This window comes from Hippopotamus amphibius, chromosome 7 (genome assembly GCF_030028045.1).
Source record: "Hippopotamus amphibius kiboko isolate mHipAmp2 chromosome 7, mHipAmp2.hap2, whole genome shotgun sequence".
Classification (NCBI taxonomy): Eukaryota; Metazoa; Chordata; class Mammalia; order Artiodactyla; family Hippopotamidae; genus Hippopotamus; species Hippopotamus amphibius.
Window position 1 is genome coordinate 41298429 of NC_080192.1, and position 144179 is coordinate 41442607.

Here is a 144179-nt window from a genome sequence, read left to right on the forward strand (position 1 = left end):
TCCCTTTGCAGATATTCACAGCTTTCCTCAACTGTATCATTTCCTGGGCTGGTATTTGCATGGCATCCCTTGTGTCCTATTGGGTAAGGATCCCTACACTTGGGGTCTTGATTATCTAGGATGGTGAAACCTAACTTTTTTGTATCATGGAACTTTCTGGCAGTCTGATGAAGCCTCTGGGTCCCTTCTCAAACTGTTTTTAAGTACATAAGATAAAGTGCACGGTACCAAGTTCACCAATCCACAGAATTTCAAGGAATCTGTGGATTCCAGGTTCAGACCCCTGATTTAGGGGAGTTTTCTCAAACTGGATTGTGGAGGAGCCAGGCACAAGTTCTGATTGTTAAAAATTTTTAATTTTAGTTTAAGTCTTAGAGGAAGAACCAAAAAAAAATATGGTAAATCATTTGCAAAAGATCCCTTGCTTTTTTGTTTACCACCTCATCGTGCCAACAGTACTACTGATTGTCCTTGATGAATAAGAAGAGGACACATACCATGTAATACATTAGGGCTGTATGACTTTCCAGTTCACCATAGGAAGGAAGGCTTCATGGTGGGCCTCTCTCCCAGAAGAGAAAAGTGAAGAGAGGATCAAATCCTCATCCCCTCCCTACAGCAGGACAGAAAATACCCAATTTAAAAAGAAATTGTGCTAAAGCCATCTCAGTCGCTACTATATTTGTGTTGCCAGCATTGGTTTGGTTTTATTGAAACATCAGTCAAAGTCAATATAGTCTATTTGAATTTCATTGGTATTTTTAAGTTGAATTGGTAATTTTGTTTTGGTTTTACAGTTTTGAGCCACTTAATATATCTATACCTCAGCTTTCCCACCCATAGAATGAGGATAATGGCAATGCTTACCTCAGCTGTTATGAGGATTAAGTTAATATAAGTAAACTATTAACATCAATATAATAAGCTTTACATAAGTATTTCTAATTACTGTTACTTATCAGGTGGCAGGCATTCTAATTGCTTTACATATATTGTTCAATCTCAAAACTGCCTTATGATATAAATAAGCACTATCTCAGTTTTTAAAATGAGAAAACGAGCAGATCACATAGCCAACCTAAGATCTTTTGGCAAATAAACAGTAGTCTTGGCATATAAATCTCATTCTGACTCCATGTAAAAATCACACAAACATTAAATTGGTTGAATAATTAAATATCTCGTAGTTTGCACAGATTGTGGATTGCTGGGGCTGGCAGACGGAGGTCAGAGTGCCTGAGTTGAGAGTGTAGCTGTATCCTAACGTGCGATTGGGCAGCTGGTCTCCAAATCTGTGTCTCAAGGATTTTGCTGTCCTCCGAGTTGAAGACATGAGGCAACAGGATGTAGAACTGGTAATGAATGGTGAGGGTGAGGAGAGCTTATTAGATAGAAGGGAGGTTTCCCTCAGTTGGAGAATCGACTTTGGTTAGCAGAGAGGAGTAGTAGAGTACTTTTTGGTTGAAAGTAGCAGTTTGGGTGAGATTAGCACATAGAGGACACTTACAAACTGCTAGCTGGATGGATGAAGACTGGACAGAGAGGAAGGTGTTCCTGTGTGTAAGTAAGTTGATAGCTCAAGGATTGATCACGCTCAGCTGGTTTGAATGTTCTCGGTCCTTAAATCAGATATGGGAGTTTTGGGGACAGCTTGTGGTTCTGGAGTCAGACATGAGTGGTTAAGCCTAGATTTGTATCTTTGGAGGTCAGTGACCTGAGCAAATCACTTAACCTCTGAACGTTTGGTAACCATATTCATGTCCACTCGTGCTCCTGAAGGAAAAGGAAGCCAACATTCATGGAGCACAGGCTCTCTGCCAGGTGCTTCACGAATGTTATCTTCTTACAACCATCCTGTGAGAGAGTGCTCGTCCATTTGCAAGTTATGGCTGAAGACGTGGAGGCTCAGAGGTAAAGGAACTTGGCCAAGATCACAGAGCTGATAACTGACATTGAAGCTGACATCTGTCTGATTCTGAGTTCGACACTCTTTCCCGTATCCCAGGGATGTCTTAGAGGTGGCACGTGTGTTGCAGTTTCTATGGCAGATATTATTAACCACAGCGATCTTTAATGCCTAACTTTGACGGATCTGCAGAATCTTTTCCAGCATAGTTGCAGGAACCCACTATCAGTCAATCAACAAGATGAAACTGTTTTGGCATCCCTCTATCCATAGACCGTACAGACTTCCCAAAGCCCTTTCTACACGCTTCTGTGCTTTGGTTTTTATTATATTGCTGTTATCTGTTTACATGTTTTTACCACCAAAGTACAACTCTCTGAGAAACAGGCACGCTTCCTTTTACCCTTTTATCCTCAGCTCCCAATGCAGGATGTGGCTTATAAGATGTTAAATTAGTAGATTTACAGGAGAGCTACATAAACAGTACAGCAGTACAGTGCTTATTAGCTGCCCCTCCCCTGGAGAAATTACTTGAGATTGAGAAGTGAAGTCAGGAGTTAGCTAGATGAGGGAGGAAGGGAGGGAAGTCAGTTTTCCTGATGTGCGGAGATTAGGGGCCTAATGAAGGAATGGATGGACTGTGAGATGGGTAGGAGAAGATAAGTATTGATAACAAAGACTAAACATTGCTAAATATTGGTGATAAAGGCTGCCAATAATTGAGTGCCAGCCCTCAGTATTTTCTCATCTCATTCTCTTAACAGCTCTGTAAGAAAGGTACTGCTATCCTCATTTTGCATAGGAGGGAAATGAGATTGTGTTGACTCCAAAATCCATCTTCTTAGTTCACCCTGAGGCTGAGCCTTGAAGGCCAGCTTGAAGATTTGGCTTTGGTAGAGGGAGTCAAATGGAACCCAGAGCCCATCATTAAGACAGAGAGTCTATCCTTGGTTCAGTGGTACTCACTCAGATAAGGGAAGCGGATGAAGTAGGTAGTTTGGGTCGCAGAAGAAAAAAGTTTTAGAATGGGCATTGAGTGAAGCTTAATTTCAAATTAATTATAGCTTTTAAACTCTGGCCTCTTTAAAAGTCATTGTAATTGGGGACAGTGCTACTCACTTACGTATTCTTTAACAAGTGACCCCCCTCTGGATGTGGCTCAAGATGAAACTGGTTTATGGTAGATTCTCCTTTGGGGAAGTTGGATTATAGTATAATAACAAAGATTCTAGTATAATAACAAAGCCCTACATGTAGTCATAAATTGTCAAATCTTCTGGAAGCATTTAGAATCTGGGTTTATAGACGGATTCACTCAGCACTGGAGCAATTAACTTAAATTGCAAGTGGCGACATGTAGACTCGAAATTCATGGGTTTGAGTCACTCAGATTCTAAAATAAGGCAGTCGGTGCAGCGCAGGTGGGGCCAATGATCCCTGTGGTCATTGGTTATCTAGAGAGTGAGCTAACTTTACCACAAGGTGACTCAGATGTAGACGGTGGTAATTTTTTTCTTGTGCTGAGTCTTATGGGTTCTGGGTGGTATCTTAGACTGGGGAGAAGCAGCAGAAACTGCACATAGGTGTTTGGATGTAAACCAAGTTTTTTAATCCAGCACAGTGGATAAAGCGTAGTGCTGGAGCTCTTTCAGGTAATGAGAACCAAAGAACAAGACAAACTGAATTAGCCCATGTTTGGCCTCTTTTGTGAGGTGTGTATAACGTGGGGTTTTAGTTCTTCTCTTACCATACTCTAATTAATGCATAGGATCAGGGAAAGGCATGCAGCCCAGATTGCTCAGTGCAAAGCCAGTTTGCTGTGATTAATGTCAGCTGTTGTGGAGTAGTACCGCCAAGGGCTTGTAGGAAAAATGAAGCTTTGGGTTTGTGTGTGTGTGTTTTAATATATGCATAGCAGTGCCAAGAGTGACAGAAATGGAAGATGGTCCCATTTCCCTCTGCCAAATTCAGCACATGTACATAGGGGTTTACCCTAAAAGTGTGAAATTTGAACTTCATTTCTTAGTCCCCACAAGTGTAACTGTTGTTATATTTGCAGTGCATTGTAATGTCCTGGAAAAAAGGTTTATGAGTGACTAATCAGATAATTTTTCTCTTTACTGTCTGTTGCTCTGAGCTGTGTTCTGTAGGGGCTAGTCAGTGGGTTTCCTATAGGAGCACTGATAACAGGATGGACAGTATGGGAACCTCCCCCCCCCCCGCCCCCATCCTCAAGCTGCCAGTTACTGGATGTCTGCCAAGGCATTTATTTACTGTGTTTTGTCTTCACAGTACCTCTGTGAAGTAAAGAGAACTACCTTTCCCCCCTTTTCTGCAGGTAAGAAAACTAAGCCCAAGATTGCATAACCATTATAATAGTCAAGTTAACCCAGGTCTATCTAAACCAATCTGTCTTCCTTCCTCTCTCCCTTCCTTCCTTCCCTCTTTCTTTCCTTCCATTATGAAATATTTCAGACATATGAAATAGAGAATAACGTAAGGAACGCCCAACTACCCACTATCCAGGTTAAAAAATAAAACATAAATGCAACTGAAGCTTTCTGAGGATGCTCTATTACACCACCAGCCTGGCCCCCAGAGAGGGTTATTCAAAAGTCCTTAGGAAAGCCTTTAAACTGAGTGGAACTTTTGAAAAGGTAATGACTTGGAAATTTTACTGAGGATCCAAGAATGTGACAGAGAAGTAGGGCAGTGCTACCTTTGTCTTCATAAGCATAAGATTGAATTGGGAAGTGTACAGACAAGTTGAAAAAGGAAAGATTCCTTAAAACAAAAGAAATTATTTTGACATATGCCAAGTACTCTGGTAGAGCTGTGGTCCCCACCCTCAAAGGAAAGAAGTTCTTAAAATGGTAAGCTGAATAGGTATTGGATAGGTATTTCCCCAAAAGATGACATATTCACATTTGGCTGGCGTGGTATGTACAGCAGGAATCAGACTTGATTTACAAGAAGTGAATTTAAGTAACTCTGAATTACATAAGGAAAGGGAAGATATTCTTCCTTTTTTAAAAGTTCAAGTTACTGTACAGTAGAGAGAGTAACAAAGTGATGAGTTAGTTTTTATGTGTTTTTAAATATTACTCAGAGACAACCCAGGGTAGTGTGAGTTTTGATAGATATCTGGCTTCTTATTGATGATTGCTCCAAAGTAAATATGATACAGGTTGGTGGTATGATGACACTAACATGATGAGAAATTCCTTGACAATAACAAAGTATTTTAAAAGCCAGTGCGGCTGTTTGGGGTCCGATTTTAAGTCATTTTGATGTCATTACCTACAAGTCTGGGTTTGGTGTTGGGTTTTCTCCGGAATCATGGGGGTACTTCCAGCAGATGTCTGTTGTATCTGTGAGCATTCCAGAACACGGGTAGCTTTGGAGCCATGGGGCAAAGTTAGTATCGTTAACTGTACTCTAAACTCAAGCCAGTGCAGGCTGCTGGAGCCAAGTTTTGCCCCAGGTTCTACAGCCGGGCTCAAGTTTCATTGTGGATTTAAACAATGGAGTACCTGTCTCCAGGCACAGCAATAAGAGATTTCTACAACTGCTAAAGAAAAGCTTGCAAATGTATTCCACTGTTGCTGGATATCAATCCTATATGGATGCCCTCACAGGAGCCAGGTAACATTTGTGGACACTAGGAATTATTCTGTTCCTTTCTGAACAAGGCAAATAGGCTTTTTGGAAGTTGAGGCCAACAGTGTAGCGATAACTAGTCCTATCAGACAGGTCTTTGTGTGTGTCTGTGTGTGGTGGTGTTGTTTCTAGGACCAGGGTTCTATCCCCGAAAGACTTAAAAAGGGAATTTATTGGCTCATATAAGTGAAGAGTACAGGATACAACGAGGTACGGCTGGAAAGTATCTATACTAGTCTCTGTTTCCCTCTGTGCTGGCTTCATTCTTAGGTTGTTTTCTTGCAGACAGCTGCTAACAACTCCACGCGTGCATCGGCACAGTTCTAAACCAGAGAGTGGGTTTAACTTTCATTGAACTGGCTTGGGGTCCTGTGCCCATTCCTCAGCCAGTCACCATGGCAGGAGGGGGAATACAGTGATCTGATTGCCACAACGAGTCGCACGTCCAGCCCTGGAGCAGAGGGCAGAGTTAAACCCCTGTAAGCCAGTGCTTCTCAAACTATGTGTGAAAGGACCATTCTTTTTAATTTCCAAATAGACTGTCTGACTGTCCTCTGTCCAACAAGATGAGTCCTCGTATCGTGCTTCTGACTGTTGTGGCATAAAGGTGAAGAAAAGTTTCTAACCGCTTACCTGAATGTTGTCTCGAGTGGTAGCAAGCACAGTGGACCATCACCAGGAGACCACATTTTAATAAGTACTTCTCTAAACCACACATTGCTTCCCTGGAGAAAATCTGGGGAAGAGGGGCCAGAGCAGGCTGTGTTCCAGAAGGATGCCCATCACAGTGATTCACTCTGTAAATCTGTCCTGTGGAAGGACCTCATCTCAGTGTTTAGCAAGTTACTGTGTTCTGGATCGTCTGAATGGTGTAGGATGGGCAAGTGGGATGGGAATTTTCTCTACCCTCCTTTTAATCTTAAGGACTGAAGATTCTTCAGCCTTTTGCTTAGCACCTGTCCTTGTTCCTTCTTCTTCTAGCCGGATTTGAGTTAGTAAGGACACCTCAGCCTTCTTAGCTAGCTAGAGAGGCCAGCAGCTCATCCAAGGAGACGCACCTGGCAAGGGCTGCAAACGCCACTCACCCAAGGGAAGTCTGGAAATGATGGTGGGAACAAAAGGAATTCTTTTACTGTGTTTTTGACACCACTCAGGGCAGGGCTGTCATAACACGTTGTCTTTGCAGGACAACTTCCTATACTGGCAAAGGCACTTGAGCACGTTCGGCATTCAGAACTAGGCATTTTAAACTGGGTTCAGGTAGACAGATTCATTGAGGAGATTAGAACATGTTGCCCTACATCAAAGCAAGATAGCCAAGGATTTAACGTTGCAGCTCTGTCACCTCATCAGGCCACATAGCTCAGAGGTGATTCTGACACACTCAACAAACAATTCATTTCGCCAGGAAGGGAACTCGGTAGCATATTCTGTATGCGAGTTCAGGCCCATCAGGGAGGGAAAACCAACTGTTGGCTGGACTAGAGGACGCTGGGATTAGTGAAGCACAGAAACTTAAATAGTAGCCATCTGGATGGGTGTTTGTTGTGGTTACAGGCTCCACCCATGCAGTTGTGCTAGTCAGAGAAACAACTGTTGGTGCTATAATCTCGCATAACGTTAGCAGAAAATATACAGCTTAATCTTGCTGGGCCATTCAGCGCTTCCTTCCTCCCTAGAAAGGGTGTCACAGCTTGTGTATGTTAAATGGTTAAGAATTTGGTGGTAGTTACAGTGAATTAAACATGTAATAAAAACCTCCATCAAGTGTAAGTTCTTCAGCTGAGTTTTAAAACAGTTCATTACAGCTGGCGGCGGGGGTGGGCAGCGTTTGCCTCTCCACTCCCTACACTGCTTTCTTAACCCCCGTGGATGCTGGCAGTGGCAGTTTGTTTTGTGCCTGGTGAATTGCACTGTTGTACTGAATGCAGGTCCTTTGTCCTGTAGGAGAAAAAAATCTGTGGATGACAAGCGTGTTACCTAGTGAGAGCCGTGATTTGGGAGGTCATCTTGGAGGAACGCAGGCCTTTTAAAGATGTGGTCAGGGCAGGTTTTCAAGAAACCAATGCTGTCTGCTGTCCCCTGGGCTTAAAAAGTCCTCTAGGGAGCTTGTGAGATGTCTCATACAGTCGGGGCCCATCCTAACGATCCTCTCTTCCCGCAGGATGCCCGTCTGGGGAGGTGGCAACAAGTGCGGGGCCTGCGGGAGGACCGTGTACCACGCAGAGGAGGTGCAGTGCGACGGCCGCAGCTTCCACCGCTGCTGCTTCCTGTGCAGTGAGTCTCCCCCACGCTGGGCGCAGACAGAACTCGTGTGTCAGAAGCTTCAGTTCCCCTGTTTCTGGAAGAAACTGTGGTTTTGTTAACAAAGATGATTTTAGCAGCGCCAGTGGTTTCTGCCTGTCTGTCCCCGTGGACAGTGCAAGTGCTCAGCCCACAGCAAGGACAGCAGAGGCGACCCAGACCCTTGGCCTGCGGGTCCCCGTAGCGCTTCGCCTCCATGTGGCGCCCCTGAACTTTATCTGGGGTCACGTCTGTCGCCCCCGCTTCACCGATAGCTTGGGGTTGTTTGTAGCCTGGCGCCCAGCACAGCTCCTGGCGCATCCCAGGGGCTTGGCTCCAATTCAGAGCGATTGGCTTGCTCCCCATCCACCCCAGCTTTCTCATCCTGGCCGGGCTCCTTCTCTTTGAAACCTACTGGCTGGTTTCTCGCCACACTGTTAGTTGAAATTCACATGTCTAGAAGCTCAAAGTAGTGAATATTCAGAGTTCTTTCTTGTTACTGATGTCCTAAATTTGAGGGAAAGGAACTTAGGATATGAAAATCCCATAGAAGCAGGTGGGGAATTACTGTTGTTTATAGATGGAGAATTACCGGAGCGTCTGGTAGAGACAGGAGGTAGGCCCTGAAACAGCACATGCCTGTCTGCTCCAACAATGGTCAGTACCTGCTAAGGGGAGAGAGGGAACAGGAGAGAAGCCCCCCCTCCCCTGCAGATTCCTTCACAGGACAACCAAGTCTTCAGTTTTAAAACAGGGAGTAGCTGCCTCAGGAAGCTCCACGTTAATCCGCTTCTGATTCAAATGATAAAATTTTCCTTAAGGAAGGATTTGTTATGTGAGGAGCCCACCCACCCGAGCAGCTCTCCGCCATCTCTGGAGTACCCTGCAGTGAAAATTACTGTTAGAAACGGCATGTGTTAAAAATAAATTTGGTTACATGAAGGAATAATCTTCAGAAAGAGCTTCCCTCACAAATTGCAGTCGTCCTTCTGCTTCTGGGCACCCGCATTTAAGGCGTCTGGACCTTTTTATACAGCAACTGCTTTGCAGATGACCAGAAACAGACAACAGAGAGTTGCAGTTACAAAGAATACAAATACGACATGTGAATGTTTGCTATGTACGCCTCCATAATAGCTAGCATTTCTCAGATCTGGTTTAACCATTTCTCCTCTTAGAAGTTAATTTTTTTTTAAAGGAATCTATATTTTTCAGCAGCTTTGTAACCAAGAGAGTATGTGAACAAAAAGGAAATGCAAATACTTGAGAAATTGTTCTTAGTTTCCTCTAGGTTAAGCCATGATGTCTACACCATAATCAAGTCAGTGTTTATTAAATGTCAAGGTCTGTACTGGTCATTTTTATTACTCCTTCCTAATATTTGCCTTTGCTGACTAGAGCCTTTTAAGGAAATAATTCAGAGTAGTTTGCAGACGTAGGAGAATTTTACTGCAGAGAATGTGGATGAGGCCTAGGGGGAGAGGGGTGATTCTGTAGTAAAAATTTCATATATTTGAACTTGCTCTGGTTAATAAGATATGTGTTTAAAACCAGTTTTTCTATTTATCTTGTCTGTTAAGGATGTTTGTTCTTCAGCAGTGTCCGATTTTAGGTTAACTCTGTCTTTAAGCAGGTGGATTTCAGTACTTGAGCCTCAACAGCAAGGTTCAAAGTAGATGATGTCATTCTGTTCTACCAGAGAAGATTTTAAGATGATAGAAACTTCGTCATTTAACTCTACTCTGAAGCAACCAGCTAGTGGCCTTTCCCTGCGCTTCTTTCTGTCCTTCCTTTTTTCGTTTTTCCTTCTTTCTTTTAAATAAGGGGGGTAAATCCCCTTTTCTACTATACTCATCTTGAGTTTCCTGCTACCCGATTGTGCTGCAGTGAGCTCTCTCGCAATTCTTTTTTTCTGAAGCTTAATTGAAGTTTTAGAAAGTGAAATAATGTCTGGATAAAGCATGATGACATTTGGCAGTTTTATGAAGTGGGATACGTGGAGATGTCTTGTGGTAAGAAATCCATTAAGAAAGAATGTGTTCTCCTTTGGGACTGAAGGGAAAACAAACGCAGACTTTAAACCACTTGACGACTTTCAGACATACTTATCACTGCTGGAGCAGCCGGTGGCGAGATGAAAGAAGACTGCTTTTTCCCTTCTAGACTAGTGATGAAAACTAGAATTCTGGATTTAAAACCGTTTTTATCCCAGGGGGTGTTTTGGGGGAGGAGGGGCTGCAGAGGCAGCTCCCCCAAGGCGCTCCTACCCTTTTGTTCTTTACCAATGCTTGGATGAAGGGGATGAAAAGATTGAGTGTTGAGGGTTGGGAACCAGGGTCTGGGCGCAGAGTGCTAGTTTTGTTCCCTTTGTTCATGTAATTATAGCCATCTCTTGGAAACTTCTCTCCCTCCTTCCCTGGAGGCAGATTTTACTAAAAAGTTTGAGGCTTCAGGATGTTAACATGCTAATGTATTTCTGAAATGACCACCATATCCTGGGAGGAAGGCAAATCGTCGTCACAGGTAGCTGTCCCGTGGCTTTTGGGAACCAGAGAAAAAACCAGGAATGTGAGAGCGCCTATGCCTTTTTCTAGGCTCTGTGTCAGCACCACCATTATTCTAAGGAAAAAGGCATCTTTGGCTCATTTTTAAAGTCTAACTTTATCCCCCTCAGTGGTTTGCAGGAAAAATTTAGATAGTACAACAGTGGCAATTCACGATGAAGAGATCTACTGCAAATCCTGCTATGGAAAGAAGTACGGGCCAAAAGGCTACGGGTACGGCCAGGGCGCAGGCACACTCAACATGGACCGGGGTGAGAGGCTGGGCATCAAGCCTGAGAGGTGAGTCAGGACCACGTGACCTTCAGGAAGGAGTGGTGGCAATTCATGTTGCTTGGCGAACGGGAATCTGGGAGTTTCCAGATTTTTAGCTTGAAATAATCAAAGACACTGACTCAGATTTTCTTGCATAAACTAATGACTTTTCTGTTTTTTACAATAAACTGCATATATTTAAAGTGTACAATTTGATATTTTTTTTCTTATTAGTAATGTGTATATGGCAATCCCAATCTTGCAATTCACTGACGACTATTCTTTAAGCTTGAAATAATGGACAGTTTTGGACCTGGCACAGTTCTTATTGATTATTCCAGTGATTTCCAGTCCTGGTTTGTAGCATTCTGAGGTCTGTCAAGGAGTCATGATATTCTCAAAAGCAAGTGGTTTAGACTTACTTCCGTTTCACAGTGCTTCAAAGACCAAACGTCATGAAATCAAACGATGGAGAATTGTAGTGTTGGAATCATGAGATGCATTTCTCATGTGCAATTAAGCAGTCAGTGAAATTTCCTCAGTCACTCCTTCCATATAAGAATGTTTCCTCACCAAGAAATTACTTTTCTCTAGCTTACGATTCTTATTAAAAATGGAAATTATTTCCTGTATTTGATTCTAGGAGAGATTAGTGTTATTAAACTTTAAAGGTTTCAGGACCAAAGTAAGCAAAGTGCTAAAAATCTGCTAAACTTCACTCAGTGATTCATGTTGAGACATAATTTCATGTGGAATTTTCTTAATTCCTATTCTTGACCCCATAATTTCCTCATTTGAACTTCACATTTTTCACATCCATTTTACACTGAAGAGGCTAAAATTGGTGTAGTACTCCAATAAGATGGCCTTTCCTTAGACAAGGCCACTAATCGTGCCCTTATTGTAGACTGGACACCATGCAATAATACATGGTAACTCATGTAATCCTCACAACCCTGTAAGGTAGGGTTTCCCATCTTATTCAAGAACAGAGTGCAACAGTGAGAATTAAGTGATTTGCCTCAAGTCACACTGCTAGTTAATTGTAGAGCCTGGAACTTAACCCGGTGTAACTCTAAACCTTGTGATCCTTAAGCATGTCACATTATGGTGTGCTTGGAATAGCATCTGCTGAACATTTATGTTCCTTCTGTATAATCTTCACAGTAACTCTGAGTTTAGATACTGTGTCGCTATTTGATAGATAGGACACGAAGGCTCAGCTCACACAGAGAAGTGGCAGAGCCAGGATTTGAACTTTTGTCCTTTTGGCTGCCAAATTGGTGCTCTTTCCTGCATCGATGCCCACCTCCTGTTGTTTCTTCCACACCTTCTGAGCCATGGTGCCTTGCTGGGCATCAATCATAAGAGGGCTGACTCATTGCTGCGTGCTGTCACTTGCAGGAGCCCAGCTTAGCTTTGACTTTATGTTAAAGTTCATTGTTCTTGTCCTGCTCTCCTCTTTCAACATGTTAAAATCCAGACTTGTTCCCAAGGATTTTATTTCAAACCTTGCAAACACATAAACCTGTACATGCGCGCCTCCAAACAAAACTGATCCATGACCCCAAACGTGAGTCAGTGATTGCGGCCATAGCGTGAAAGTCACAAAGACCGGTGGCCTCTCCTCTTTATCTACTCCTGCTTGTCCACATTCTCCAATAATTGGCCAAGCTTCTGTGCTGGCCTGTGCTGATCTGTGCCCTTGCCTCTTCCCCTTCTTAGCCTGGCCACTTGCTACTCACCCTGCAGGACCACGTGTAGGGATTTCCTTTTCCAGAAGCCTCTCTTAATGACTGCAGTCTGGGAGCACCTGTGGTCTGGACGGCCCTTACGGCACGTGGTCACTGTAACAGTTATGGGGACCAAACAGCTTGGGGAAGACCTCTTGAAGAGGCAGCACTGAGTGGGCAGGAATATCTTCACGGAGGCAGACCTTCATTCTTTCGTTCAGGCTCACCAATTTACTAATTCTCTAACCCTCCAGCAAGTTATTTAACATGTAAGCCTCTATTTCCTCATCTGTCATTTGAGGTAACAATGAACCATACCTTCAGAGGCTGTTGGAAGGGAGGTGGGAGATATCCACCTGACGTTCTTCCTCATATGATTGGCATATCTGGAAATTTTTTGTTGGAAAACTCATAACTGCAAGTGTTGGATATCATTGTGAAAAGCTCTTAAAGATCACTTTTGAAAGTAAGTACAGGCATCCCTCGGTATCCACCACGGGGGATTGGTTCCAGGACCCCCACGGATGACCAAAATCCGAGAATGCTCAAATCATATATGAAATGGTATAGTATTTGCATGTAACCGACACACATCCTCCCGGGTACTTAAGTCATCTCTACATGACTTATGATACCTGTTACAATGTAAGTGCTATATGGAAATAGTTGCTGGTGTGTGGCAAATTAAGGTTTTTCTTTTTGGAACTTTCCAGAGTTTTTTCTTGAGTATTTTCGATCCGGGATTGGGTGAATCTGTGGATGCACAACTTGTAGATAAAGAGGGCTGACTATATATATATATATATATACATATATATACATATATATACACTGTGGGTTGTGGAGGTTTTTTAATAAATATGTCCATATTAGGGACAATGGGAGATTCAGTTTTGTGAATTAGTACTGTGAATTAGTATTTGTGGCTTGGAATAAAATTTCCAGTGGCCACATCAAGCATGATTCAAGAAATGCTGTATATTAAACAACTTAGGTGGAAGTGTAGAAAACCATTAAATGACCAAAAAGTGGATATAGTGGAGATGAAAATATTAAAGATACATGTGATGTCTGAGTAAATTGTTTTATGAAATGCAGTATTTCTAAATTAGCATTTTATTTTAAATATGTATGTAACTTATTTAATAAAATATAACAAGGACAAAACTGTTTTCCTAGTAGGAAAAATTGACACTTATCTGCCCTTTGCTGAGTGCTGTTGTCATATCTTACCTGCTCAACCTACTTGTAAGGTTTTAGAAAAGCCTTTAAATCTTTTCAGAGCCCAGAATGATGTTCTGCATGGTAGGTACATCTACATGTTGAATGGAAAAAAATTATAGAAAACAAGAGGAAAATAAGGTTTACCGAGTGACCTGTGAATAGTGACAAAACCAGCACTCTATATAGAGAAAAAGTAAAAGATACACAGATCACATAGTAATAGGCAAACCTTATAAAATATTTTCCCATGAAGTAATTTATTCATACTTTCCCCTAATATATTGGGGAATTAAGTAATCTGTAGAACATACTAAATTTTCCTAATTACTGCCTAAGTCCGCCGACCTATGTGCAGAAACTTAGCTGCTTAAGTTACCATTGATTTTTTTCTACCTTCTGTGAAGTAAAAAGCTAGCTGTGATTCCAGTGCTAATATGAATAATAATAATGATATGAATGTGGGGTGAAAATATGTGCTGTGCTAGGTCTTCATAAACCATAGCATAATTGTTTAGTGGAGAAGTTAGCACTGGGGATTCAATGAATTCTGAAGAGTTTAGACTCAGAGGGACAGACATTTAATTTGGAGGCCTTGTCTGTCTTTTTGTAACAATGAGCCCATAAATAGATTAAAATAATAACTGGCCAGCCCCTGAGATTTATTTCTTCTTTCTTTCCCCTGTACTGGCCTGTGGAGGCCTCTAGCCAAGGGACAGTGTAGCCATTAAGTCCCAGAGTTCTGTTGTGTCTGCCTTGTGGCTCATAGGGCCTTTTGGAAAATCCTGCCTAATTCCTTTTTCTCCTTTTCCATCCACAAGTGTTCAACCTCACAGGCCTACAACAAATCCAAATACTTCCAAATTTGCTCAGAAATACGGAGGTGCTGAGAAGTGTTCCAGGTGTGGGGATTCCGTATACGCTGCTGAGAAGATCATTGGAGCTGGAAAGGTAAAGTGCTGTCTGGAAGTAATAACTGGATGACTACTCTCCACTCTTTCTCCCCCAGGCACCTGCAGAGCCCACTCAGGCGCTCTGCCTTATAGATAAATGCCTTGAATGAAACTTTTTCTTAATTGAATTTCCATCTGAATCATTCATTTTTGGAAGTGATACCCTTATTTGACACAAATCCCATCTCTGTTTTAAAGAAACTTGTTTTCATAGGGGGTGCTCCTGAAGGTGTTTAACTAACAAGGCCAGACTGTTAACAAACCTGGACGCTGAAGGTTTTCCAGTTGTAGTGAAAGGGGAAAAAACAAAAGAGCAGTGACTTAGGGCATTTGATGTTAATTCAATTTGGGAAAGTTGCTTAACCACTTAATCACTTCACCTCTTTGAGCTGCAGTGTTCTCAGCCACAAAGGAGGCGGTCTGTAAAGGAGCACTGGGCTTGCAGCGAGGTTTCAGACAGCTCTTAGGGCCCTTCCGTGGCACAGCTCCCGGTCCATGTCTTCTGTGGATGAAGTTCGAACTCAGCCCTTTTGCAGGCAACCAAGAATGTAGAGGGTCCAGTTCCAGCCTTCTGGTTGGGGCTGACCCACAGCAGTAAGGAGCATGTTTTGGGTTGATCTTCCTGAGCCACTCTGCCACAGCATCTAAACCTTCTCATTCCTCTCTTCCAGCCCTGGCACAAAAACTGTTTCCGATGTGCCAAGTGTGGGAAGAGTCTTGAGTCAACAACTCTGACTGAGAAAGAAGGTGAAATCTATTGTAAAGGTAAAGTTAACTTCAGTTATTGCTGTCCATGTGAACTGGCTATTAGTGAAGGAACTGTCACCAGCAGGAAAAAAGAAAAAAGAAAAAATAGTCTGAAAGTGGGGAAAAGGTGGGATAATGCCACTGGGTATTTGAAAGTAAAACATCTAGAGATGCTTACAGATGACAGGAAACCATAGAACATTTTTGATGATACAGTAAGTTAAATTCCTGGTCATTTAAAACTCCCCTACAAATTAAAACAAACGATAGTCTTCTTTCAACTTAATGTTTTAAGCAAAGCATGTTAATATATGAAGGTAACAGACAAATATATAACTTGTCTGGCCCAATTTGCATACTTGTAACTCAGTTGGGACCATGAGCTGAACAGTAGGGAATCGGAAGACTCGGACTTACCTTTGCAGCTTTGAGACAGTCCCTGCGTGGCACATTCTACATCTTAAATAAGTTGCGCTCTTTTTGGCATAGCCAACAGTTTCTTTAATTTACGGAGGCTTGTTGGTAATGGGTGTTAGGCAATGCCAGCAAAGCTTAATGGACTTGCACTAATTTTTCCCTTTTCTTTTGTAGGATGCTATGCGAAGAACTTTGGGCCTAAGGGATTTGGCTACGGCCAAGGAGCAGGAGCCCTTGTTCACGCTCAGTAGAGGTGCAAACCCAGAACCAAGATCACACACTGAGAATCTCTACATAATCTAGGCACAGATAATCTAACACTAAACTACTGTGAAATTCTCCCAGTACTGAAGTACTGTATGTTGCCCTATACTTGGATAGGCCAGCTGACTAGTAGGAAAAGAGCACTATATCTTTTTGCTTTATTCATCAGCATTTCAAGAACCATTTCTTTTACATTTTAAATAAAACTTCAGCTTGATTTGGGTGTTCAGTCTTTCAGTTAACCTTCTGGAGGAGTGCTGTGGTGTCGGTTAGCAGTAAATCATTTGGGTCCCCACCTGCATTTTTATCGATTAAAACCCCATTATGCGGTTGACTCACCAGGTTATGTTTGTGTTACAAGTGTTGGAAAAGATGGCCCTCTCTAAGCTGGCCCTCTCAAGCTGGCAAGTGTGCCTCAAGAGAGGGTTGCTAGGCAACAGGCCCTGCCATTCCAGCTTCTTCAGAGGGCATTCAGCAGTGCAGAACTCCTGCCCCACTTGTTCTTCTCTTGTTGGGAGCAGTTTCCTAAAACGTGGCTCCTAGACAACCTGCACTAGAGTCACCTGGGAGTACTAAAAAGCAGATTCCTAGGCCCCAAAGAAGCAGAATCTCTAGGGGTGGGGCCATAGAAGGCCTGTAACAAGCTTCTCAGAAAGGCACACTGACCCAGGGCGCACTGTTAAAACACTTAAAGTCTTTTGATTTATCTAGATCTAAAAATTATTACAAACACCTACAGGTAACTACAGAATCTGAGGCTTAGTGTGACTTTTTAAAGACTCCCCACTCTCATCTGATAGATGGTGAATTACTAATCCTGGAAACTGGGGTGATTTTCTCACAAATTTCAATTCTGCAAAATTAGCAAAGAATGTTGCATTGTCCTGGCACATTCAGCTGGCTCAGGTAGAAAAGGAATATTAGACTATGTAAGGTATAGTCTCATTATATCTCTAGAAACTTTTAGTTCATTACCAGAGACTCAATCCAGCCCTTTATTTTTCAAGGTCGGTGTGAAATTGGGCTGTAATATGTATTCGTAAAACTGAACCAGGCAAATCTGTGAATACATCTTAATCTTATATGACCGCAAAAAAAAAAAAAAAAGGCAGAAACTTAGTGGGGAAAAAGTCAGTTGAGTGTGTACCATGTGAAAGAATTTATGGTTATTCACGTCATGGCCTTGAGCACTACACATGCTCCATGAGGTGAATTCCACGATGGCAGAGGGGAGGGTCTTTTCAGTAAGCAGGCTATAGAAGTGAATCAATAAAGGGGCCAGGCTGAACTGAAGAGCACTTACGAAGTAGTTTCTAATTCATTCTGTGGTAGTCTTAAACACCCGCACAAATTCTTTGACGTTCCCATCAAAGATGGAGTCTCCCCTTCCTCTGAATAAGAGTCCACCTTAGTGACTCATTTTTAACTGACAGAGTATAATAGACCAGGCTAGGTAAGAAAAGACAATACAGCTCTTGCCTGCCTCTTTCTCTTGAGATGCTTACTCCTGGAATTCAGCCACTATGATTTTAGGAAGATGAGACTATATGGGGAGGCCACATGTAGGTATTACAGCCATAACCTCAGCTAAGATCTTCCCCACCAGCCAGTATCAGCCAACAGACGTGAATGTGTGAGCTTTCAGAATGTTCCCAGCCCCAGTTTTTGAACCATCCCAGCAGACACCAAGTGGAACAAAGTGAATTATGTTCAGTCCTGACTAAACTGCAAATGCCTTTTTAACCACTATATTTTTTAGTGCCATAGATAACCAGAATGTTACATAAACTCTTCCCACACAGAGCCAACATTTCCCATCCTACTAGTTTCCAAAATTGTACTGGAGATGCTAACAGATACCCAAGAGGAAAATACTCTACATGAAGTTGCCAGGTACCTGGTAATTTGATACTGCTGAAAATAAAGTTTAGACACCCCAATCAGAATTCAGTTTATTCTTAAATTGGGAGCCAAGGCAAAACAGCTACTCCAGAACTATAAAATTAGCTTCCTGTGGTTCCAGGAGTGGAAAAGGGAATTTGGTTTTGGGCAGGCTCTGTTCTGGGAGCAATCACTTTCATCATTTGGAGGTAAGTCAATAGAGTAGCCCCAAAGTAATCCAAATGTGATACTAAAGTGCTGCATGGTAAGTAAATATTTCTGTTCTAAAAGTGATCCACTTGGGATGTTTCCAGCCCTTGTGGTGGTTTGGTGTATTTAGGGAGGACTGACTGCTGGCATCTCTAGTTCTAAGATGTCTTCATGATCAATTAAATGCAGGGAGCGTTACAGCTGTCTGTCTGTCTGTGTTCCTATAGGTTCACAGTGCACACTAGCATACTGAAGGCCTTGAGATCTTGTGGTTGTGAAGTCTGTTTTAACTTGAAGAAAGCCCTGCACTGAATTAGTTGTCCATGGAACCATAATATCTCAAGGAGCACTGGGAAATGATGGTCTGGATCATTGGTTCTCCAACTTCTTGATCTCAGGACCTCTTTACATTCTTCAGTTACTGAGGACCCCCAAAGAGCTTTTGTTTATGACAGTTGCATCTATCATTACTTTCCATATTAGAAATTAAACAAAAACTTTTTAAAAATGTATTAACTCAGACTTCCACTCACAGTCGAGTTGAAATGACAGGAGTCAGATTTACCCTCTCACTTGAAACAATCAAAAACACAAATTACATGATAAAATACAGTTTAGAGGGACTTCCCTGGTGGTGCAGTGGTTAAGAATCCGGGTTCGAGCCCTGGTCTGGGAAGATCCCACATGTCTCAGAGCAACAGAGCCCACGAGCTGCAACTACTGAGCCCACATGCCACAACTACTGAAGCCTGTGTGCCTAGAGCCTGAGCTCCACAACAAGAAGTCACCAACTGAGAAGCCTGTGCCACAAAGAGTAGTCCCTGCTCTCTCCAACTAGAGAAAGTGCGCACATAGCAACAAAGACCCAACACAGCCAAAAATAAATTCAAAAGAAAAAAAAAATACGGTTTTGAGAACAATCGACAATAGGCAACAGAGGACAGTTATGGGGAAAATGAGGTCAGTCTCGGGATTAGCAAGCTTACTCTTGAGAGTTTCCAGGCTACAGTGCAAGGAGGGAGAACGCGAGGGAGCTGGAAGGCACTCTAAGTTGAGGAAACAGCTGAGGGTCCAGAGAAACCAAGGCAGCTAGAGTTGGAGGGACTGGAGAGAGCTGCACCAGAGGAAGAACCCCAGAAATTTCACAGAGCACTGCCCAACCCCCACCCTACGAGTGATGCAACTACCCAAGATTACGGGAAAAACTATCGGAAAGATTTAGCGAGAGCAGTGTCTGGTGCACACATGGGGCTGGGAACAGTCGCTATTCTCCCCAGTGAGATTGGGAAGTGTGATTCATGGAGCTTTGCATGGAGTACACAGGTCTTGCCTCAGTAATGGGGGAATAATTAACCCTAAACTGAACACTGCTCTGGTCCTGCCTAACAAATCTTGCTTAACAGTAAAACCTGAAAAGATCAAAGTTTCCAAATAACTGCACCCCAGAACAAAGCTCTGGAATTTTTACAGGAATAAAAAAGAGCCAGCACTCAATTCATAGTGTCTGACACCTAATCAAAAATTATCAGGCAGGGCTTCCTAGGTGGCGCAGTGGTTAAGAATCCGCCTGCCAATGCAGAGGTCATGGGTTTGATCCCAGCTCCAGGAAGATCCCACTTGCCGCGGAGCAACTAAGCCCGTGTGCCAAAAAAGAAAAAATTATCAGGCATGCAAAGAAGCAGGAAAGTACAATCCATAACGATGAAGAAAAATCTATCAAAACCAACCCAGACCTGATGTATACATGAAAATTAGCAAGTAAGAATATTAGAAGTTAATTATAACTGTACTCTATTTTTGAAGAGTTAAGTAGCGATACAGAAGATGTAAAAATGGTTCAAATAAAACATTGTAGGTGAAAAACTATAATGTGGCAGATAAAAAATAAACTGAATAGTACTAATGACAGACTAGACAGTGCAGAAAAAAATTTAAGTGAACTTAAAGATATAAACTACCCAAGATAAACACTGGGGAAAGAGAGAATTTTAAAAAATGAATTATCATTGAGCTGTAGGACAATCTCAAGTGGCCTAATATATATGTGTAACTGGAGTTTGCTGAAAGAGGGGAAGAAAAATATTTGAAGAAATAATGACTGAAAATTTTCCAGATTTGATGAAAACTGTAAACCTACAGATCCAAGAAACAGCAGCAGCAGCAACGAGGCTTTCTAATGCTTTGGATGTAAACAATCCCTCTTTCTTACCTAGTACTAGAAATACTGCTGTCTGTTAAACAGCCTTTTCCAATCCAAGTAAATACCTGATGACAGATATTCTGGTAAAATTTGAGCAGGTCAATCCAATCCGAGCAATCCAATTCAAAGGCAAAAAGAGTTTTCTAAGAGACAAATCTGGTTTCCTTGAGTTTGTGACTTAACTGACCTAGATCAAGGGACATTCTGAATTTTCCACTTGGAATTACAGATTTTTCTAATTTTAAAGTCACATAAAGATATTTAATAGAAAATGCTTAAACCAAGAAATTTATGAAACTGAAGGTTTACTTTCTGACCTGAAGCTAAGATTTCTTGTCCTGGTATGGATCACTTGCCTCCAATTATCTCTATAAACGTTCAGAACCAGACATCTACATCATAGGTACTATCTACCAAGCTAGGAAGGACTGGGGAATCCAGACAAGAAGATGATAAAGAGGAGAAGAGTACCTAACTGGAATGGAAGGGAGGGCTCACAGGAGGGTTTCCTTTCTGTTTATACTTGTTCAAAATATTGCTGCTTGAGTTCTACACAGCTCTGGAGGCATTACTTTCAATGTAGTAAAATAATTATGAAATGAATATTAGTCCAATCTGAAAATATTTGTTTAATACCACTGGGTTCTCAATTAAACCATATAAACAATCATGTGAACAACAGAAAAGGGTTCCTCCATAATTTTTGCTTTTTAAATTCCCAAATAAAGTTTTCTTTGTCATGTAGAGTTTTTCAAGTAACTGAAATCAATGTTTGGTAGGTTTCCTCTTCCACTATCTTACTACAGAGTCTTTAGACATACTTACGTTTAAATCTTGGAGCTTCATACAGTCCCTGAGGATCCTAGTTAACTCTATGGAATCCGAGATTCTTAAAGAAAAATATATTCTCTTATTTAAAAAAAATTAATTACAAACACATACATACACAGAAGTAGAGGCTTTTTTTTAAAGAATACTACCACTACCACCTACTTTTGCCAGTTTCTAACCTTGTCACTTGATTCCTAGTTGACTCAGATATAAACATATAATCTTTTCATATTACAGATACCACTACCAGCGCTTCATCAATTTCTTGAAGTGAATTGAGCAAAAAAAACAAGCACACACTTAAGAGTCAATATTTATTCTGATTAATATTTTACAAAATTTTGACAGATTTAATTTAGGTAAGGAGAGCTAATTTGTTAAACACTTTACAGGTTTTTCTTTCCACAGAGTAACACGTTAAGTAGCAAAATAATACTTGGCACAGTTATAAATAAAGAAAATATAAAATAAAAATATTCATAGCTTAAGTATAATAATGATGCTGTTTTATGCCTATTAATAGTTCAAATAAATTCCTGGGAACAACAAAAATAAGGAAAAAATTCCAAAGAAGTAATTCATGTTTAGAGCTGAGAAATAAGTTCCTATTTGCTAAAAGTATCCAATTAAGCTGATACGAACTATTCCCCAAAGGGTCACCTTCATACACAACTTGAGAATGGGGTTAAACTGGTTCCGCACACAAGACCTACAAAATAATTAGACGGTACACTGCTGCATAGTTGGCTCCTGACCATCTGACCATTTCTGAGTTATAAATTTTACTGGTACTATGAGATGGTTAGTACTAGAGCATTAACATTGCTAATATTTTCCATGTATACACTAGTTTTTTTTTTCTATTTAACTGAAAGACATCTCTTTTGCACTGAAAAGAATATTGTACCATAAAGAAAGAACATGGTACCAACACTCTCATCCAAACTCTGAGAAAACCACCACTGTATCTGACTGTTAATAAAAAATGTATTCGATAAAAATTGCAACTGAGTCTTCATGTGAAGTGGCTCAAAATACAAAAAATTAAAACAAATTCTAGCCTTTTATAAATAACTTTGAATTTAAAAATTATCTAAAATTTCCCCCAATTAGTAGTCAAAACTAGCAGAGACATTTGTAAAGTTAACCAATTTTGTACATTCTATGACAAAATGGCACAATGCTATTGCCACCCCACACCCATCTTTTCCCTTTTCAAAAATAAAGTACGTATGCCAATTTTCTAATATTAAAACACTCAAGTACACTAAGAGTAATTTTTTTGATGTATGACTTATGGTCAAAGAAACTACTATATAAAAATGGTACTTGGAAATACTGAACATCAACTATATACATTTTCACTGCTCCTCTTACTAAGGCAAGGGGCGGGTATACCACTAGATTGCTTTAATACCTGTAATCTGCATTTTACAGAGAATACTAATTTTACCAAGCATCAGACATGCAGTGAACTTGCAGGGTATAATGCCTATTAACAGCAATATTGAACATCACCAGAAGCTCATTAGTTATCTCCCTTTTGTTTTTGGCTGGATAAAATGAAATGAGCAGCTTTAAATACACTAACACAGAGACACAGAGAGAAAACTATTTGATAAATTATTTATATACAGATACACAATCTTTACACTGGTCTAGGATCTGTCATTCGTCTGACCACCCTTTCCCCACCCTCCCCCAGCTCATTCCCTCTCACAGGTTTCCCACAGGTTGCTCGAACCACAGTTTGCTACAGCACTTAAGAGGACTAAACCAAGTTTCACTTTGTAAACAGTGTTTACGGAAGCAGTGACGAACAGTTCACCATGAAAGTATGGAAATGCTGCAACAAAAACTCAGTGCATCACGTTTAACAATTAGAAAATCTTTCTGAAACTGTTTTAGACAGCATTAACAAATTTCAAAACATTCAATACTGGGAAAACTGAAACAATCTTAGGGATAAAATTCTTTCTGATAGGTCACTTTTTAAAATCCAGAATATACCATTAGCTTTTCTGGTATTCACATGTGCTCCGTGTACAGAGATCATGCTCCATCTTTAGCTAGACTCCATTATTTTGTCTACAATTTATTTTGCAGTATATCCATTTATCTCTATTACTGAGAATTTTGCATTAACTCATTTGTTCTGCCTTTTCTTGAAAATAGCTCAACTCTTAAAAATTGGACTATTTGCACATTAAATTAAATTCTAATTTATGCTTTACTGGATAGTAAAGTGTGTGCTAGTATACATTCTATGAGGTGTATCATGCACTTAGTAGGGCTTTTAAGTTGAACAAAATAATATGACTTACTATACTCATGCAAGTGCTTTATCAGACCATAAAACCTTAGAGCAAGGTTACTACAAATTATTTCACTGAACTAGAAATATATCAGCACTGCAACAGCTGATAGCAATAAAATATTGTTAGCACATTTTTTGGTGAACATTATTTTCTTGTGCCTTTGAAGACACCTTACAGTAGATCCCTAATAAAACCACATGATTTTCATCACAGTATTTACATGTACATTCTAACACGTACATAATATTAGTCTGAATCAATTTAAGACAATGTTTTTGGAATTAAATGCAATACTAATAGTAGATTGCATCATAAAATTTAGCTGTAGATTGCATCATAAAATTTAGCTGTATACCATAAATTTAGTTTTAGCTAGAATCAAACATTTCTGATCGGTATACCACGTCTGTCAACAGAATAAGTTCACTCTTTCTTCATGAAAAATGTTATGAGAACAAAACCAAAAAGTTGAGTATGCTGTGAATTCCCACATTAAGAACCATTAAAATTCTTTTTAAGATCTTTATTCTTCCCAGAAGTGGCAGTGTGTTCTGTCCATGTTTACTTTTGTTAATAAAAGTGTCAAAAAAAAAGACTGTAAAATTCACTCTTAGCCCTACATATAGCATGCTATTTGTTCAAAGGATGTGGATTCGAGTGTGAGAGAGACACGGACAGACACAATTTTCAGGCACCACTCAGCAATATGCTTCATAGGATAAAGATGCTGCTACACGAGCTGGTACCCAGATCCTGATATTTGGTCATATTCTATTGTATACTGCCTGGTCCAGTCCACGATAACAGGACGAAAGAGGCCACAGCATCGAAATTCAAAGAAGTCTATAATATTCCTTACACATCCATGGCTAAGCACACCCCCACCAAAAAAAAAAAAAAGAATAAGAAAAAGAAAAACTCTATTAGTACAATAATTTAATATGAGTTTAATAAAATTTTACTGTTAAATATATTTTTTTCTAAACTTAAAAGCTCACGTTCCCTGCCAGAAAGAACCTGCTTATAACTCTACAAAATATGTACGTATTCATGTTTCTTCACAGCTCTGACAACACTGATTTTTCTCTCTTGCTAATACAATGGGTTACACAATTATATTTTAAAGTTATTCAAATCTGCATTTCTTTCATTCCTGTGTAATATGCAATTTTTGATAAAACCCTTCCTTGACTGGTGGCTCTTTGGCAAGGAGACAAACTATATGCAAAATTGAGAAAGTAAAAAAGACAAAACAATATCAATAGCATAAACTTGACAGTGTACCTAAGAGTAACAATTTAAAAAAAAGAAATGTCATAGAAAGTTCCTGGAATTTTAGGACTTCAAGAATACCTCTGGAAAAGCAGTCAGTTTTACACCTTATATAATTTATTGTGCCTATGGGAGAATTCCCAAAACTACTCAACTGACTCTATTATTTTTGCTTTTATTTAAAGGTTTACATGACTTCCACAAGCATGCAACAATTAATAGCACCACAAAAGCTTGAAGGTAGTAGACAAGTAGCTTGAGTAAAGCTCAAAGTTTTAAATACTTCATATTATTAGGAAACTACTGTTTCTTAACTTCAAACTGAATGGAAATTAATATATATATATGTAAAAGAATAGGACAATCACTTCAATAAATGGGGTTGGGAAAACTGGAGCCACATGCAAAAGAATTAAACTGGACCACTATCTTACGCCACACAAAAAATAAGTTGAAATGGATTAGACTTGAATGTAAGAACTGAAACCAGAAAACACAGGTAGTAAAAGCTCCTTGACATCAGTCTTGGGGATAAATTTTCGAATCTGACACCAAAAACAATGGCAACAAAAGCAAAAAAAAATAAATGAGACTACATTAAACTAAAAAGGTTCTGAGCAGCAAAGGAAACCATCAACAAAATGAAAAGACAACCTACTGAATGGGAGAAAATATTTGCAAATTACACATCTGATAAGGGGTTACTACCCAAAATTTATAAACAACTCACACAACTTGATAGCAAAAAAGCAAACAATCCAATAAAAATAGGCAGATGATCTGAACAGACATTTTTCTAAGGAAGCCATCCAGATGGCCAACAGACGAGAAAATGCTCAACATCACTAATTTTTAGGGAAATGCAAATCAAAACTGCAATGAGATATCACCTCATATCTGTTTGAATGGCTATTATCAAAAAGACAAAGTACTTCCTAGGTGGCACAGTGGTTAAGAATCCGCCTGCCAATGCAGGGGACACAGGTTCCATCCCTTCTCCAGGAACACCCCACATGCCGCGTAGCAACTAAGCCCGTGAGCCACAACTATTGAGCCTGCGCTTTAGAGCCCCTGAGCCACAGCTATTGAGCCCATGTGCTGCAACTACTGAAGACCACGTGCCTAGAGCCCGTGCTCCGCAACAAGAGAAGCCACGGCAATGAGGAGCCCACACACCACAAAAAGAGTAGCCCCCACTCGCTGCAACTAGAGAAAGCCCATGTGCAGCAACGAAGACCCAACGCAGCCAATAAATAAATTAATACATTAAAAAAAAGAGACAAGAAAAGCAAGTGTTGGTGGGGGTGTGTAGAAAAGGGAACTCTTGTGCACTGCTGATGGGAATGGAAATTGGTGCAGCCACTGTGGAAAACAGTATGAGGATTCCTCAAAAAATTAAAAATAGAACTACTATATGATCCAGCAATTCCACTTCTGGGTATTTATCCAAAGAAAATGAAAACACTAACTTGAAAAGATATTTGCACCCCCATGTTCACTGCAGCATTATTTACAACAGCCAAGATATGGAAACAACCTAAGTGTCCACTGATGGATGAATACACTGAGAAAATGCAATACACACACATACACACACTTAAATAAATTTCAGCCACTATAAAGAAGAAGGGAATCTAGCCATTTGCCATAACATGGATGGACCATGAGGGCATGGTAAGTGAAATAAGTCAGACAAAGAAAGAAATACCACATAATCTCCCTTACGTGGAATCTAAACAAACCCGAGCTCACAGATACAGAGAACAGACTGGTGGAGGCCAGAATCTGGGGATGGGGGTGGGCGAAATGGATCAAGGGGGTTCAAAACATACAAACTTCCAGTTTTAAAATAAGTAAGTCCTGGTGGTGTAATGTACAGCATGGTGACTATAGTTAACACTGTATTACATATTTGAAAACAGCTAAGAGAGTAGATATTTAAAGTTCTCATGACAAGAAAAAAAATATTTTGCAACTGTGTATGGTGACAGATGTTAACTAGATTTTAGTGGTAATCATTTTGCAATGTATACAAATACCAAACCATTATGCTGTATACCTGAAACTAATATAATGTTATATGTCAATTATACTCCAATAAAAAAAAAGAAAATAAAACTAGGTGTGTGGAAATTTTTGTGTCATTCACAGGGCAAATAAAATAAGTAATTTGCACCAAAAAGTAGCTGCCCTACCATCTGGAAATTTCCCTAAATAATGAATCCTTCAATCAACTGTATTTCTTAAAATCTTATTTCAATTTTCTGGATACATTCAATTTTGAATGAAAACTTACAAATTGATGGAAAGGTTAAAGAACAAATACTAAATGTCAGTAGGTCAATAAAGTTTGAATTGCATAATTGAGGAAAACAACGAATATCACAAATTTATCTACAGTTAAAGTGATGAATACTGAAGTTATGGTGAACTAACCAATGCTTCATCTGGTGGAAATCCTGGTATTTGGTATGTTTTATTAACTATTTTACACACTGCTAAGTAAAAGAAATATCCCGTTTCATATCTTATTGCCATTCTTAAAGAAAATACTTCTCTTTGATGTACTCACTAGATATCTGCTGAGTTTAGTTAGTAAGGAACTTCACATGCCAAGAGAAAATATTAAATTTGTAGATATGTACGTACTTGAATGGGCTTTCAATAGATGTTGTTGTGACTTTAAAGTGCTTGTACCTTCTGGCATTCATTCTTTCATTTGTAGTAATACCTAAACATGATATCTAAGAGGCAAAAGAATGCAAACCATTAACTCTGAATATTTAATTTAAAACAAATTAATTCTTAAGAGGTCAGGATGGAGAGAAAAATGATGAAGAAACCTGTTTTTGGCTTTCCATCAGGAGATCATCAAGCTCATTTACATGACATCATTTGACTCTGTGATACGCAGCCAGTTAAACAGGGAAAATATTTAAAACCAGGTTACCTGGCGTTGTGTGTGTGGAAAGGCGGATATTCTGTACCTACACCCTCTCCATCAGCCCCTTTCAGAAGGAGCTTTATTAAATAATCCTAATTAAAAACATACTGATATTTGTAGGTAACAAAATACATACTGATATTTGTAGGTATCTTGAATACATACTGATATCTGTAGGTAACAAAATATTACTATTACAACACACACACAAGTAATGGCACCATTAGTCTAAGCTCACACATATCCAATTGGATGTATGTAAATCAGTAAAGAGAGGAATAAAAAGTTTTGTTGAGAGTAGTACTTTAAGTCAAAAGTTCATAATATAAAAAGAAAGAGGACACAAAACAAACAAACAAAAAAAAAAACAAGAAAGAGGTGGAGAGAAAGAGGGAAGAAGAATAGCAAATTGAAAATTTTAACTCTTGAAAAAATTTAAATTATTGAAAAGTAGGAGTGGTTATAAAGAAAATACACTGTTATCTTTTAAGCAAGGAGTGAATTCTTCATAGTTCTCAGCACACTAAAGAGCAAATACTGCACTTGCACATACCTGGTACATCTGACACATGAGTAATACAGCCACCCACATGAAATGAAAAACACTGTTCAGAAACATCCAAAACATCCAAGGTGAACACGTGGCAATTTGAGTAATATATGTCCAAAATCCATCCTTGGTGTAACTGGTCTCACAGTGGAGTCCCCAGTCTAAAATTGGAGCAGAAGTATTCAAATTTACTCACTAATCATTTAAGTACCGCGTGTGGACATCTGTGGCAGGCACCAGTTAGAAAACATGATCCAAGAATCTAACTGATGACTTTCAATGCAAATATTTTTATACTCTTAAATAATTCCCTTATACATTAGTGAAAAAACATATCAAAAACAGAAACAGAAAAAGAAGCAGGTAATCTTAAAAACAAATAAACAAACCTGTACTATAACCATATACAGTTTTTATTTGATCCATATTGCACAACACTATTTAAAAAACATTTCCTTTATACAAATATAAGATGATCTATATGTGAGACTTCTTTGGAGGGGAGGCGTATAACACAACATCACCCTGGTGAGGGGGGCTTATTTCAAAACAAAATCTACTCTTTGAGAGCTGCTGCCCTGAAGAACTCATGTTATTAGCAGGACTATGCTCTCTCTCAGGTGTGCTGGGCTGCCAGAAATTAGGTAAATATCTCTGACCAAAACTGCCTCTCTGTTAATCTCTGCTTCAGGAAGTAGCCTCCTTTTTCATTAGGGCAATAACAGAGATTATTCTTAATATCTGTGGGAGTAGGAGGACTAGGAAATCATCCAAGACTTATTTTTAAGTCAGTAGGTAATATATCTTTATGCTAAGTACCACCAAACCCTGAAGGACAGTAACTAATATTTTCATTTAAATTCTTTCCAAATTATGTTCTCATTGCAATAAAACCCCATCATTTCTTCTAAAATACTATACCTATATGATCAATGAATGACAATTTACTCTTAACCTTTTAAATATTCTCTAATAGGCAATAATTATTACCACCTTACTCTCCAAAATGTTTCAAGTTCTGTGCAAACTTAACTTCAACTATATTTTCCCAAAAAGAGCAACTAGCATAATCACAAAATCTATAAACTACTAGTGTAAAGCAAGCACGTGATGTGAAAAATATTGGTCTATTTTACCCAGAAGCTTTTCGAAGTCTATTAAAAGCTAATGAACTGAGAATTCTGCAGCCTATACTCTATGTGGAACACGTCTGATAGTTCTGTATCTACTTTTCCTTTATGCTTCATTGCTGTGACATGCCCAAACCATAATTTTCAGTTAAAAGGTGTTTGTCATTACTGTACTTTTTATTAATATGGTAAAGCATGCGTATGCAAACACACTTGTTTCAAGGAGATAAAAAAACAACTAATTGTACTCACAAGAAATACAACCATAAATCATCCAGCAGATCATAAAAAGCAAGAAGAATAGGTAGCCCATAAAATATCTATGGTTGCCCGCACCTAAAGAACAAAACAGAAGCAATTTTTTTCAGCTAAGAAAAACAACTGGAAATACACCTGGGGCAAGGCAGGGGTGGGGAAATGCCATGAAAAGTGAGATATACCTTGGACAAAAATCACATGCGTTATTTGTTTTATAAAATGTTCTTCAAGAAAATGTTTTAACAAAAGTCTTAAAAGAATGCTTATATTTACAAAGATGTAGTGACTGCATGATATTCATTCTGAAGTTGAAAAAGTCTTAATGAACCAAATAAATCACAATTTTGAGCTTTAATTCTACTGTTTGCTTTGAGGTTTAAATAACTCTGTTTTATCTTTACTTTTATAAACTTTATAATCCAACTTTTTAAAAGCTTCTCCCCAACAGAGTCATACAATCTTTGTAATGTTTCCTTCATGTCCCCTCATGAAATCTCCAAGGCCATCTCTCAGACCACTCAGAATCTCTCAGTTCATTTTCTCAGACTATACCAATCTTGAACACTGAGGTATGTAGGGCTCTTATCTGTCATTCTTCTCTGCCTCTGTATTTAACAAACTTTACATATTTTTTATTTCCTCACTTTCTTTAGTTTCACTAAAAAACAACACAATCTGTCTCCTTATTGATTTCATTGTTATTCACTGGAGAAAACAGGAAAGAGTAGGCACCAGAGAGAACTGATAGACAAATTATACCAATCTTTTCTAGACACTGATTTTACGATGTCTTTTTCCCTCTCTCACAACTGAGTTGATGTTCTGTCAATAAGAAAATAATTGGTGGAACGAAGGGTATTGTATGGGGCAAGAATGACTTTCTACAGCTACCTTAATATGGTACTTTGTTAGTTACCAAGAGTAATTTAAATGAACAATATATTTAGAAATTACTAATAAAACTTACCTACACAGTTACCCACCCATGGGCAATGATGGTCGAATTTTGCTATACAGCGGTTGCACACACCACAATGTTTGGACCTCACTGGTTTCCGTATCTGTTAATAGGTATGTTAAAAGATTATGAAAAGCACTATACCTAAGAGAGGAAAGCTGAACATTTCATTTTCTCAAAATACAATTATGAGAAAAAAACCCTATATTTTTTGAAAAGGATTATACCAAGGTTTCCAAAGGAATAGAACCAAACAAAAATCACTCTTGTTTAATAAAATTTCAACTGCAACAACAAAGATGAAAAGCATAAGGCTACTCTAAAATATAAATTCCTACGATGGGGCAGAACCATCAATTTACAAAATAATTAAGAATCAAAGACCAATTTGCTATTGCAATGAATGGTACTATATTTAATTTACAACCCTCAAATTCCTCAAATATCACTCTTCAGTCTTCTTAATGAAAATTTATTGCAATTAATGGCCATAATACTGATTGCTGCTTAATAAAAATAAGTTGTTTCTTAGTAAAAGGAAGGTCAAGTTAGAGGTGAATAAAAGAAGCTTTTAAAATTCAAATCTAACAAAACGTCTTCTCAAAGTTAACAAATCTAGCAAAAAAAACCCGAGTAAGTGTATACATCTTTCTTTCAGTGAAAGAAATCTGAGATCTCAGATTAAGGTACAGCACTTTCCCTGCTGAACTGCATGACCTTATCTAAGAAAGTACAACATGCTTATTTAAGAAGTTTAGGCAACCCCTGTTTGCTCTATTAGTTTTCAAAAATATAAAATACATTATTCAGGTCTTGACAGGCAATAAAGAACTCATGTTTATGATGCCTAACTGTTTCAAGTGTTGTGAAATGTTTCTCTCCACATTATTCTAAAGCAACCAAGTGAATACAAGAACTCATTAGTGATCTTCAAAGAGCTGCTAGTCCCAATGCTGGATGCATGACAAGAGCTAAAGTTATTAACCCTTGCTAGAAACAAATTTTAAAACATCCTTTGTTGGTGTTTCAATAAAAGCACTGACATTTCCCCAATAGCTTGCCTAAGTTATACGCTGTTCTGAGGTACTAAGAAAAAGGCATAGGTACACTGTGTGGTTCTTACGTGCACTAAAATAATCTGTGGACCCAAGAAAAGGCTAAATTATTCTTCACCACAGATATGAGACTAAATCTATTAGCAGAAAGAAATAGGATATATCAAACAAACTTTACTCTTACTTCCAACTCTCATCTAAGTCTCCCCTTTGGGCAACAGCTGTCAATGAATTCTGCGCAAACACTGACACAAGGCTCCTGGAACACAACAGTTGCCTCAGTTTACTTACAGGGCAATTCAGTTTTAGGAGATCCTGATCTTACATGTGTCTTGTGTATTTTTCAGAGTGCAGGATACCCATATAATAACAAATACTTCTGTCAATTTGAATCATTTTATAATAGGACGTGCTCTTTATTTTACGATATCAAATTATCTATCCAGAATTACAGAACTTACAATAACATAATATATAATAAAATGTTTATATGATGACAAAAAATCTTATTCTTACCATCAGATATTTACTTAATAACAAAACCATACTGAGCAACTCTATGTAAAGAATCTGTTTGCCACATGGCAAAGACATCAGCAATGTATACTTGACTTTGTAGAACAGAATAATATTTTCACAGAATAGTAGAATATAAAAATGTTCTAATTGTTAAGAACACAATTCTGTAAATTACCCATTGTAAAGTAGAGAAACAAAAGCCTTTTTAAAGCATGCTTGAAAATACAAAAGAATCCAGTCAGTACCCTGAGGTTGTTATCAAGAGTAAAGCAGTATATATTTTGAACATCCAAAATCATAACTGTTTGGTCAAAGAATGTTAAGTGAAACAACTTAAAAGAATCTGCAGAATTAGAGCTTAGTTTCAAACACTCATTCCAGAATCCTAAACTAGTCAAGTATTTTATTATCATTCAAATGTTAAGATATTAGTTCAGTTGTAGTGTATAACTTAAAGGTATAAAAGAGCATTTAGTTTCAAGCATGATTTGGAGATATTTCCATTTCCATGTAGCGAAACATGGTTTAACCACTGTGGCAGTCCATACATTTTCCACAAGAATTATAAAAATTAAGCAGAAAACCATTAAAACACAAAACAGTATTATTCTATAGAAATCAGATGTCTCTAGTAATAAAACAATGTCCGTATCACTATACCAGATGCCATAAGTAAATGCTATTTTATATATTTTACAAATTTCATATATAGCTTTACCTAGACCTGGTTGAATATGACAACTTTTAATATCAATAATAAAATAGTGCTCTAAGTTGCATAAACACTCTAATACAGATGTAAAACTGCTCTAACTGAACCAGTTTAATAGCTATCTAATCTCTCACTGTGAGCTTTAAATATAAGAATAAATATTCTTAAAATGTAATTAGGATAACAGTATATTGGGGAATCATAGTAAACTTTTGATTTTCAATACTTTATCACTTAGTTTTTTATTTGTTGAATTACATTTTCAAAGAGAATAAGAATGAATACAAATGAATGGCACCACTGAATCAGAAGTGCAGTTAAGGTCTACCGTCAGGGGAATAAGCACACAGGGAAGGAGACATCTTTCACCATCTTTCCTCTTGTATCATGATCTAAAAGGCGTCTGGGGGGATGGGGCAGAGGGGGGCTCATGAAAAGTGCTCAGTGAGAGAAACTGTCCTGGTTTCCCAAACTTCCTATGCTATGTCCCTGCTAGACAAAGAGGAGAGAGGGAAGAACAAAGAAAAAAATACTACCAAACAGGTACTGCAGAATATACTGAGGTCCAGACTTCCTGTCTCTGCAAGTTCAACTATTGTCTGTGAATTAAAAAAAAAAGTGTTTTACTCAAAACAGAACACCAACTATTGTGCCATCAATATGAGTATCAATATACACTACTAAATATAAAATAGATAACCAACAAGGATGTACTGCATAGCACAGGGAACTATACTCAGTATTTTGTAATAACCTATAAGGGAAAAAGAATATGAAAAAGAAAAATATATATGTATGTGTGTATATAATGCAATCACTGTACTATACACCTGAAACTAACACAACACTGAAAATCAACAATACTTCAATAAAAAAAAATATACGAGTATCAGCAAACATAATGTTCATTTTTAATTAACCAATGTTTTCAGCTGAAAATAATAAAATCTCTTCACTTACTTCTATTTCATTATATGAATATAAGAATTTTATTTCTTGGATATATAAAAAAGCAACCCTAAACTTAGTTATGGAAATATTTCTCTGAGAATACAACTAAATTATTCACCCTAAGAACTAGTCTGTATATGTTTTGATGATTAAGAGATAAATGTAAACCTAAATTCAATAAAGAGCTGAATCTTCAGAGCTGGATTATGACTAAGAAAACATGGCAAATCAATTACCAGTAATGTCTAAAGAATACAAAAACATAAGCATAGCATTCTTTATGCAGCCTAGAAAGGGGAAGATTAGACCATAAGAACCTACTAGTGTTTTAATCAACTGTGGACAGGAATACTTCATCAGGATTTGTTTTGTTTTCAGAGACTGGATTAAACAGCTTTTAAAATAATCTAACTGCCTCTAGTCCAATTCTCTACATAATGTGACATCTTTGGATTATAAATTCAGTTTCTTAAGTATCTGAGCTATAGATGAGGGGTGCCCTGGATCATATATACAAATACTTCACTTATTAGAACAATATATCTACACTATCAACCAGTTTATTGGCCTTCTAATTTACAAGTACATAGTCATTTAACAAACATTTACTGAATGCATATTTATTTGCTGAAGGTTTACAGAGATGTTTAAAATATTGCATTTGTTCCTCGAAACAATCATAATACTTATAAAGGAGAGAAACATGAAATTTTAAAATGTCATGGAGGTGCAAGGACAGGCATCACAAGAGCACCAAAGGTGAGCACTAATGATACATAATCTTGGTTTGGTTTGAAATTTCCAGCTTCCTTCTTTCTACGATAATATCTGCTAAAAATACTGATAATCTGGCAATAAAACATACATGACTAGTTAGATTGTATCTTGCTACCTTTTTTTTTTGTTCTTCTGTAGCTTTAATAATCCCTGGATCTGATTTCCAAGATTTTCCAAAATTGTAGAAAAGTGCAATACTATTCGCAAGGAATGGAAGATGGATAAATAAAAAGTTGAGATGTGCCTAAAGTTAAGGAATCTAAAGAAGCAATGAAAACTATTTATTATTATAGGTAAACTTATAATCTGTAAAATTTTATCACACACACACCAAAAAACCCTACAAAAAATACAAGATGGTTTATTTATTATATCAAAATAGATTACATCTATACATGCCAGTCTATTACATCAAAATAAATTTCCCATTGTGCTCATAAGTAAATGTAAAAACTAAAAATGTGAATTGTTTATAAACTTTAAATCATGCAGGGCAGGCTTATCTGACACTTTTTAGAAGTCAGTGAATACATTGTTTTTAAATGATCATTATTTCCTTTGACAAAAATGAAGGGACTTCTCATGTTCAAAGTAAACAGTAATGTATTATCAATACTTCATCTACATGCATTAAAATCTACCAAACACTTAGATATCATACCCATTTAAAAGATTGTTTTTACATTCTCTCCATTGCCATTTTGCCCACATTCAAGCTGACCTTAATGTTAGAAAAGGTATTAAGAACCTTGCTTAATAACAGAAATAGCTTCTATGTTTACATTTTTCTACCTAATGAAAGTATAAGAAATGTTCTAGGCACTTATAAGTGAAGAATCAAAGACTATTTTCAACAACACTGGGAAAAATAAAGCAATGTTGCTAGAGCAACACATTTTTGGGACACAAAACATACCATTTTCAAGATTTTACGTAGGTACAAAAGCTGTCTGCAAAAATTCCCATGAGAACAGTGCCCTCCCTGTACCAGGGAAGAAACGAAAAGCCTCATCACCAAAGCCGGGGATGGACACTGACAGACAGAGGTATATGTGTGTTCATACACTGACTGCACTAACCCTTCTCTTCCACTAATCTCCCCACACAGCTCCTAGTCACATCCCCACAGCTGACTGCCCCTAGCCCAAACCCTTTGTCTTGTCATTTCTTCACAAATGTATCATTTCTTTGTCTAAAAGGCATAAAGATTCCTACTCTGGTCACTTCTTCAGGTCTTCATTATTTATTAGGGCCTTCATGTACATGTAAAAAAAAAAGATTTAATAAAACGTGTATGCTGGAAAATGCCCTGGTGATCCAGTGGTTAAGACTCTGCACTCTCACTACGGAGGACCTGGGTTCAATCCCTGGTCAAGGAACTAAGATCCCACAAGCCACAGGGTACAGCCAAAAAAAAAGAAAAGAAAAAAGAAAAGTGTATGCTTTTCTCCTGTTTAAAAAATATATATATACATATATTTTTTTCTCCTGTTTAAAAAATACATATATTTTATGTAGTACATGTATCATACAAAAATTCTGTAAGATTTTTGGACAGTATCATGTATACACACTCTTTACATTTCTCATGAAGCACTGGTAAGAAAGAAAAGCTTCATGAATGAAACAATCTTACATTTGTTTGGTAAATACCCAAACACTAAAACAACCACTTAACATACTGGAGGACAAAAAGGAAGAAGAAAAAGTAGTTAATATCACCTGCCATATATGAAAGTGATTTCTCTTTCTCCAGTCCCCTATTCACTCCCAACTTTCACCATCCTTATTCCACAAAGCCCATGAGTACAGCCAGGAGAGAATAAACAGAAAGTCAAATCTTCAGCTCTTCCAACAGCCAAAAATCGCTTAAAGCTGGATAAATATATGTGCAACAAATGCTGAACTGTGGCATTTTCCAGGGCAGTATCTTTACTTATTGTAACAGTTTCAAAAAGTGCTAACATATAAATACATAGGTCAGGTTCTTACAGGCTGGATTAAATTTCCAAGGAGCTAATTAGCAGCTCAGTAAATGACTACAGATTTGAAAGGGATATTCAGGAATTAAATATCAGATGAACTTAAAGAATTTCTTTGCTTGTTTTTTTAAAGGTAAAGAGATTAGATATTTTCAAATGGTAGTTTAAATTTAGCTTTAGCAATAGATCAGAGCAGTTAATTTTAAGCATTTAACAGAAATAATTTTTTGGTATGGTTGTTTTTTGTAAACCCTTTATCCTGATGAAAATTAGAAAACACTAAAAAGCATAGAAACCAAAACAATAACTCCGCAACCTAGAGATAACTCCTTTTATTTCTGATATCCTGCACTTGTAATCATAACTGAGATCACTGTGTACTTATTAACATTAATAAAATAATATTTATCACTGACTACATGCCATTTAGGCTGCACGTTTAAAAACCCTACGATAAAGCCTGCTGATATCCCCATGACAAAACTGAGGCAGTGGTTAACCAAGCAGTCTAAGATTCAAGAATGGATTAAAGGTGGAGCTGGTATTAAAACCTAGGCTCTTACAACCTATGCTATTCTGCATCTCCAAAGTGCTCTGCAGAATATCCTGGGTCATGAAATAGTATGGGAACAATATCTTTGGGTATGAACATTTTTAAAGCTTGATATGTATTTTTATACCATCAGATTATTTCCAGAAAGATACACCAATTTATAACCCCACTAGCAATGCATATTTGTTGATTACTACGTTTGCATTAGCATTGAGCAAAGGAAAAAAGTTGCCAATTCAGAGGCAAGGGAAGCACTATTTTATTGTCTTAATTTGTATTTACATTTTTATGCTTAAACATTCCTCCAATTAGAAATAAAACAAGTATTTGTCATCAACGTTTTCATTTAAATGTTTATGGAGTCTTTTTTTCCATTTAACTCTTTCATCTACTTGGATGTCATTTTGATGCCTGCTGTAAAATGCAGCTCTAACTTATAACACCCCCCCAAATGAACCAACAACAGTAAATCAAACCAATCAACTGACTCGCAAAATACCAGCAACAACTTCGGAAAGAGGACAAGCCATACCATACCATAAAGTTCAAACTGGAGGTCAAAGAAAGAAGATTCTGGTGAGACAGGCTGCCTGGGGTAGTTCTTAATCCCACTTTCATCTTTATTAGTAGTATGGGAAATGCAGATGAAAAGACAAAGTCAGAATTCTTTTCAATATCACCCTTGCCTTCTGCTATGGACTGAATCACATCTCCCCTTTTCCAAATTCATATACTGAAGCCCTAACTTATAATGTGACTGTACCTGGAGATAGCCTCTTTAGGAGATAATTAAGTTAAATGAGGTCATAAGGATGGGGCCTTAACCCAACAGGACTGTGGCTGTAAAAGAAGAGGAAAGGAGAGAGATCTCTCTCACTCTCTTCCTGCCATGTGGGGACACAGTTGGTCCTTGGTCCTCACATGGCAGGTGACTGTCTGTAAGTTGGGAAGAGAGCCTGCACCTGAACAAAACCATGTTGGCATCCTGATCCAGAACTGTGAGAAAATTAATTTTTGTGGTTTAAGCCACCCACTCTAGGATATTCTGTAATGTAGCAAAGATCTAAAGAAGTCATTTTTCTCAAACTTAAATAGAATTTCAATCAAAATTGCATTAGGCTTTTTAAGTAGAAGTGTGAAGGGCCAAAAAGAGGTAAGATATTCCTGAGAAACAAAAAAGCCGGGAAACTTGGCCTACCAGATAGCATGAATTAAGAATAAAGCTACAGCAATATGACAATACAGCACTGGTACAGGCAAACAGATCAATAAACTGAAAAGAGTACAGGAAACTTGATAAATACTGAGGTAGATACTGTAACTGAGTGAGGAAAGGATGTGCTGGAGCAATGAGTTCTCTAATGAGCAGAAAGGAAGATACTGACCTCCCCCGTCACATCATTCATTATATACAGTAGTCAAATACACCTGAACTAACAACTTTTGTCGGAGTATCTTTAAGGACTTCAGAGAAACCTGCACACGTGCACAAAAAAAGATACACAAGAATATTTATAGCAGTATCATTGGAATTAATAGAAGGTAATGACTGGATACCTGAAGATAGGGATTAAAAAGCTTCGAAAACATGAGACGGAAACTAGGAGAGCTACATATAAAACTGAGGAAGTCCTAAGAGTAAACTATAGGAAAAAGTGCTCAAGAGAAAAATGCATAGGAAAGAATGGAGAAAATGACAATTTTGCACTCCGTTTCATTCTTACATATGTAATGACCCCAGGTTCCAGAAGTTTTTCACACACACCTTTGGTTTAAGAAGCTTAAGACCTGACTGAAAAATAATTTATTTTTAGATATAAAATTCCTAATAACCTATTTCAAAACTGTTGCCAACTCAATAAACAGTAGACTATATTGTTTTTGACAGTGAATTTCAGAGTTGTTGATTATTATAAAAGAAGTATGGTCAATGAACAAAATTTTTAAATAATAAAAATCACAAGAAAATCACTCACAAATCTCACACCCAGAAATAATCACAGCTAAAATTACATGTACTCACTTCCAGCTCTTATCATTTGCACATCTTAAAATTAGAATCTCTCTGTAAATACAATTTAGTATTTTTTCACTTGTTATAAGCTAAGTATAAGTCCACATCACTAAGTCTTAGAAAAGCATTTTAATGGCTCTTTTATCCTGTACCATATGTTGCATAACTGATAAATCTATCCTCCTATTCAGACTGGACATTCAGGTTATTTCCATTTTTTCCCTATTATATTGTAAATGGTACTATGATAAACATCCTTGTAAATAAATCTTTGATCTTACCTCTTATTATTTACTTACAAATAACTAAGAGATCAAAGGGTATTTTTAAAGCTCTTTCTACAGGTTGTTAAACTGCTTTCCAAGAAGGTTTAGGAACTTAAAGATTATGTTCAGAGTAGAACATAGAGCATTTGAAGATATACCATATCAGGTCAAAGAGCTGGGTTCAACATCAGAGTCTCGATGATAACCTAGCTATGTAACTCTGAGCAAGACATACAACTTCTCTGAACCTCAATTTTTCCATCAGTTAGAAACCTGCATGATGATTTGTGTGATTTTTTTAAATCTCAAAGAACTGTGCTGAGAACCAAGTAAAACAATGTATCTGAAAGAACTATAAACCAAAAAAGCATCAAACAAATATAACGTGTATATGGGGTAATACTTATTTAATGAACAGTAAAAAAAAAAAAGAGCAAGAATTTATTTATAATAACAAATGGTTTACATCAAAATACATTATCACCATGAAAACACTTAAGCTGGGTAACATATTATGAGAAACTAACTTTTATACAGTTGATTTTCATGCCTACTAGCTATAATTTATTTGTAACCCCATAATCAATATTTACAGTGCTTTTGTGTCATTTGTGAGTATGTGCAAAGCAGCAAGAAATGAGTCGCCCTATGCACACATTCCCAGCTGAGTTAAATGAGGCATACTTTGCCTTCTTGCTTAGCATCTGTGGGCTTTCTGTTGGTGATTCTGCTGTTTAAAATGGTCTCCAAGCACAGTGCTTAAGCACCCTCTGATGTTCCTAAGCACAAGTCTATATTCACAGACTATATAAAACTCTCTGGCATAAAGTTTTCAGTATTTGGTAATTTACTAATTATTCTGCTTTTCTCTACTTACATGCAAACAGATTAAGAGCACAGCAACAGTCTAAAATTAGAAATTTTTTTTAGAAAATTTTTCCTTGAACATAAAATTTACTGTCCAATTTAGGAAGCAAAGTTAGAAAATATGTCTGGAATACTAAAGTCATTTCAGAGGTCAGTGCTTTTTATAAATTTAAAATAGATGAGGTAATGAAAATGAGCAGATATGTTTTACTCATTAAATGTTCCAATAAGACAATTCTAATGCTTAATAAAATCCCTGAAGAATAATTTTTATATCAAAGTATAATACAAGCCCAGAATGAGCCAGTGAAATCTGCCACATGGAAAAATTTCAATAGACACTATGCTAAGAAAGTATTTAAAAGTACTATACTTTCTGAAAGTAATCCTATAATGCTGTGAAAATGTAAGAAGTGCAGTTACAATTGTGTGGCTCAGTTTCACAAAGAAAATAAGCATATTTTGTTTTTCAATATTTTGTTTTTGTCTAATACACAAGACAACTTAAAAAGAATACAATATTATAACATGCAAGACTGTGAAGTGAAACCAGGCATTAATATTGTTCAGAACAGTTAAAAGTCATTGAATACTGCATACCATTTAAAATATCTTATATACTTTTTATAGCAATGTTTTGAAAAATGATTTATGAAGACATTTATGACATATGTACCTTTATTATAATAAAACAGACTATCTTACTGATTAATTTTTTCTATTAAAAATATCAAAAGTTGACATTGTCCTTATTTCTTTGATACATACATCTGCACACACACATTTACAATGTCACATTATATTACTTTTTAAAAGTATAGTACACTGAAATAATTTGCTGAAGTTGGCAAACATCTGAAGATACAGCATTACATGCTTTTCAAGAAGCAAAAGAGAGAAATTAACTACTACCTATCACAGCAAAATAGTAAGTTATGAGTTAAGAAAATAGAGAAAATAATTTGATACTAAAACATGGAAGTCACAGTTCCATAGAAAGGTTCAAAACATGTGTTATAGAATCAGACAAATATGTTTCCACCCTGCTTTATTAGAGATTAGCTATGTGACCTTGGGCAAGAATAACAGCTTAACCTATTTAAGCCTAAATTTTCTCATTTATGAAATGGAGACAACAGTACTAATATATAGGATGTCTACTAAATGGAGCATCAAGTATTTAAGAAAATGCCCCTTAAAAGCTCAATAAATGGTCACTATTATTTTTATGACTGATATTGTTATTAAAAGCAGCTCCGAAAAGCAATTTATTAAATATGAAACATTTAAAAACAACACATTAGTTCATACTTATTATTTTTCTAGAAATACCATTTTACTGCAGCATATCATGAGCAGTTCAGCTCTAACGTTAAATTATTATTAAACATTTGTTTAAATAACAAGCAAAAAATGCTTTAGGTAAGACCTTTATAACTAAAGGATATCATTCCAAAACCAGAAGAACCACGTAACATACATCCAGAATTTGGTTGCCAAATATATTCCAAGGGGCAATGCACTATGCATTGAATGATCAAAAAAGGATCTGTAAAACACAAGAAGTTTTATAAAATTTGAACTCTGTATTTCATTGTAAAAATGAATATTTATTTATTTAAATGAAAATTACATACATTCCACAGAGTAAACTCTTAACAAGACCCAGAAATTCAGGATGCTTAAATATGAAGAGTGTTTTCATAGTAATCAATAAGAAATTAGTGCACACTTGAATGACTTAGCAAGAGTCTGAAGTTACTTTCAATTCATCAAGAATTAAAATTATATTCTATGTACTTTTCAACTTTAGAATTTCATTGTATTCCTATTCTCCTAAATCAATAACTCATTTTAGTATATACAGTAACTCTATCATCCAGCATATTACTCACTAAAGATACGTTATAATTTTAACAAATGAGCACAAAGCAATCCCCAAGTTTTTCTGTATGTTTCATCATTATTTCTCCTTACCTACAAATTCCCGCTAAGCTTTCAGCACATCTTTTCAAAGAGAATGAACTGGCTAATTTGGAGGAATTAAAGGTCATTATTTACAGCATTTAGAATTTGGGAAAAATAAATACTGATAATTTTATTAAACATAAGCAGCATAAACCATCCATGTACACTAAGTAGGAACTATTGGTGAACTGCTGCTTGTAATACTCTGTAGAGCACCTAGAAACACTAAAATGAGATTAATTACGTAGAATTAAGCCTCTTCCTGACAGTTACCACATCAGTGCACTACCAGTCACTCTTATCTGTATCGTGAATTATTTTCAAAACTCTTTTGAAATGCTGATGAAAATAAGGTACTAAAGGAATGGAAATTAAGTGGGAAGTTCTGGATCATAAATGCCTGCCTACTTTGCTGGATGGGCAACTTTAGGGCAATAGGATCTAAGGATGAGAAGAAAAGAGAATGATCACAATGTTTAAATAAAAAGGAAGGAGAAGATTAAAAAAAAAACAAGCCTACTTCACGTGCTTAGACTCTACCTTGTGCTAAAACCAAACCTCTTTCTTGCATGACCTATGACCAAAGAAAATATAATTCCTATGGAAAGCCAGGCTCAAGCATTATAGTTACCCAGAAATAAGCAATATATACTACATTTAGAGTTCAACAAACTTGAGTCCACTTCTATAGAAATGTTTTAAAACTGTATTTTACCCTTAAAAAATTATATGTTAGAGAGAAGAAAGATGGCAGCGAAGTAGAAGGACGTGGAATGCATCCCTCTCCACAGATGCATCAGGAGTACAGCAAAAGATGCAATAATTCCCACAGAGAACCAGCTGCACACCAGCAAACGACCTCGGACACCAGAAAGGACTGTAAAGATCCCGACATAACCGTGTAGGAAAGAGGGGGTTAAAAAAAAAGGAGAAAGAGGAGGAGAAGAAAGGAAAGGGATGGGTCCCACACCCTAGGGCGGAGGGATCTGAAACAGAGGGAAGACTGCTGAATTTGGGGAAATGTCCCTTATCTGATGGGGAAACCTCTGTCTCTCTCTCTCTCTCTCTCTCTCTCTCTCTCTCTCTCAAGCCTGAGATGGACAAAGGAAGGACCCCTGTGGGCCTGGCTAATGCACTCAGGGATAACAAAGGCCTCTGGGCGGGGCTGGCCTAGAGTGCCTGCAGCCCAGAGCCAAAAGTCTGCAGAGTGGCCCAGCTCTGGAAACACTCTGTTTATACCTCAGCCACCGGCATCCCTCTGCAACAGGCACCACCACAGCCAACTGAGCTGCTGTAACCCACGCAGGGCACCCTCGTGGAGTCATAGCAGGGGGGAAGAGCCATGGTTGTAGTCACTCTCTCGGCCTGAGCCGCCCAAGCCTCCGTGACCCAGACAGGGAGCCACTGGTCACTCACTCCCAGAGGAAGGAGCCACTACTGTATACTCTCTCTCCCCACACACCGGTGCTTACAGATGAACAATAAAGGGAGCTCTGATGGTCACAGAGTAATACAAAAAGGCCAAGGCGGGTAGAAGGACATTTACAGCTGAGACCCCAAGGAAACAGAAATATTATTATTAATTCTATTGATTTGGTCCATTCTGGGGTCAGTTCTAATTTTTTTTTTTTTTTATTTTCTTACTTACAATCATAGTCTTAAGGGATCTACACGTTTTATAACATACTTCTTTTATTCTATTTTTATTCTATTTTTATTTTTTAGAATTTTTATATATTTCTATTTCTAGCTAAATTTTTTGTACTACTGACTGTATCTCTCCTACCTTCTTTTCACCTCTATCTTTTATACATTTCTATTTCTCTCTTTTTCTTTTCATATTTCCAGTCACACTACGCTCTTCTGTTGCCGTCTTCTATCCTTTTGTAGTTTATCTTAATATACTTAAAAGCAATATTATCGGTCTGCTCAGTTTCCTTGCTTTATTCTCCAGATGACACACTGCTTTCGTTTTTATTATTAGGGTTTGTCTTTATCTTAGTTCTAAGCATAACTGTCTGATTTTGTTCTGAGAATCTTCAGTCTGTCTGGTGGTACTCTTGCTCTTTATTATATTTGACCCTAGCTTTCAAAATCTCCCTGGATCTGTGTTTGTGTGTATGAGGTTTGTTTGTTTCTTTGTTTGTTTGTTTTTGGTTTTGAATTTCTGTTGGTTTTCTCTTTGATTGTCTGATGGCATACTGGGGTTCTTCTGTCAGGTCTTTCTAGTGCTTTATATTCTACTGGATTCAGTATTTGTGTGCCTTACACATGTATGTGTTTCCTAGACTTAGTATTTGTTTGACTTGACATTCTGCCATGAGTCTGGGGCTTGGACAGTCTTCTTTAAACCCCTTTATTGCAAGGATAAGCAACCTGTGAAGTCTGGACTACTCCATCAGAAGTCAAATTGGAGGCTCTGGGGAGGGAGCACTGAATCCAGGATGCTAGACTACTAGGGAGTCCTCACACACTGGGAAGTTTAACTGCAGAGAACTCTCACAGAGCCCTGTATCAGAGTCTAAGACTCAGCTTTGTCCAACTGTCTGCAACTGCCAGTGCTGGACACCTCACACCAAACTACAAATGACACAGGAACACAAACCCACCCATCAGCACACAGACTACCTAAAGCCATATTAACCTCACAGATACCCTAAAACACACCACCTGACACAGCCCTGCTCATCAGAGAGAAAAGACACGGAGCGACACACCGGAAAGCAGACACCAGACCCCCTCACCAGGAAGCCTACTCCAGACACTGGACATACCCCACCACAGGGGGCAGAGGGCAGAAACAAAAGGAAATACTACTAGGCAGCATAGGGAAAGGAGATAGCAAATCCTATAAATTAGACAAAATGAGAAAATAAAGAAATACCATGCAGGAAAACGAGCATAAAAAAACCCCACATGACCAAATAAATGAAGAGGAAATAGGAAAAATGCCTTAAAAAGAATTCAGAGTAATGAGTGTAAAGATGATCCAAACTCTCAATAACAACATACAGAAAATACAAGAAACAGTTAATAAGGACTCAGAAGAACTAAAGAGCAAACAAACAGTAACGGACAACAAAATAACCGAAATTAAAAATACTCTAGATGGTATAAACAGCAGAATAACTGAGGCAGAAGAACAAATAAGTGAGTTGGAAGATAGAATGGGGGAAATAACTGCCACAGAGCAGGAAAGAGAAAAGAGAATAAAAGAATGGAAGACAGTCTCAGAGACATTGGTGACATTAAGTGCACCAACATTCGAATCATAGGCATCCCAGAAGAAGAAGAAAAAAAAAGGGGGTCTGACAAAATATTTGAAGAGGTTCTAGTGGAAAACTTTCCCAACATGGGAAAGGAAATAATTAATCAAGTCCAAGAAGTGCAGACGGTCCCATACAGAATAAACCCAAGGAGATATACACCGAGGCACATATTAATCAAACTAACGACAATTAAACACAAAGAAAAAATATTAAAAGCAGCAAGAGAAAGGCAACAAATAACATATAAGGGAAAACCCATAAGGATAACAGCTGACCTTTCTACAGAAACTCTGCAGGCCAGAAAGGAATGGCAGGATACACTGAAAGTCCTGAAAGAGAGAAACCTACAGACAAGAATATTCTACCCAGCAAGAATCTCATTCAGATTTGACAGATAAATCAAAAGCTTTACAGACAAGCAAAAGTTAAGAGAATTCAGCACCACCAAACCAACCTTACAACAATTGCTAAAGGAACTTTTCTAAGCAGGAAACACAAGAGAAGGAAAAGACCTACAAAAACAAACCCAAAACAATTAAGAAAATGGTAATCGGAACACACATGTCAATAATCACCTGAAATGTAAATGGGTTAAATGCTCCAACCAAAAGACACAGACTGGCTGAATGGATACAAAAACAAGACCCTTCTATATGCTGCCTACAAGAAACCCACTTCAGACCAAGGGACACATATAGACTGAAAGGAAAGGGATGGAAGAAGATATTCCATGCAAATGGAAGTCAAAAGAAAGCTGGAGTAGTAATACTCATATCAGATAAATTAGACTTTAAAGACTATTACAAGAGACAGGGAGGACACTACATAATGATCAAGGGATCCATCCAAGAAGAACATATAGCAGTTGTAAATATCTACGCACGCAACATAGGATCACCTCAATACATAAGGCAAATGCTAACAGCCATAAAAGGGGACATCGACAGGAACACAATAATAGTGGTGACTTTAACACCCCACTTACATCAATGGACAGATCATCCACAGAGAAAATAAATAAGGACACACAAGCTTTAAATGACACATTAGACCATCTCAACTTAATTGATGTTTATAGGACATTGCATGCAAAAACTGCAGAATACACTTTCTTCTCAAGTGCACGTGGAACATTTTCCAGGATAGATCATATTTTGGGTCACAAATCAAGTCTCGGTAAATTCAAGAAAACTGACACAATATCAAGCATCCTCTCTGACCAAAATGCCATGAGACTAGATATCAATTACAGGAAAAAAACTGTAAATGATACAAACAAGTAGAGGCTAAACAATACACTATTAAACAACGAAGAAATCACGAAAGAAATCAAAGAGGAAATCAAAAAAGATCTAGAAACAAATGACAATGAAAACACAACCCAAAACCTATGGGATGCAGCAAAAGCAGTTCTAAGAGGGAAGTTTATAGCAATACAGTCCTACCTCAAGAAACAAGAAAAATATCAAATAAATAACCTAAACTTACACTTAAAACAATTAGAGAAAGAAGAACAAGGAAACCCCAAAGTGAGCAGAAGGGAAGAAATCATAAAGATCAGATCAGAAATAAATGAAAAAGAAATGAAGGAAGCAACAGCAAAGATCAATGAAACTAAAAGCTGGTTCCTGGAGAAGATAAACAAAATTGATAAACCATTAGTCAGATTCATCAGGAAAAAAAGGGAGAAGACGCAAATCAACAGAATTAGAAATGAAAAAGCAGAAGTCACAACGGACACCACAGAAATACAAAAGATCATGAGAGACTACTACAAGCAACCATATGCCAATAAATTGGATAACCTGGAAGAAATGGATAAATTCTTAGAAAAATACAATCTTCCAAGACTGAACCAGGAAGAAAGAGAAAATATGAACAGAAAATATGAATACAATCTTCCAAGACTGAACCAGGAAGAAAGAGAAAATATGAACAGAACTTTTCACAAGGATGGAAATTGAGACTGTGATTAAAAATCTCCCAACACACAAAAGCGCAGGGCCAGATGGCTTCACAGGCAAATTCTATCAAACATTTCAAGAAGAGCTAACACCCATCCTTCTCAAACTCTTCCAAAATATAACAGAAGGAGGAAGACTCCCAAACTCATTCTACAAGGCCACCATCACCCTGATACCAAAACCAGGCAAAGATGTCACAAAAAAAGAACATTACAGGCCAATATCACTGATGAATATAGATGCAAAAATCCTCAACAAAATACTAGCTAACAGAATCCAACAGCACATTAAAAAGATCATACACCATGATTATGTGGGGTTTTTCCCTGGGATGCAAGGATTCTTCAATATATGCAAATCAATGTGATACATCATATCAACAAATTGAAGGATAAAAACCATATGATCATCTCAATAGATGCAGAAAAAGCTTTTGACAAAATTTAACATCCATTTATGACAGAAACTCTCCAGAAAATGGGCATAGAAGGAAATTTCCTCAACATAATAAAGGCCATATATGACAAACCAACAGCCAACATCATTCTAAATAGTGAAAAACTGAAAGCATTCCCTCTAAGAACAGGAACAAGACAAGGGTGTCCACTCTCACCATTATTATTCAACATAGTTTTGGAAGTGTTAGCCACAGCAATCAGAGAAGAAAATGAAATAAAAGGAATCAAAACTGGAAAAGAAGTAAAATTGTCACTCTTTGCAGATGACATGACATTCTACATAGAAAACCTGAAAGATTCTACCAGAAAACTGCTAGTACTAATCGATGAATTCAGTAAAGTAGCAGGATACAAAATTAATGCGCACAAATCTCTTGCATTCCTATACACTAACAATGAAAAAGCAGAAAGAGAAATTAAGGAAACTCTCCCACTTACCACTGCAACAAAAAGAATAAAATACCTAGGGAAAAACCTGCCTGAGGAGGCAAAAGACCTGTATGCAGAAAACTATAAGACACTGATGAAAGAAATCAAAGATGATACAAACAGATGGAGGGACACACCATGTTCTTGGATTGGAAGACTCAACATTGTGAAAATGACTGTACTACCCAAAGCAATTTACAGATTCAATGCAATCCCTATCAAATTATCAATGGCATTTTTCACAGAATTAGAACAAGAAATCTTACGATTTGTATGGAAACGAAAAGACCCCGAATAGCCAAAGCAATCTTGAGAAGGAAAGACGGAGTTGGCGTAATTCGGCTTGCTGACTTCAAACTATATTACAAGGCCACAGTGATCAAGACAGTATGGTACTGACACAAAAACAGAAAGGAGGATCAATGGAACAGAATAGAGAACACAGAGGTAATCCCAAGCACCTCCTAGAATAATGGAAATAAAATCAAGAATAAACAAATGGGACCTCATGAAACTTAAAAGCTTTTGCACAGTGAAAGAAACCATAAACAAGACAAGAAGACAACCCTCAGAATGGGAGAAAATACTTGCCAACGAAGCAACAGACAAAGGATTAATCTCCAAAATATACAAGCAGATCATGCAGCTTAATACCAAAAAAGCAAATAACCCAATCCACAAATGGGCAGAAGACCTAAATAGACATTTCTCCAAAGAAGACATGCAGATGGCCAACAAACACATGAAAAGATGCTCAACATCACTAATCATCAGAGAAAGACAAGTCAAAGCCACAATGAGGTATCACCTCACACTGGTCAGAATGGCCATCATCAAAAAATCTAGAAACATCAAATGTTGGAGAGGGTGTGGAGAAAAGGGAACTCTCCTGCACTGTTGGTGGGAATGTAAGTTGGTACAGCCACTATGGAAAACAGTTTGGAGGTTCCTTAAAAAACTAAAAATAGAACTACCATATGATCCAGTAATCCCACTCCTGGGCATATACCCAGAGAAAACCATAATCCCAAAAGAAACATGTTCCATAATGTTCATTGCCACACTATTTACAATGGCCAGGACATGGAAGGAACCTAAATGCCCAACAAGAGATGAATGGATGAAGAAGATGTGGCATATATATACAATGGAATATTACTCAGCCATAAAAAGGAATGAAATGGAGCTATAAGTAATGAGGTGGATAGACCTAGAGTCTGTCATACATAGTGAAGTAAGCCAGAAAGGGAAAAACTAATACTGTATGCTAACTCATATATATGGAATCTAAAGAAAAAAAAAAGGTACTGATGAACCCAGTGACAGGACAAAATTAAGGATGCAGATGCAGAGAATGGACTGGAGGACACGGGGTTGGGGGACGGGGGGTGAAGGGGAAGCTAAGACGAAGTGAGAGAGTAGCACAGACCTATATACACTACCAAGTGTAAAAGAGATAGCTAGTGGGAAGTTGCTGTATAACAAAGGGAGATCAACTGGATGATGGGTGATGCCTTAGAGGGCCAGGATAGGGAGGGTCGGAGGGAGTCGCGGGAGGGAGGGGATATGGGGATATATGTATAAATACAGCTGATTCACTTTGGTGTACCTCAAAAGCTGGTAGAAAAGTGTAAAACAATTATATTCCAATAAAGAGCTTAAAAAAAATTATATGTATGACTTTGTCACTGAAAGTACCTTAGAGTCATTTTTAACAACAATGTTAAAAATGTTAGATTTCAGATATAAATTTGTGAAAAATTCTTTAACACTAAATTAAGATCAGACGTTACATAAAGGCAGTGTCCTAAATATACAGAACATTAATTTTAAATAGCCAGGTCCAAACTATTCTTACATGTCCAGTTAAAAATATAGTTGGAATCAACACACTTACTTTGAAAGAAACTGTACTGTAGCCCAAACGCCACCATACATTAGCCCTTTAATGAGCCAAGAATCAATATTTAGGTCTGCTATAAACCCAACCAGCCAAATAACTAGGAAAGGAGTTCCCAGCATTACTTTCTGCCGAAATTCCTGTAGAGAAAAAACAAAACAGAGAAAGTTTTGCATGTTTCAAGTAACCTCACTGTGAGTCATTGTTACCTTTGTGAAAACATACAACAGGGGTGAAATTCATTCATTCAAATATACCTACTATGTGCAGATACTATTCAAGGTGCTAGTCTCTCTCTTCTAGAAAGAGGTATTAAATAAACAATTTAAAAGTACTTGGCTAAAATTGTGGAAAATGAAAATAGAAGTTATAGGACTGGGTCTAGATAGATATAGTAGAGAGCAGTACTACCTGCTAAACACGTGGATGGGCTAGAAAACGGTTCATGAAAAACACCACCCCATTTTAACAAAAGCATTGATAACTGAGGAGACAAGGGCAACCAGAATGACAAAGTCTAACAGCTGTATCAGATAAGAAAACCTGAGTATGCTTAGCCTGGAGAAGATATTTTGAATGATACATATGAACAGCATATTAGAGCCTTAAAGTAAGATAGACAATAAAATCAAACAATCTACAGGGTCCCAGAGACCACAGAATGGAGACGATGTGCCTCTGAACACATATCAAGGCAGAGTGCTTCAGACACTACCATTTCATTTTTGTACTGGTCTAATGGTTAGAAATACTCGTAAGCATAAAACCTGCCTGTTTCCTTGTAACATCTATCCAATTATATCTTCAGAGCAACACAGTCTATTGCCTCTCCTACATAACAGCCCTTCACAAACTTACAGGTAGCTATTAAGTCTCTCCAGTTACCTTAGGTGACACAACTACATAAGATATTTTAGCTGTGATCTAATAACAAAGCTCAGAGTGTAAATATTACCCTCCTCACTGAGTACTTACCTTTCTGAAGGCCAAGATTATACCTTTTTTTCCACACCTTTTCATACCACTGGCTTCTAGTGAAATAAACACTTTTTCATGAAAATAATCATGTCTTCCCTTATTTAGCCACTGTAATTCATTTTCTGAACTAATTGTATAATTTTAAATTAGACTAATAATTAAACATATCAACTCCAGAGTTTAATTTTATGCTGTAGTAAAATAACATCCTTCCAATTTGTTTTTTCATCTCTATCGTGTGAATTTTATATCAAAACAGTAGAGAAGGTTTATAATTGGGAGGAGAGAGTATATAAGTATATGAGAAGGCAGACGTGAGTCGTTTGAAAAAGTATTTCCTAAAATTATCTTTAACTTGGCTTGCTTTTAGTCAAGACATTTGTTCCCTCCCAGCAACAGGCACATTCTTCCATTATTAAAAATTAAGACACAATTTACATATGTGAAATTCACCCTTTTTTTGTGTACAGTTCTCTGAAATTGATGAGTATACACAGTTGTGTAACAAGCATGAATATCAAGACACAGAACAGTCCCATCAAGCCTTGAAATACCCTGTGTCACCAGGCCCAAGCCTTGGCAACCATCAGCCTGATACCTGTCCTTTTCCGTTCTCCTTTGCAGGAATGTCACATAAAAGGAGTTGTACTGGATGCAGTCTTTTAAAACTGGCTTCTTTCACTTAGCGAATGCATTTGACATTCATCCATGTTACTATGTGTGTTAGTATTGGGTGGGCCAAAATGTTCGTTGGTTTTTTTCTGTAAGGTGGCTCTACTAGCACTTAGTTGTCTTTAACTTCATTCAAAACATTTTGTTAGATTGTATGTGACAGTGTGCATTTATAAAAAGAATCATCAAAATTGATGCATTTCTGTGTAGCCATTTTAATATTGAAGATGAAAGAAAAAAGCAATATTTTCGGCATATTATGCTTCATCATTTCAAGAAAGGTAAAAATACAACTGAAACACACAAAAAGATTTGTGCAGTGTGTGGAGAAGGTGTTGTGACTGACTGAACGTGTCAAAAGTGGTTTCCAAAGTTCCATGCTGGAGATTTTTCCCTGGACGATGCTCCACGGTTGGGTAGACCAGTTGAAGTTGATAGTGATCAAACCGAGACATTAACTGAGAACAATAAATGTTACACCACGCAGGAGATAGCCGACCTACTCAAAATATCCAAATCAAGTGCTGAAAATCATTTGCACCAGCCTGGTTATGTGAATGGCTTTGATGTTTAGGTTCCGCCTAAGTTAACTGAAGTTTTACATTTTGATTCAAATCCAAATGAGTAATTTTTACCTTTGTGGATCATACTTACTGTGTCAAATCTCTTTACCTAGCCCTAGATTTTTACAGTTTTACATTTAAGTCTTGAACGGTTTTGAGTTAATTTTTTTTAATACAGTGTACAGTTTGAGTAGAGGTTTATTTTTTTGCCTATACATGTCCTAATGCTCCAGTATCAATCACTGAAAAGGCTGTCTTTCCTCCACTGAATTGCTTTTACATCTATCAAATGTGAGTGGGCTTATGTCTGTCGTTCTACTTCCAGGCTCTCTATTCTGTTCCACTAATCACTTTATTCCTTCAGCAATACTACATAGTCTTGATTACTGAAGCTATATAGCAGGTCTTAAAATTGCAGAGAGCGATTCTTCTTGGCTATTGTAAACAGTGCTGCTATGAAAACTGGAGTGCATGTATCTCTTCAAGTTAAGAGTTTTATCCGAATATATCCCCAGGAGTGGGATAGCTGGATCATATGGTAACTTCTTTTTCAAAATTGTTTTAGCTATTCTAAGTCTATGGCCTTTTCATATAAATTTTGGAATAATCTTGGTTTATACAAATAAAAAAATCTTGCTGAAATTACTTAATTACATTAAACCTGTATATTAATTTGGGGACAACTGACATATTTACTATGTTAAGTCTTTCAGTTCATGACCACAGTATCTCTCTCCCCTTATTTAGATCACCCTTGATTTCTTTCATTGGCATTTAAAATGTTTCAGCATACAAGTACTTTACAACTATTTACAGAACAACTCTAGGAAAATGACCTGAAGACTAGCAGAAAAGATTTTCCATAACTAAAGAAATAAAGATAGAACCACAATGACATGGGTAGGAGGGGTGGAGACATGGTATAATCAGGGCTCACACCCTCAGGATCAGTGACCCACAAATGGAAGGAATATCACAATCACATCACAATCTTTCCCAAGGAGAAAGGGGTCTGGGCTCCCCAGCCAAGGGGTCCTGCACCAGGAAAAAAAGCTCCAGAATGTCTGGCTTGGAAAACCAGCAGGGCCCATGTTCAGGAAAGCTGGAGGGCTATAGGAAACAGAGACTCTGCTCTTAAAGGACACTGGCAAAATCTCAGATATTCCAAGTCCCAACACAAAGAGCCAGTCGGTAGAAGCCTAGAACAGATGGACTTGCTGATCCTGGAGAGTCCTCTGGAGAGGTAGGAGGCAAATGAGAGACCCCTGCAGATACAGAAGCTGGTGGCAGCCATTTGGGGGAACTTCTACCCTAATAACCCTAGGGTTGGCAAGCACCCTTTTAGAATCCTCCCCTCTAGCCTATTAGTACTCAGAACCTGGCCCCACCCTCCAGCTGGGCAGCACCAGCCCTGAGCACTGCCCCCACCACCATGTGGGGCCACCCAAACAGCCAATCAATCAGCATGATATACTATATTAACAAAGTGAAGAATAAAAACCATATGATTATCTCAGTAGATACATAAAAAGCTTTTGACAAAATTCAACATCCATTTATGATAAAAACTCTCAACCAAGTGGGTACGAAGGGAACATACCTCAACGTTAAAGAAGGCCATATATGACAAACCCATAGCTAACATCACACTCAATGGTGAAAAGCTGAAAGCATTTCCTAAGATCAGGAACAACACAAGGATGCACACCCTTCCACTATTCAACATGGTATTAGAAGTCCTACTAGCCACAGCAACAAGAAAAGAAAAAAGGAATGAATCCAAATTGGAAAGGAAGAAGTAAAACTGTCACTGTCTGCAGATGACATGACACTGTATACAGAAAATCCTAAAGACACCACCAAAAAACTATTAGAGTAAGCGAATTCCGTAAAGTTGCAGGGTACAAAATTAATAAATGAAACTCTGTTATTTTATACACTAATAACAAGCCATTTATACACTAATAACAAGCCATCAGAAAGAGAAATTAAGAAAACAATCCCATTTACAAGTGAATCAAAAAGAATACAATATCTAGAAATAAATCTAACCAAAGAGGTAAAAGATTTGCACTCTGAAATCTAAAAGACACTGATGAAGGAAACTGAAGACAATACAATAAATGGAAAAACATAACATTCTCACAGATTGGAAGAATTAATATTGTTAAAATGACCATACTACCCACAGCAATCTACAGATTCAGTGTGGTCCCTATCAAAATACCAATGGCATTTCTCACAGAACTAAAACAAGTAATTCTACAATTTGTACGGAAACACAAAAGATATTGAATAGAAAAAGCAATTTTGAGAAAGAAAAACAAAGCTGAAGTATCACACGCCCTGATTTCAAACTATACTGCAAAGGTAAAGTAATCAAAACAGTACAGCACTGGCACAAAAACAGACACAGATCAATGGAACAGAATAGAGAGCCCAAAAGTAAACCCATGCTTATATGATCAATTAATCTAAAACAAAGGAAGCAAGAATATAAAATGAGGGGGAAAAAACCCTTCTTCATTAAATGGTATTGGGAAAACTGGACATCTACATGTAAAAGAATCAAACTGGACTGGTTTCTCACATCATATACAAAAGAAACTCAAAATGGATTAAAGACTTAAATGTAAAACCTGAAACTATAAAACTCCCAGATGAAAACACGCAGTATGCTCTCTGACAGCAGTTTTAGCAATATTTTTTTGAATCTGTCTCCTCAAGAAAGGGAAACAAAAGTAAACAAATGGGACTGCATGAAACTAAAAAGTTTTTCCACAGTAAAGGAAACTAACAACAACAGCAACAAACCAAAAGGGCAGCCCACTGAATGGAAGAAGATATCTGCAAATGATACACCTGATAAGGGGTTAATATCCAAAATATACAAAGAACTCATACAACTCAACATGAAAACAACAAACAACTATATAGTGGGCAGAGGAACTGGAATAGACATTTTTTTTCAAAGAAGATATACAGATGGCCAACAGACATGAAAAGATGCTCAACATCACTAACCAGGAAAAGGCAAATCAAAACCAAAATAGGATACCACCTCAGACCTGTGAGAATGGCTACCACATCAAAAAAGACAAGAAACAACAAATGTTGGTGGGCTTCCTAGGTGGTGCAGTGGTTGAGAATCCACCTGCCAATGCAGGGGACACGGGTTCAATCCCTGCTCCAGGAAGATCCCACATGCCGCGGAGCAACTAAGCCCGTGCGCCACAACTACCGAGCCTGCGCTTTAGAGCCCATGAGCCACAACTACTGAGCCCATGTGCTGCAACTACTGAAGCCCATGCGCCTAGAGCCCGTGCTCTGCAACAAGAGAAGCCATGGCAATGAGAAGCCCGCGCACCACAACAAAGAGTAGCCCCCATTCACAGCAACTAAAAAGAAAGCCCACACACAGCAAAAAAAGACCCAACACAGCCAATTAAAAAAAAAAAAAAGATTTGCTTTAAAAAAAAAAACAAACGAATGTTGGTGAGCATGTGGAGAAAAGGGAATCCTCGTGCACTGTTGGTAGAATTGTAAATTGGTACAGGCACTATGGAAAACAGTATGGAGGGTCCTCAAAAAATTAAAAATAGAACTGCCACATGACTGAGCAATTTCACTTCTGGGTATTTACCCAAAGAAACAAAAAGACTAATTAGAAAATATACAGACATCTCAATATTCATTGCAGTATTATTTACAATAGCCACAATATGGAAGCAACTTAACCGCTCATCAATAGATGAATGGATACATAAAATGTGATCTATATATACAATGGAATATTAGCCATAAAAAAAAGACTGAAATCTTGCCATTTGTGACAACATGAATGGATCAAGAAGTATTATACCAGGTGAAATAAGTCAGAGAAAGACAAACATTACATGGTCTCACTTACATGGGGAATCTAAAAAAACAAAACAAAGCAGAACAAAATAAAAACAGACTCAGAGATACAGAAAACAAACAGGTGGTTCCCAGAGGGCAGGGGGTGGGGGGGGTGAGAGGTGAAGGGGATTAAGAAGTACAAACCTCCAGTCATAAAATAAGCCATGGAGTGTAATACACAGCATAAGGAATATGGTCAATAATATTGTAGTAAGTTTGTATAGAGACAAACGGTTACTAGACAATGTAGTGATGTATACAAATGTCAAATCACTATGTAGTACATCTGAAACTGACATAATATTGGACATCAACTATATTTCAATTTTAAAAAGTTATGTTTACACTATACTGAAGTCTATTAAGTGTGCAATAGCACTATGTCTAAAAAAACAATGTACATACTTTAATTAAAAAATACTTTATTGCTAAAAAAATGCTAACCATCATCTGAGCCTTCATTAACTCATAATCTTTTTGCTGATGGAAGCTTTGAAACACTGCGAGGATTATCAAAATGTGACATGGAGACACGAAGTAAGCAAATGATGTTGGAAAAATGGCACCAACAACATTTATTTGATGCAGGTTGCCACAAACCTTCACTTTGTAAAAAACAAAAACAAAATCATACAAAACCCCCCAGGAAATATCTGTGAAACTCAATAAAATGAGGTATGCCTGTAGTTTTCCTTTTTGTTCTATCTTGCTTTTGGTATGTTATGTTATTTCCATTCTGCCACTTGCCCATATAAGCAACTTGCCAATATTCTTGTATGTGAAGTGAGTTCCTTACAGACAGCATATAGCTGAGTCATACTTTATAATCCACACTGTCAATATCTGTCTTTTAATTGGTATATTTAGTCCATTTACAGTTACTCTAATTATTGATATGTTAGGGTTTAAATCTGTAATTTTATTTTTTGTTTTCTGTTTGTTCTATGTTTTGTTGCTGTTTTCTTTTGGGTTACTGGAAAACTTTTTTAGAATTTTATTTTATCTACAGTGTTTTGAGTATATCTCTTTGAATAGCTTTTTTAGTGGTTACTCTAAGTATTATATAAATATAACTTATCACAGCATACTGGTGTCATCATTTTACAAGTTCAACTGAAGTGCAGAAACCACATCTCCATTAATGTCCCTTTGCCCTCCCCTGTCTACATTATAAACTGTCTCAAATATGTTCTCTACGTACATTTAGATCCACATCAAACAGTATTATAATTTTTGCTTCAACTGTCAAACATAATTTGGAAGATGTAGGATAAGGAGAGTCCACTGTATTTACCCATAATTTTGCTTACCATGATCTTATATTTCAAGATTCTTTCTCTTCTCATTTCCCTTCTGTTTAAAGAAATTCTCTTAGCCATTTTTTTTAGGGCAGGTCTCTGGCCACAAATTCTCTTACTTTCCCATTATCTGAAAATGTGTTGACTTCTTCATTCCTGAAAGATATTTTCACTGGATATTGGATTCTGGATTGACAGTTCTTTCCATCCAGCACTTGGAAAATGTGGCAGCTCCTTCAGCCTCTATGGTTTCTGACGAGAAATCCACTGTTATTGAATAGTTTTACCCCTAATGGTAAACAGACTTCAAAGATTTTTACTTCTTGGTCTTTAGTTTCCAGAAGTTTGACTATGATATGTTTCATTTGGATTTCTTTGAGTTTATTTTGTTTAGGGTTTGCTCCACTTCTTAGCCTGCAGGTCTGTCTTTTGCCAAATTTGGGGAATTTTTGGCCATTATATCTTTAAGTACTTTTTCAGCCCCACCCTCTTCTCTTCTTATGGGACTCCAATCACATCAATGTTAGATATTCTGTTATAACCACAGGTCCCTAAGGTTCTGTTCTTTTGTTTGTTTGTTTTTCTCAGTTTATTGCCCTTTGTTGTTGAAACCAGGTAATTTTTATTGTCTATCTTCAAAGTCACTGATTCTTTACTCTGTCTCCTCTCTTCTACTGTTGAGCTCATCCACTGACTTTTATTTTGGTTACTGTAATTTTCAGTTTTAAAATTTCCATTTGGTGCTTCTTTATATTCTATTTCTATATTTCTACTTCTTTGCTGAGCCTCTGTTTTTCAGTTGTTTCAAGCATGTTCATAAGTATTCACTGAAGGCTTTTTATGATGATTGTTTTACAATCTTTTGTCAGATAATTCTAACATTGGCATCTACTCAGCCTCTTTTCATTCAGTCAGATCTTCTCAATTCTTGGTTTGATGAGCGATTTTTGTTTGAAACCTAGACATTTTGGGTATTATGAGGCACTGGGTCTTATATAAACCTTTTCTTTTATATGGATTCCTCTGATGTAGGCAAGGGGAGGGAAGTGAGACACCTTCTCATTACTGGCAGGTAAAATGAAAGTCCAGGATCCCAAGTGGGCCTTCACTGACACCTGAGGAGGGGTTTCCTCATTACTGACGGCCAAAGGTGGGACTTTCAGCTTCCCACTATACCTCTACTGGTACCTCCTTGGCTGGGATGGTTAGGAGTGCCTCTACTGTTTCCTATGCGGTCTCCACTGATACAGTAGGGGATGGGACCTCATTAATAGCCAGTGGGGGTGAAAGTCCCAACTCTCTACTACCCTCCCTGACACCACCCCAGGAGAGAAGCTGGGGCACATCATTACAGCCTGATAAGGGCAGAAGTCTAGGCCTGTGCTGGTGTGAGTCAGGGTGGGGCCACAGTGTTTTCTGTTGTGTTTGGCTGTAGTAGAAAGCCATTTTCTAAAAGTTTCTATCTTGCTAAATAGGCTGCCTCTTTTGTGGTCCTTTGGTTAAAGAGCAGGCTTTTGGGGGAGTTTTTTTCTGTACCCATTCATGATTCTGAGTTGTTGGCTTTGTCAGTTCCTCTTCTGGGAAATATGAGGCAAAAAAAGAAAATGCAGGGAACTTGCCACCATGTCATTCTTTGGATCCTTAGCTTCCTGCCTTCTTCTTTCCATCTTCAGTCTTCCTATATTTGTTTTGTACATAATGTTCAGGTTTTTTAGTTGTACTTGGCAGGAAGGAATAGGGAAAAATACATCTATTCCATCTTCCCAGATTTATTCTCACATAACAAATAAACAACATTAAAGAGTAATACATGTGAGATTTCCACTATTAACATAAGGTTTTCAAATGCTGGGAAATACTAATTTAGAGATTTCCTTCTAACTCATTAATAAGCAAGTAACACTTATTTAACCATAAAACTGCCTAAAATCTTCTAACGTTAAAAATCAAACAGCTTTTAAAATAGTTTTCTAAAATCAAGATTCCTTTCGTATCTATCTACTATCACTGTCCAAAAATTATTATTTTTCTTCTGGGGATGACTTATTTTTAGTAAAAAGCTATTGAGTCCTGGGTGTTTTCTTGTTTAGTTTTAAATACAGAACATACTTCACAGACTAGCAAATCAAGTCATTTTCATAATTTAAATTTTTCTAACATGAGATGGAAAGAGAATAGTCTACACGAATACAAATACTTAATTTCACAAAGACCCAAACCATCACCTATTTTTATCTACTGACCTTTTTAAAATGCATAATATATTTAAAGCTACGAACACAAAAAACAAAACTCAGAAACCAGGAATATGCAACTTCTGAACTGATCACAATATTATACACAGATGTTAATAAAATTGTGCTAAACTTTTTAATGAGGCTCTCTTTTTAAAAGAAACCATATCCAAACACATAACCCTGATACATAGTTCATTACTGCCATAACAAATAACTTTATATGTTAATAAACATGTAGAATTTACAAAGTCATTTTCATCTGACAATACATAAAAAAAATACCCTTTAGCATATTTACACTAAGCAAAATGAAAGTATGAAGATAATGGGACTTTCCAGAGTAATAAAAGATATTTTAATTAGTAGCCGTTATTATGAGAAATTAGCCATTTTTTCTCTGTTGAGCAAAACTATTCGAAATTTTAGAGGACAGAGAACATCAAAGTAAATAATTAACTATGTTTCATTTCACATCTAATAGTGAAATGAAAAGTTGACATGAGATGCAAAAACTGCTCCTCAGTCTCAAATATACGGCTGAAAATAGGCAAGTTTATAAACTACAAATCTAACTCTTCTGAAGTCTAAGTAATGGACCAGCGGACTTTTCAGCTCCTAAAGGAATTCTGAACTCCTAAAAATAAATGAGGCATGCTCTCAAGTCTGTTTCCCTTCATTCAAAACTTATTTTGTTCTGGTAACAGACAGACCAATGTTAACTTTATACAAACAGTATTATCACTAGAACAGCCTGAATAAAACATATATGATATCCAAGGCTTAATGCCATTCAAGTTGTGATTACAGACAAGTTAGCAAATATCTTGTCAGCTATTTAGGTATATAAAAAAACCTGTCAGTCAGCTAATTTTTCCTTTTAAGGAAATAAATTTTTAAGGAATACAGACCCCTCTTTTGGGAAAATGTTCTTAGTTTTGAAATCATACGATCAGGCAACGGAGCCAACAGTCACACAGTTTAAAATTGAAGGTTTTATGGAAGATCTAAAATAAGCTTTCTATAGAGAAGTGAATAATAGAAGTTTCTCTAATAAAAGTTACAACATACTACAAAAGAATGGAAAGCTAAAATTAATTATAGCTAGAATTGTGGGTAGTTTAAAAAGATACATATATCAGAACTAAAATTTTTCACAATTTATTACTACACTAAAAAAATACCTAAACAGGAAAAACTTTTATTATCTCTCTATTACTTAACAAAGGCCAGCTGAATTAACGAATTAAAGTTTATGTTAGTTGTCTACAGAAATCTAAACAATTTCACATACACCCAATCCTCCTTAAACTTTGGTATCTACCTTTATTTACCTGGGTGAAATAATATTTTAAAGATTACACAGGCCGATGCCAAGATTAAAGGCAGTAAATGTAAATACTCCTGCTAAGAAACAATGCTGATGAATCTTACTTAAAAAGACCATGTACTGAAAATCACCAGTCACGAATTTACCTTATCAGCTTTCAGCTTTCTAAGGAAAGATGGATTGTCATAGCCCTTCGCTTGCCTTGCCTCTTGCAAATGGTTGATCATCCACACATTTTTTCTCTGCTTTGCCAAATCAAGTGCTGATTCGCCCTGATAATACAGGCAGAAGAAATTCACATGTTTAAAAAAAAAGAAAAGAAGAAGCACAATATTTTGGTTACTAACTTTTAAAGCACTTCCACAAAAATAAATTGACTGCAGTATTAGTTCATTAACATTGTTTTTACATTTGGCAAAGTCAATTACTAAAAGACTCTAAATCATATATTGTTTATGCTTTCCCATTCAAAGTACAATCAGAAAATGTATTTACACACCTTATTCTACAGATTCTATTTCTGCTTGCATTTTAACTTAGAGTAATCAAAAAGTAGGTATTTTAGCACCTGCTGGATCAGAGCCTATCACTAACTTTATCCACTTATTTCATATTCTTTAAGGGTTTCACTACTAATAGTTATTGCTGCAAACCATCTTGCTATAATACCAAACTGCCAGAAATCTCTCAGTTTAATTTCAGTGATGAAAGAAGTCTGAAGAAGAGAACAGGGAAGAAAAAGAAAAGTCAGCTTCCACTTCTACTACTGTTATGTTGATATTCTTGATCATGTTAAATTCATTCACCTATCCAGAAATTTCCAAAGAGAACAAGGGTAGTAACAAAAAATAGTTAAACTCACATTATAGACTTGTAGCTCCCTTTAATCACAAGAAAAAGAATGCCAAGGAGTATAACAGAACTAAAAGGAAGTAAGTTTTAAGGAAGTAAGAAACAAGAAATGAGTGTCTCCAATTCTAGATCTATGCTTCTTCTTGCCTTTATTAATCTAAAATCTTATTTCTTCTTTTGCAAGTTAGATACCTACATTTTTATTCTATTTAATATTCTCCACTCTTTACTTCCTTAAATAGAAAAGTTAAATTAAGATTTTGTTTACCAAAATTTCAAGAACTATGTATGAATATTCAAAATTACTATAAAAAAAGAAAAAAAATTGAAATTTTATTTTTAAAAACTGAATGAAAATAAAGAAATAAGGAGCCTTGGGTGCCCTACTTATGAGGGATAATTATTACTGAAGTACGGAGTACAGTTTATTTAATTAAAAAAAAAAAACACTGAAAAATAAAAAGAACCAAATAACAAAATAAACACACCACTACCACCAACAGCAACAACAAAAACAACACAACAATAAAAACAAAGAGCCTAACCAATCCTTTAATTAAAAGATCAATAGTATTTAGTAAGAAATGGGCTAATCTAGGTGAGTCTTTCACAAACAGGGGATATTTCCTTTAAAATATCTCCTTACCTATTCCAAAATTCTATCTATCACCTAGGTTGTCAGAACCAGCTAATTAATCCAAACTAAAAGATTACCTGAATAAAAGCAATCCCTTGGGTAACAACGCCCAGAGAATATTCTGCAGTTGCCTCGGTCCAGCTGAGCATCCCTTCCACTAGAGGGCCATGTGACACCTAAGGATTGCCTAGATAAAAAGATGGAGGGAGCTTTAAGAAATCTTTCAACTACTCCTCTAGTAATCTGACTACTTTTGTACAGTTCTTTTATTCAGCTGGTAAAATAAACAAGCAATTAATTTAAAGAATTATACTAAAACCAGAGTTCCAAGTCAAGTCTATATTTGAACACTCCATGTGTTAGCCAAAATAGTAAATGATAATAACAGCAGCAATAATAAGAATCATGGAGTATTTATAGACTATGTAAGTAACTGGTAATAAAAGAAATTCTTCTGGGGTTTTGGTAAGATAAACATTACGAAAGGTGGAGGGCAGAAGATCACTTTTTGCCTAAGCGAGGTTGAATTTCATTACTAAAACTAAGGAAAAATCTTCCTTGGAGACCATCTAGGTCAGGTACTTAAGAGGTAATGAAAACTATTTTCTGAAAATAGTTTCTTACCTCTTTTCAAGAAACCATGTAAGAGTCTTTCAATATATTAACAAAGATCAGTAATTTTACATTTTGCACAAGCTAAAAATTGTATCATTTGATAATTTGAGGAAGAAAAAATCATAAATGCATAGGCAGCACTCAGATTAACTGCCCTCCCCAAACTCAATTCACCTAAATCTATCAACCAAAAACATGCACAAGAGGGGTGAAATACATTGTTTAAATTCACAAATGAGATGCTACCATGAAAAGGGATTACTGCATAGGTCATTTTTCTTGAAGTCAGTATCCCAAATCACTTCCCCCACCCCTCATTGTTGTTACTTCAGAAGATTTGAATTTATTTTATGTAACCAGTGTCTATGCCCATGGTTTTTAAAACTCTTTTAAGTCATGTCTGATGAAAGCCATTGACTCTCTCCCCAGAAAAGTGCTGATACTTTATTTATAATAATTTTAGGGGTCCATGGACCCACCCCCTAACCAAAATCCACTGGTGTGGGTCTCAGACTAAGAACCTCTAATTGAGGGTATATGGCCATTCCTAATCTTTCTAAGGATCAAAGTCATCATTTTAAAGTTACCTATCATTTAATATTGTCTCCAAAATAAGTTATTTTAATAAAAGAACCATTGTTTATATACAAAATATGTATTATAAATTTGAGTAAGAATCCCTTACTCAAATAACTAATTTACAAGAATAAATATCTAATTAATATAAAGACAGATTTCTAAGAAACTTAAGCTTAATTTTATTCAGGAAATAGCTATTTTAGAAGAAATAGGGTCAATCAATAGTTAAATATTGTAACATAAAGTATAATTTTTCATATTCTTTGAAGAATGTAACTTTTACTAGCTATTAAAGCCATATCCAGATTTACAGGCTCCATCTTGGTACAATTCATGATTATCAACCAGACTTTCTTAAGACTTAAAAAAATGGAAAAATACACAGCTATGAAACAACTTTATCTGTCAAGTTCCAGGACAATTTAGTTTTTTTTTATTAATGAATTTTTCACTTTCAAAATTAAGTTTACTTAATTAACTTGACATTCCACATAGCTAAAATGCACCACCTCAAACTATATATGGCTAAAACAGAATCAATTCCTATTGCCTTCACCCCTAAAAAAGTCTGTTTCCTTCCATCTTCACGAACCAAACCTTAAATCATCGATGTGTTTTTTCTATTACCCTCATTTCTAATAGACCTTTTCTTTTCTACTCTAAACTATCATTTCCAAATCCATTCTTTTCTCTCCATCACTACTCCTACAATCATAGACTAAACTAATCATCACTTGCCTGATTTATTATAAAAGCCTATCTGATATTCATCCATCCCTTCCATTTTCTTAATTCTTCAATACATTCTCCAAATACCAAAGTAATTTTTAAAAAAATATTTAGAACACCAAGATTAAATAACCATTCTACATAAATCCTTCCAACTATTTTTCATGACTGAGAATACAATTAAAGTTCCTTATCATGGCCTTGTATCTGTCTCTCTCAGTGTCTCACTGCTTGGTCAAAGCTGTCATTTCTGTACCTCTAATGTGGCAAGCTTATTCCTGGCCGTGGGGCTTGCACTTGCAGACTCCTCTACACAGAAAGTATTTTCCCATATATCTTTGCATAACTGATCCCTTATCAGGCAAGTCTCAAAGCAAATGTCATCTCAGAGGCATTCACTAATCACTCTCACCTGATGTGGCCCCTTTAACTCTCATCATGACCACATTTGCCTCTGTGTATGTTTTTAATTTACTTATTGTCTATTTCCTCAATACAGTGTAAGTTCTAAGACAATACGGACTTCATCTATCTTAAACACTGACTCCCCAGCATTAAACAAAAATTGTTGAATGAATGAATGGTTTTCACTAGAAGGTGACTGACTAGACTTCAGAATATTAGGAATGCCAGATTCCAGTAGAAAAGGTATTTGATACTTATTTCATCCTTTTAATTACATTAAAAGTACATTTTTAAACAAAAATCTACTTTTTCACCAGTGTGGTTAAAAAAGATTATTTTCACTCTGAAAGTATAAATGTTGACTGAGCAACTAAAGCAACTCCTTAGACTTTATTTCCTTTAAAAACAATGTCACTCCAAATAAGTCAAACAGGGAGAGACAAATACTACATGATATCACTTATATGTGGAATCTAAAAAAAAAACAAACAATACAACAACAACAACAAAACCCAAGCTCACAGATACAGAGAACAGATTGGTGACTGCCAGAGGTAGGCAGTGCAGGAAGTGGGGGACATTAGTGAAGGGCATCAAAGATACAAATTTCCAGTTCTAAAATAAATAAGTCACAAGGATATAATGTACAGCATGGCAACTATAATTAGTAATACTATAGCGCATATTCAGAAGCTACTGAGAGTAAATCTTTAGGGTTCACATCACAAGAAAAAAGAAAATTTTGTGGCTGTGTATAGTGATGGATATTGACTGGATTTGTTGGTCATTCTGCAATGTGTACAGGTGTCAAATAATTATGTTGTACACCTGAAAGTTGTATAATGTAATATACTAATTATACCTCAATACATGATGAACTCAGTGACAAGAATAAGGACGCATGTGTAGAGAATGGACTGGAGAACTCGAGGTTTGGGAGGGGGCGGGGGGTGAAGGGGAAGCTGAGACGAAGCGAGAGAAACTCGAGGATGGAAGATGCCTTAGAGGACTGGGAGGGGGAGGATGGGGGGGACTCGAGGGATGGTGGGGGGGGAGTCGAGGGAGGGAGGGAATACGAGGATGTCTGTATAAAAACAGATGATTGAACTTGGTGTACCCCCCCAAAAAAAGTAATAAATGGAAAAAAAAAAATGCTACTCCAGGAGCTACCAAGGAATTACACTTAAAATAACTTCTTTTTGTCCATGGCCAACCTTGATGATATGTGTCAGATAAAATTAAAACATTAATAAAGAAAAATAGATGAATTTAAGTAAAAGTTCTATAGGTATAATAATTAGCTCAATTATTTGACATGATAGACTCTGGAAGGTAGTCACATGAACTATACTAGTTAAGGAAGCTACATTCCAGTTTAATTCCATCTTGGTACCAAATAATTTATGTGGCTGACCCTATAAAACACTAAAAATGCAAGGTCTGAACCATTTAAATCATTTCAACTACCTCTATTGTTACCATTACCTTTCTGTTGAAATTCATTACACATTATTCCTTTCACTAAGACTAATCAAAAGTTTATACAATAGTCAATGTGGAGTGCAAGCTGAAAAGACATTAAACTTACAAACCACATCTCAAATAATTAAAGTTCATGACTGAAGAGAAGTTACCTAAAATTTTATATAGTAAGAAAGATATTTTTAAATGCTCTGACAATATACACTACTAGTTTCAAATTCCAAAACTGTGTAGTCATCTTGTCATAATTCTTTGGTACTACTGTACTTTCAATATATTTATATGACTCTTGGAAAAGTCTATGGAGATGCACTATTTGCCATAGTGAAATTGGTCCTATTTTTTCAAAAATATAACACTAAATACTGGAAATGTATTCCTGGGGCATGACTTACTTTAGGAATAGCTATCCAGTAGCTAAGAGAAGAAAAACAACACAATTCAGATAACAAAACATAAGGTCATCTCATTAATTTTTTCTCATGGGGATACTGGTCAGGTTTAGTCAAACTCCTTTCTTATCCTTTGGGCCTTGGGGTCAGTCTAAGTTACTAATCACAGTATTATGAACTTTTCAAAACTTCCCATTTAAAAATATTTGGAAAAGCAAAAAATTCTCTCTATGATTTCAGTAGTGGCAGAGAGGTATGCTAGCACAGTCATGAAAACTACCTTAGAAGTAAAGCTCAAATTTGTCTACACAAACTTCACTGGGTCAACAAATACTTAGAGTGCCCATCACATGTCAGGCACTATGGTAAGTTCACTTTCCTCTTTCCATACATTTACTAGCACATACTAGACCATTCTGATCACTTTGGGTAGAGACAAGAAGACTTGAAATGTAAAAAAAGAAAGAGAGAATACATGGGTTTCTCAATTTCTTACAGTTTCCAATGAGATATTTGACATTTACTTTTAACTAAATATTTTTAATTAGACTCATTTCTAAAAATTGGTTATAATTGTAAGCAAATTAGTCTAAGCTGTTTTATTTTAGTAGTTTAACCTTCTCTTCTTAGAGTAATCAAATAGAGGAAGAACTATTCATCGCAACATAAAAAGATGCCCTGACCCAGCAGGAGATAACCTACTTTTTGATTGCCATTTGAGATTATTATATGACTCGAACCCCTTTCATGTTTAGTTAGCACATATTCCTTAAACGTTTAAGCATGACTGAGAAAATACTATGGTTTATAGTCAAAGTTAAAGAGCATTCGTCACTGGGCACAGAGTTATTTATGAGTGCACATCATTAAAAGATGATGCTTAAAACTTCAAAGTCATTTCACAAAAAGAGCCTGCTGCTTTAGGACATGGTGGATCCTGAAGCTTTACACATGATAATGGTTAACCAAAATTTAAGACTACCAGCAGAATTTTCTTGCATGTATTCAAAAAATGCCTATAAAGTTCTAAATGCTCAGAGTGTAAATGTTAATTGTGCTTTTCTCTTAGATAATTTTGTATACTTTTTTGGTAGACTTTTCCCCAGCATTTTGGGGAGATGAGTTCTCCTATAAACATCATAAAGGTGATTATCAAATTTAAAGGCCCTGACATTTAAAAAAATAAGACAATCAGTGACCAAGTCAAAAAATTACTAAAAGCTATTATGCATACTTGTGCTATAAACTTGTGATTCACTGCAATGATCTTCTTAAAGAAACCAGAAAACTATTTATTTAGCTGTAAAAATAAAGATTATATAATTTGATTTCCAAAAGTCAGTAAGAATTCATTAATGAAAAAGTCACCAAAATCTGAAAATTACTTCAATACTAAAAGATGAAAGTAAATAAATCAGTCTTTCAAAACAAACTCTTGCATGGAAGCAAAGGGATGAGCTTAAATAAGTTTCTTCCATCTTTGAAAGTCTTTTAAAAAAAACCTATGTTTTATTAAAGAATTCCCATCCTGGTAACCACATTTCACAAAGCACAATCAACACAGGCTATTTTTACCTTAATGTTCTGGGCATCAACATTAGCTCCAGCTTCCAGAAGAAGACTAATGACTGTGGTGTTCCCTGCTAGTACTGCCCAATGCAGAGCAGTGTTTTTGTGATACTTGTCACCAAGGTTAACTGAAACATTGAATGTTAAAAGCAATCTAGTTGGATCCACACTGAAAAGGAAAAAAAAACACAACAACAACAACAACCCTAATTTCAATTATAGAAATCATTACAGATACTAAACTGACTGTGGTTGCATTCCCTCCTGGAACACTTCTATTCTAATCTATTTTCAACAACCTTATAACGAGTAATGAGACAACATTCTTAATATGAAGTATTAAGTACAGGTAACACCATATAATGTAAACTACTTCCAAGAGTATACTTGGGTCCTCACATGTACTATTTTTCATCTAGGGATTAATGTCATTAATATTTATATAAACAATTAAAATTTTAAACTTAAATCTAGATTGTTCCAAAAATTATTTAAGGCAACTTATTAACATGTTAAACTTGCCAATATGCAAATCACAAAAAAACTGAGTTACTTTTTAAAAAGAAGGTAACATCTTCTTCCATTCTTGGAAATTGTTAAAAGAAGAATACCGTACTACAATTACCAACATAAAGGTAAACATACAGACTCAAAATAACCAAAAAGGTATTTCATGTTATATACTATGTACTCATTAAAAGAATTTTAAATATTAGTAAGCATAATATTAATTGCTTTTTCTCATCACTTATTTTACATTTTACTATGCTGAAAATGATCTGAATAAGTACTTTATAATGGTTACATACCTGTGTGTTCTATAAGCTGCCCACATTAAAGGTGTCATCCCATTCTGATCCATCATATCTACATCCTGATAGAGTAAAAAGAAAAAGTCAGACAGTAAAAGTTTCTAAGTTCCTACCAAATTGACCTAGAAAAATATAATTTACATATCACAGGAGAAGTCAACCTAGTAACGCCACTCAATCAAGGGTGATTTATGAAACTTTCTTAATTTTGAAATAAAACTATTATCACTAAATATTTTAATTAATGTGGATATAAATATCTAATTGACATATATTAAATATACACTGAATATTTAATTAACTTCCATTTATAGTTTTCCCTTTTAAGATGCTTCACTCAGCCTTTCAGTGTTTTCATTTAAAGATCTTGACCTACTCTTGATCTTTCACCCACAAAGGATAAATAAATGACGTATGTCTCTGAAAAACTTATTTATACTAATTCATGATAGGAGGAAATAATAATACCCTGTTCATTCCTAGGCATTTTAAAACAAAGAATAAATTCAATAAATTTTAATAGATTCAAAAAAGTTTGCTTTTTATCACTACGTCACTACATGTAAATATTTTTAGAATTAACTAATTCTACAAAGTTTGGGGTGAAAAAGCAAGGTAATAAAGCAATCCTCTGTCTTATTCCCCACCATTTTCACTTTTTTTAGCTCATTATTTTGGTTTTTACCTCCACATCTTTAAAATAAGATACCTGAATTGCTACTTTTTGATTTTTCAGTTTTAGGCATTATCCTAAATATGCATTATGTTACATATCCTCAATACGTAAAATGGCAAATTTTCTTTCTTCTCACTGCCCCATCATAAATATGTATCTTTCCTATTCTTTCATCTGAAGAGATCTATTGTAATTCTGGTTCTACAAATATTTGATATTTACATTATTATAAATATATATGAATACTATTCTCAACAAAGTTATGTAGTAAACCATGATTACTTTTCCTCTCCTACCCAACCTTTTGCTTTCCTTGGTACTGTATTTTTTCTCCCTTTTGCTTATTTTTTTTTTCTTTTTAGCAAATTAGAATTAAAACCACTACCTATTCAACCCTAACCCTTCTCAAGTTACCTAAATTTCCTTTCAAGACATGCTAATGTATCAGGGATTCCATCAGTTTCATGTCCCTAAAATTCTTTCTCCTGACCCACTCCAATCTGTACTGATTCTCCTATATGCCTGAGGCATCTGTCTCATTAACTAGAATAGGACTTCTTTGATGATCAAAAGTATTTTAAATTCATCTTTGTATTCTCAGTGCCCAGAAGAGTAGATAATCAAAAACCTTTGTTAAATGAAAAGACATGTTTTATCTATCTACTCTTCTAGGCTTGGGAAAGGCACCAGCTTCAGAATAAGACAGACATGATTTTGAATTCCTAGCTCCACCACTTAATAACTATAAACTTGGCAAAATTACTTTAATTCTCTGAACCTCAGCTTACCCACCTACAAACATGAATACAAATAATGGCTTCATAAGACTCCTGTGATGATTAAATGGAATAACGTATATTCAATAAATATTAAGTTTCCTCTTCTACCCTTTCCTGTCTCCCATTCCTGGATTACATTAAACCAGCAGATCTTATCTAAGTTATGTTATCTAATTTACCAGTCAGCAGAGAGAGGACATAGTTATAGTGAGTACACTATAAAACACTTCATAACTCTATGCAGTAGTTCTCTGTAAGCCACTCTTACTGATGGGAGTATGTCTCAAATACTCAAATGCACTGAGGCAGAAAAAAAGCCAAGAACCACTACATTGACAAGTGACAACACATTTCCCCAGATGTCATTAGATTTAGTCCCTCTCATGAAAACTGTAATTGAATGTTATGCCTTATCACAACAAATCCATTTCTAAATTTATTTACGTGTTCTTGGGAATATCTCATGTCACATCACTCAATATTTACATTATACATATTGATTTTTTCCCAATAAAAATCTTTAAAAAAAATCTTCTCCAAAGAAATGACAAATCTCCTTAAGTACTGTCACTTATTTTACTTCCTTCACTGCCCTAGTTTCAAGAAAACTCAACTAAATTTGATGTCCAATTAAAACAAACATGTAAATTCTTATGTTTAAGTTTCTTCTTCCTTCTTAGTTGTCTTTTCACATCCTTTTTAAAAAGTGACAGTATTAAAAATATTAATAAGTAAAATAAAAAATGTAAAATTATGCCACATCTCTAGAGTACTAAAAGAAAAATGAAATTCAACCTTTTCTTTCTTTGGGTTGGGGTTTAAAACTTGGTACTTCTTTTCCAAGTTCAGCCTGGACGTATGAGTATTCTCTATTAGGAAGAATTAACAAGCCCAGATCAAAAGGTTATGGGAATTCCATGATCAACAGGGCTCCATTACTTAGCATTTTCCCCCTTTTCTCCTGAAAATCATCCAAAAGAATTGGGAGTGAGCACTGAACATATTTAACAGTATAACTAACATGAAACAATTGTGAAGAACAGAATGACAAACTGAATGGAAATGTTATATTCCCTAAGAATGTAAATTTGATAAGGTTAACAAAAAACGAGGGTGGGGGGTGGAAAAAGCCCGAAAAGAAAGTATAATGAATGCCTACCCTTTAATGCTATGAGTCAAAGGATATTATTTAAAGCTGAAAAATCAAGTAATAGAAATGTAGTTATGTTTATCAGGACAAAGTTAACACTAAGAAAAACAATATCATTGACTAATGTCAATGTAAGACAGGGAAGAGAAAAAAGAAATTAGAAATACACTAGTTTTATTACTACTTATAATTGGGAACCAATCAGAACTAATAATAAAAATTGAGAAACATCTGATTAAAGTGAGAGAGAAAAGGAGAGAATTGTGTGACTGAGGAAAGAATTACCAAGCAGAAGAAAAGAGCAAGTACAAAGGCCCTAAGGCAAAAGCTTATCAAAGCTGTTCAACCAACAGCACGAAGACAGATGTGGTTAAAGCAATGAGTGAGGGGTAGATGAGAGAAGATGAGATCAGAGGTATCCAGGGCTAGATCACACATGGTTCTATAGGCCAGAGGAGAGCTTTGGAACCCATTTAAAGTATAATGTAATGCACATTAGAGGGGTTTTCTTTTACAATATTTTAGCACACACGTTGAAAAAATTCTGGAAAAATATATACTAAACTGCTAAAGGAAGTGATCTCAGAGGGGAAAGGAGGTAAAAGAAGAGGTGGGATTTCATTCTCTAAGTCACACTCTTCTATTATGTTTGAATATTTTACAATAAGTATGTATTACTTTTGTAAGCAGGAAAAAGAACTCATGAAAAAGAAAAGTAATCATCTGTCAGACATTTATTAACATCACCATGCATTTACTGCATAAAAAGGTAGTGATAAAAATCTCTGCCCTTTAAGAATTTTATAGCCTACATTCTATGCCAGAGTTAATTACTGAAACATCCAAACTCCAAAATCAAAAAACTAACAAAAAGAGTCAAAACTTTACACCACTTTTCCTACCCAGTTAAAAACTGAAAGAAAAAAAAATGACTATATATTGTAAACTTATATCTGCAATATAGAAGGCCACTAAAGACAATGTCATGTGCAACAGCGCCATCTACTGCTTCGATCCCCAGTCTAGAGGAAACAGTGGGAGAAACAAGATGATCCTCTGCGGTAGCTGGTCTCCAAAGAAGGCCCCCCCCAAATCTCCCCTCCCAGTGTTCACACCCTTATGTTTCCACAAGGAACATGGGCTGGCCCTGTTACTTGCTTTAACTGACAAAATGGAGCAGAAATGTTGTTATGCCAGTTCAAAACCTTAAAGAAGTCAGACAGCTTCTGCTTTTGCTCTTTTGGGAGCTCTGAGCCACCATGTAAGAAGTCTGGCTTCCCTGCTAGAGAGACCACATGGAGGGGTATTGTAGAGAAGGAGAAGTTCTGAGGCTGCACGGAGAAAAAGAGAGAGGCGTAGCTGCCCAGCATCCGAACTGAACCCAGCCTTTTAGCCATTCCTATCAAGATACAAGGTATGCAAGTTAGCCATTCTCCAGCCCAGCTGAACCCCCAGATGACTGCAGCCCCCAACATTATCACAAGAGGAATCACCCAGTCAAGCCCAGTCCACCCAGAGAATTGTGAAATATAATGGTTGGTGACATTCTAAAAACCATCAGATTTAGGAGGTAGTCTGTTAACACAGTAATAGATAATAAACTTCCCCTTTCAGCAATTAATTTAACCAGTCTATGCCTCTTTTCCCTAGCGATAGTGTACAACACACAACTGTCATTGATTGGCGTTGCCAAAAGCAATTACCTTAAAGGATTCATAAAATAAATACTATTCAAATTCTAAATCTAATATTTTAAATTAAAATAACAAATATATGTTAATAGCACTGAATGAAAATCATGTCTTATTCTTATGATAAGATCCTTAGCTATAAAACTAATGTTTAAGTACAACTAGAGAAAACTCATGAAAGAAAAACTGAGTGACATTACTTTTAACAAAATACATTTGTTATTAGAAAATCACAGCACACATAAACTGATAATATTTAATATGATTATAGTTACTACATATTCAGGAGAAATCAGGAAGAACCACTTAAATCATGAGCATTGTTCTGATATGTAAGAAGCAGTATTTTATAGAGCAGAAACAGAAAATGACTTAAAGACTACATCCCCCTTGAGAGGAACTTAATACAGAAAATAACTAGTAATATGTTCAAAAAAGTTTAAATGAATTCAGATGATATATTCAAAAGACACAATTAAGTGAAAAAAAAAGATACCTGAATTTTCTCCCCTACTTTCTGGAATTCACCTCTCTCACCACTGGAAATAAAAACCCTACTTAATGGATCATTATCTGGGTCATAAGTGGTTTTCATATTTTTATGTTAATTACATTAAACAGCTCAATATCAAACTAACTATATATTTATTTATTTATTCTCACCCATCAGAAAGTACTATTTAAATATCACTAGACTGTTAATACCAATGGTATTAGGTATTTAAAACATGAAGAACACCTGAATAAAATCTATCCCATTGTGATTTACCTGTCCTTTTGCTATGAGATAAGCAACAATTGAGGTATGTCCAAACTGAGCAGCCAGATGAATACAGCTACATCCTTCTCCATCAATTAATGAAGGATCTGCACCGTATTTCATTAGTTGCACGACCATAGATAGATGGCCTTGTCTAAAACATAAAAGAATAAATACTTAAATATATAAAGTTATCTCAAACAAGAAACTCTGGAAAGATCTTTTTAAAAAAAAATAGTGTGATGGTGGAAAAGATTGCACAAATCTTATTTTATGTTATTTTAAAATAGGTATATGTCAAGACACATTTAGGATTTTACGTCCTTAAGTCTTAACTTGTATAACAGTCTTTAAAAATTTATAGATACTCATAATTTCTTTAAATATGTAATAAATAGTTACTATATTCTATTAATCCTATTCCAATATGACCTTAATTGTCCCATGAACTAGACACTTCTTTCATTGTAAACATATAGGCGGCAGAAGTATTCCAAAGTTTAACCCCATCTTATAATTAACTGCATTAATACCAGCATGGCTAATTCCTTAAGTACACTTTGGACAATAAACTTTGCTTCCAATGTAGGTAACACTGGACGGCAGTACATTAGCACATTATTGATATTATCTATTGGCGTAATGAATTCTCCCATTCAATTCAGCGTATCGTTTTTTTTTTTAAGTTGCTAAGTTATGGACTGCTAAAGGAACCAAAGGGGAAAAAAAATCCAGAAGTAAATTTAAACCTTGTGGCCCAGTGCAATGGAGTTGAATTTAGGTCTCCTCCAAGTTGATCCACAATAGCACCTTTCGAAATATAGTATCTATAAGAGAAAATTTTAAATAATTATGACAACTTTCATTTTCAATTTTAAGAAATTACATGAAAAATAAAGAAATAAATGTTTTTCATTTTAAATCTATGCTAGTTTATGCCTTTGACAATTGACAATCTTTTGTGAGTTTTTAAACTATATTAGGAGATTTTATGTGAAACATATCACTCTTTTTTGTTCCAGAAGTAACAGGAAAATAATTTTTTTTAATTACAAAAAAGAATAACAAAGCTAAAAAACAATCATACAAAAAAAGAAGGCAGTTAGAAAACCACAAAGATTTGGATCCTAGAGCAGCATCAGGTAGAATTTTGGAATTACAACAGTTCTAGAGTAAGCCAGACACTTAGCCTACCATGGGTGGAAGCTCACCTTCTTAAGCTCACCTTAACTTTCCTCACAAGATTACTATAGATTAAATGAAACAATGCATGTGAAACAGTTATAAACTGTAAAGTATAACATAAAGGTTCTTTATGATGCCTTATTTGTTATGCTTTTAAAGCTGTGTTGCTTTAAAAAGAGCAACCTCATTGCTTACTATGTTAATGTCACCTTTTTTTTTAAGAACTTATATTGAGATACAGTTAACATACAATAAACTGCATATATTCAGAGTGTACAATTTGGTATCCCAATCTCCCAATTCATTCCCCAATGTCATAACATCTTGATATTCTCTGAAATGAATAGCACCTGGCTGCTTATATAATGCTTACTTTGGAACTGATCAATGCAATGAATCTTGAATACAAATGATTTCAAGGCATTTGATGGCAACTGTTTGACATATGTATATTACTGAGGTTCTTAAACTGTTCTAAGTGATTACTGCTTTAGATTACTAATGCATTCACTCAGTGCTCATAGTTCTAAACATTTAATATATTCATACTTACATACAAGCTTGATTCAGAAATTTTCTGCTTTATATATTTAAGTTGGTGATTTTAAAGCCTTATACATTGAAGGGCCCAATTCCACTCTATCATATCAAACAGTCTGAAGCAACTTAAAATATTTCCAGACTAAAATATGTCCAGTCCAAGACATCAGACAGACTGAACACAAACATTCAAATACTCCTAAAATGTCTCTTAAGGTACCCAGTAGACATTAACGTAATAATTGGAAATGATTTTTTGAGCCCAAAGAGAAGTATAGCACAGCCAAAGAACAGCTTTGATAAGAAATATTTTCTTAAAAATTCCAACTAGGAAGGTTTTTTTAAGCAATTTTATTACCTTCTCTATAGTTAATGTATCTGTGTCCCTGAGAGGTATTTTTACTCACATTTTTACTCACATAGTCCTTGCTAGGACTATGGCAATGAGTGATTTCCAAACTAGTTCTAAAGTACAACTTTTTTTTTCACAAGGATAGGGAAACTTTTTTCTGCATGCTAAAGAAGAATAACTTCTATCACCTTTTCATTGTAAACTTCTGGAAGAAAAATACTGTATTTTTATAACATGACATTCGTTGTAGCTTTAAGACACTAGTTCAAACTACAAAAATCTGAGATCATATAATTCTTATTCTTGAGTTTACTCAAGCCTCCTTGCAATACTATAAGAAGGTTATTATCAAGAAATGTACTTGCAGGTACTAATGATCCCTAGGTTTTGAGAAGAGAATATCAATGAACAAGAGATAGCAACAAACATTAGCAAAGAGCTAAAACCCAAATGTCTCCAGAGAATACCAATAAGAAGCAAACTAGAATGTTACAAAACCCTAGAAAGGCTAAGGGATTAAAGCCAATAGTTACCTCAAAAGAAAGTAATAAGAAGCTGGACTGTAAACAAAGGCACTGGTTCGAAGTCAATATAAGTTGCTGAAAAACTGTTGTTTTCTAACTCATATTCTCACTGGAAGCGAGTATTTATTTAGCATCACAATATGCACTTTAGCGACATGGAAGCAATCGAGCAGCTGACAAGGCTAGACTAGTTTTCTTTGTGCACTGTAATCTTAAGTGACTACTCAAATTTTTAATATTATTATAGTGATAAATCAAACTCTTCTATTAAAGTTCAAATTCATTCTAGTGTCTTTAAACTTCTTACGCTCCTGTTGATTTTAACATTCAACCACTCAGTATTTGCCAAAAGGTGTGTTCAGTGCATCTTTACCAGAGAAGTTTGAGACTCAAGCAATTACATCACAGAAACATATGAGACACTGAAATGTAGCAATAAAAGTCTACATGCTGAAGGGACATTTGGGAGGTTCCTGCTGTAAACTCTTTAAGTCCCACAACTTCCAATCAGCTTTGTTATGTCTCTCCTAAACATGAATAGTCAAACATGACCAGATAATTGAGAAAAGCTTCAAATATGAAAGGAGACTGAAATAAACAGAAGCCCAAAATAAATAGACAATATACAGAGAAGAAAAACTTTAAAAACTAAAGTTATAATTAATATTCTCCAAAAAGTAAGAGAAAATAATGTACTCGTGACATAAGAACAAACTTTTTTTTAAGAACTTTTATTGAGATACAGTTAACAGACAATAAACTGCATATATTTAGGGTGTACAATTTCATATCCCAACCTCCCAACTCATTCTCCCCCAACCCTCCCCGCTTTCCCCACTTGGTGTCCATAAGGAACAAACATTTTTATTTTAAAGTGGAGTAGGGGTAGAAGAGAGAGGGACTTCCTTATGGCGCAGTGGCTGAGAATCCGCCTGCCAATGCAGGGGACTTCGGTTTGATCCCTGGTCCAGGAAGATCTCACATGTCACGGAGCAACTAAGCCCATATGCCATAACTACTGAGCCTGCACTCTAGAGCCTGTGCTCTGCAACAAGAGAGAAGCCCACACACCCCAACGAAAGATCCCACATGCCACAACAAAGATCCTGCGTGCCACAACTAAGACCTGACACAGCCAAATTAATTAATTTTATAGAATTCTGAGAAAACTAATTTTAATCTAGAAGTCTGTACTCAGCCAAACAACCAATAAGGTTTGAGGGCAGAAGAGATAGTAACTTCAAAACATTTACCTCCCAAGCACTCTCTCTCTCTCAAAAAGTTAGCAAAAAATGTGCTCTACTAAAACCAGAGAGTACACCAACAGAGAGAAAAACTTGAGATCCAGGACACTGAGACCACCACTGGAGCAAAGGGACTTCCCAGAATGATTGCAAAGGTAAGTCTCAAGACAATAGTTGTGTGCAGCTATCAAGAGCAAACAGTCTGGGCTGGAATAGAAAGATGGAGAAATTCAGGAATGATTTTATCCTTCCTACTCCAAGAAAAAAGGAACCAATAAATTATCTAATACTGTCTGCATACACAGATGGGTTTTACAGTTCTGTCTAAGAGTATGGGAACAATTAATCACAATATACATAAAGTTAAACAAATGGGGAAAAAAAGCAACTATAAAATAAAAATCCTGCAGGAAAAAAACAGATGATCATAGAACACTTCTGAGCTTATCAGTGAGACTTACATATGTAGAACAATTTAAACTGTGCATAGTAATTTAACTAAAACTATAACAGAGGATAGAGGAAGAAGTATTAGTGCTGAGGTGTTCTAGGACATCTAGTTATCAAAAAACAGCAAGTAAAAATATAGTAACCGGTAAATCAAGAAACAGCAAAGAAGTTGGCAATATTTATTAAAATTCAAAATTCATCCTCCTAACTTTCCTTCTACTAAGAATTCTACAGATATATATGAACATGTATAATTGCAAGATATTAATTACAAGATATTAATTACAACACTGTATGAAATAACTAAAATCACTAAAATCAATCTAAATGTTCACCAATAGGTAAACCATTAAATAAAGTCCATACAACTGAATAGTATACAGCTTTTTAAAAAGAATGATGTAGCTCTAGTTGTACTGTTATGAAAAATCTTGACGATACATAAATTAAATGAAAAAAGCAGAAAAGTGCTATCATTTGTGTAAAGAAAATAACTTTCTAGATAAAAGTAACATAAAAATATAAAATACAAGAGTAAATACTGAAAGAAACAGATAAAGTATTTTTTGAATAAATTTATTTATTTTTTATTATTTATTTATTTATTTATTAACTGCACACGGGCTTTCCCTACTTGCAGGGAACGGGGGCTACTCTTCGTTGTGGTGCATGGGCTCCTCATTGCCGTGGCTTCTCTTGTTGCGGAGCACAGGCTCTAGGCGCGTGGGCCTCCAGTAGTTGTGGCACATGGGGCTCAATAGTTGTGGTTCACAGGCTCTAGAGAGCAGGCTCAATAGTTGTGATGCACAGGCTTAGTTGCTCCGTGGCATGTGGGATCTTCCTGGTTCAGGGATGGAACCCGAGTCCCCTGCATTGGCAGGCGGATTCTTAACCATGCACCACCAGGGAAGTGCCAGAAACACATAAAGTATTGAAAATAGTTACTTCTGGGGTATAGAAGCCAGGAGGTGGGGAGGGACTGCTGTTTCCATTGTAAGCCTTTAAGTATTAAATTTGATTTTTTAAATTGTTTATGTACTATTTTGATTAAAATAACAGTAATTTAAAAAAAATACAGAGACTGCATAAGGCTAGATAATTTGAACCAACTCTCCAATTAAAGAAAACTTAAAAAAGCTCAATGAAATAAAAGAAATATTTCCTAAAAAGCAAAGCCTAAGAAGATTAAGAGCATTTACCTGACTAAGATTCAGGAGAAGGTTAAAACTGGGAGAAGTTAGAAAACCTCTTGGGCACCATCTGCCCTAGAGACAATTTGCTGATGCAGAAGAGGTAGCCAAGAGGCAAGCTAAGCGGACAAAAGCATAATAAGGGTTGGGACCCCAAAAAGCTGCACTGTAGGAGTAATTAAGAACCAGAAGTAAACCTGGCTCTAGCATGGACTTCAGCCACCTGAGTGATCCAGAAAATCTAAAGCCTTAAAGTTTGGCCTAGCAGAAATGAATGGTATCTTCTCATATTAGGCCTCAAATTACTCAACAAATAAGTTTTCAAACATAATGTCTAGCACACATTTGAAGATAATCAGGCACACATAGGAATAATATAACAGATACAGACCCACATAGGCTCCCAATGCTATCTTCTCAGACACAGATTATATAATAACTATATGTTCAAATACGTAAGACAAGATGGAAAATTTCAGCAACAAATGAATCAAATAATACAAGTTTAAAAAAATTAAAATTCTACCTAAAAAATAAAATTAGGAACACATTGACTAGATTTAACAGCAGATTGTGCATAGAGAATAAATGAATTGGAAGATAAGTCAGAAGAAGTTTCCAGAATGAAGCAAAGAAAAAAGGATAGTACACACAGAAGAGACACAGCATACAATGAAAAGGCCAAACATACATTTAACTGGCGTTCCAGGAGGAGAGCAAAAAGAGAATGGGGCAGAAGCAATATCTGAAGAAATAATGGCTGAGATTTTCCAGAACCGATGAAAACATCAATCCACAGAATCAAGAATTTCTTGCAATCTCATTGAGGGTAAATAAAAGAAATCCACACCTAGAAACATCATCATGAAACTGCAGAAAACCAGAAACAAAGAAAAAAATCTTAAGAGCAGCCAGAAAAAAGAAGGAAAGAAAGAAAAAAAGCCTTTAAAAGTGAGACTGACTTCTCAATAGTAAGGGAAGCCAGAAAACAGTGCAATGATATTCTCAATGGGTAAAAAACAAAAAAAACAAACAAAAACATCCAACCTAGATTTCTATATCACATGAACATTTCCTTCACAAATGAAGATGAAATAAAAACATTTTCTGACAAATAAAAACAGAATTTAGACATCAAGAGACCCACACTGCAGGCAGAGGAAAGGTTAGAAATACAAGAAGGAAAAAAAAGGAGCAAATAAAATGGAAATACACTCTTCGGAAGAAAGTGATTCATGGAGTTCAATGCTTTAGTTATTACTTGCTTAATCTTTCTTTAGTACTCTAAGGGCAAATTCTTTCACCTGAGATTAACATCCTATTTGTCTCTAGACTCTGTATGCTGTACTTAAAAGGCACATTTACAAGCAGTTCATTTCAGATTCATGTCTCCATCTAAGGATCTTATGTCCAAATTGCCAGAGACTATTAAGCCAGATTTACTAAGAACTCCTTATCATCCTGACTCCTGCTTATCTAACTACTTCCTATTATTACTGAGCAAGCAGATGAACAGTAAGTAATAGAAATAATTTATACTGAGTATATAAAATAATCTTCATTTATGCTGGTGCGAAGTTAAATTAGATTATTACTTACTATCTTTGTAACTCCTCTCTTTCCTTTTGTAGCTTTTCCTCATAGAATTCATATTTAGAATGTGAACTACAAGTTAGACCGCCTCAGTTAAAGTCCAGACTCCAACCTTTATCAGTTGTATATCACTGGTAGCATATTTAACCTCTTTATGCTTCAGTTTCCACATCATTAGGACAGTGCTAAAACTGTTATTTTTCATATAGGGTTATTTCAAGAATTAAGATTTAAGGAAACATACATGAAAAAGCACTTAGCATAGTATCTGTCACACAATAAGCATTTAATATATGTTAAAAATTTTTTTCAGGAAAAAAAGCACATAGAATCTACATTTTAAAAACTATGAATTTTAGAAATTATATATTTTTAAATTATTTCTAATAATTTTATAGTAACAAACTAATTACTTAAAAACATAGAAATACTTACTTGACTAAATCTATTCTGTTATTGATGGCAGCCCAATGGAGGAGTGTAACATTTTCTTTGTCTGGTTGCCGTACATCATAACCTGCTTCCACCAATTCTCGGCAGCGTTCATATATTCCATATCTTGAAAAGAAAGAAAATGTGATTGTTACCACTATCTGACAAGAAATTTAAAGCTGAAAATAACATTTCCAGAAGAAACTAATGCTCTATTTTGATACCTGGAAATTAAAATGGCTTTCTCAATATAAAAAGTTACTTTAAAAATATCAACATTCCAATAGCTTTTACTAATACATTTTATAATTTAAAATTTCTCATCTATAAGAATGCAATATCTCATAAAGTGGAAGAGAAAAGGATACAATAAATAAAATGTCTATAGTTTATTTTTATTAATATCACCATTTATTCTACAAAACACTTAAGGCATCTTATAAAAATACAAACAATTATATTAAAAATATTATCATAAGTAGTAACCAAGAGTTTATGAATGATTTAGAACAAGAAAAAAGGATGTCTTACAACCTCAAGATTCTTTATTAACAAATTTAGCTTCGATATTCCTGAAGGCAAATAAAAAAGGAAGTGTGGGCGTGGAAAGTAACGTATGTGGGGGAAAAGTCTTGTGAGTTCAAGCCAATGAGACATAAGAGAAAGTCTACTTGGACAGTTCGAGGAAGGATGTTCATACTTAATAAAGAAGAAAGGTACATGCACAGAGCTTGACCTTTTCCTCCCTTTCTCTTTTTGCTCACTGTGCGGCAGCATACATATTTTTTAAAACTTTATATTATGAAAATTTTCAAGCATAAGCAAAAATAAAAACAACAGTACAATAAATCTCCAAGAACCCATTGTGGAGCCTCAAAAGCCACCAACTTAATCCTAAACAAAATACTGGCTCCTTGGAAATATGAGACACACAAAAAAATTTAAATGAGCTTTGACTGTGTTTGTAATTTCTTAATCAGAGTGGTCTCCAAAATGGGGAAGGCACACCAAGGGTGAGGTTGGGGGAAAGGTGGCATAAAAATGGAACTTTAGGAGCAAATATTAAAACTATGTTCGTGCCTTAGCTAATAGAGAAAGAAATTAAGCTTCACTAATATTTAATACAGCCTTCACTGCTTCAATGCTGCCCTACACTGGCTCTGTACTGCATGTGTACATGTCCACACACACACACACACACACGTGCACAAGGTAAATCAACCTTAGGGAAGAACAAGAGTTCCACAATTCACAGGAGATGACAGTAGTACCTTCAGTTCTTTGTTCTTTTTCAGAAAATTGTTTACATGTGCCCAGTTAAGTGAACTAGGCATATTACCTTAAAGAGCAGAATCTACCTCACAATTGAATGAGAAAAGGGACGACAAAAATCTTTTTAACTATACTGAGAATCGCTGATTAATTTTCTAACATTTAAAAGTGAGTATGCATTTTCCTTTTAACAAAAAAGACAAGTGTTTCAATTTGTTGACTGTTTTTGGGAGGGGGGCAGAGGTAGTGAAGGCAAATAACTGTGACTGGTATGCTATCAACCATATATAGCTGACCCTTGGACAACATGGGGGTTATGGGTGCTGAACCTCCCCCAGTCAAAAATCCACACACAATTTTACGGCTGGCCCTCCATATCTGCAGTTCCACATCTGTGGATTAAACCAACCGCAGACTGTTTAATACTGTAGTATGTATTTGTTGAAAAAAATCCACATATAAGTGGATCCAAGCTATTCAAACCTGTGCTGTTCCATGGCCCACTGTATTTTTAAGAAGGGTAAAGATATTTAGTCTGTTCCCCTTCAAGGCAAAGAGGATATTTCAGACACAGTAAGAAACTAACGACTTCCATTTCAAAAAAAAAAACACCTACAAACAGAATATTTTTAAAAAATTGTATGTTTGGAAATGTTTCCATCATTATATAGTATAGTTTCTGAGAGATCTTATACGACAACTGTAAAAATGTTCTTATGTGGGCACACTAAAAAATTTTGAAACAATTTTCTAATGTGTAAACCCATTTGCTGTAGTTACAAAAACACCAGAACCTGATTAGTTTGCAAGAACTATCATCAGAAAATGTATATTTACAAGGTAAAGTCAGTAAAATCTTTACTCAGTGAATAGTACTAAAAAGTAATTACTGTAACTTAATAAATGCAGCATATGTTGTAATTCTTCCATTAGGGAATCATGTATCTTTGTGAGATTTACCTTTTTTCAGCCCAAAAAAATCATTAAAACTATGTATCCAAATAAAATAAATTTAGGATCAGATTTCCATATCACTGTAACATAAAGCATTAAACTATCTAAAATAATAATGAGGAAGCACATTTATACTACTCTCACTGTAAATAAGGTTAATTAGTGAAAGAAATTAAAGTAAGACCTAAAGAAATATATACCCCAATTTCCCCCAAAGTGATTTGCAAACTTAATGAAATTCTAATTAAAATCCCAAATGCATATCTCATGAACTTTCCAAGTAGAATCCTAAAATTCATTTGTGAGAGTAAAAGACCAAGAATAGCTAAGACAATTTTGAAGACTTAAGAAATATTTAAAACAATGTGGTACTATACAAGATTAAACAAATGGAAGAAAAAAGAGTATTTAGAAATGGACCACAGAGTGACATCAGCATCATGGTGGAAGAAGACATTCATCGTTTTGTCCCCTCTCCGACAATAATTCAGCAACTATCCACAGACCTCTGTGGGCATTATGGGATCTAGCACCACATGCCAAGGGAGCTGGGAGGAGGCTCACCCACGCATGCACTGGGTAACAGGCATACAGACCTACTACTAGCTGCGGATCCTGCAGTGGCCAGCAAACTGGCTCCAGCCCCTCTCAGCCACCATCTGAGAGCCCCAGACAAAACCATCTTATACAGTCACCACAGATCAGAGAGCCTTTGTGGAGGTGCAGGTTTCCAGAGAAGTTCCAGCACACTGTTACAGGAAAAAAATATGAGTTTGGATACACTGGAGAGGAGTGCTGAATCATGAGCTGCATGACTAGGGGTGGGAAGGGGCTGGGAGAGCAGCAAATAGGACTCTTGGAGGACATTAAAGGGACACAAACCCCGCTAACTTCTTTGCAGACTCCATCAAAATACATAAGGAACTTTTACAAAACAACTCAAAATAGGTATATTTAACATGGTTAATTCACACAGGAAGAAACCCAAATGGCCAATAAACATAGAAAATACGTGCAACGTCACTTGTAATCACAGAAAGGCCAATCAAAAGAGGAAAAAACCATTTCACAACGATCAAACTGATGATTATTAAGTGTGACAAAACTAGGATTGAGCAAAAATGCGGTGAAAAAAGAACTCATTCCCTGCAGAAAGAAGTATAAATTGGCCATGTTAGAAAACAATTTGGTGGTAAAATTGAAAAAGAACACACTGAACAAGCCAAAAATTCCACCTGAGTTGTCTACCCTAGAAGAACTCTTGCTTGTGTGCTCAGGGGAACAGACAGAAAAACATTCGTTGATGCAATGTTTGAAATAATGAAATAGCAGCAACAGTTTTAAGTATACCTCAGTAAGGAATGATAGAATACTACAAAGCAGTTAAACAGGACAAATTAGGTCCTTATTTACCAACAATGATAAATCACAAAAGCTATACAGTTTCTCTGTTTGTTTAAAAAGCAAGCTGCAAAAGGATATGTAGAGTAGAATACAATTTACGTAAATTTTAAGCATACATTATAATAGCATATTTTGTTTACAGATATTTGTAGATATGTACAGGAATGTTCATGAGAATGATTCACAGCAGTTTCAAGAGAAGTTTCCTCGGGGAGAGAAGGAAAAGAGCACACCGAGCAACCTGCAGCAATTACAGCAAAATGTTATCATCCGCTTAATCCAACAGTTATATTCTTCTCTGTATTTATCTGTAGGAGTGAAATGTTTCAAAATTTATTTATTTACTTATTTTTAAACATTTGTTTATTTAATGTATTTATTTGGTTGCACCAGGTCTTAGATGCAGCAGGTGGGCTCCTTAGTTGTGGCATGTGAACTCTTAGCTGCAGTGTGCATGTGGGATCTAGTTCCCTCTCCAGGGATCAAACCTGAGCCCCCTACATTGGGAATGTGGGGTCTTAACCACTGCGCCACCAAGGAAGTTCCAAAATGTTTCAAAATTTAAATAAATGTTTTAAAAGGTAGAAATTATAGACAGCACACAGATTCTTTCTAAGAAACAGCATAGTTAGAAGGGTATCTGAGGAATAAAGAAAGGTGGTTGTTTTTCTCTCAAGATGAAAGATGCTGGAGTACATCTGCTGATGGAAATCATGCATTAGGGTGAGACATTAACGACAGAGGAGAGAAAAGATATATCAATAGGAGCAAAGTCTCAAAAGGAAAAATGAATGTAGAGCAGTATAATTTGTTTGCTAAATACAGTTGGTACAATGTGCTTTGATTTTTGACTATATACTACATTTAGGAAAGTAGGGTGACAGTGGATTAAGGACTTCCAAGAGTTTGCCTCTCCACAAAAGTAATGAAAAAACTGGCAGTATCAACTTTTTCAGAACTCTGGAAAAATTAACAAAAGGCTTTCAGCAATCCAAGGGATCTTTAGTCAAGAAAAACAGCTGAATTTCAGGAACAACAGAGGACTTTGTGGTGTTTTAAAGTAACACAGCCCCAGCCTCTGCTCCCCAGAAGCCTTGAAAAATAAGTTGTATTCCTGCTACTGATACCAGAATGAGCACAATACGAATGGAGTTCTTTCAAAGCCCCATTCCCAAAGAGAAGTCATTATTTCACCTATATGGTAGTCCCCTGAAGAGTCTGCTTGAGAGGCTCATCTATTGGACCTCACCCAAACTCATTAAAAGCTCCTCTCTGGGATGTCTGTCACACGTTTTAACAAAACAGTTGTTTGAGAGGATGCAAAGCAGCTGGGATAAACAACAAACAAATCAAAAAGCCTAAGCAAAAGTTAAGGAATGAGATATCCACAAGGGCTTTGAAAAGCTCAGACATATTCTTGGGAAGCTAGAAGGCCAACTGCATGTTCAACAAAGACCTGAGAAGGCCCTAAGCTCTCACCTCTGACTCACCTTGAGGCTCTTTGCAAGCAGAAAGTGAAGGCTAAGGCAGAGCTGTAAGCTGCCTGGCTGAGTGCTGTGGGTCCAACATGCACAAAGGATTCCTCGACAAAGATCAAGACTTACTGGTTCCAGGGATTTAAGAAGTCTCTGACCACTAATTAACCAAGTAGAGACTTCAGGGGCCACACATGACAAAGATACAGACTTTATAGAATTAGTTACAAACAGCAACAAACCCTGGGAGAACCTGATACCTAGAACTGCCACATTATATTATTTGAACAGTCCAAGTTTTCAACAAAAAACTACAAGACATGCAAAAGAACAAAAAAGTATAACCCATGGGGAGCAGTGGGGAGCAATTAACAGAAAGTTTCCCTTAAGAATCCCAGACATTGGACTTACCAGACAAAGACTTCAAATCAACTATTTTAAATCTGTACAAAGAACTAAAGGAAAGTATGAAAACAATGTCTTACCAAGTAGAGAATATCAAATAGAGAATATCAAAAAGAAAAAGAAATGTATATTTCACTTAAAATACAGACATCAAAGAAGAAAACAACTACAACAAAAAACTTACTGTGTAGCCTTAACTATGTCCCACGTGCTGTAATCATCAATGTGAGTCTTCCGTCCGAGGGGTTCACCATATCCATGGTTATAATGGCTCTGAGGTTTGATTTCCTGTTAAAGAAAAAAAAAAATATGCAGAGGTAAGAATTGAGAAAAGAAGTACAGGAAGTATTTCAGCATTTTACTATTGCATCTGTGCTGTGCTTGTTATTTAAAAGATTAAGTTTAACCTTATGCTGAAGTCCCTACTCCTTGGAGAAAAAGCATGTTCAAATAGATCTACCACTTATACACACTCTCAAAACAGAAATGCTGCAAGACTATAAATTAGTGACAAATTAGTAAATGAAATTCATCTTTAGCTCCACAGAATTCTAATTCTTCATCAAATCAATTCTCATTCTCTCAGACTGAATTTTCTACTATTCCAACATAACCCTTAACTCTAACACTCTACTTCAAAACATTCATCACATGCCAAATAAAAACTAAGGTCCTAAAAAAGGAACCCAGGGATATTATTTTATTATTCTCAGATATCACCTTTTCTTATACTCCTGCATGCTGAGGGCTTGTTAAGCATCTACTACTAGGTGAATAAAGAACAATGGGGCACTGTAATAAAATGTAAATCTGCTTGAGTAGTTTTAAAAATGTCAACACCCTTAAAGAAACTAATTTTTATATAAAAATTTAAACAGCTTTATAGAATACTACATCCATTTAAAGCTTATTTGCTGTGAGCAATTTTCTATTTAAAATACAAAATTTGCTATGCATAGTCAGCTTCTGCAATATAGCACTAAGATACAATTATTTCTTTTATAAGAAAACAGAAAAACTGAGCATGTTTGGCTCTACCATCATCCGTTCAAATTTCTACGATTCTGATATTTTTCTCTTACAGGCACACACACATGTCAATGAAAGGATAAGGCATAACAAGATATTTGGAAAAAATTAAATCCTTAGAACAATTCATTCTCTCTTGGAAACTGATATTTAATAACACAAATTTAATAGTATTTCATTGGAGGACAAAAGGCTCTTATCTTTAGCTCACTCCAGCCATTTAATTTGTGTGGAAAATTCCAAAACTGATTTGTTTGAGCCATACATTTACAAGGTAATCAACAATACTGCTGAATATTTTCAACAATAGGGAATTTAAAAGTTTCACAAAAGCAAATTCTGTTTAGTATATAACCTCTCAACAAAGAAAAGCTTGGTTCCTTATGAAAATGCCATTGCCAATATTAAAATACTACTGCAACAGTCATAAATCCATATTTGCAGAAGAAAATAGACATTAGCCTTAAGCCGAGATTCACAACATATGCACTGTATATAATTTACTAAGTGATTTTTTTGAGAGATTGTTCTTGAACTCCATTGAAAAAGAACTGGTTAAATTTGAACACAAGTAGGTAAAGTATCTTGGGTGTACGCAACACTGAAAATTCATGAAGCTAATCAATACGTAAGACTTACCCAATTTAATTTTTTTTCCAAAAATTTAATTTTTCAAAACTTTTCTATTTAATTTCTCCACTGAATTCCAGTTCTCAACTTCTTTATGCTTTATATTCAGTGGAGCAAGATGAAAGAAAGACAATTCTCAGATTAGTAACACCCTCTTTTTTCTAAATTTTTTCTGATATTACTCCCCTCTACCATAGGGAAAATAACTTTTTAAACTTTCGATTCTGACTTTTCTATAGGACTATAAGACATTTGAAAGAAAATAAAAACCTAGCCATAGTTTACAAGCAGAATGAAGTAATATGCCCAACAAAACATGTATTGAAAGCCTGCTATAAACAAAGCCTCTACAGTGTACTGGGATCCCAAGCCAGGACAGGATAAGGCCAGTGCAAAGTTTAACAACGTGCCAAAAAACTCCAAAATCAAGATTTTTTAAATATTAATGAATTATCTTTTAAAAATCAAAATCATAAAAAAAAAAACCCCAAACATCAACATTTTAAACATAGACAGCACTAGTATTGCTCATTTTTCCTTTTGTGCCAGGCTTTACTGTGGCTTGGAGCAGTACTGCAAACCATATATAGTCTGTTGCAAACACCAAATATAGTCTGTTGCCTTCAAGGTCTTTACAATCCAAAATGGAAGGACAAAGTAGATAAGAAGCATAAGTCAAAGATTAGAAGCAAGAGCTAAATTAAAACCTAAATAAAAACAACTTAAGAGCCAAAAAGTAATAATACAACTTTAAAAGCTATTTCAATATGAAAATATGCTAGAGCAAACTGCTATTCTTTTTTACTAAGAACAAATATGTTGCTTTTACAAGCAAAAAACAAATATTCATTAAATAAAAATTAAATCTCTTTTTAAGGCTTACTACTGTAATGCTTTCATGTGATTTTAATTTCATTTTTATCTCCAGAGACCTGTTATTATATATAATGATTAAATTGTATTCTCAGTTTATCTACCGTCCATTGTGTCCCACTGACAGTGTCAAATGTGACCTTCCAAAGTACTAGAAATCAGACTTTTTTCCAGTAACATTCAAAAATTAAACCTATACCAGTATTTGTTTTATCACAATTATATGATTTTTATTTGTTTATTTCTACTTTTTCATAAAGGAAATATGATTTTTAAATAGATGGCTTTACATATATCCCTAGAGTAGTTCTCAAGAGGTAGAGTTATTCCCACTAAAAAGGTAGAAGAAATGGTGTTTAAGCAAATCTCCAACCTGTTTTTCTCTTTTAAAAAAAATTAATAATATGAAACAAATTATTTTTCTTACTTTTAATCACATTGGAAACTGATTCACCTCTAAAACTAGTACCCTGCCAATCTGACAAATGACAATACTCGCTATCAAGATAACCACCACTATCACTAGGCCTAGGTATAACAGTTGTGATTTTTAAACTTTAAAAACATAAAATAAAAAATACTGTATTAATGTAAATAAATATATCCTATAAATGGATAGAAGATATTAATTTTTTAATTATAAACTTGCTATTATACATCAGATAAATTTTCAACATACAAATGTTTAACGACACTTTAAAACCCTATAATTTTTCCTTGATTTTAATGGGAACCAAGAAGCAATTTAATCGATATCTCTGCCAAGGAAAGTAATACTAATTTAAAAAAAACATTCTCATCATAACTTTTGAGAATGCAGTAATTCCATTAAAAGCAGCATGGTATAATAGAAAAAGTCCTTGACTGAGAGGGTTCTGAATTGAAAGTCTGCCCTTCTCTTATCTAGGCTACAACCCAGCATGGCAATTAACTATGGTAGGGTTCAGGGCCCTCATTTATAAAAAAAGGAGGATGAATAAGATCAGCTTAGAGTTCCACTGCCCAACATCAGGGCATCAAAGAGCTTGATGGTTTCAGCTCCACTCAATTCACTCCCTTCTTAAACAAAGCGCTTTGTTATTTAGCCTCTTTTTAGATACTGGGGCTTTACATAATATTTCTTTAATTAAAAAAAAAAAAGATTCAGCTGCTTTTTAAAAAGTTTAAAAACTACCAGATTAGAAGTCCTCCAAGATCCCTCCTAAGGCTAGCAGACAATGATTTTACATACTGGAATAAAGAAATTACAGCCACTAGAAAGGTACCTAAATTGACAGCCAAAGGTTTTTATAGCCCTAGAAGTTGCTGAAGAGAACTGGAAGGAGAGAAAGCACCTGCAAAACCTGCCGCTGAAGCAGCTGACAGGAATGAGAAGAGCTGGGACAAACTCAGCTGCCATACACTGCCGCTAAGAGAAATCAATACGATAAAACTCAAACTCATACAGCAGATCTAGGCAATTCCTGGCTTGCATATCAAGCTGATAGGCTCCATAATACATTTTATTCACATGCCTGGGTGGAATTATATAACCAATAAACTAGTTACCAAGTGTCTGTGTGCAATCCAGTTAACTTTTAAAAAGTACTAGACCTACTAAATCTTTACGTTCACTTAAACAGGGAGGCAGCACTGACCAAAGAATCCTCTATGTCACAGTACTTTATTACAACCAAATATAGATGTTTTATAAGTGCTCTATAAGAAAAGGTACTTCAAGAATCGGTTCTACTACAATCTGTCATACAGAGTGAAGTAAGTCAGAAAGAGAAGGACAAATATTGTATGCTAACTCACATATACGGAATCTAAAAATGGTACTGATGAACTCAGTGACAAGAACAAGGAAGCAGATACAGAGAATGGACTGGAGAACTTGAGGTATGGGAGGGGGCGGGGGGTGAAGGGGAAACTGAGAAGAAGCAAGAGAGTAGCACAGACATATATATACTACCAACTGTAAAATAGTCAGTGGGAAGTTGTTGTATAACAAAGGGAGTCCAACTCGAGGATGGAAGATGCCTTAGAGGACTGGGGCAGGGAGGGTGGGGGGGACTCGAGGGGGGGGCGTCAAGGAAGGGAGGGAATACGGGGATATGTGTATAAAAACAGTTGATTGAACCTGGTGTACCCCCCAAAAAAAAAAAATTTAATAAAAATACTTTTATTGGTGAAAAAAAAAAAAAAAGAATCGGTTCTATGGTAGAGTATGTCTAAAAGAACAAACATGCAACAGTAAGTTTGGGAATATTCAGAAAGGAGGGTAAGGGCAGGGACTTGCCCTGACATTAATTACAATATATTAGAAAGCAAACTAATGAAAAAAATAGGAGTACTGCAGTAATAAATAGGGCAGTGGAATAGAGCCTGAAGAATGAGAATTAGAATCCAGAGCGAAAGACATATTATTCAGTAAATGGTATAAATGGACAACTGGCTAGCCATCTGGAATAATAATAATAAAAAAAAACATCCACAGCTCCAACATAGAAGGGTGATGTGCTTGACAGAAAGACACCAACAAATGCAGCCAAAGATATATCTTTTTTAATGTCAGATGATGCTGAAACTTGTCTGAAAATGCAGGGCCACACAAACCAGCATTCAGGGCAGCACGCTCCCAGGTGGAAGCTTCCCAGGTCAGCAGCATATCCCATGAGAACATTCTCCTGGGGAGAGAAGGATGCACCCTCCTGTTCTTGGTGAGTCTTTGTGCCACTCTAGACTCTCCTGACTGTTTTGGAGACTCTGGTCATATGTTTGGTGCTCACCAGGTCTAAGTAACTTGTTTGAAACAGCTCTGAATGTTTAATGCAAGACCAGGTAAACTGCAGATCAACTTCCCAGGCTTCCTAGCAAGGTGACTCCTTAGCAGGACCAGGCCTCAGTCTGCCTAAGGACTCTGCCTGTAAGATTCCCACCTCCTTATATTAGATAACTTCCAGTACCATTAAAGATTTAAATATAAGAATATCAGCAATAATAGTCCTAATGTTAAAAAAAAAAAGCTCTGAGAAAAGCATGAGTAAAAACACATTTGAAAAATGGGCAAAGAATATGAAGATAATTCAGAGGGCAAAATACAACAGCAAATATAGGTATGAAAAGACACTATAATCCTCAATTAATATAAATGCATTTCCAAACCTCAGACACAGAGAGAGAGAGCCCAAAATCAATTCAATAAAATTCTAGGGAATATACATGTTACCTACAAGACATGTTTCCTGCCTGCCTTTGGTGCATTAACCCATATACAGACATAGGTCAATTAGCAAACCAGCAGGACTTAACCATATACTTATGACTTGCACTGTGCAAATGTCTACTGTCAGGTATCATTCTAACAGGTTGAACTCTAAATCAAGAAGCTAATTGTATTTAAAATAATTACACAATTTTGAGGTGCTCAAATTTAATTCCATTAAACATATATGATGAAATGAGAACAATACAAAGGGTTGCTGACAAGAAGAAAGAGAAAAAGTCTCTACACAGAACTGACTCACTTTTAAGGCCTAGCCAAAACAGATGAGCCAAATGTGAGACCTTCTTAAAACTTAGGCAGTGATGAACTAAATTCTAGGAATAGCATAAGGATTTTTAAAAAGGAATATATAATGAGAGGACAGCATAAGCATAAAACATGTAACCAAGTGAACAATGAAAGAAGGAAAAGCAGTAGCCACTACCAAATTATAAAATAACCTTCTTTTAAAATGTATTTAATTAATACTGCCAGCAAATGGCACTACACTCAAGACAGAATTTCTTACTAATCTATTTGATGCACCCTCTTTAAGGAAAGACTGGACAAAAACAATTTGGTAATATAATGGAAAGATTTCAAATCAATTTTTTCAGTAAGTAAGGGATCTCGTATATTATGTGTTCTGCTGTGGTTCCCGATCCCTGGCCAACAGCATATGATTTTTGCTTATAAAAAACAGAGGCCAACCTGAGGCATAGGTAGGTTCTCTTCATGCTGTAGGACTACCACTGTCTCAATCCAAACTATCAAATTCACTTTGCTTCCAACAAATTTTGACTAGGAAAATGTTCATTATCGTCTAGCTTCATTAAAAACTGGTTTTCCTCCTAAAGGAAAACATAGGCAGAACACTGTATGACACACATCAAAGCAAGATCCTTTCTGAGCCACCTCCTAGAATCATGGAAATAAAATCAAGAATAAACAAATGGGACCTCATGAAACTTAAAAGCTTTTGCACAGCAAAAGAAACCATAAACAAGACAAGAAGACAACCCTCAGAATGGGAGAAAATACTTGCCAATGAAGCAACAGACAAAGGATTAATCTCCAAAATATACTAGCAGCTCATGCAGCTTAATATCAAAAAAAGCAAATAACCCAATCCACAAATGGGCAGAAGACCTAAATAGACATTTCTCCAAAGAAGACATACAGAAGGCCAACAAACACATGAAAAGATACTCAATGTCACTAATCATTGGAGAAATGCAAGTCAAAGCCACAATGAGGTATCACCTCACGCTGGTCAGAATGGCCATCATCACAAAATCTAGAAACAATAAATGCTGGAGAGGGTGTGGAGAAAAGGGAACTCTCCTGCACTGTTGGTGGGAATATAAGTTGGTACAGCCACTGTGGAAAATAGTTTGGAGGTTTCTTAAAAAACTAAACATAGAACTACCATATGATCCAGTAATCCCACTACTGGGCATATACCGAGAGAAAACCCACAATCCCAAAAGAAACATGTACCATAATGTTCACTGCCGCACTATTTACAATGGCCAGGACATGGAAGCAACCTAAATGCCCATCAAGAGATCAATGGATAAAGAAGATGTGGCATATATATACAATGGGATATTACTCAGCCATAAAAAGGAATGAAATGGAGCTATATGTAATGAGGTGGATAGACCTAGAGTCTGTCATACAGAGTGAAGTAAGCCAGAAAGAGAAAAACAGATACTGTATGCTAACTCATATATACGGAATCTAAAGGAAAAAAAAAAAGGTACTGATGAACCCGGTGACAGGGCAAGAATAAGGACGCAGATGCAGAGAATGGACTGGAGGACATGGGATTGGGGGGGCGAGAGGTGAAGGGGAAGCTGGGACGAAGTGAGAGAGTAGCATAGACTACTAACTGTAAAACAGATAGCTAGTGGGAAGTTGCTGTATAAGCAAGGGAGATCAACTAGATGATGGGTGATGCCTTAGAGGGCCAGGACAGGGAGGGTGGGAGGGAGTCGTGGGAGGGAGGGGATATGGGGATATATGTATAAATATAGCTGATTCACTTTGGAGTACCTCAAGAACTGGTAAAAGAGTGTAAAGCAATTATATTCCAATAATGAGCTAAAAAAAAAGAAAAGAAAAAGAAAAACAGTATGGAGGGTCCTCGAAAACTAAAAAAAAATAAAAAAGGTTTTCACTTCATTTCCTTCTAGTATTAATCTATATGTATATACATATTCGTAACAATATACATAAATCTGGTACACTTTGTTTTTCTTTTCACAGACGTTTGATGAACAAATGCCTATATGTGTAATTTTCTCACTCTCCTTTAAAGAATAAAATAAAACAAAATACTTTATTTTTAGGATTTTTATTTAGGATAGTTTAAGACTTACAAAACCAATGCTGAGTTCCCATATTCCACACACCCAGTTTCTACTATTAACATCTAACATTAGTATGATACATTTGTTGTAATTCAATCAATATTAATATATTACTGTTAACTGAAGTCTATACTTTATTCAGATTGCCTTTGTTTTTAGGTAATGTCCTTTTTCTGTTCCAGGATTCCATCCAGGGTATCACATTACATTTAAGTTGTCACAGCTCCCTAGGCTCTTCTTAGCTATGACAGTTTCTCAAACTTTACTTACTTTTCATGACCTTGACAGTTTTGAGGACTGGTCAGATATTTTGTAGAATGACCTTCAACTGGGATTTGTCAGGGTTTTTTGTTGTTGTTGCTGTTTTTGGTATTAGACTAGAGTACGTGTTTTTAGGAAGAAGTGTTATTTTTCAATTTAACCTAATTTTGCAAATTTCCTTCAATACTGCTAGACAATATTTATTTGCCCAAATATTTATATATCTTTGTGTAGTCTGTAATCACAGTATTCATATATTTTATATTCTTCCCTTTTACATTTCCTCTTAGAATGGCTATTGTTAAAAAGATAAAACAAATATTAGAGAGGATGTGAAAAAAGGGAACACTTGTACACTGTTGGTGAGACTGTAAACTGGAACAGTCACTATGGAAAGCAGTATGGAGATTCCTCAAAAAATTAAGAACAGAACTACCATATGACCCAGCTATTCCACTTCTGGGTATTCATACAAAGAACACAAAAACACTAATTCAAAAAGATATCTGCACTCCTATGTTCACTGCAACACTATTTACAATAGCTGAGATATGGAAACAATCCAGGTGTCCATCAATGGATAAATGGGTAAAGAAGATGTGGTGTATCCATACAGAATGGAATACTACTCAGCCATAAAAAAGAATGAAATCCTGACATTTGCAACAACACAGGTAGACCTTGAGGGTATTATGCTAAGTAAAATAAGTCTAATGGAGAAAGACAAATACTGTATGATTTCACTCACATGTGGACTCTAGGAAAATAAACCAAACAAAATAAAACAAAAGCAAACTCACAGATACAGAGAACAGATTAGTGTTTACCAGAGGAAAGGAGATTGGGGGGAGGTCAGCAAGGGCTGAGGAGGGTCAACTGTATGGTGATAGATTATAACTAGACTCCTGGTTTGTAGTGTATACAGATGTTGAACTACAATGCTGTACACCTCAAACTTATATAATAATTAAAAAAAAAAAAAGAAAAAGGATAACAACAACAAAAAAGAATAAATGGATGGATTTTTCCTCACTACTACAAAATACTTCCTTTAACTCATTTAATATTTCTTCTTTTTAACTGGAGTAAACTTCCTAGAGAGAGATTCTTAAAGGTTAAGAATATTTTTATGGTTCTTGATACAATATCTAAATTGCATTTGCAAAGGGATTATATTTATAATCCCACCACCAATATCTGATTGATCATTTCTCCATAAACTGGCACTAGGTGATATTTTCAAATTATCGCCTAATTTAAATAGAGTAGGTACTACTTGAACTCTCAACCTTAAATACATTTTCCTATTCTATTTCATCTTTTGAGAACTGCCTGTTCCTATCCTTTGGCCATTTTATTCTATTTGTGTCCTGAAATTTGTTTAATATATTTTAATCTGCTTTTTATGTATAGAGAAGATTAACCTTTTCATACTGATCTAAACAATTCTGTTCCATTTTCAGAGTTGTTATTTAGGCTTTTGGTATATTTCAAGGATTATACTTTTATAATCACAATTTTTTTTCTTGGGCATTTCTGGTCCTGACTTTTGTATTTAAATACTACTATAATCACTAGTGCTACCCATCAAATAGTTCTAATTCTTTTCCCAAGCACATGGTAGGACTGTAGGTCCTTGGCCCCGTGAAAATTATGTAAGTCCAGGTGATTGACTTTTTTTTTTAAACCAAGAGAATATGAATAAAAGGCACATGTCGCTGTGAGAGAATAGGTTTTAAGAGCCAGTATGCAATTCCACACTCTCTCGTCTCATTGGCCATGGAAACTGGCAATGTTTCAGAGAGCAAACAATCAATCAGTCTGTGTCCCAGAGCAGCCATAATGCATGTGTACCAAACCAATGATACGTAAGCCACTAAGATTTTAGGGTTGTTACTGCAGCAAAACCTAGCTTATCCTGACTAATATAACTCTGAGAGTTACTCTGGTAACTAGTATGCAGATGGGGACCTATATAAATCATTTTCATTGTATTTTGAAGCTAGTAGTATATGGGAGTACTACTAATGTTCAGATTTACCTTATATAATGTTCAGGTTTACCTTATATTTAGCCACATTGTTAAAAATGACTTTTTTAATGACCTCTTTGAATAGTATAAGAATACAATCAAATCTCCTGAAAATAAGTGTGGTCTTTCATTTCCATGGCATACAGCATTGCCAGAAACATCAAATGCAATTTTAGAAAAAAATAATATTGATAGTACATCCTTATTTCCTTATATTTTTTCCATTTTAAACAGGCAGTGCCTTTATTGTTTCTCTGTTGTATATAAAGCTGTTAACTCGTCTTTACTCAAATCCGTTTCAGAGAATGAATAACACTGCATTTAGATATAAATGCCCAGTTGACCACCACACCCTTGCTTTATAGAACATGTCCAGTTTTGTATTTCACTTGAGATTAATTCTCAATGTTATGCTCTAGCTATAGGATTCTGACTAGTATTCTTTTAATATATCTTCTAGTTGGAATGAAAATCTTATGAAAGTCACCTTCCCTTCCTCCTGCCCTTCACACACACAGCCAACTCTTATCAGCAGACCAAACTCACACCCTGACCACGTTTCCAATAGGCCCCAGAAAGCCAGGGCATCTCTGGAAAATTCTGAGCAAGTACCTTTTAGGCATTGTAAGTTGTTTTATTTTGTTTTTTTAACTGTATGGGTCAAATGCATATACAAATTAAGTTACTTAAATTTAATTACCAAAATGCCAATGTGGATGGCAAAGAATCACTGAAAATCCTAAAAGAAGAAATGCACAAATCCTACCCACAACTGAGAATAAACGAAGGCACTTAAGTATCTAGTTTACTAGGTAACAGAGAATCAATCAGGGAGTTTTGAGCAAGGGAAAAACAGGATTAGATATGCAACTTTAAAAGATCATCTAATGATTTTTTTTCCTCCTCATCACATCCACAACATATTCTTCTTCCTGCCTGTCCTATTTATTAAAAGGCATTTTCAACTATCAAAATGTCCAAGCTAAAAATTCATTCAACCTTGACCCAGTCTCCCAAAATTTCAGTGTAATTAATCAGTTACCAAATCTTACTGCTTCTTTTCTCAAAACAAATCCCCATCAGTCCTTTTCTGTTCCGCCTCTACAATATCCTCTTGAATGGTCTGTCTATAATGCTGTTCCAATCACTCTCCTGCTTAAAATCTTTAAAATCATGCATTAGAGTAAATCAAGAACATTTCAACAGTCATACAAAATCGTATTGATCTGGCCCCACCTTACTTTTTCCAGCTTTAATATTCATCATTTCCTTCCAAGCATCCTAAATGTTTATGTATACCAGCCATTCTAAGAAGTAGTGTACTTTTAAAACCTCAGTATCATTTTGCTCATGTTAGCTATTCTACTCAGAATGCACACCCCATCCCAGGTTTGGCAGACTTTTACGAACCCTTCAACTTACCCCAAATGTGACCATAGTCTTCCTTGTTTCCTTGAGGCAGAGTCAACTGTCCTGTTACCTGTGTTCTCACTACTACCCAAACAAACTATTATAGTAGTGTGTGAGGGTATACATGTTAGTTTCCTACTGATCCTGTAATAGATTACTACAAACTCAGTGCCTTAAAAGAATACAAATTTATTATAGTTCTGGAGGTAAGAAGATCAAAATCAAACATCAATATCACAAGGTGTCAGCAGGGCCATACTCCCTAAAGAGGCTCTAGGGGAGAAGCCATACTTTGCCTTTTCCAGCTCTGGTGGCTTATGGCATACCTTGGCTTGTAGTGACATCAGTCCAATATTTGAGGCAAGCAACTTCAAATCTCCCTGGTCTGCTTCATAAAGGCTACTTCTTCTGATATGTGTGTTCAGATCTCCATCTACCTCCCTCTTGTAAGGATACATGTAATTGCAATTAGGGTCCACCTGGATATCCAGAATAACCTCCCCCATCTAAAGACCCTTAATTTAATCACCTCGCAAAGACTCTTTTTCCCTTATAAGACAACACTTACAAGTTCCAGGGTTTAAGATTTGATATCTTTGGGAAGCCATTATTCTGCTTACCAGAGGATGGGAATAAAGGTGGAAAAGTGAGAAGTAAAGAGGCAAAGTGAATACTACATAGGCTAGGTGCTGTTTGTAGTTTTCTCTCAGCTATCAAATATCCTCAGTCAATGGCAGTATCAACTGTTGCCTCTCTCATATGGGGCATTTTGAGAATTCTGAAAAACTCTCTCCTTGACCAAACTGCAGTCAGACTCCTCTGGGCATTCTTCTCAACTAGGCCTTGACCTTGGCTCCCATCCTTACTGGGACTGCATAGTCCAGCTTTAGCAAGAATCCTGCTGTGTCAGTTTAGAGAATTTCCCATCCTTGGTATCTGGTCACCTTGGCTTGCCTTTAGCAAGAATCCTGTGAGTTGGTTTAGCAAGAATCCCCCTATCCTTGATGTCTCCTCTCAGTATTTTCCCCCACAGAACCCCCCCCACCCCCACCCACCATTCCGCCTGTTGGCTCTAAATCTCCAATTGTCCTTGTTGTATTCATAACTGAGCCCAGTTTTACACTGAGGAATCCTTTCACCCTATTGCAATAGTTCCTGAAATGAAATGAAATCCATTTCTACCATTTTAACTACTGTCCAGTTCTGGTTTTCTTTGACAGAACCTCCCTCTGTGACATTCCCTGGTGCAGAAGAGACATTCTTCAGCTCACCTGTAAAAATTCCTCAGCTCCTATGCCAGTCGTATAACCCTGGAGTTGCTTCTGCCCAGCAGGCAATTCTCTTTGGCAAGTTTCTTCCAAGATGGCTATATCCTGTCTAGCCCCCAAAGTGTTTGCTTGGCCCAAAGGAAACACCTTTAACTCAACATTACTGGACACACAGCGAAAGCTCTCTCTCCTGGCTCTTCCACTGTAAGGCTACTTTATATATTGCTTACCTTTATACTTCCCCAGTAAAGCAGGAGCCACCCCCAGCCTCTGGGCCTTCAGCAACTCCAGGGGATCCAAATCACACTTTTCCAAGAATTCTCTAACATTCCACTCAGACAGCATCCTAGGGAGGCCTAACTATTTCCCACAACCCAGCAGACATTCAGCCAGAGAAATATTTTTCCTCCTGAAAAGTTCTCCAATCTTTCAGAGGAACTGTTTGCAATCCACATGGAAGACAATATAAACACTACAACACTCCCTCCTGGGTTGATAACCCTTCCAAGAACCCCTTATTCCCACTAAAGTTTCTCTTTATCTTGTATAGACTAGAGGTAATAAGAGTTCCAGTACGAATCACAGCCACTTTCTGGCAGGTTCAGCACCTCTGTTTATACTGCAGGGCTCCTCTGTCAGCTACTGTCCTCAGTTTTGAGCTCCAAGAAAAATGCTTAGATGACAAGAAAAATCCCACTTTACATCCTATTATACAAAACTGTATCTTAAAATACTTAGTATTTTTCACTTAACATTATGTTTTTGGGATTTACCCGTGCTAAAACATGCAGTTCTAGTTTATTTAATGCAATTATTAGATAGTATTCCATTACATAAATAAACCACATACACTTCCCTAAGAGACTTTTTTGCTAATATAAATCACACTGCAATGAACAATCTTATATAGGTTTCATCTGTAACAGTTTCTCTAGGGTAAGCAACTAGTATTCGAACTTCTGATTAAAGAGATTTTGAGTATCTTCTACTTTACTGTCATTAAAATACTTTCCAAGGTGGTAGTACCAACTTATACTCTCACTAGCAATGCACGAGTTTTTCACTATACTTAGATTTACCAGACTTAATTTTGGAGAAATCTGATGGGTACTAAATTATATCTTGTTTTGATCTGCATTTCCCTGAAGCAAACTGAAAAAAGTTTATCTAGGAAGCTCCAACTATATCAATGATGCTGAAAAGTCAACAAGGATGAGGACCACAAGTTAACCACCGGACTTAGCAACATAGATTTCGTGTTACCTTGACAAGGTAGAAGCACATGCCAAACTACAACTGATTAAAGAAAAGACAGAAGGAAAGAAACTGGGAACAGCAAGTACAGACAAATATTCTGAGAAGCTTTGATACAAAGAAGAGCAAAGAAATAGGGCAGGAGGCAGAAGAGAAGTGGAATCAAAGGAAAACATGGTTTGGGTTTTGAGGGTCTTTTTTTCTTAGAGTGGGAGAAATGATTGCTACTAGAAATAACCTGGTAGAGTCAAAAAACTGATGAGGGGACTTCCCTGGTGGCACACTGGTTAAGAATCCGCCTGCCAGTGCAGGGGACGTGGGTTCAAGCTCTGGTCTGGGAAGATCCCACATGCCACAGAGCATCTAAGCCCATGCGCCACAACTACTGAGCCTGCACTCTAAAGCCCGTGAGCCACAACTATTGAGCCCACGTGCTGCAAGTACTGAGCCCGTATACCTAGAGCCCATGCTCTACAACAAGAGAAGCCACCGCAATGGGAAGGCTGTGCACCACAATGAAGAGTAGCCCCCGCTTGCCACAACTAGAGAAAGCCCGCATACAGCAACGAAGACCCAACTCAGCCAATAAAAACAAACAAATAAACAAAAACCAAAAACTGATGAGGTAGAAGTATCAGTGGAGAACTAATGGAGAGATGCCTTAAGTGGGCATGAGAGGATAGAAATTAGCATAACCAAACATATACAGTACTTTTATGTTAAAAAACACAGAACGCTGATGAAAGAAATCAAAGATCTAAATAAATAGACATACCATCTTTATGGACTGGAAGACCAAAAATGGTTAAGATGTCAATTCTCCCAACAATGACAGATAAGTTTAATGCAATTCCTATCAAAATCCCAGTAAGATTTTCTTACATATATAGACAAGATTATTCTAAAATTTATATGGGAAGGCAATTAAAACAGCTAAAACAATTTAAAAAAAGAATTGTAGGAAGAAGCAGTCTTCTCAATTTCAAGACCTATTATAGAGCTCCAACAATCCAGACTGTGTAGTACTGGCTGAGGGATAGACACACAGATCAATGAAACAGAACACAGAAATAAAAACATACAAATACGCTCACCTGATTTTTGACAACAATGTAAAAGCAATTCAGTGGAGGAACGATAAGCTTTTCAACAGATGGTGCTGGAGCAGTTGGACACTTACAGGGGGAAAAAAAAATGAAGCTCAACCTAATTCTCACATTTTATACAAAAATAATTCAAAATTGATCCTGAACTTAAATGTTACATGTAAAACCATAAACTGTTTAAAAAAGAAAAAGCCAAAAAAAAAAACTCTTGGATCTATAGCTAGGCAAAGAGACCTTAAATTTGACATAAAAAGCACAATCCATAAAAGGAAAAATTTATAAACTGAAAGTCATCAAAATTTAAATTTATGCTCTGAGAAAGACCCTGTTACAAGGAGGAACAGATAAACTACAGACTGGGAGAAAATATTTGCAAACCACAATAAAAGACTAGTGTCTAGGATATTAAAAACAAAAACAAAACACAAACGTCTCAAACTCAACAGTAAAGCAATCAATTTTTTAAAAAATGGCCAAAGGTACTGTTATGGGCTGAAATGTGTCCCCCCAGATCCATCCGTTGAAGCCCTAACTCCTAGTACCTCAGAATGTGACTGTATTTGGTGCTAGGCCCTTTAAAGGGGGGATCAAGTTAAAATGAAGTCATCAGTGTGGGCCCTAATCCAGTGTGACTGGTGCCCTTAGAGGAAGAGAAAACTTGGACACACAGCCACCAGAGATGTGTATACACAGAGGAAAAACCAAGTTAAGGACACAGCAAGAGGGCTACCATCTGTTAAGCAGAGTGAGACCTCAGAAGAAACTAAACCTGCCAACACCTTATTCTTGGATTCCTAGCCTCCAGAACTGTGAGAAAATAGATTTCCATTATTTAAGCCACTCCATATGTGATATTTTGTTATGGCAGCCCTGGCAAACTAATACAGACACAAAGAGGCACTTAACCCAGGAGGATATATAGATGGCAATTCAGCACATAAAAACAAAGTCAGCATCACTAACCATTAGGGAAATGTAAATTAATAACACAATGACTTATCATCACATATCTATTAAAATGCTAAAATTAAAAAGTGACAACACCAAATGCTGGTAAAGATGCAGAAAGATCAGATTATTTACATACCCCTGGTTGGAATGTAAAACGTACAGCCACTCCAGAAAACAGCTTGACAGTTTCTTAAAAATATTAACATACAACTATCAATATGACTCAGTAATTGCACTCCTGGGCATTTATGCTAGAGAAATGACAACTTCTGTTTACACAAAGACCTTTACACAAATAGTAAAAGTAGCTTTATTTATAATAACTGGAAACAAAGTAGATGTCCATCAATGAGTAAATAGTTAAATACATCCACAAACTACCCAATAATAAAAAGGAATGAACTACTGATATATGCTAAAACCTGGATGAATCTCCAAAGTATTATGCTGAATGAAAAAAGCCAGTCCCACAGGGATACACACAACATGACCCCAATTAAATAACATTCTTAAAATTACAAATTATAGAAATGGGAGAATAGATTGGCATGGGTTTACAAAGGCAATATGAAAGATCTTTGTGGTGACAGAAATATTCTATATCTTCACTGATTCAGTATCAGTCTCCTGGATATGGTATTATAATTTTGCAAGGTGTTACCATTGAGAAGACCTGGGTAAAGGGCAGACAGGATCTCTCTGCATTTCTTCTTACAACTACATGTGAATCTACAATTATCTCCATATAAAAAATTTTAATTCAAAAAATTCAACTTAAACATTTAAAGTATGTGCAACTTATAAATACAATATGCCTCAATAAAGTTATGCAGTAAAAAAATATTTTTAAAAAACAAATTTTTAAAACACTGTCCAGATCAGTGTTGTCCCATAGCACTCTCTGCAATTACTAACATATTCTATATTTCTGTGCCGTCTAATACAATAGTCACTAGTCACACATGGCTAATAAACATTTAAAATGTGACTCATATGACTGAAAAGCTCAATTTTTTATTTTATTTATTTTAATCATTTTAAATTTAAACAGCCACATGCCATTGGTGACTGGACAAGGCAGGTCTAAGACATTACAAAGAATGAGAAAGATCATTATACACTAAGATGAAACTATGGCCAAAGTGAATTCAGAAAGAACATAAATTTTATAACATATTGTATGATACCATTTACGTAACAAAAACAAGGAAATAAATGTATATAAGCATGTATGTAAAATATACATTTATATATGCTTTTACCTTCTGCTATACAGTCTTCTGTACTATTTAAATTTTTCTGACAATAATCACGTGCTGCTTTTTTTTAAAAGTGAAAAGCCGATGCTGAAATTTAAATTTCTGATACCTTGAAAATTTATATACTATTCAACAACACAAAATAAATCTCAGATGTTAGGATAATATTTCAGAAAGTTTACGTTTTTATTTGGTCTGCTAGATTCTAGTTTGTCAAATTTTTTTTCCCAAGCGTAGCCTTTTTTTGGACTTGGTAACATTCAATTACCCACAGAAAAAAGGAAACAAATAAGGAAAAAACAAGTATAAATAATGGGAACTTATGAAATCAAGTTAATTAACTTCTTACATAAACAGCTGTAAGATCCTGGATATTTATATCAAGTGTTCAATTAGAAAGCAAAATTTCCTTAGAAAATAATGTCTACAGTTTATTCATGATTACAGTTACAGAATTATGGATGAAGATTAATGAGTATTTACAATTCCAGTGAAGGGAGATAAAATCTCCAAGGTAGAAACAGATTTAACGATGGTGTACAATTCTCTCTCATAATCTTGAACGGCAGAAAGAAAGCAAAGATTAAAAAACAAATAACAGCTAACTCTAACTATGTGCCGAGTGCTGTTCTAAACCTTATTTAGAGGCAGGATTCTTCAGAATCAAAGATGCTGTTGACTGTAATACTGCTGACATTGTATTCTAGTATTTACGACTGAAAAAAATCCGTGCACAAGTGGATCTGCACAGTTCAAACCTCTGCTGTTCAAGGATCAATTGTACACGACATTATGGTAAAGGAAAAACTATGAAGACAGCAAAAAGATCAGTGGTTGCCACAGTTAGCAGAGAGGGAGGGATGAGTAGGCAGAACACAAAGGATTTTTAGGGTAGTGAAACTACTCTGTATGATTCTGTAATGTGGATACATGTCATTATACATTTGTCAAAACCCGTATTAAAACCCAAAAGTGAACCCTAAGGTAAAGTACAGACTTTGTGTGAAAATGGTGTTTCAACACAGTTTCACCCACTGCAACAAACGTGCCGCCTCCAGTGCAAGTTGTTGACACCAAGTGTATGGGAATTCTCCTTATTTTCTGCTCAATGTTGCTGTGAACCTCAAACTACTTTAAAAAATAGTCTATTACACTAATGAAAGAAATCAAAGACGACACAAACAGATGGAGAAATATACCATGTTCTTGGATTGGAAGAATCAACATTGTGAAAATGACTATACTACCCAAAGCAATTCACAGATTCAATGCAATCCCTATCAAATTACAGATGGCATTTTTTACAGAACTACAACAAGAAATCTGACGATTTGTATGGAAACACAAAAGACCCCGAATAGCCAAAGCAATCTTAAAGAAGGAAAGACGGAGTTGGTGGAATCACGCTTCCTGACTTTAAACTATACTACAAGGCTACAGTGATCAAGACAGTATGATACTGGCACAGAAATATAGATCAATGGAACAAGAAAGAAAGCCCAGAGATAAACTATGGTCAACTAATCTATGACAAAGGAGGCAAGGATATACAATGGAGAAAAGGCAGCCTCTTCAATAAGTGGTGCTGGGAAAATTGGACAGCTACGTGTAAAAGAATGAAATTAGAACACTCTCTAACACCATACACAAAAATAAACTCAAAATGGATTAAAGATCTAAATGTAAGGCCAGACACTATAAAACTCCTAGAGGAAAACATAGGAAGAACACTCTTCGACATAAATCACAGCAAGATCTTTTTTGATCCACCCCCTAGAATAATGGAAATAAAAACAAAAAGAAATAAGTGGGACCTAAGGAAACTTCAAAGCTTCTGCACAGCAAAGGAAACTATAAGCAAGACAAGATGACAACCCTCCAAATGGGAGAAAATGTTTGCAAACGAATCAACAGACAAAGGATTAATCTCCAAAATATATAAACAGTTCACCCAGCTCAATAGAAAAAAACAAACAACCCAATCAAAAAATGGGCAGAAGACCTAAATAGGCATTTCTCCAAAGAAGACATACGGATGACCAAGAGGCACATGAAAAGCTGCTCAACAACACTAATTATTAGAGAAATGCAAATCAAAACTACAATGAGGTATCACCTCACACTGCTTAGAATGGGCATCATCAGAAAATCTACAAACAGTAAATGCTGGAGAGGGTGTGGAGAAAAGGGAACGCTCTTGCACTGCTGGTGAGAATGTAAAATGATACAGCCACTATGGAGAACAGTATGGAGGTTTCTTGCAAAACTAACAATAGAGTTACCATATGACCCAGCAATCCCACTGCTGGGCATATACCCAGAGAACACCATAACTCAAAAAGACACACGCACTCCAATGTTCACTGCAGCAGGATTTACAATAGCCAGGACATGGAAGCAACCTAAATGTCCATCAACAGACGAATGGATAAAAAAGTTGTGGTACATATATACAATGGAATATTACTCAGCTGTGAAAAGCAATGAAACTGGGACATTTGTAGAAACATTGATGGACCTAGAGACTGTCATACAGAGTGAAGTGAGTCATAAAAAGAAAAATATCGTATATTAACACATATATGCAGAATATAGAAAAATGGTACAAATCAACCAGCTTGCAAGGCAGAAAAAAGAGACACATGTAGAGAACAAACATATGGACACCAAGTGGGGAAAGCAGGGAGACTTGTGGGGGGGGGGATGAGTTGAGAGATTGGGATACCAAATTGTACACTCTAAATATATGCAGTTAATTGTATGTTAACTGTATCTCAATAAAAGTTCTTTAAAAAAAGTTACTAAAAATATTTTTTTTAAATAAATTAGGACATTTGCCATCACAGCTAGCTATTCAATCAACTCCATATCATCATTACCACAATACAAAAGGGGCAACCGTATTCAAACAGTTTGAACCTGGATTCAAATTCAGTTCTGTCACTTACCAGCAAGTTACCCTCTCTATGCCTCAGTCCTCTCATTTGTAAAAGAGTTATTAAAAAAGGTGTGAGAATTAAATGAATGAATATGTATGCAAACCTGTTTGGGACAGTGGCTAGCTCACAGTTATAATTTGATAACTGTTAGCAATTACCATTGTGATTATCTATCAATCACATTGAGGAGACAACATGAAAAGCACAGAATAACGTCTCAAACCTTAAATGTCAAATTCGCTTCTTTCCTCCTCCTTGTAAAAACAAAAAAAAAGTAATAAAACTTTTCCCACACATCAAGTGCATATCAGAGAGGGGAGGATAAAGTAAGGAGGATTCTGATTCTGTTTAATCAGAATCACCTCTGAAAGTTTTTCAAAACATACATACCACAAACCCAAATATTAAATTAGAAACTTTGAGAGGTGTATATGGAAGCATGTGTATTCTAACAAAGTCCTCCATAAGGTTCTAACACACACACACACACACACACACACACACACAAACACACATTCTTACTTTACCCAATCCATCTCCCAGGCAAATCTAGTTCTGATGACATTATTACACACCAGCGGTTAATGGGATTTAATGCACTGAAATATCACAGATTTTAACATAAATTTCTTGGAGTTCCTATGTATTTTCTAGATCAGGGGCTGGCAAATACAGCCCACAGTTCAAATCTGGCCCAGCACCTGATTTTATACAGAAAGTTTTATTGAAACAGAGCACACCAATTCATTTCCATATTGTCTACAGTTGCTTTCATACAACCACCACAGCTGAGTAGTTGCTACAGAGACTACATGGCCCACAAACTTGAAAATACTTACTATCTGGCCTTTATAGAGAAAGTTTCCCAACCCTGATCTAGATTATTCATGCAGAATGCTATTCAGTAGCTCAACTAGAACATTTACTGTTAACAATGAGTGCAATGTAATTACAGCATCTCAAAGTACATAAAAAACTAGAAGACCAGAACAAAGCAAATAAACAGCTTTTCACATTAAGAGGACAGAGGACAGAAACAGTCTCCCTGCTAGCATTCCTTCTTTAAGGAAACTGTTCCTTCTCTAATTCCAAGCAAGGTATCCTGGCCAAGTTCAGCCCCTCTCCCATGGTCACAGGAACTGGCACATAACCAAAATCAGGACAACCTGACGCCACTTTCCAATGTGGAATAAGGAAAGACATGCAGTTCCCCTCTAATGGTTAGGCTGAGATTTGAGATATCAATGCTGGCATCAATGTCCCCACTACATAGAAGAAAGAAGCTGCTCTGCATTACGAGAAAATGAAGCTGAAAGGCAGAGATGAGGAGAGAGAGAAGATTGTCTTGATGACATTCTCAAGCTCAGGTTCGTTATGTCTGAGTCCAACTGCATCCCGGCCATCCTGAGTTTGGGTTATCTGAACCAGTAAACTCCCTTTTTTGCCCAAGTAGATTTTTAAAAGGTTGGTGACATCTGCAATCCAAGGATTCTAACACAACAAGCAACCTCTTCAGCTCACAAAAGGGTTTGTTCATTTGTTCATTCTTTCATTTATTTGGTCACCAGTTTTGTTCAAATTCAGTTCTGCCACCTACCAGCAAGTTACTTTGGTTTTGGTCACCAGTTTTGTTCATCCTTCATTAAATCCTTCACAAATTAACAGATATTCATAATCAGAAAGTTATTTTAAAAAACTGAACAAGGGTACAATAACATCTCAGTCAGTAGTTACTGATATTTTTCACTTAATTGTTCCTAGTTTAAAACAACTGATAAAAAATACAAGTTATCTGAAATACATACAAAAAACCCCTTGAGGTACATTTAGCCCTATCATTTCCATCTCTTCAACAATAATTACTGATAATCAGAAAGATAAGCCTAAGACACTATAACATTCTGATTTATCAAAGAAAGATTCTATCATGTTTAGTATTTATTAACCCTAGAAAGTGGACTAATTTATTTGGCAAACTTTCAACCACAGCTGAGACAAAAACCAAATATATTCTGTCAACCCTCTATAATTCAGGAAATTCAGTTCTTCATAATATCTCATTTACAGAAAGCTCAAGTTTCACTCTATTTTCAAATTAGCTGCCTGTAGCTCTATTTTAAGGAGAATTTAACAGAAGATATCCTACAAATGGATGATTATTGCACTGGGTGAGAATTTTACTTGCATATTTTATAAATATAATACTGTCTTGAATCAATTTTTTAAATTCCAAAGTTTAAACTATTTGATATTTCATCCTTGAATTACCTAACTGTAACAGAATCTAATCATAAAATAATATTAGAAATAGACGATGCTTTGAAAGAGCATTTCACTAAACCTTGATACTGAAATAACATCTTTTTGGATTATGTGGCTATTGGGAGTTCTGTTAAAAGCACACTACATCAAGACACCTTAACTGACTAACCAACCCTAACTACCCTAACACACCCTTAGGATACTCTCCGGAAGAAAGGATGTCCATAACGCATTTTAACTTTTAACAAAATACATACACACACACACACACACACACGCACGCACGCACGCACGCACGCACCTTCATCTACCCTGAGGGATCTGAAGGCCTCTAATTCATCCTTTGTTATTTTACAATGCCTTACTCTGTATTTCTCATTACTCTGTGGCCTATCAAAGCAGCAAGACCATACTTAGATGCTCAATAAACACTCCTCATATCAAAGCACACATCTTTAAGAAAATTAAGTACTGCAAAAAGGCTTAAAATAAAGAATACTCTGCCCAAACCCCCTCCTCTCCAAATCCCCTCCTCAAACCCCAGACAACCAATTTTCATTATCTTAGCTACCTAGTCAGTTGCCTCAATATGTAATATATGTATGCTACTATTGCTTGAGATATTACTAACTTATCACAACATTAATAGCTAACATTGTGTTAATAAGTGCCAAACACAGAACTTTATATATATTTTCTCATTTAATCTTCACAACAGCTTCATGAGGTAGGAGCTATTATATCCCCATTTTAGTCTGGAAAATTGTAACACAGTTCAATAACTTGCCCAGAGTCACATAGCTAGTACATGCAAAACTAGCATTTGAACTCAAGCAGCCAAACACCGGCACTCACACTTTTAACCTATACCCTCTCATATATACCTACTCCACAGTCCACTCTTAATAAATACTTTTGGGATAAGTCTTACAAATTAAATAAAAATAGTGATCAAAGAGGTCAAAACAGTAAAATGGCATTTCTCACAATCAAATATAACTTTTTGGTTCTACAGGTCAGTAATCTTCAACTTTGGCTTTGCCACAATCCATGAGGTCACCAATTTAGTTGGTTTTCATTTTATATATATTGACTTAGTGGTTACTATGCTCAGTGGTTACTATGTTTAGTATTTTAAAATCTAAATTACAAGTATAGGTATGGCCTATAGCATTTCTACTGAATAAAAAAAGAGATCAGACCCTAAAGACTGACAGAAAGACAAGTTTTGAAGGAGTGTGCCAGTAATCTATTAGAAAAAGAAAAGCAATTTTCAAAGTAATTTTCTGTCTGCTTTCTGAATGCAAATGAGTTTATATATGTGTAAGCACGTATATGCCTATAGAATAGGGCAAAAATTTTAGTAATGGAAAAAGGCAAAACCACTTCACTAAAGAAAAGTTTCAAAAAATAGATTTTGTAAAATCTGTAGAGACAGGAGATGTAGTAGTACTTCAGTTTAATATTCTACAAAGAAAAAATGAGACGTGAACATGGACAAATTTAAAGCAAAAAAAAGTTACCATTTAAAAAAAAATGAGACACTAGAGAAAAGGCAGTAATAGAAGTTTTGAAATTGCGGGAATAAGGAAGCCAGCAAGAGATGAAAGCCCCAGATAATCTAGGCAATCCAGTTCAAAGCTCTGAGTCAGATCTTGCTGAAACAGACAGCCTTTATAATAATACTCTGGCTGAAGGGAGTATTGTGGCCTCATCCTATTTAAGAGCAGAGAAAGCTTACTGAGGATGTACTAGTGAGTGAAACGTAAGGCTGGTAAGCTGGATCTATAGACCAACATATGTCTCTTATCTCTCTGCTATAGTTTTACTTCTAACCATTCTAGATAACAGGAATCCAAACCTACTTACAGGCTACACTTCTCATTTCGGCACTTATTTGGATTCTGGTACCTTCCCAACTGGATCACTAACTTCTGGACAACAGAGCTATTCTATTCATTCTATTTTCAACCATAAAACCTAGCACAGTACTATGCATCTAGTAGACAGATGCTCAAACCTATCAATCTTGAAAAATCACAACATACATCAGAGAATTAGAGTTTGAAGAAATCTGAAGAAAGCATCTAGTCGAGCCTCTTTATCTTAAAAGCAAAGAAACTAAGTGTAGCCTAAAGTAGAAGAGCTGGGATTAGCACCCTAATCCCCTGATAATCAGTTTATCTTTTTCCAAACAGCCTGTAATTTCTTCCATTAAAATAAAATAATCTATTTCACAAAGTCAACAGCATCAGTACTCACTATATGCCAGGGCCCTTTAGATTTGCTTGGCAGTCTAAGTGCCTAGGTCTGTGATGACTGCTTTATAAACATTATTCTACTAAATACTCACAACTCCAAGAGGTAGGTACTATTAACCTAATTTCACAAAAGCGTAAAATATAACCTGACCATGATGACTGTAAATGGCAGAACCTAGATTCTCCATTTGTCACCAGAGGCTTGGTTCTTAACCAGTATCCTATACTGTTTCTCATTAATTTACCACAAATATCCTGAAGTCTCAAGATAAACAAATGTTTAAATGACTGATTAAATGAATGGATTATTTAATTTAAAAGTAAGGTTCTCTCACAGCAAATACCTCTAAAAAGAAGGGTTCATTGTTAATCTAATTACATAATCCCCTAAGAAAGGTTTTAACAGTGAGAAATCTGCACACTAACGGATTTAAGGAATAGCTAATTTCTTTATCCCACAAATAATTCATCTATTCAACAAACAGAAACTATTTTTGTGACAACAGTGTTAAATCTGAATATAAAAAGTTGTTCTTGCAAGATCCTATTCCACTAAATTAAAAACCACACAAGTTTCTAAACCATTCATCAAAATCAAAATGTGTATAACGCCGCCCTCCCTCTGGTGGAGAAAGGACTAACATTAACTGAGCACCTACAATGTGCCAGTGCTTCAAACCTCAACAAAGAGTCTCACCTAATCCCTTAAAGCCAAGTGAACTAGGCAGCATTTCCATTTTCTGATGAACAAACTGAGGCTTTAAGAGATCAAGAACCTGTCTCAGGTCACTTGGCTAATTGCTACAAATCCAGAATTGGAACCCAAGTTTGTATGACCAAAAGTCTACGTTCTCTCCAACAATGAATTAAAGGTACTATTACTTTATTTGCTCACCAAAGCAAATAAAGGTTTGGTAGGTTTCTTTCCAAGGGGGAATGAAGACACTGCTTACTTTAACAACAAAAAAGAACATATTGTCTCCCTTAATCCATGGCTTATTAGTTACTATTATTATTATTTCATCCCATTGTCATAAATCACGAAGCTAGAATTCAGAGAAGTAGCTTGCCCAAGAACGCACTGCAAGGAAGCAGGTCTGTATCAGGTGTGAATGCAAAACTAACCACAGGAAAAATGCAGAAACACCTTAGGCCTGGTGGTTATGAGCTTAAGACTCAAACATCTAAACTAAGCAGGCCTTCTGTTTGTCAAGTAAAAAGAAATGTTAGATATCATCTATTTCAACTTCCACTTTCAATGATGAGGAAGTTGATTTTCTAGTAATAGTCTATGAAATGGCAACCTGAAGACTGGTCTAAATTTCAAGCCTACAGGCCATTCCATTATACCAAGCAATCTCTGGATTTGCTGCCTGTTAAAATCATTCCTAAAGTATCAAACAACGAACTATTTCACAAAGCAAAGGTTTATGAAGAGAGAAGAGTTACATTAAAGTACACAGAATCAATATTTAAGTATTTAAAATACTTTCACAGGAGTAGATGAATAGAAATATTCCTTAACAACATTTTCAATGCATCAGTTGGAAACTTTGTCTATTTCTTGATACATTTTTAGGGCCTAAAGTGTGAACTAAAAGAGAGATGTCTCCAATGCCAATTCTGAGAATTTTTTAACACTTTGGTCAAAAAAAAGTTCAGTTTTACTGTACAGCTGTTTGTCAGAAATCCAAAGTAGTCTTTTCATTGAGAGTGGCCCAGGTATATTCCTAAGGAACTTACTCTCTGTTTTTGATAACTCAAAGTGATAAACAAGAAGGTGATGAGTATTAGTATATAACATGGGTAAGTGCTTGTATTTATATTTACTAAGTAATATAAGCATGCTATAATCCCAACTCCAGAAATAAACAGAATCATCCTAATGCAAGATAAGCAGGTAGAGACTTCCATGTTTGTTCACCCTACTACAACACAGACTGTCTTCATCCCTTAAGCTCTTAAAAACTACAGGAGTTCTTCAGGAAGCTTTGCTGTTGCCCTCCGCACATCACTGTGGATTATTACAAACTGGAATGCATCAGGAATTGCTTCCAGGCCTGAACTAGCACTAGCTCAGCTATAAAGTACGAAGTAAACAAGTACAGAACGCTACTGATCTTGGAGTGCGGCACTGTTTACTTACAGGGATAGATACTCATGTGATGGGAAACATGTTGCACTGTCCTCCTCTGGCTCCCGCCCCTGAAAAAACACGGTACTCTGACAAGCTAAGGTGAGCGTGGGTCTATTCCTGAAAGTTTTGACCTCTCTTTTTAATCGCTTGAGGACAAACGCTCCAATAAGGACATCCTACACAAGGTGCCCCGAGGTGCTGCCTATGGCGAAACGGCAAGGACATCACTTTGGCCAAGAAACTGTGTTCGTACCCTACACTCCCCTACAGTGAGCCAAATGGGAGGAACAGATACCGTCATTCACTCTGGCGAAGGAAAAGATAAGAAATCAAAACCAGACGCGCTTCCCCCCCGCCCCCCCCCCCCCCCGCGAGAGGCTTGAAGCAGGACCAGGGGCTTAAGGTGCGGCTCCAAACCAGCACCAGGCCCCCGCCGCCAGCGCACCCGCGAGCAGCGCGGCGACAGAGTGGAATCGTCCACATCTCCACCTATGTCCTCCAGGCACAGCCAGGGACGGCGTCCCAGAGCCCGCCCCGGCCGGGCCCGCCCCGCTATCTCCTCCCCCGTTATCCGCTCACAGCCGCGCTCGGGCCTGGATTTGCCTCCCCGCCCTCCCCAACTTCCGCAGGTTCCACTACCCCAAACACGCAAGCCACCGCCCGCCGCGAGTCCGGGGGTGACAGGTCGGGAGACCGCAGGGCCAGGAATGCGCTCGGCACCGTGCCTCACCTCTGGATGGAGAAGGGGCACGCAGCCCGCCTCGGTCTCATACTCATCCGGGCTGTCCGCCATCTTGGTGTTAAATCCCTCCTCCCGCTGCATGCCGGGAGAAAGCGTTTTACCCTCGCGGGGCTCGGGCGAGGCGGAGGGCGAGCGCGAGGGCGAGCGCGAGCCCCGCCGGAGGCGACGCGGCCGCCTCCTCCTTCCCTTCCCCCCGTGACGCCCCCTCTGCCCCCTCCCCCCTCGAAGAGCGCGGGTCCCTGCGCGCGTGCGCGCGTGCCGGGCCGCCCCGAGCGGGAGCGCGCTCTGCAGCACAGTGCCGGGGCAGGCCGGCCGAAGGCTCTTGGCGTGGGCGCCGCCGCTCCGGGGTGGGCCCTGGCCGCGGGCAGCTGTGCGCCTCTGGCTGCCGGTGGGGAGGTGGCCGCTGGGGAACTGGGTGGTTAACGTGGGAAACCTAGTGGCCGCGCTGGAACGAGGGCAGGGCTCCGGAGCGGCGCTGCCGAGATCCGGGATCACTGGCAGTCGGGGCGGCCCAGCCCGCAACCCCACTGTCCCGATGCGAGACCCCTGGGACCCCTCCTCGGAGACCCGGGGTGGAACCATCATCCCGCTCCAGGTACTAGGTTTTGGGCTCTCAGGCTTGGATCCAGATGTGCATCTCTCCAGACTACCAAAGACGCACCACTTCCTCCGCGCTCAAAGAGGTCACCCCGCAATTTATGCCTCCGGGTGGCGCCCAGGAAAACACCGATAAAGCTTGGGACTTCCTCCTGGAGAAGCCTTTTAAAGATGATACCAACGTGCCCTCATTGTCTTGAATTAAGAGTAGCCACATGTAAAAAAAAAAGAAAGAAAGAAAAAAGAAGAGTAACCGCCTGTAAAATGTACGCCCTCAAAATCTGCTGCATTTTAATGTAATCCAGGAATTCAGAACTGAAGTCATTTAAACTGCATTCACTGAAATGCGAACCAGATAAAATGACTAAAGCCATTCTAAAACGGATATTAGGGCTGCGTGGGGAGGTGGAGGGGATTGCTTTCTAGAAGTGTGCTGATGGGACTTGTAGAAAGCATTTATCTTTGTTTTTAGCTATTAAAAATGGAGAATCTAAACTGCTCAGAGGACGATATAGCAAAAATCATGAAACATGATCTAGCAAAGATCTTGATACTAACCTGTCTCGTATTAAAGCCAAGTCAGCCAAATCAGGAAGAAGCCTGCAATCCGGTAACATCAGATTTATTTGCAAATCAAGAGGAGGGGCACTCCAGAGGAAGCTTGGATACCACTGGAAAAGGGAGGAGAGAGCGTCTTTTGTAAGGTTTAGATTCCCGCCAAAGGAGACTATAGGGTCTAGGAAGAGCAGGTATCAGTTATGGATTGGACGCTGTTTCCGAGGCGGGATTGGGAAAAAAGGATGAACCGGGGATTGGATGCTGTCATAAGGAGAGGGCCGTTCCGTAATTGGGTAGTCTAGTAATAAACGAAAATAGCGAAGTGGGTCTGGGCATCATTTGCATGGAACAGTATCACTCAAAGAGGGGTGAATATGGCATTTTACAGATGCTGCATGGCAGGGGGAAAAATAGCTTTTCTGTTAACTTTGTTGGCTTTACCTGTGTCTGTTTCCCCGGCACTGTTGCTTTTCCTCATTGCAGTCTGAACTGATTTTCATTCTTTTGGTACTGGCCCAAACCAATAATTTTGGTTTGACTCTTCCACCCAGCTTGCAGAATTAGTCAGAATTAGGGTTCGAGCTCCAAACTGCTTTCAGACACATTTTAACAGGGACAGAAATAATTTTCATTTCAACAATTCAATTTTCATTTTGTCCCTTCTTACCCTTATGTCATTGGTGTAGATAAAATCAAATTAGAGAATTAGAGGGAATATGTGGAATTTGACATGTGTTTAACTTAGGGATGCGGTGCTGTTACCCTTTAATCAATAGAAATTGATAAGAGGCCAGATGAAAAATTAGGCAAGGCTTTATTGGGACTTGTGCTGCAGCATGAGGTTGTGAAATCAAGTAGCAGGTGCCTTTGCTTGCTCTCCTAGGAGGGTGGGCTGGTTACTTAGATGGGGTGAGGGTAGGGGCTAATTGGTGGGTTGGGCTGGGGGTGTGGGGCTTAGGTGGTCTGCCCACCGCCTTAGTGGTACTGTGTGCAGGTATTATTTGAAATACCCTGCTTTTGCTCCAGGCACGTCCATAATGGCAGCTGGTTTATGGCCTTTTTGTATCTTATTGTTGATGATTGCCCTAACTGTGCATGCATGTGGTTATTTTTAGTCCCTTATAGTTTCTTTGTATTCTGTTGCTTGAGGAGAACTTTGTCCAGGTGCAAATGCAAGCACTCTGGTGGAGGGTCCCAGGTCTCAGCTTACCTCAGTGCTAATAGTGCTTTGATTTACTATGCTTGACCCCTGCCAGTTTCTTATTCAAGAGGATATTAAAAGAGTAAACTTATATGAGGGCTTCATTAGGACAGTATGGATGTATGGTGACTGTTGTAGGCCTAGACTGTGAGCAGGCTACTTCCATAAAGTTGCCTAGCACTGCTGTCCCTGACCTCTTCCCCAAGCTCCTGGTCCATCGTTGGAGGCACATATCCTGATTAGCTTATGTCCCCTAAGGTATAAGATCAGCAACCAGGGGCTCTTCTCTCATTGGCTCATTTACATCTAAGAATAAACTGAGATTTGGAAATCGAACTGAAGTTGGCTCAGCTGCTTTATCTTATTTAGGAAATATCCTTCTATCCAGATTTCCCTGGCTAGTCAGAGCACCGGGGTTTGAATCCTATTTCTGTCATCTTTAGTCTATGACTGGAAGAAAGTTACATACATTCTCTGGCTATAGCATGCTTGCATGGTTGTGTGCTGTATCTTCCCTTCTTGCTCAGGCTCCGATAGCTCATCAGACATTCCATTTGTTGTGATATGGTGTGGGTAACGTCTTTACTTTCTTTCCTCCATATCTGAGTCCAGTTTCATTTCCACTCTTAGTTTCTGTTTGAGGACAGAGTATTTCATCTCCTGTTTACTTTTCCATTCCTTGAGAACATGGTGGGGGAGACATAAGCCCTGTTGAGGCAAGATACAGCCTGCATGAGAAAACCTGGGTCATGTTATCTTTGCTGTGTGTTTATTCTAGCTCATATCTCTTATCTCATTCCCATAGGGAAATATCCTCAGACGCTCCCCATCTTAGTGAGTAGCCCTGGAGTTTCACTTTCATTGTAAAGGGTCAGCTCCATGGTTTACTTTCTCCACATCACCAGCCTTTCTTGCAGCTATTTCTAGTAATGAGAAAATGAAAAATGTAAGGAGATGCATAAGCTTTTGTTTCTCTGTAAATTGGGGGATATTAGTGTGAATCTCAGATCTTTGGTATCTTTATCAGTATAGTTTGAGATAGGTAGGTGGATGAAAGGGCAAAGTTAAGAAGTAAACTCATTCTTCTCTGCTCTGTTTCAGAATATTATGTTCCTTTGTGTCCCTGTCTATTTTTTATTTCTTTCTTTTTTTTTTTTTTTAGCTTTAGGATATGCCCTTTTCATTTTGGGGTTGCTGAATTGGTGACTTTCCTAGACTTTTTTTTTTAAACAGGTATTAAGGGAGAAAATTTGTGGTGCAGTTTTAGTTGACCACCTGGACATTTCAAGAATCCCCAACATCTGAGAGTTTTCCTCCATACCCACTCAGCTTTTGATATGCTGATATAATCAGGTTCTCTAGAGACTATTCCCAGATTGCTGAACCCGAGGGTCCCCTGACTCCTCCACCCCTCATTGCTGAGTTTGGGTTCTTTCTAAGATTGGTTACCTCATTCATTGCATGATTTTTTCTAATTTCATTCTCTGAGATTAACCTCAAATTCAGCTTTTGGGATACTTGCTGTTAGGTTAGTCCATTATGAGAAGGCACTTGAAGCTACAGATTGCCAAACATACATATACACAATTTTGCATAAATATTAGAAGGTTCAGGACTTTCTCAGCATAGTCCATGGACCCTAGGTGGAAAAAAAAAAATCCCCGATTGTGATAAATGATGGCTTTAATTCTTGACTAATGTCTTTAACGTATAAAGGACTTTGAGAAGTCATCTAGTTTATCCTAGTGTCTTCAGACAAAATGATTCTCAGTAACTGTGGTATAGAAGAAAGGCTATTAGGAGAAACTGAACACTGGTTCTGGCTTTACAGCTAACTGTGTGATCTTTTTCACTTTAATTTCTCAGCCTCAGTTTTGTCATCTGTAAAATGAAGGGGGTTGAAATAGGTGTGCTCTGAAAGTCTCTTTTATCTTTATAATTCTAACTGTAAAAATACCATCCTAGACAGATGATAATTTCCTTTTAAAGTCTCATAATGAAAAGTCCACAATGTCTGTAATTAACCTCTGTTCTATTCTGTCTGTGATAGTTTTTACTGTCAGAAATTTCCTCCTGATTTCTATCCTAATTCCCTCATGCTGTAATTCTTCTTTCATTTTCTTCTCAATTTTCTTAATATTTTTTTATCTTCCTTACCCAAATAATTTCTAGACAAAGTCTTATTAGTGAAACCTAAGGAAGGACTTCCATTAGTAAGTAGCCTTTTTTCCCACATCTAAATCATTAATGCACATGGTAAAGGAGATGAGACACAGTCCTAGCACCCAAAGGCATTTTATTAGATATTCTGTCTCTCACATAAAAAGAGCTAAACTGTTGTAGTCATGCTATCTGGTATTCCCTACTCTTCTCTTCTAGATTATACTTTCTAAGCCTCTCTCAGAGATGATGCCATAGCTAAAGATACCACATTAAGAGAAGAAACTAGAAGTGGAAACATTTATCTGAATCTGGGGCCTCACTTGATTGTAGGCATCAGCATTGAATTGCTATGTCTGCTATCCCTAGACTCTTGCAAAATTTAAAGAAAATACCTGCCTATCTAGAAATTAACAATTTTCTCTTTTTTAAAAAAACAGCTTTTCAATTTTAAAAATAATAATTGTACATTCTTTTAAAAGTTTAAATAATTAGGTAATACCTACAATTAAAATTGTCTCTTTTCCTCCCCATTCAGCCCAATAAAACTTCACAGTGTTAATCATGGTTAATCACAGTCTTCCCAAAATTTTAAGGTATACACGTACATACTTAAAAGATGATGTCCGAGCTGTACAAATTCTTCCACACCTTGTTTTGTTTTGTTGGTTTCTTTTCACTTAGGAATTTGTCTTAAAATCCTTCCTGTTGCAGCATCTGTAATTTTATTTTATTCTATTTAATGGTTTAGGTATTTTTCTCCTGGGTCCTTGTATATCAGTTAGAATATTTTTGGCTTTAAGTAACAGAAAACTTGACTAAGAGTCAGGTTAATTCAACAATTCATAATTTCATGAAGATTCAAGTATTTCCCAGGTTAATTCAACAGCTATGAATTGAATATTATGAAAATTCAATCAGATTCTTCTACTCTGCTAGTCTCAGTAAAAAGGCAAGAAACTTCATGGTCTCAACATGGCTGCCACAGCTCACATAGCAATATCTATGGGCAATAAAAGTATTGTTCCTTCTCACATGCCTCTTTTTTAAGACAAGGAAAGCTTGCAGAATCCCATCCCTCAGGTTGCATTTGTCAGGATTTAACTACCTGTCTATGCTCAAGCTACTCTTTGGCAAAGGAAATGAGACAACCCTGATTAACTTACACAGGGGGTTAAACTATGGACAAATCTGGCATATGTCCATAAATGGGCATATGTCCTTTTGGAGAACTACTGGGAAAATATGTAGTATATATACTTGTGCTATCATTGCAGGGTCTTTACTCAGCCTCCCATTCAAATGATGGGCTTTGGGTCAGAGAACTCACTTCGATCTGTAAAGTGAGGGTGAGGGGTTACAATTTTCCACTGAGACAGCTGGAATCAGCCTTCTGTTAACCAGCTGTTAATTTTTTGTGTGTGTATGTGGTTATACATATAGATCAAGTAACACCCTAGTGGATGCTCATTTAACTTGCCCTGAGGCACACCATGGTCTATTAGTCACTATCACAGAACCCTGTGGGTGAAGATATTCTGGTTGCCATTTTGGTCTTGCAGCCCATTATCCAATTATGTACACTTTCCTTCTGTCAGTCAAGTGCTACCATCTGGCTTCTGCTATTTTGGATTCTTATCAATCCAATTAATATTAAGGAGCCCAGTCCCACAGCAGCATTTCTTACTGTTACCTACAGTGGATAACTACCACTGAGCTTCTCAAATGTGCCAATGGTACCCTCACCACTGTATTTCCTACCGCCTTGGAGATGGGTGTTTCCACTGGGCTCTCAGGTATAATATAAATTTGTTCTTACATTCTAACCTTCCTGAGCCTTCTGACACCTTCCTCAAGTCAGTCAAGGCACTTCTAAAATCTCTCCTTCATTAGCTGTAGGCCTTCATCGTATCCAAGCTTTAAGGAGCCATTCCAGCAATATAGTAGAACTAGCTACATGTGTCCTTGCTATGTCATGAAACTCCAGGTGTTTTTCAATGTCAATAAATTCTCTTCTGTCCACCTTTGCCTTCCCTGGTCCAACATTTTCAGGATTCACTTCTCAGTTCCTTTGGGTAAATAAATGTTAACCAGGTCATACAGATCTTTGTTTATGTGTCTAGTGCTTCACACAAGGTTTTTGCAGGGTCTCCAGAAACAGGGAGGCTATTCTCAAGTAAAGTAGAAGGAGCTACTTGTACCAACGCAGCTTTCAGAAGATATTTTGACATTTCTCAGGCTTGTTCACCTAAATGCTACTGTTCCAAGTCTCAGGATTTCATTTTTTCCCTTCTTGGGCCCTGCCTTTGGCGTAGAAGACTTGTCAAGACAGTATATTCAGGGTCCTTTGTAGCTATGCAACCTTACAACTCAGTCCTGGGTCTGATTATTCAACACCTTTTCCTCTGTAGATGCAAAATATGATCATCTATATAAATACTGCCTTGTAGGCTTTCTGCCTAGAATTGAAAGCTGGTAGCTTAAGCCTATCTTTTTTTTTTTTTTTTTGTCTTCATGAGCGCTTAACAAAAATGAGCCAATCCACAGGTCTTACAACCACCATTGTTTTCAGACCGTTCAAGGGCTATCCTTAGTCCATAAGCAAATGCTTGACTTTCTACCTATAATTTATTCCTATCATCTACCAGTGAAAGTCTTAGTGATGCTGATTCAGGCCAAGGGTTATCACCACCCACACTTTCCACCAAAAGTGAAAGTGTCTGAAAGGTGAGAGATTTAGTTCCAGAGTCCTTTTCTGAGCATCTGCTTTCTAGGTCTACTCCTGAGATCAAATGTCTTATCTTGGGTTCCCTTGAAAGGCAGAGTCTGAGACAAGGGTTTAGATGCAGTTGGTTTGCTTTGGAAGTAATTCCAGGGGACAAGAGTGTGAGTATGGAGAATAATGGTAAATAGAAGGAAAAAAAGCCAACCCAAGTGTGCATTTTTGAGCTGGTCACCACTGTGAGCACCTGGAGCTTTGTTCTGATGAGAGCCTTTGGAGCACGTGTAAATTGTGCCTCAGGATTGTCTGACATAGAAGAGTTGATGATTGATTCATTGGCTTTACCCCTCAGTGGTTTCTCCAGTGAGTGTCAACTCCTTCCACTTCCTAGTCTGTGCCTGTGCTGGATGGGCTTCTGCAGGCATCCCAGGTGGTGGTAGCAGAGAATTCCTACTGCAAAAGCAAGAGATGCTCCATGCACTTGAGTCAAGACCATGGCAGGGCATGGTTGGCTACAGTAGCAGCGGCTGGACCGAAAGGGTAAGCCAAGAAAATATGAAGAATGAATAAAAGATGTCTACACACACGGACATCTGTCTTGTGATAATCAGACTATATCACAGTTATTTCTCTGTGTGCTGTCACCAATCCTAGATGCTAAGAACTTTAAAAAATAGGGACATGGGATAAACTGGCATCATGTGAAATGATGCATTGAGAAGAAGACAATGTCAGATATGTGATATTTCTACCAAAAATCATATTCTGAATCTAATCATGAAGAAACACCTAACAAACCCAAACTGAGGGACATTCTACAAAATGCATGGTCTGTACTCCTTAAAAAAAGCCAATGTCATAAAAGACAAAAGAAGAATGAGGGATTATTCCAAATTAAATAAAAATTGAATGCAACATATGACCCAGAATTTTGTTTTGCTATAGCGGACACTATTGGAACAATTGGCAAAATTTGAATATGATCCGTATAGTAGGCAGTGCTTTTGCATCAATGCTAATTTCCTTATTTTAATCATTGTTCTATGGTTATATAAAAGAATGTTCTTGTTTTTAGGAAATATATGCTGAAGTATTTAAGGATGATGGAATACCATGGCTAAAAGTCTCAAAGAGAAAATGATAATAAAATGTTAATGTTTGAGGAATCTGGGTGAAGGCTATGTAGGAATTCTTTATTCCGTTATTGCAACAAAGGTCTGAAATTATGTCAAAATAAAAAATTTTAATTTTAAAGAAAATAAATGGATAAACACATTCATATATTCATGTGTATATATATATATGTGCATGTGTTATTAGTTAATTAATTATCAAACACCTAGCATAATGCCTGCTGTCAGAAGGTAGGTTTTCAGTAAATGTTGTAGAAATCAGGAGAAGAGTGCTCTGGAACAAACCAAGGACAGGTTCCTAAGTGATATAGCACTTTCTTTCCCATGATGATAATTCAGGACACAATGCTTAGGATTTGAACTCTCAACCTAAGCTGCCATATAATTTCCAAATGAAAACTGTACTTTAAAAATGTACCTTGATCTAACATTTAAAGAGGAAGTTATACTGATTCTCTACAATCTCTTTTAGAGCACAGAAGCAGAAAGAATACCTCCTAACTCATTCTAGTGCTAACTCACTAGCATTACTCTAGTAACAGAACCAGAAAAAGATGTTACAAGAAAAGAAAGCTACAAACCAATATCTCTCATGAACAGATGCGAAAATCCTCAACCTCTACAAAATATTAGCAAATTGAATGCAACAATATATAAAAAGAATTACGCACTACAACCAAGTGGGATTTATCCCAGTCACACAGGCTGGTTCAATGAAAATCAATTTTAATGTAATCCATCACATCAATATACTAAAAAAGAGAAATAATATGAGCATATCAATAGATGCAGAAGAAGCATCTGATAAAATCCAACACTCATTCATCATAAAAATTCTCAGTACGTTAGGAATAAAGGGGAACTTCCTCAACTTGATTTAAAATACTAAAAAAAAATCTACAGCTAACATCATACTTAATGGTGAGAAACTAGAAGCTTTCCCACTAAGATCAGGAATAAAGCAAGAATACGTCCTCTCAAAAAAAAAATGCTAAAAAAAATTGTTACAAAAAAAAAAAAAAGAATGGCTTTTGAGTAATTGCTCCATGGTTTCTGTCACTCCTCAACTGACTTGATTTTTTTTAAATCCACAGCCTTGAGACTGAGGATAATTTTTCCTTCCTTGAGTGCCTGATTAGGAGGAAGAGTGCTGAAACCTGCTACAAATTGAGGCTGGGCCAGCAAGATTTTGGAAAGAAAACCAACAGATACACAAAGGGTTTCAACTCAGATCTGAATACAAACATACACAATACATGTCTGCTTCAGAAATGACAAACTGTTATTAAGATTTGTTAAAATGAGTGGTGGGCATGGGTTTTTAAAAATTCTTTATATGTGTGGTACATATATACAATGGAATAATACTCAGCCGTAAAAAGGAATGAAATTGGGACATTTGTAGAGACATGAATGGACCTAGAGACTGTCATACAGAGTGAAGTAAGTCAGAAAGAGAAAAATAAATATTGTGTATTAACACATATATGCAGAATCTAGAAAAATGGTACAGTTCAACCGGTTTGCAAGGCAGAGATAGAGACACAGAGGTAGAGAACAAACATATGGACACCAAGTGGGGAAAGCTGGGGGGGCTGGGATGGGATGAATTGGGAGATTGGGATTGCCATATATATATTACTAATAAGAAAAGAATATCAAATTATACACTTTAAATATATGCAGTTTATTGTAGGTCAAAAAAATAAACAAAAAACAAATAAAAATAAAAATTCAAGAATACTTTCTCTCATTGCTCTTTTCAACATCATACTGGAAGTACTAGCTAATGCCACAAGACAAGAAAATGAAATAAAAGGTACACAGATTGGGAAGGAAGAAATTAAACTATCTTTTTTTGCAGATGGCATGATCATCTATGTAGAAAATCTAAGAGATTTGAACAAAAAACTCCTGCAGCAATTGACTATAGCAAGGTTGCAGGATACAGGATTAATACACGTAAGTCAATTGCTTTCCTGTATACCAGCAATGAACAAGTAGAATCTGAAATTAAAAACACAGTGCAATTTACAAAAATGAAATAACTAGGTATAAATCTAACAAAATATGTACAAGATCTGTATGAAGAAAACTGCAAAACTCTGAAAAACAAAATTAAAGAACTAAATAAGTGGAGATATAGTCCATGTTTATAGATGGGAAGATTCAATATTGTCAAGATATCAGTTCTTCCCAACTTGATATATAAATCCAGTACAATCCCAGTCAAAATCTCAGCAAGTTATTTTGTGGATATTGACAAAATGATTCTAAAGTACATATGGAGAGGCAAAAGATAGAATAGTCATCACAATATTGGAAGAAAAGAACAAAGGTTAAGGATGACACTACCCAATTTAAAACTAACATAAAAGCTATAGTAATTAAGACAGTGTGTTATTGGTGAAAAACTAGACAAATAGACCAATGGAACAAAATACAAAGCCCAGAAATAGACCCAGATATATATGATCAACTTATCTGACAAATGGGCAGAGGTATTACAATAGAGCAAAGATAGTGTTTTCAACAAATGGTGCTGGAACAAGTGGACATACACCTGCACCAAAAAAAAGTGAATCTAGACATAGACTTTATACCCTTCACAAAAATTAACTCAAAATGGATGACAGATTCAAATGCAAACTATAAAAACTTCTAGAAGATAATATAGGAGGAAACTTAGATGCCTTGCTTATAGTGATGACTTTTTAGATACAACACCAAAGGGATGATCCATGAAAGAAATAATGGATAAGCTACCCTTATTAAATCTAAAAACTTCTGCTCTGAGAAAAACAATGTCACAGGCATGAGAAGACAAGCCATAGATTGGGAGAAAATATTTGCAAAAGACACATCTGTTAAAGGACTGTTATCCAATTATACAAAGAACTCTTAAAATTCAACAGTAAGAAAACAAACAACCTGATTTATAAATAGGCCACAGATCTGAACAGACACATTACCAAAGAAGATATACAGATGATAAATAAGCTTATGAAAAGTTGCTCTACAACATATGTCATCAGGGAAATGGAAATTAAAACAACAATGAGATTCCACTATATACCTATTAAAATGGTCAAAATCTGGAACACCGACACACCTCATGCTGGCGATGATGTGAAGGAGCAGGAACACTCATGCATTGCTGGCAGGAATGCAAATGGTTACAGCCACTGTGGAAGGCAGTTTGGCAGTTCCTTCTGAAAGGAACCATACTCTTACCATAAGATCCAGTGATCATGTTTGTTGGTACTTACCTGCACATGGATGTTTACAGAAGCTTTGTTCATAACTGCCAAAACTTGGAAGGAACCAAGATGTCCTTCAGTAGGTGAATGGACAAATTGTGGTACATACAGACAATGGAATATTATTCAGTGCTAAAAACAAATGAGCAAAAAAAAAAAAAAAAAAAGAGCTAACAAGCCATTAAAAGACATGGAGGAAATTTAAATGCATATTACTAAGTGAAAGAAGCCAATTTTAAAGGTGGCATTTGTATGATTCTAACTATATGACATTCTGGAAAGGGCAAAACTATGGAGACAATAAAAAGATCAGTGATTGTCCAGAGTTGGAAGGTGGGTACAGGTGAGGAAAGAATAGGCAAAGCACAGAGAATTTTTAGGGCATTGAAAATACTCTATGATACTATACTGGAGGATACATGTCATTAACATTTGTCCAAACTCATAGAATGTACAACACCAAGAATGAACCGTAATGTAAACTGTGGACTTTGGGTGACAATGGTGTGTCAATGTAGGTTCATCAATTGCAACAAATATACCACTCCAATGGGGAATGTTGGTAATGGGGGAGGCCACACATGTCCGAGGGCAAGGGATAGATGGAAAATCTCCATACCTTCCCCTCTATTTTGCTGTGAACCAAAAATTGCTCTAAAAAAGCTAAAGTCTTTAAATATGAAAATAACTGTACATGGAATCAATGGACAATAAGGATTAGGCAGCCGTTAATAAAAATATAAAGATTACACTCTACGGTAAGTGCAAATGAAACAAGTGAAATGTGAAATGTGACTTTGTGAAAAGGTGAAAAATTACATATATTCAGGAATTTACTGTAACGGTTATATGTAGAAAGAGAACAAAAATAGTCCAAGGAAAGAAGGAATTAGTTTAAGTGAAGGGGATAGAGATGAATTCTCTGGAAGTAACTGTAATAATAAATTTTTATTAAATGAAAAAAACAAAAAAAGAATAGGGATGATGCCTTATCCATCTTTATATTCTCAGTACTTAGGAAGTCACCTGGCATCTGTTAGGTGCTCTGTAGTAAAACCTTAACGTTGCTGGTGCCATCTCTTCTATCTTGTAGGGAGAGCCCACCTGAGAAGCCCAAGTGGAGAAAAGCAGGCAAGAACTGGAGGATAAGGCACAGCCCTTTAGAGTCAGCCCTGAACTCACTGACACTTGAAAATTGTTAACCCCTCAACTTTCTTTTACATAAACCGGTGAATGCTCTCTTAGCCTGAGCTAGTTTGAGTCAGGCTCCTGCACCTGCAACCAAAAACCACCACCACTAAACAAACTAAAACTAAAGCAGTTGGTTTGTCCTACTCATGGGCTTCCCTGTGTTGGAGATCTACTTACCTTGAATTGAAACAAAAATAAATAGGTCCTTTGCTTAATCTTTGTGTGGCAAACAGTATTCGAACTCACAGCAGTGCTGGTGATTTTCTCCTTTGCATTCGACTACTGCCTCCTGTTTCTTTCCCAGCATTTGAGATCTGGGCCAATCCCAGCTTTTTAATTTCACACATGGCATAATCATGTAGTTTCTTACCTCCTTCTTACATAACCTCTGAAAAGCTGTTTCCTGTGCTGCTGGCATTGAGCCAACCCATCCTCTATGACTTTTATATTTTTAAGCCTCATGGTTACAATAAACCATATCATTGTACAGCTTTTTAAAGAGGATGTGAATGTCTGAGACTATCATTCCCAGGTATGGTAAATGCAAGTAGACTACTGCTTTGCAATGTGGGGACCCAGATGGACTGGAGAGCTTTTCCTCAAATCAAAAATTATTATTTCATTATACATGACCCTAGCACCAACGTCATTCTAATTTTAATTACAAGATTTAGAGATTTTAATATGAAACTCAAAAATGTGTGCACTCTTTCTTGGAAATTATCTGCAATATAAAAATCCAGTCACAAAAAGAATATAACTCAGAGAAAAAGAGATGCAAATGGTTAATAAATGTATGAGAAGTTCTAGATCTCATTCATGATTAAAGAAATGCATATTAAAATAACAATGCTATAGCATGTTTCACTATCAGATTGGCAAAGATTTAAAACAGATTCTCTCAGACACATGCTGTTGGTAAGAGCACAGGCTAGCATAACCTTTTTAGATGGCATTTTCGTAGTATCTGTCTAAATATCAAGTACATCTACTCTTTGACCCAGCAATTCCTTTTCTAGAAAGTTGCCTTCCAGATACATCACATAAGCATGGAAGAATATATATTACAAAGTTACTTATTGTAGCAATGTTTGTAATAGTGAAAATCTAAAATCATTTTAATTGTATTTCAATAGATAAACAGTTAAATGCATTACAGTACATCTGTACTATGAAACATCTGGATGATGTGGACTGATTGTTAAGTGGAAAAAGTTAAGTATTAGAGAGAGCGTGTGTGTGTGTGTGTGTATACAGGCATAAGGCCATTTGTGGGAAACAACTGTACATGCTTAAACACCTGGAATGATACATATCAAATGATGTGACTTCTGTGAAGTGGAATTTGAGAGCAAAGAATAGGATAATTTAAAAAAAAATTTTATTTCTCAACTTTTTATTTGTACAAGCATACACTACTTTCAAAATAAAATATATTTTTAAATTCTGTCACAAGTTTCCATTACTACACAATCCATAAAACACTAGAAAATATAATTTAACTGTGCTATAAAATTAAACAGTAATTAAACCATGCCTCTGTGCCACTGTCACAGTAGGTGGTTTTTAGGATTTTAGGATGATAATCAATCGAAGTATGAGGGGAAAGTAAATTAAAGTGTATAAAACTGAAATTTAAAGGTTAGTCACTTTTTAATATACACAGATAATATGAGTACTAATATAAATGAACTACTGAATTCAATTTTATGTTATAAGAGAAAGTTTATTGCCTGGAATTATATTTTCAATAGCCAACAGTGAAATCACTGCTATCACTTGTCTTCAAGTGCATGTGTCCTCCTACTGCCCGCCATTGCCATCTCTGGTAGGGCAATAGGAATTATTTTGCAGGATCAGGGTTGTGGAATTTTCCCTACTTCTCATCCCTGCCCTAGAGAAAGTCAGGTTCTTTGGAATTATGGCCAGGGGCTCTGGTATTATGGTATGCCTATAGAGAAAGGCACGATGTGTTGTAGTTGGGGATAGTTGTTCGCCTGCTTTGTAAGCAGAGGTATGAGAAGTTTGGGAGTTGCCAGAATTTGCCTATGACTAGAAGACTGAACTAAGTGTCCCCAGCTACACCCCAGGAGGGAACTGGGTAGCTAACACAGGAAAGAAAAGGCAGGAAATACTGAGATACTAAGACAAGGTTGCTAGACCAATCATATCACGGCCTTGCTAAATGGGGCTGGGTTTAACAATTGTGTATTAAAGTGTTTCCATATCTGTGTTCCTATCATGCTAAAAGCACTTGGGTACAACTAGAAAAATGATTGGCACATAATAGGTATTTATTAAATATAGATTTGAATAAATAGATGAATCAATGAATAAATGTCCAAGACAGAAGAAAGACTCATTAGAGAGTGGCACAAGCTCCCTAACGTAGGGGAGGAAAAAACAGGTGACATGAATGAGAGGGAATGGCAGAAGAGCATACCAGGAAGAATTAGAAAGGGAATCTTGAGCTTTCTCAGTGTGGTAATCTTGGGAGGCCTTAGTATCCTTTTGTAATCTAGGATAACCCAGAGAAATACGCAATTGAACTTAGACAGCTTAAAGCTAAGATAGAATGCCCAGATTTTCCCCCAATAACAAGGGCGCCAGGGTTAGTAAAGAAGAACTTTGGAGAGTTTCACCCTTGGTAAAACTCCCTTAGAGTTTGTGTAAAATAACCCATGCAATTTGTCTGCTCAGAGTTTATTATTCTATATCAATTATGGGTTCTATATCATTTATTCCCAAGCCAGTGAGCCCCACCTCAACTCCAGAGGCAAAAAAAAAAGTCACATCTAGGAAACGTCAGGACATCCAGGCACTTTCTGGCACATCCAGGAGCAGCGCTACCGCTGTGCTACTGTTATAAATATTAATCTCTTATCCCCACCACAATCGCCACCAATAGCTAACAGTGAAATCATCCAGTAACAAATCATAACCCTAAAACCTGTCTGGGATCCCCACCAATCAGGGTGGCATCTCTTCCTTTCCTCCTCTGGGTGTGGTAACCAGGAGAGGAGTGGGCAGAGAAAGGCGAAATAGTCCCTGTAGTTATATCTCTGTCTCTATAGCTATGGCTATATGATTAGAAATATATGAGGAAATCTGAGATTTGAGAGAAGACCTTCAGGAACTAGATAGGTTCTGGAGCTTCAGAAATTCAAACTGGGACTCAGTACCTTCAGGATTTTCTTTCTTCTTCACTCCATCTCTCATGTTTCCTTACTTTTGCTTGGCTTCATTCTCTCCTATAACAGATGGGCTTTTTCCACTGGCAGAAAAACATATCTTCCAGCAATCTTGGGCTTATATCATCCCAGTTATCTTTCCCAGAAGAGGATATGTTTTTTTTTTCAGCTTCATTTTGAATATTTGCAGCTAAAACTCTGAGTGACTTGAGCCATTTACCTAGCAGTGGACCAATCATTACGGTCAAGAGGATAGTTTACTCTGATTGGTCCTGCCAGTGTTGAATGCCCACCTTTAGGCCAAGGAATGGGGTCCTGTGATTGGCAGCTTCACAAAAACCATATGGGATGCATAGTTGGGGGTGATGCCCTGTGCCTGAAGAAGGGGAAGGCGTTATTGAATGAAGGGAAAAGAGATGCTTCAGATGTCCATAAAAGATAGATCAAAAATAGCTAGATAGCTAGACGGGAAACTAGCTATGTAGATAACAGTTACGTGTGTTTGTGATCATTATAGAGTCTAATATTTGTTCTCATTAGTTTTTCCAAAAGATTAATTTTTTTTTTGCTATTCTCTCCTGTTTAATTATTCAAATGTATTATAAAATTATTGTCATTACCAAAAAAAGAAAAACCTGTTGGTATCTTAATTAGAACTGATGACACCTAGACATTTTTACATTAGACTTCCCATCCAAATCTATAGCATAGCTTTCCACTTTATTCAATCTTCTAAAAAAATTTTGTACGTCTTTTATGTAATGTAGGTGGGAGATCATTAGCATAATAGCTGGCACCAGAAAAGTCTTTGATTAGGAAACTACCTTAATAAAGTGAAGGTAGGGCTGCCATATACTGCTGCCCTGTCCGTGCACTGCACAACTCCAGGGAACCCTATTTACATGGACTACAAAGTAAGCAAGGCCCTTGGAGTTATGCAACGAAGCAGATCTGGGATGAATGTGAGATTGGACAGGAGCCAAAGCAATGAGAAGAGTGGTTAAGCTTATCTGCATGAGAACATTTTGATTTAGCTCTTGAGAGAGAACAGGAAAGAAGAGAAAAAAGGATGAGAAAGGTGGCAGAACAAAGAGAGCTTATGTGATGTTGGAAGGATGAGTGGTACATGGGTGAAGAAGCCAGTGAGAAAAACGTGGCAGCAGGATAAACAAGGGACATTTCAGAACAGGAATGGTCTACAAATAATTTTCATTTGTTTGAAGTGGGATATACAGGCTCCTATCTTCAGTAAAATCTCTGCTATTTGATACAATCTTTTTGTGCAGGATAATTTTGGAACGGGAGAGGGGAGCAGAAAGCATGGGCTATGACCCAACTTGCATCATTGTCACAGCAGAGACAAAGAAATAGACACAAACATGCAGAGAATAGAAGAATTTAAGGCATGGAAATGGGGAGTTTGAGTCAATCATATCTGGAACTCAGGATTCTAGGGTGAGGGCACTCCTGCTGACACCTAAATTGCATTCATAATGACTCCCTACCACTTTTTTTTTTTAAATCAGATCTTTCTTGGAGTATAATTGCTTTACACTGTTGTGCCAGTTTCCAGTGTACAACAAAGTGAATCAGCTGTATTTATACATATATCCCCATATCCCCTCCCTCTTGGGCCTCCCTCCCATTCTCCCCATCCCACCCCTCCCCTCTAGGTCATCACCAGTCATTGAGTTGATCACCCTGTGTTATGCAGTTGCTTCCCACTATCCATCTATTTTACATTTTCCCTATCACTCTTATTAGCATTCTGTAAATTACTTTGTGGTTATTTCTTGCCCTCAGAAATGGGACCCTATTTTCTGTAATATTTCTTGCCAGTTTTTGCAGGTTACTATAACCTATATCTATCTATCATCTATCTACCTATCTATCTATCTATCTATCATCTATCTATGAATATATGAAATATATGTAGCATATATACATATGTAAAGAAAAATTTTAAAAATATATTAGGTCTTTCCTGCTGATCTGGCTTTTATCTGATATCATTTCCCTTCAGACCAAAGAATTTCTGTAGTTTAGGTCAGCTGTCAATAAATTCTCTTATCTTTTATCTATCTAAAAATGTATTTTGTATTTCTGTTTAAGGAATCATTTGGGTATATTGTATGTTGACTTTTTTCTTTTAGCACATTAAAGATGTAGTTTGACTATAATATACGTATGTATATTTAATGTACATAATATACCTATGGTATTTAATATACATAATATACATATGTATGTTTTCTTTGTATTTACCTTGCTTATAGTTTTCTGAGCTTCTTGGTCCTGTGAGTATGTCTTCAAAATTTTCGAAAAGTTATTAGAAATTCCCCCACTCTCTCATCTCTCCTTCTTGGGCTGCAGTTACAAATTTTAGATCATTGATATTGTTCCAAAGGGCTTAGTTATTATAATCTGTTTTTATTTTAATCTTTCTTTTCTCTTTGTGCTTTAATTTGGGTCTATTGACCCAAATGTCTTCAAGTTCAGTGACTATTTTCTCCACTGTGTCCAGATTGCTTTTAAGCCCATGAAATAAATTCTTTGTAGTTGATATCAATTTTTCATTTCTAGCATTTAACTTGATTTTTTTAAAGTTTTCACCTCTTTGCTGAAATTCTCCTTTTGTTCATACATGCTGTTGATTTTTTACATGTATATAATTATGCACACAAACTATATGTGTGTGTGTATAATCTTGTATGTATATATGTATGCGTACCAGAGTCCTCTCTGGTTGGCTTATCTTAAGACGACAACCCACTTGCTATCAGTGAGAAAGAATAGCACTTTAGCCCAAAGACATCCACTGGGTCGCCACATGCATAGATAAGTGCATCAACTCAAATATGAGGGAAACATCTTACTTTCAAATGAGAAAAAACAAAGTCTGTTTTCTGTTATTGGTAGACATCACCCTGAGATAACAAAGAGGCGTTTTGACCTAATGTTTAAGTGGAAGAGTTTGAATTCAGGCAAACTGGGGTTGAATTCCTAGCTCTGCTGCTTCTAAGCTCTTCAGTCTCACGCAGAGTTTAGAAATTCCTCGAAGTCCCAGTTCCTCCTCTGTGAAATGTGGATAATTATAAAAATACCTTCTGCATAGAGTTTCCAAGAGATTTAAATGTGATCAAATGTGGACAGTAATCAGTACAGGAACTAACACAGAGAGGCCCTCCGTTAGCACAAGCCGTTTCCTTTCCCTTACACACTGCCTCATTCCCTCCTCCTCCCCTCCAGCCTGAAATGCCCAAGAACAGAGAACCAGTTTCGTCCTGCTCATTGATGTATCTCTAGCATCCATCTCATCGCAGGCACTCAAAAAATATTTGTTGAAAGAACAAATTAATAAAGCTCTTCTCTGAGTAAAGTAATCGAAAACATCGGGCTCACCAGACTGCGTGAAACAATATTTTCATAAACCATCCAGAAAGGGAGTGTTTTGTCAAATCTATTAGGCTTCAGAAGATTCTAAAAATGGTAATGAAATTCCTGGTTCATACACAGGCACTTCAGAGAAAATTTTAAGGCTATCATGGGGGCAAAGAAGGGGTAAAGTAACATTATTGACACATAGAAGTGGTACTTTTTGAACATTTTCTTCATTCCATGAATGAGAACTGAGAATCACTAAGTTCTTGCTTAAAGATACGAGATCGATGTACTGCTGTAGTCAAAAGTGGAAATGAAAAGCTCATCAGGAAAATCAACAAAGTGTACATTCGTTTATCTTTGTGTGTAGCAAGGTTCATCCTTGCCTGAAAAGCAAGTCTAATTCTAGGATAACAGATGCTAAAGAATCAGGGAGACACTATTTCTTGAAACTCACTTACCCATGTAGAATAATTAGAAGTATGTCTCTTTGTTTTGTAAGAGTTTCTAAGAAGCATTTGAAGGAATGTAGAGTATGTGCCCACTGGTAAAGGAGTAGTTAGTCATTTTATAAAATGCTTAAAAATCACTTTATTTTTAGAATGTTCCCTTTTGTCATTGACATCTTAATGTACTGTAATTTGAAATGTTTGCATGTCGAGTGAGCAGAGCACAAGCACTTTGCAGCAGTGAGAATAATTGCTACTTAAATGTGCTATAAATCAATATAGAATGCAAGGATGCATGATAATGGCTCAGGCCATTTACTGTACATTAATGGTAATAAAACACAGTTTAAAAAACACCTAGAAAAAAAAAACACCTAGAGGTGCTGAATTTACTCATTTTAAGTATATTCTCTAGTTTTTTTATTCATTACCTATTGCTAATGAATTACTTTGTTAACTCACTCCAGTGAAATTCATGGTTTTAAAGACATGTATGTATAAACTTCACACTTTTTAGAGAATCTCAGGGAGGATATAATTTGCTATGTAAAAATATGAATCAAAATTTGTGATCAAAAGGAATCAAAAGAAAGACTGAACCATATTATTTCTAAATTTAAACAACTCTGTATGTCTTTAAAAATAACAGTTTTATACACAGTTGAAATCTTTCTAATATAATGGTCAAGTACAAAAATATTACAAGTAAAAATTTCCTTAATATCTAAGACCTGATCAGAACAAGAAAGTTCCAAACATTGGAGGAGAAAAGAAGCTAGAATGTCCGGTCAAGTGATTTTTCTTGATTTCCAAGTCCAAAGCTTAGTTGTTTATGGAAAAGGTTTAGAAAATGTTTGAAATAAATAAATCTTTTCTCAGGATGGGCTTTTCTTTCTTTTCCCTACATCCTCCTGAAGTCTGGCACATTAGACTATGACAAGCTAAAAAGACAAATACCCTTTTATAAATAATGTGGAAGGTGTTAATCTAGACAACGCAGTTTGGTTATTCTGCAGATAACCTCTAAAGGCACGCAGCATGCTGTCTTCTCTGGCTGTCATGCAGCACCTTTGGTCCAGCTGCTCAGTGATGTCACTAAGGCTCCAGGCTCTTTTCATCTTTCTGCTCTCATGTTTGATATGCCATAATGTTCTCCTTATGGTAACAAAATAGCTGCTTCAGCTCCAAACATTCCGGTATCAAACAACAAAGTCAAAAAGTGAGCAAGAAAGAAGAGCTGAGAGCTTCTGCTATGTATCTCTCTTTGTATGAGGAAGGAAAGTCTTTTCTAGAAGCTCCCCAACTAATTTTTCTTTTTTACTTTTTTCTCAATGGCCACAACTGTGTCACATGCCTCCCTTAAACTAATCACAACAAAAAGGAATGGATACTCCCATTGAGTTAGAACACTCACAAATTATTTCCTGGGACTAAGGAGGGACCCACTTTCCCTTAGCACACTGCTACCAAATCTCTGAACAAAGTTGAACTTCTGTTAGGAAGGAATAAAGGCCAAATGGTTGTTTAGTCAGCATCCAATAGCGCCCACCATACACAAAGACAGGTATATACAACTGAATGTCAGTTTATTCATTTACACTTAGAAATATTATTGCCAAGAGAACTGGGCCCTTGAATTCTCTGGTCAACATATTCTTTCCTTATAGGAAAAGAACAAAAACAAAAACAAAAAAACTTCAAGTGAAGTTAAATTATAACAAGAAAGCTACAAGGTGAGTGTAGAATCAGAGGAATAGTTATTTCTCTGTGCTCAAGCTGACTCCTCTGCCTGCAATGCCTTTTCCCTTTTTTAACTCCCACATATTTTTAAAAATTCAGCTTAGGCATCATCCCCTTTAGAAAGCTTTCTTTGTTACCCCCACCTTCTCCACCTGCACTTCCCACCCCCAAGCTGAATTGCACGCCTCTCTTCTGTATTACCATGGCATACTGTGCTTGGCTGTATCATTACACCTACTCTATTGTATCGTACTTATCAATTTACATGTCCTCTTCTCTAAATGTGAGTTCCTTAAAACCAGAAACTGGGCTAGCCTGTTTTTAGAGATTTAATGGTTAGCACAGATCTCAAAATGTGGATATCGAGAGAGATACTTGTGGTAGGCAGAATAATCGCCACCCCCCAAAGATGTCCAAGTCCTAATCCCTGAAACCTGTTTTGATGGTTAATTTTATGTGTCAAATTGGAGAGTGTTTTTAAATGAGATTAACGTTTACATGCATAAACATAGATTGCCTTCCATAATGTGGGTGGGTCTCATCCAATCAGCTGAAGGTTTGAATAGAGCAAAAAGACTAGCCTCCTTGAGCAAGAGAAAATTCTCCAACAGACTGCTCTTAGACTTTATCCGTACCATCCACCCTCCTGGGTCTTGAGCCTATTGGCTCATACTGCAGATTTTGAACATGCCAGCCTCCATAATCACATTAGCCAACTCTTTATAATAAAGTATATCTATCTATCTATCATCTATCTCTATAGATGGATATATAGGTATATATCTCCTAATGGTTCTGTTTCTCTGGAGAACCCTGACTAATACACCTGTGAATATATTAAGATTATGATTATCTGGGATTATACAGTAGGCCCAGTGTAATCACAGGGTCTTTATAAGAAAGAGGCAGACGTGTCACAATCAGAGAAGAAGATGTAATGACAGAAGCAGAGGTCCATGTGATGTAATTGCTAGTTGGAGGCCACAAATCAAGGATAGTATCTAGAAGCTGGGAAAAAACAATCCTCCCCTAAAGCTTCAGAAGGAATTCAGCTCTGTCAACCCCTTGATTTTAGCCCAGTGAGCTCCATTTTGGACTTTTGACCTCCATAACTGTAAGATAATAAATTTATATTGTTTTAAGTCAGTGCGTTTGTAGTAATTTGCTACAGCAGCACAGGAAACTAATATAGTAGTAAAGAAATTTTTTGGGGGGAGTGACAAAATGGCTTAAGTATTTAATGCATTAAGCTATTATAATAATATCTAGCATTTAACCATTGCTTGTTATAGCCTAGGCATTTTTTTAATAAATTTATTTATTTATTTATTCATTTATTTATTTATTTTAGTGGCTGTGTTGGGTCTTTTTTGCTGTGCACCGGCTTTCTTTTTAGTTGCGGTGAGTAGGAGCTACTCTTCGTTGCAGTGCACAGGCTCCTTGTTGCCGTGGCTTCTTTTGTTGTGGAGCACGGGCTCTAGGTGCGTGGGCTTCAGTAGTTGCAGCACATGGGCTCAATAGTTGTGGCTCACGGGCTCTAAAGTGCAGGCTCAATAGTTGTGGAGCACAGGCTTAGTTGCTTCGCAGCATGTGGGATCTTCCTGGAGCAGGGATCGAACCCGTGTCCCCTGCATTGGCAGGTGGATTCTCAACCACTGCGCCACCTAGGAAGCCCTAGCCTAGGTATTTTTACACAGTCAATCTTGATCCTACTAATCAAACTAAGATCAAGACATTATTATACTTATTTACAGATAAGCAAACCAAAGTTCAGAAAGACTGAATAATTTCATGAAAGTACCTTGCCAATAACTGATATGAATGTATTAGAAATCAAGGCACATTCCTCTAAATCCCAGGGCTCCCAAGATATCCTGAGACATGCAATTGTATAATAGTATACCAAAGATGGCTTCAGAGCCATTTAACCTCCCCCATTCTGCTTCAGAACCCATAAAGCAACTTAAATAACAGTAAAATTGGAGTGAAAACAGTGTACTTATTTGCAAGTGGAGTTTCAAGATAGGTCTCTACCTTCGCACAGTGGAGGGATTACCCTCCATAAATTTCTCCCATTGGAAACTTCGGAGTCGCTCACAGTCCGTCCACAGTTGAGTCCTGTACGTAGGCTCCCACTCTCCGTGTACTGACACAAAGTAAATATTGGGGACCTGGCTTGCCTTTATTGTCACATTTCTGTCTGTTTATTAGTTCTTTTCTTTTGAAAATATTGATGCAATCAATTAGACCCCTAAACAGGACTCCCTCGGGCAATAAATCTGTCTTTTATGATTTTGCATAGCTGTAAGAGCATTCATTTCTTATAGATTTTGAAAGTTCATGATTAACTGACACTCTCCAACTTTATGAGTTTCACCTCACCATTGCCCCAATGTATTGCCTACATGCTAATAATAGTGAACATTTATGTCAGTGCACATATATTTAGAAAATCTTTTTAATGAGCAGAGACTTATAAAGTCCTTACATTGTAAAATACCAATTGAAATAATTAATAAACTTTAGAAAATACACTAAAAATGTAACTAGATTCAACCCCAGGTTTATTTTCAGTTATCATGTCTTGGTATAGAAAAGCCACTGAGAAATATTTAACACAATAATAATGATTACTTTTCCATACTTATGGATAAAATTGAAGACTGTTTCCTTCTTTTGCTTTTCTTTTTAAAGAAAAGTTAAACTTTCATTATTTTTTAATTTTAGAGACTATCAAAATAGTCTCATAGTTGACATTTTAAAGAATTGATTGAATGTAATTATTTGTCTAATTGAAGGGTACTTTTTTGGAGCATGACAATTAGAAAAGATTTCCAATATGAATAGAACATTTCTAATATGGTTAATTTCAGAGTTTGTCTATATAAACCAGTGTGCATGGTCTTATCACTACTACCTACGACTTCACATTCAGAGCATTTTTTTAAAATTTGAGAATTAAATATTTGCCAGTCATATAAAGAGTTTACTTAGCGTATACATATAAAATACAGATATCTTCACCAGTGTTTTTGTAAATATGTTAATTAATTTACTCCAAAATCTTAAGTAGAATGGTAAGGAAGATTGTAGTTAAGAAGAGTTCCCTTCTTACTGTTTGCTGACTTCTAATCACAAATGTGATATACAGTAGTAAATTTTTTGGAAGAAATTAATACGGTCGAGATTTCTTTAAAATGCTTGTTTGGAATAAATGTTACATCAAAAACCTACCTGGTGTAAAACTTCAAAAAAAAAAAGTCCAAAACAAATAAAAGCTGAAATCTTTTTGATGAGCTTTACATTTTTTCTCTGCCAAACCAGTCTTCAACCCTGACTCCTCCCTTCCCTTAATTATGCACTTCCTATGATGAAACCATTCGCTGGGTCATTTTGTCACCCATACCAGCCCCTGAGAGCTAAAGGATCCTTGCCTTGATTTATCTCCAGGTTTGTTTCAACAGCCCTGGTATTTGACAGAGACGTTCCATAGCTGTGCTTTAAGAGATACGCAGTGGTCAACGGCCCTGAACTGGCTCTCACTTGACCACAGGAACACCTGCACAGATGTGAGCAGGAGGTGTCGAAAGTTACCTTTGCTTCACCACCATGCTAAGATCTCTGCCAAAGGCAAGGATTTGTATACTCTGCTAAGTGCAATTCCTGCCATGTGCAGAAAAGCATGGAAGACAGCACACACCCCAGCTGCCCTTGCCAGCCCCTGGAAATCCTTGCCCCTTTCGTAGAATCCTGATAGCTTATTTGCCTCCTACCCTTAAAATTCTCTTACTCCCCTCTCCTTGGGGAAAAAGTGTTTTTATAGCATGAGCTCTCTCTTCTTCATTCCTTGATGAATGAATAGTTTCTGCTCTGGTGTACTGAAACCAGTTTCCTTTGATTGGCTTTTTCGACTCTGGGCAAAGCACCCATTAAGGGGTCACCGACCTGTTGGCGATTGGTAACACTGTTAATTCCATTTTCTTCGTATTGAATATTTCCACCTGTGTGTCTCCATCTCTAGTGCAGCTCTCTTAGTTTTGGCCACCTTCATCTCTTTGCTTGGTTTACTGCTGCAGCCTTCTAAAGGGCTTCTGTTTCTTTGCCTCTAATCTCCACGACCAACCTCCTAACGACAATCATCCTCTAAAATTTCAACAAACCAATTATTCTTTGTAAAATGAAAAGCTAGCTGTGCCATTCTGCTTCTTAAATCGTTCAACAGCTTTTCATTGTCCTCAGAATAGAGTTCAAACCTTAAAGGTTGGGACATGAGGCCTTAGGTGACTTGGACCCTATTTAAGTTCATCTCCATAGTCACTTAACAATAAGAACTCGAAGGGCAAGGAATGTAGCTTTTTTTCCCCCCTTAATCATTATGTTCTCATTGCCAGCTCATTTCCTGGTAGAGAGCAGATACTCAGTTAATATTTGTTGAAGAGTTTCAGGCCTGGTTCTGTGGTTTAAAACCTATGCTGTCAATCTACTGACACTTATATGAAGTGGACAAATTTTCTGAATTCTCCATCTGCTCTTTCAGACCCATCTTTATTCTTGTTTCCCAAACCTTCACTAGCATTTGCTTCCTCACACTATGGCACAATGCTTTCTTTACTTTTGTAACTCAATAACATTAGACCATGACCAAGGGTTACTTCCCAGATTACTGCCTAAGGAAACCCCTCCCCATCATCAACTAAAAACCAACTTTTCTTATGTTGCATGAGTAGAGTATATACAAAACTTAGTATACTTTTCTAAGAATTAGCTATGTTGAACATTCATTTCATGTGCCTCTTGGCCATTTGTATGTCTTCTTTGGAGAAATGTCTATTTAGGTCTTCTGCCCATTTTTTGATTGGGTTGTTTGTTTTGATGATCTATTAAGCTGCGTGAGATGTTTGTAAATTTTGAAGACTAATCCCTTGTTGGTCAAATCATTTGCAAATACTTTCTCCCATTCTGTGGGTTGTCTTTTCATTTTGTTTTTGATTTCCTTTGCTGTGCAAAAGCTTTTGAATTTAATTAGGTCTCATTTGTTTATTTTTGTTTTTATTTCCATTACTCTGGGAGGCAGATCACTAATTATTAGAGAAATGCAACTCAAAAATACAATGAGATATCACCTCACAGCAGTAAGAATCACTACAGTCAAAAGTCCACAAGCAATAAATGCTGGAGAGGGTGTGGAGAGAAGGGAACCCTCCTACTCTGTTGGTGGGCATGTAAATTGGTGCAGCCACTATGGAGAACAGTATGGAGGTTCCTTAAGAAACTAAAAATAGAGCTACCAAATGATCCTGCAATCCCACTCCTGGGCATATACCCAGAGAAAACCATGGTCCGAAAGGATACATGCACCCCAATGTTCATTGCAGCACTATTTACAATAGCCAAGACATGGAATTAATCTAAATGTCCATCCACCAAAGAACGGATAAAGAAGATGTGGTATATATATACAATGGAATATTAGCCCTTAGAAAAAATGAAATAATGCCATTTGCAGCAACATAGATGGACCTAGAGATTGTCTGGCACAGGGAACTCTGCTCAATATTCTGTTACAACCTAATGTGAAAAGAATTTGAAAAAGAATAGACATGTGTATATGTATAACTGAATCATTTTGTTGTACACCTGAAACTAATACAACATTGTTAATCAACTATACTCAATATAAATTAAAAAGTTTAAAAAAATTAGTATATTTTATTTTTAAGCAACTATGCTATTTAATTCAATTTAGCTATTCTGATATAAAGAAATAGCATTTTAAATATATTTGTAAAACCCATAAAGTTATTTTAACATTTAACTTCTGCATAAATAAACAAATACTTTTAAGTCGGGGAGGATAAGTCAAGCTTTCCTAGCGATTTTGGTTTTAGCTCTGAGCTGTTTAGTTAACCATTCAAACGTTCCCTAAACCTCTCATCACTAACCATTCTCCTTTTCCTGCCTCTTTAAGTAGTCCAAGAAAAATACCAATTATGATAGTACTCAATCCTATCATGAAACGAATTTCATTACTTAACATTGGGATTCACTGCATGAAAGATGGAGATTAATATAATTTAAGTGATGAGATAAATATCTTGAGCCATTAATGTGGACAAATTATATAATTGGCTTTCCTCTAGTTGAGGTGAGCAGGGGGCTACTGTTTGCCGCAGTGCGTGGGCTTCTCATCATGGTGGCTTCTCTTGTTGCAGAGCATGCGCTCTAGGTGCGCAGGCTTCAGTAGTTGCAGAACGTAGGCTCAGTAGTTGTGGCACACAGACTTAGTTGCTCTGTGGCATGTGGGATCTTCCTGGACCAGGGATCAAACCCGTGTCCCCTGCATTGGCAGGCAGATTCTTAACCACTGTGCCACCAAGGAAGTCCTTGATTATTACTTTTTAAATAATTAATACATACTTCCATCTATCTACTCATCTGTTTTTTGCTGAAAATTTCTTCTTGAGTCATTTCAAATTATCTCTTGAGAATCTGCCATGTGCCAGGTTCTGCCCAAGACAGTAGGGATACAGGGCTTGGTACCTAGTAAGTGGGATCTCTACCCTGATGGAGTTTAAATTCAATGGTAGAGACAGAGAGAGAACAATGAAACAAAGTATAGAAAAATAGAGTTTCAGAAATTTCTAGCTACTATAAAATAAATAAATTATGGCAATGTGATAGAATTGTAGAGGGGGAGACGCCAACTTTAGTTAGGGTGATTCAGGAAATAAAGGATCTCAATGATGACATCTCAACAATGAAAAGGAGCTATGGAAAGATCTGGAGGAACAGTGGTCTACATAGGAGAGACAAGTACAAGGGCTTTGACATGGGAATAAACATGCATATTCTAGAAAAAAGAAAAGACCAGTATGATATTTTATGTAATGATTTTGTGCCTGGGCAAGAGATAAGGATGGCTTGAACTAGAGTTTTACACTGAAGATATTAAGTAGTTGAATTTGGTATACATTCTGGAGTTCCAAGCAACATGACTGTGTGGGGATATGAGGACAAGAAAGGTGCCTAGGTTTTTGATTTAAATAACTGAGTAAATGGTGATGCCATTTCCTGAAATGGAGAGTATCAAGGGCGAGTTCTCTTTGGAGTTTATTTTCTATTTGGAATTCGAGAACTATATAATACATTCAAGAAGAATTGTCAAGTAGGAAGTTGATTATATGAACATGGAACCCAAGAG

At 36.7% G+C, this 144179-nt stretch overlaps 2 protein-coding genes across 5 annotated transcripts in view; one reads left to right on the plus strand and one right to left on the minus strand.

The window, feature by feature from the left end:
• CSRP2 (cysteine and glycine rich protein 2) overlaps window positions 1-16224 on the plus strand; it is a 19119-nt gene extending 2895 nt beyond the window's left edge. The window contains exons 1-6 of one of the 4 annotated variants that reach the window (XM_057742319.1): window positions 4221-4244; window positions 7731-7843; window positions 10524-10692; window positions 14441-14570; window positions 15244-15337; window positions 15911-16224. In XM_057742319.1, coding sequence (XP_057598302.1) covers window positions 7732-7843; window positions 10524-10692; window positions 14441-14570; window positions 15244-15337; window positions 15911-15987 — 582 coding nt within the window. In that variant the 5' untranslated portion in view covers window positions 4221-4244; window position 7731 and the 3' untranslated portion in view covers window positions 15988-16224. The other 3 variants (XM_057742318.1, XM_057742317.1, XM_057742321.1) reach the window with 3 other exon arrangements.
• Window positions 16225-21431: 5207 nt separating this feature from the next.
• ZDHHC17 (zinc finger DHHC-type palmitoyltransferase 17) lies at window positions 21432-115487 on the minus strand. Its single transcript, XM_057742412.1, has 17 exons — window positions 115384-115487; window positions 87544-87647; window positions 81853-81975; window positions 75089-75166; window positions 74349-74493; window positions 69281-69345; window positions 68478-68640; window positions 61358-61483; window positions 50234-50376; window positions 41695-41797; window positions 34682-34804; window positions 33375-33437; window positions 30562-30655; window positions 29589-29672; window positions 28210-28367; window positions 27362-27456; window positions 21432-24309 (listed from the first exon to the last, which is right to left on the minus strand). The coding sequence occupies exons 1-17, from the start codon at window positions 115474-115476 to the stop codon at window positions 24171-24173; spliced, it is 1899 nt and encodes a 632-aa protein (XP_057598395.1). The 5' UTR covers window positions 115477-115487; the 3' UTR covers window positions 21432-24170.
• Window positions 115488-144179: the final 28692 nt, after the last annotated feature.

Bases quoted from the DNA above. Each gene is read 5' to 3' on its own strand.
- ZDHHC17 (XM_057742412.1), bottom strand. From the start codon at position 115,476: ATGCAGCGGGAGGAGGGATTTAACACCAAGATGGCGGACAGCCCGGAT. The intron at 75,167-81,852 runs GTAAGTATTTCT...TTTCTCTTATAG, and splicing joins AACAGAATAGATTTAGTCAA to ATACTATATTTCGAAAGGTG. The intron at 33,438-34,681 runs GTAGCAAGATAC...TTTAATTCACAG, and splicing joins CAGAAGAACAAAAAAAAAAG to ACAATAGTTGAACTTGCAGA.